This window comes from Erythrolamprus reginae, chromosome 2 (assembly GCF_031021105.1).
Source record: "Erythrolamprus reginae isolate rEryReg1 chromosome 2, rEryReg1.hap1, whole genome shotgun sequence".
NCBI lineage: Eukaryota > Metazoa > Chordata > Lepidosauria > Squamata > Dipsadidae > Erythrolamprus > Erythrolamprus reginae.
This window is the reverse complement of record NC_091951.1, coordinates 26,650,451-26,771,037: the sequence shown is the minus strand read 5'-3', so window position 1 is coordinate 26,771,037 and position 120,587 is coordinate 26,650,451. Positions and strand designations below refer to the sequence as shown.

At 43.7% G+C, this 120,587-nt stretch overlaps 2 protein-coding genes and 2 pseudogenes across 2 annotated transcripts; all 4 read right to left on the bottom strand.

Annotated features, from left to right (window-relative positions):
- Positions 1–6,498: 6,498 nt before the first annotated feature.
- On the bottom strand, positions 6,499–46,488 carry LOC139160086 (zinc finger protein 850-like). Its single transcript, XM_070737620.1, has 3 exons — positions 46,415–46,488; positions 32,754–34,398; positions 6,499–10,978 (listed from the first exon to the last, which is right to left on the bottom strand). The coding sequence occupies exons 2-3, from the start codon at positions 33,938–33,940 to the stop codon at positions 9,592–9,594; spliced, it is 2,574 nt and encodes an 857-aa protein (XP_070593721.1). The 5' UTR covers positions 33,941–34,398; positions 46,415–46,488; the 3' UTR covers positions 6,499–9,591.
- Positions 46,489–49,440: 2,952 nt separating this feature from the next.
- On the bottom strand, positions 49,441–60,131 carry LOC139160073 (zinc finger protein 420-like; annotated as a pseudogene).
- A 5,586-nt stretch (positions 60,132–65,717) lies between these two features.
- Positions 65,718–104,601, bottom strand: LOC139159271 (zinc finger protein 850-like; annotated as a pseudogene).
- On the bottom strand, positions 101,249–117,551 carry LOC139159270 (zinc finger protein 850-like). The gene is made up of 3 exons (XM_070736605.1): positions 117,388–117,551; positions 111,362–112,338; positions 101,249–103,300 (listed from the first exon to the last, which is right to left on the bottom strand). The coding sequence occupies exons 2-3, from the start codon at positions 112,232–112,234 to the stop codon at positions 101,648–101,650; spliced, it is 2,526 nt and encodes an 841-aa protein (XP_070592706.1). The 5' UTR covers positions 112,235–112,338; positions 117,388–117,551; the 3' UTR covers positions 101,249–101,647.
- Positions 117,552–120,587: the final 3,036 nt, after the last annotated feature.

Here is a 120,587-nt window from a genome sequence, read left to right as displayed (position 1 = left end):
AGCTATAAACAAAGGGGGGGGATGAGTTAGGCCATTAATTGCGCATTGACAAAGGCAGGGGCTACTAAGAGTGAGTCTTTTTGCTGCCTAAAAGCATGTTTCTCAGCCAGGGATATTTTATATAATATTCTGTCTTTTTAATGTATCCTAAAATATTCTATTCCTACAGTAGGGAGGGAGGTGCTAGCTTCTCAAAAACGTATTCGATCCAGAACAAATGGCTGTGCAATCTGCACCCACAACCTCTGGAGGGAAGCCATTCCCAAAGAATCAACCTTAATTTAAAAGGGACTTTTTAAAATCTCCCCACCAGCAGAATATTGCAGCCACCACTTTCACAGCGTGCAGCACCAGTGGACTGAAATCGGGGCAGCAGGGGAGTCTGCAGGAGTAGCAGCAGCTGACATGCTTCAGCCCAGTTGCTTCTCTGCTTTCAGGCCATGGAGGAAAAATAAACAGTCAAACCTGCTGCTGGACTCTCCTCTCACCTGCCCTCAACTCACCTTCCAGCTGCTGCTTCAATCCTTGGAAGAGCACAAAAGCCGCTCTGCACACTATCTTCCTCCCTGAGTCATCCGGAAAAGGTGCTTCCTCTGCACTTCTTCTCTCGTCTTTCTAGTATTGCAATACTCTATGGTTTACAATTTTTTTTAAAGATGAAGCATGAATGACACTAATGGGTTGATAGGGTTCTAGGCTGAAATGTTGCCTGATCGCCATCTAGTGATCGGAAGTGGAAAAACACGATTCTTTTTTAGACTCCACCAGGGCGAAACAATGTTTCCCATAGGAAACAAAGTAAAATCAATTAATGCGTGGAAGCAAAAAAAATATCTCAAAAACGGCACTCTGCTGGGCGCTGCCACCCGGCTGTCACCTTTTGAAACAGCCGTGCGCTTTTCAGCATTCTACCGAATGCCGAACCCAGAAATTCAGCAAAAGTTCGGGTTCGGGAGGCCGCCGAGAAGCCCCGCCACCTGGCTGTCACCTTTTGAAACAGCCGGGGGGGCTTCTCGGCATTCTCCTGAATGCCAAACCCGAACTTTTGCCTAACTTCCGGGTTTGGTGTCCAGGAGGCCGTTGAGAAGCCCCGCCGCCCGGCTCTCGCCTTTTGAAACAGCCGGGGGGCTTCTCGGCGTTCTCCCAAATGCTGAACCCGGAAGTTTGGAAAAAGTTCGGGTTCGGCGTTTGGGAAGCCGCTGAGAAGCCCTGCCGCCGAGCTGTCACCTTGCCAGAAGAACCGTGGAGCTGTCAGCCAGTCGGGAGACTCAAATGGAGGTGGGGAATCCCAATAGGGAATTCCATGGGCAGAGCTTTGATGTCATGGAGACATCCTTCCTGGAGTCCACGTTTCAGCCGACCAGGAAGGACGTCTTTGTGACGTCAAAGCTCTTCCAATGGAATTCCTTATTGGGATCCCCCACCTCCATTTGAGCCTCCCAACTGGCTGACAGCTCCACGGCTCTTCTAGCAAAGTGACAGCCGGGCGGCGGGGCTTCTCGGTGGCCTCCCAAACCTGAATGCCGAACCTGAACTTTTGCCGAACTTCTGGTTTCAGGGTTAGGGCGGCGGGTTCATAAGGTGAAAAAAGTTCGCAAGAAGAGACAAACATTTTCCAAACCCCGGGTTCGTATCTTGAAAGGTTCATATGACGAGGGGTTCGTATCACGAGGTACTACTGTATTAGTAAAAGGAAAGATGCCAAAATCTTGGGGGGGAGAGGCATAAATCTCCCTGACACCAAGGAAAGAACGGATAACTGCCAAATTTAAAATTATAGACCCATATTCTTTGTTCAACACAGATTATAAATTTTTTACTTCAATCTTAGCAGAAGAAACACAAAGTTTTAAACCAAATCATACATCTGGACTGTTGTGAGTGGTCCTCGACCAACTCTGGTAATGATAGATTCTGAGGAGGATGAGCCTGGCCCATCTTGGCACACTGAGCCATTGGTTTTGCCAGCTAATGCAGAGTGAAAGTGAGGGAGAAATAGACCTGGATGAACCTGAAAGACCACCAGAGGTAGAAGATATCCTAATGGCAGTAGGGTCTGACTTAGAGGAGCCTTTGTTAGGCGCCCACTTTAGAAGACTAAGGAAAAGAGAATAATACTTGTATGGGAAAAGGAAGTACAGTAGTACCTCTAGATACGAACTGCTCCACCTGCGAGTATTCCATAATACGAGCCACGAGGGGAGAGAAATTTCTGTTCCAGACCCAAGCTCAAATTCGGGATACGAGCCAAGCGTCCACTAGGTGGCGCAAGAATCCTTGCTTCTGGTTATCTTGGAGGGGAAAAACAAAGTCTAAAGCCATTTGTTCCAGATACGAGTTGTTCGATATACAAGCTCCCTTCTGGAACGTTAAACTCGTATCTAGAGGTACTAACTGTAGTCTGTAGTTTATTAACTCTAGGGAATTGTTGACCACTCCCCATAAGTATTTAAGGGTGATGGATGGGAAATTCAGGCTGGAATTTCAATGTTTTGTAATAGAGTCAGTTGATGTTTGGGGTCCCAGCCATGTTACGCTAGCTCAGCGTTTCCCAACCGGTGTGCCGCGGCACACTAGTGTGCTGCGAGACACGGTCAGGTGTGCCGCAAAGCTCCCCGCCCGATCTGCCCCCTCTCCTCCTCCACCGCCCCCTGCCTTGGGGCGCGACTTCTCTCACGGCGGCGGCGGCGGCTTCAGCTCCTCGGGATGAAAGCGCTCCCAGCCAGGGGGCTGCAAGAGGGCTGGGGTGCGCTTTCCCGAAACGGACGGAGAAAGCCCTCTCTTGCAGCCCCCTGGCTGGGAGCGCTTTCGCTGCGAGAGAGGGCTTTCTCCGTCCGTTTCGGGAAAGCGCGCCCCGCCCCTCTCTCGCGCGCGTCGCTCCCCTTTTCTCTCAGCCCTCCCTGGCTTCGCTTCTCAATCCCTCCCTCCTTCCGTCTTTCCTTCCCCTCAGCCGTTCTGTCTGAGGGTCTCCCGCTCTTCCCTTCCCCGCCTCCCAGGCTTTGCCTTCGCCACCCCCTTTTTTGGTTGGCAAGGAGTTCGCACTCGGCTCGAGGCCGCTTTCCCTGGCTGCGCTCGGAACCGACAGGGCGCTGCTCTCTCTCTCTCTCCCGTGAGGCGGGGGGGAAGCAAAAAACCCCTTCTTGTAGCGGGCCCGCGCGCGCGTTCGTGCCCGCGCTCGTCCCTTCAGCAGCAAGGGAGGGAAGTCAGAGGGCGAGGGAGCGAGCGAGCAGTCTTATCTTCGGTGCCCTCTGCAGCCTTCCTTCCTTCTTCTTTGCCGCCGCTGAGGGACGGAGAGAAAGATAGAAAGGAAAGAGGGAGGGAGAGATAGAAAGGAAAGAGGGAGGGAGGAAAGAGGGAGGGAGAGATAGAAAGGAAAGAGGGAGGGAGACAGAGAGAGAGAGAAAGAAAGAGAGACATAGTAAGAGAGAGAGAGAAAAAGAAAGAGATAGCAAGAGAGAGAGATAACAAGAGAGACAGAGTGAGAGACAGAGAAAGAGAGAGAAAGATAGAGAGTGAGAAAGAAAGAGAGATAGCAAGAGAGACAGAGAAAGAGAGATAGCAAGAGAAAGAGACAGAGAGAAAGAAAGAGATAGCAAGAGAGACAGAGAGACAGAGAAAGAGAGAGAGAGAGATAGCAAGAGAGACAAAGAGAGAGAAAGAGACATAGCAAGAGAGACAGAGAAAGAGAGAGAATGAAAGAGAGATAGCAAGAGAGGCAGAGAGAGCAAGGGAGAGAGAAAGACATAGAGGGAGGGAAGGAGGGAGAGAGAAAGAGAGCAAAAAAGAGAGGAAGAAAGAAAGAGGGATGGAGAAAGAGAAAGAAGGGAAGGAAGGAAGAGAAAGAGGGAGGGAGAAATAGAGTGAAATGGAGGAAGAGATATTTTTTTTGTCCAAACTTTTCTTTAGCCCCCCCCCCCCGCGCGCCCCCCATTCAGTGTTCCCCAGGATTTTGAAAATATGAATAATGTGCCGCGGCTCAAAAAAGGTTGGGAAACACTGCGCTAGCTAACTGTTATTTCTCTACTAAGATCCTTGCACTCGGGGTGGCTCACAGCAATGTCCATGGTCTGCAGAGAGTCTGGAAAGCAGTAACTGTAAGTCAGTGAAATTGGAGACTCTTTATCTCATAAAGGAATTTGGAATTAGCTTTGATCTTTGGCAGCAGCCTAGCCGCTGGACTGTTATCTTTTAACTCCTCTCACTGAGAAGCTGCCAAGATGAACTCACATGCATGAATTTGGCTTGTATAAATGATGCTTTCTATATAAAAAGATTGATTTGAAATATCAGCGTGTGGATTCCTCCTTTGTTTTCAATCTGTGTTAGACCGGGAAAGAACATGGACCAAAATGTTTTTTTGCCCAAATGCCAAATACAGAATAACACAAGGACAATAATGAATGTTCAAAAATTTTACGGAACTAGATAAGATAAACAAGTTGCCCTGTTATTTGTCGACATCCAAAAAACATTTCGCAACTTGCATTAGAAGTTCACAACTAGTCAAATAAAAACCATGCAATTTGGAGATAAATTTATTAAAATAAAAAAAACATATATTCCCATAAAATGCTAATATATGAATTAATGTAGATAGAACAGGCTAGATATTTATTAGAAAAGGTATCAGGCAAGGATGTCCCCATTTCTCCCACTTATTTATTATGTTGGTAGAAGTGCTTTTAAATCAAATAAGATCAGGCAATTAAGGGACTGACCATAAAAAAAGCAGTATAAAGCCCATGTATTTGCTGACGATATGGTATGTATCATTGAAGATCCCCTAAGTTCAGGACCTAAGTTATTGAAAGATATTGAACATTTTGGAACTGTGGCTGGGCTTAAAATTAATAAAGATAAAACAAAAATAATTACAAAGAAGCCACTACCCCCCCCCCCCCAAAATAGAGGCACTAGAAAAAGTAACGTGAATTAAAACAACAAAAAAATTAAATATTTAGGGATTTGGATGTCAGCAAAATATTCTTCAATAAAGGAAAACAATTACTTGAAATTATTACAAAATATACAAAAAGATTTAACAATTTGACCTAAATTACAATTATTATTGATGGGAAGAATTTCAGCTATTAAATAAGTATTTTCCCCAAACTGCTTTATCTCTTTCAAATGGCATCAATAAAACTTGGGGGGAAATTCTACAAGGAATTAGATAAATTGGTTCAAATTTGTAAGGAAGGGTGAAAAGCCCAGAATCAGGACCAATAGCCAGGACCCACTGGAAATGAATACAAAGATGGTTAATTGAAATTATTTCTGTCAAATTATAGTTAAAACCAGAAATGTTTCTTTTAGGTATAATGGACCAAACTATAAACAAAAACAATCAATATTTGATCATATACATAATGACAGTAGCTAGAATCTCTTACGCACAAGTATGGAAGAAGTAAACAGTTCCTACCAACCCAATGGTTACAAATAAGAAACTAAAAGTGGCTGAAATGAATAGGTTAACAATGCGACTAGAAGAAAAAGAAGCAACAGATTTCTACAAAATTTGGGACAAATAGTATTTATTTATTTATTTATTAGATTTGTATGCCGCCCCTCTCCAAAGTATGAATGGTTATATAAGAAAAAGGAAACAAGATAAGTACTATAGAGATGGCATAAATGAAAAGTGATAGATGTGTATGAAATAAAAGCAAGTGATAAAAAGTGAAGAGAGGAGCAGAACTGAGAAGAAGTATTACTGATTAGAAAAGACTATTGCTATTATTAACATCCCTATTGTGGATGAGAGTTGTTAGAAGTTTGATAGACAAAATAAAACCATATGTAGAATTGCACAAGATTAATAAGGATTTTTGTTGATGGATACATCAGCAATTGAGAGAAACGGGATGTTTCTCTCTTTTTAACAAGTCAAGGTCTCAACATGAAATGACATGAGACCTGACGGAGAGGTGTATAAAATGAGACAGAAGGAGGTGAAACAGATAATATATGCTGCTAAAGCCTCAAAAGAGGAAGAAATTGCCAAATCTGTAAAGAAGAGCGATAAAACCTTATTCAGATGTATTAGTGAGAGGAAGAAGAAAAACTGCAGCATCACAAAGCTTATTACTGGGGATAATACATACATTGATGGTTCAGTTTTTTCAGAAGGCAGTTTACAAAATAAAACTATGTATGGATATAGCATTGCTTCCAGCTGTAGGGATTCAGCTCCAGTGATCTCAGAGGCCGATGTCTTAAAAGAACTTGAACGATTAAAGATAAATAAGGCAATGGCATCCACCCCAGAGTTCTTAAAGAACTCAGATCTGTGATTGATACCCCCCTGACTGATTTGTTTAACCAATCCCTCTTAACAGGAGATGTTCCTGATGATTGGAGAATGGCCAGTGTTGTACCTACCCACAAGAAGCGCAGTAGAGAAGAAGCTGGTAACTACAGGTCAGTTAGCTTGACATCACATATTGTTAAAATTTATTTATTTATTGCACATATTTATTTATTGGACTCGGGGCAACTTAAAACATTTCAATAAAAAATACAATATATAAAACACTTCTAATCAAATTAATAGAAATAATTAATTTAAAAATTATCTTAAAAAGCTAAACATTTAAAAATCAAACATTCACATGCATTTGAATGGAGACTCTACTAAAAAAGAGGATAAATCCGCACCTAAAAACCAATAACTTATTGGACCCAAACCAATATGATGTCAGGCCAAAGCCATCATGTGGCGTTAGAGACTTTGGCCTGCCACAATAGTACAGCATTAGAGGAATTGGGAGGGGTAGTGAGTGAGAGGGAAAGTTACTAGCCACAACAAATACCTTTCTTTGAGCCAAGGTCATCTTTTGTTCTGCATCAGCTGAAGAAAAGAGGGAGTTAGTGAAATCCCTGCACTTGGATTGGTTCTTGTAATGAACTTGTGGGTGGGGGGATGTAGGGTGAACCTTAACCTGGGTGGGATCCTGGAAGAAGTTACATAGAAACATAGAAGACTGACGGCAGAAAAAGACCTCATGGTCCATCTAGTCTGCCCTTATACTATTTTCTGTATTTTATCTTAGGATGGATATGTTTATCCCAGGCATGTTTAATTTCAGTTACTGTGGATTTACCAACCACGTCTGATGGAAGTTTGTTCCAAGGATCTACTACTCTTTCAGTAAAATAATATTTTCTCATGTTGCCTTTGATCTTTCCCCCAACTAACTTCAGATTGTGTCCCCTTGTTCTTGTGTTCACTTTCCTATTAAAAACACTTCCCTCCTGAACCCTATTTAACCCTTTAACATATTTAAATGTTTCGATCATGTCCCCCCTTTTCCTTCTGTCCTCCAGACTATACAGATTGAGTTCATGAAGTCTTTCCTGATACGTTTTATACTTAAGACCTTCCACCATTCTTGTAGCCCGTCTTTGGACATGTTCAATTTTGTCAATATCTTTTTGTAGGTGAGGTCTCCAGAACTGAACACAGTACTCCAAATGTGATCTCACCAGCGCTCTATATAAGGGGATCACAATCTCCCTCTTCCTGCTTGTTATACCTCTAGCTATGCAGCCAAGCATCCTACTTGCTTTTCCTACCGCCCGACCACACTGCTCACCCATTTTGAGACTGTCAGAAATCACTACCCCTAAATCCTTCTCTTAGTATCGGAATGAAGATGGCGTGGCCAACAGGGTTCAATCTTGAGATTGAATTGGACTGGAACTTGATTTATTTCTCAGATGCTATTTGGGGCGCTGACATACAATTCCAATACTAACATGTTCCCAGTACCCCACCCAGGTTAAAGTTCATCCTACATGGATATCTCAAGCTTGTCCTCCACATAGGGCCTACTCCTCTCACAGAAACTGACGGGAGAGAAAAGATGGCCCCTTAGTAGCAGCTATGATGAAGGAAGGAACCCTACCAGGTCTCCAAAAGGTATCTCCCGAATACAGAGACTTGAAAGGGTTTTCAGTGAGGAAGATTGCAATGAATTGCCCCCTCACAGACCAACAGACTCTGCAATAGGATTTGAACCAGGGGCAACTCTCCCAAAACCTAGAATGTATGAAATGTCACCAAGGAAATTGGAAGAGCTGAGAAAGTACATAGACACCAACCTGAGAAGGGGATTCATTCAGCCTGCCAATTCCAGGAAAGCAGCCCCTGTTCTCTTTAAGGGGAAGGAGGATGGAGGGATCTGCCTAGTGGTCGACTTCTGCAATTTAAATTACTTGAGCGTGCAGAACACTTATCCCCTCTCCCTTATGAAGGACTTACTCAATCATCTGGCCAAGGGGAAAATATTCACCAAACTGGATTTGAGAGAGGCTTATTATCGCATCAGAATAAAGAAGGAGGATGAGTGGAAAACAGCTTTCAACTGCCCATTGGGGACTTTCAAATTCCTTGTCATGCTGTTTGGCCTAGAAGGAGCCCCAGCAGTATATTCACGCAGTACATAAATGAAGTCTTACACAGCCACTTTTACAAGGGAGTCCTTGTATATTTAGATGACATTCTTATCTACAGCCAGAACCTGCCTGGCCACGTCAAATTGGTGAGGCAAGTGTTGAAGAAACTTTTGACTGCTAAGCTCTAATTTAAAACTTTCCAAATGCGAATTTCATAAAATATCAGTAGACTATTTGGGATACTACTTCTCAAACAAAGGCATAGAGATGGAACCAGCCAAGGTGAGAGTCTCTTAAGATTTGCAAATTTCTACTGACAGTTAATTCCAGCTTTCGCTGAAGTTGCCTTGCCCCTAACTGAACTACTAAAGACTGGGTCAACCCCAGGTTTGACTGGGTCAAACCTTCTCAGCCTATTAGGTGGACAATGGAATGCCAAAGGGCTTTCAAAGGGCTTAAAAGACATTTTGCAAAGGAGCCAATCCTGCAACACCCTGACCCAGAGCGAAAGTTTGTGATTCAGTCAGACTCCAGTGATGTGGCAATAGTGGCTATGTTGTTACAGGAGAATGGGAAGGGACAGCTGTTACCGTGTACATACCTTTCCAAAAGGCTGACCCCCACTGAAAGGAGATGGGCCATATGGAAGAAGGAAGTTTTTGCTATACGTGTGACATTGGATACATGGAGGCATTTCCTAGAAGTGGAACAATTCCTTTCAAGGTGTGGACTGATCATAAGACCCTTGAGGCATTAAAGACCCCTCGGAAACTTTCTCATAAGCAAGTACGATGGGCCCAATACTTCAAATGATTCAACTTCACACTGAAGCATATCCCAACCAGAAAGAATCTTCTTGCTGATGCTTTGTTGCGAAAACTGTAGTATAATAGAAAAAGAGAGGAAGAAATCCATGCAATCATTCCATGCCCCCCCTTCAGAAAGTAAAGAGGAAGTTGCACCTGTCCACATCTGAGGCCAGACTAAAAGGAAACCCTCACCAAGAGAAAAGGAGTGAAAGAACAAATTGAAGTCTCCTTTGCCAATTGACCAGTGGTTCAACAAATGAACTGGTAGCACTGGCAGCAGGTTTTGCCCTGGAAATATTTCATGGATGCTCTGCACATGTGCAGAAGTGGGACACATTAATGCTCACATTTCCAAATTGATAGTAAAGGTAACGAGATATCACTACTGGTTCGGACACTCATACAGTTTCTCTCCTGTATGAGACCTCTGGTGTCTAACCAGACTGGAATTCCGACTAAAACATTTACCACAGTCAGGACATTCAAAGGGTTTCTCTCCTGTATGAGTCCTCTGGTGCTGAACCAGGTCGGAATTATAACTGAAACCTTTCCCACAGTCAGGACATTCCAAGGGTGTCTCTCCTGTATGAGTCCTCTGATGTTTCACCAGGTTGGAATTCTTACTGAAACATTTCCCACAGTCACGACATTCAAAGGGTTTATCTCCTGTATGAGTACTCTGGTGTTTCAATAGGTTGGAATTCTTACTGAAACCTTTCCCACAGTAAGGACATTGAAAGGGTTTCTCTCCTGTATGAGTCCTCTGGTGTCTAACCAGACTGGAATTCCAACTAAAACATTTACCACAATCAGGACATTCAAAGGGCTTCTGTACTGTATGAGTCCTCTGGTGTTTTACTAGGTTGGAATTCTGACTCAATTTTTTACCGCAATCAGAATATTTTAAAGGTTTCTCTCCTGTGTGAGTCCTCTGGTGGGTCACCAGGTTTCCTTTCTGACTGAAACGTTTCCCACAGTCAGGACATTCAAAGGGTTTCTCTCCGGTGTGAGTCTTCTGGTGTTCCAGAAGGCCAGAATTCTGACTGAAACTTTTTCCACAGTCAGGACATTCAAAGGGTTTCTCTCCGGTGTGAGTCCTCTTGTGTTGCACCAGGTTAGAATTATGCCGAAAACTTTTTCCACAGTCAGGACATTCAAAGGGTTTCTCTCGTGTGTGAGTGTTCTGGTGTAATATCAGGCTGGATTTGTGACTGAAACTTTTGCCACAGTCAGGACATTCAAAGGGTTTCTCTCCTGTGTGAATACTCTGGTGTAAGATCAGGTTGCCACTCTGACTGAAACTTTTCCCACAGTCAGGACATTCAAAGGGTTTCTCTCCTGTGTGAGTCCTCTGGTGTTTCACTAGGTTGGAATTATGACTGAAACTTTTCCCACAGTCAGGACATTCAAAGGGTTTCTCTCCTGTATGAATCTTCTGGTGTTTTATTAGGTTGGAATTCTGACTGAAACTTTTCCCACAGTCAGGACATTCAAAAGGTTTCTCTCCTGTATGAATTCTCCGGTGCTGAGCCAGGTTGGAATTTTTACGGAAACGTTTCCCACAAACAGGACATTGAAAGGGTTTATCTCCCGTGTGAATCCTCTGGTGATCCACCAGGCTGGAATTGTGAGTGAAACTTTTTTCACAATCAGGACATTCAAAGGGTTTCTCTCCTGTGTGAGTTCTCTGGTGTACCAACAGGCTGGAATTCTGACTGAAACTTTTCCCACAAAGAGGACATTCAAAAGGTTTCTCTCCTGTATGAGTCCTCTGGTGCTGAGCCAGGTTGGAATTCTTACTGAAAACTTTCCCACAGTCAGGACATTCAAATGGCTTCTCATCTGTGTGAATCCTATTGTGCATAATGAGTTGGGAATTTCTAGTGAATCTTTTCCTACAAAGAAAACATTCAAGTTGTTCCCCTGTGTGAGTCCTCTGGTGTATCACCACATTGCCATGATTGCTAAAGCATTTACCGCATTGTGAGCACTTGTATGGCTTCTTTCCTGTGTGGATCCTTCCAAGAACCACAACGGAGTTTTTCTGATCAAAGGTTTTGGTACGTTCAGAGTTTTTTTTATGGCTTTTCTCCAGCTTGGATACTCTTGGGTATAATCAGCTGTGATTTGCAAGTTGTATCATTCTCACAACAGACACGTCTATCCAGCCTTTCCACAACTAATGTTCCTGAGGAGGTAAAAAATATGGATGGTCTATTCAAGCTTTGATTCAAGTCATTTTCTTCCTCTCTGAATGAAATGGAAAATATTTTGATTTCTGGACTGACTTGCTTTGCTGTTCAATGTTGTCTGTTATCCTCAGTTGTCCAGAGTTCTCTTACTGCCTTCTTCTTTATCTATAAGATTCAAATGAAAGTGTATTTGTAATTGTTCATAACATGCTGCAGAAGATGAGAGAAAAAAAGTGTGAGTTACAGTGAAAAGGCAAACATGCCACAAAACCCAAAGAAGCTCTTACATTAATGATTCATTTGACACATTGGAGACTACCCAGATCCAGGTTCGAATATCCATTCAATGATGAAATTCACTTATTTAATGGATCAGTCACAAAATCTTAGCAGTGTAAAAGGTCAAATACAGTCAAGTAAAAAGGAAAGTATGCCCTCTTTGATTTCTATGGTTTTACTTATCAGGGTATCGAGAATTGGAATACACCTTGCAGGTCTTCTAATCCAGCCTTGGGTCAAGTAGAAGTCCCTATACTGCTGATGGCGAACCTTTGACACAGAGTTCTATCTGTGGGCATGCGAGGCATTGCCTGGTCAGCTACAGAGGGTCGTTGGTTTATGGAATGTCCATGTGCTGCTTCTGTTGGTGAAGGCAGGCAGGATTTCCTTGAGTACCACTTGTTGGGGGTCAAGGGAAAGGGAGGGTTTTGCTTTCTCTTTCTACTCAAGATCACCATGTACAATTGGTGGGCCACTGTGTGACACAGAATGCTAGACTCGATGGACTTTGGTCTGATTTATGTTCTTATGATACACTTGGCATCCATGAATCTGTCAAATCCTGCCTTGAAGCTATCAAGGCTGACAGCTGTCATGACCTCTTCTGGAAGTCAATTCCATAAACCAACTACCCTCTGGTTGAAGTAATATTTCCCTTTATTTGTTCTCACTTTCTTACCTATGAGTTTTAGGGAGTGCCCCCTTGTTCTAATATTGCTTGATAGAGAAAATAATTTTTCTCTATCCACCTTTTCTATCCCATACATGATTTTATACACTTCAATCAAGTCACCCCTTAAATGCCGTCTTTCAAGGCTGAAGAGACCAAGGCGTTGCAACCTGGTTTCGTAAGGGAGGTGCTCCATTTCCTTGATCATACTTGTCCTTTTTTGCACCTTTTCCAGTTCCATTATATCCTTCTTGAGGTGCGGTGACCAGTACTGTACACAGTACTCCAACTGTGATCTCACCATCGATTTGTACAGAGGCAATACAACACGTACCAAATTATTTTCGATTCCCTTCCTAATCATGCCAAGCATGGAATTTGCTTTTTTTTACTGCTGCTGCAGATTGGGTTGACATCTTCATTGAGCTGTCCACCAAAACCCCAAGATCCCTTTCTTGGGTTGTCTCAGGAAGCTTGGTCCCCATCAGTTGGCAGGTATAATTGGGGTTCTTTGCCCCAATATGCATAACTTCGCACTTGTTTAGGTTAAAATGCATTTGCCCCTTTGTTGCCCACTCACTCAATTTTGAGAGATCCTTCTGGACCTCCTGACAATCAGTTTCACTTTTCACTACCTGGAACAATTTAGTGTCGTCAGCAAACTTTGCTACCTCACTATTTACTTCTACATCCAGATCATTAATGAATAAATTAAAAAGTAAAGGTACCAAAACTGAACCTTGGGGTATACCACTTCTCACTTCTTTCCATCTAGAGAATTGTCAATTTATTTCACCCTTTACAATTTAGCCAGTTACCAATCCAGGACAAGACCTGTCCTCTAATTCCATGGCTGAAGAGCTTTTTTATGAGCCTTTGGTGAGGGACTTTGTAAAAAAACCTTTGAAAGTCAAGATATACAATATCAATTGGGTCTCCTTTATCTATGTGTTTATTTACACCCTCAAAGAATTCTAACAAGTTAGTAAGACATGATTTGCCTTTGCAGAAACCATGTTGATTTTCTTTCAGCAATGCCTGTTTTTCTATGTGCCCAGTAATTTTATCTTTAATAATGGTTTCCATCACTGCCTGGAGGTTAAACTGACTGGTCTATAATTTCCTGGCTCACCTCTGGATCCTTTCTTGAAGATTGGGGTTACATTTGCCTCCCTAAAACCCTCAGGTACAATGCCTGATCTTAGAGAAAGATTATATATTTTGGCTAGAAGTTCAGCAATTTCACAGTGCAGTTCCTTGAGAACTCTAGGGTAGATACCATCTGGCCCCGGCGATTTGTTGACATTTAGTTTAGAAAGGCATGCAAGAACATCTTCCTTGTTTATCTCTATCTGGTTAAATTCTTCTAACTCCCTCCCTGAGAAAACTAATTCAGTGGCAGGCAAATGCTCTCTATCTTCCTCAGTGAAAACGGAGGCAAAAAAGTCATTTAGCCTCTCAGCAATCTCCTTGTCTTCTCTGATTATTCCCTTCTGACCATTATCATTGAGTGGCCCATCTGTTTTTCTGGTTGGGTTCCTGCTTCTGATGTACTTAAAAAGGTTTTGTTATTATATTTAATATTCTTTGCTATATGCTCCTCAAAATCTCTCCTGGCTTTCCTGACTATCGCCTTGTATTTGGTCTGCCAGAGTTTGTGATTCTTCCTGTTCTTTTTGGTAGGAAGAGGCTTCCATTTCTTAAATGAGTTTTTCTTCTTTCCAATAAACTCCTTTACCTCATTCATAAGCCATACTGGTATCCTCTTGGACACGAAAAACACGACTCTGAAAGTCACACATTTTCCCCCACCCAAATTAAAAATCAAAGTTATTTCCCCCAGTCCACATGTCTATCACATGGTCCAACCAGGTCAGTATCCCAACTCCAGTTGGTTTCAGTCCATACCTCCCCATCACCTGGTGACAACCTCCTTAGTTCCAGGGAGAAAGAGTTTCATTTTGGCTACAAGTCACCAGCTATCTCTACTCCCCCATCCCATTCCCACAGCTCTAACCAATCTTGTTGTGGCAGCCCTGAAAACACTCCAAAATGGTTTTGGGGCAGTGATGGGCTACCAAAATTTTTACTACCACACTGTGGGCATGGCTTATGCATTTTGTTCAACATCTTTCAGTGCAAATTCAGTGCAAATTGTGTGCTCTGGGGTGGAGCTCCAAATTTTGCTACCAGAACTGCGTTCCTGACCGTTCCCGAAGGAGCCCATCACTGCTTCGGGGTAAACATATGGCTGCTTTGCCAAGCATCTGAATTTTGATCATGAATAGAAGCCAAGAAGATATAGTAACAGAATTCAGATTGGAGGAGCTGGGATTGGTCAGAGAAGTCAGAGAGCGGGAGAGAAAGATGACAGAGAAGGAACAAGGACAAGGACACCAATTGTAAGCAAATAATAAAGAAACAGAAATGGGAAATGAAGATACTGTTGGTCAACCTAAATGGTCTTAATTCAACCATAAAGAGAAAATGTGTGTTGTTGGACTTAGAGAAACAAAAATTGGATATAATGAGTCTACAGTAGACTCATATAAAAGATATAATAAACTACTGGAATGTCTGAAATTGGGAAAATTATTTTGTGCTTTAGCTCAAAAAAGGAAAAGAGGAATAGTGATGTATATGGGTCGCTAAACCCAAAAGTAAAATATGTAGACAAAGACAATGTTAATTGTCAAAATTACAAATGGGGAGGGGATCTTACTAGTAGGAATCTATGCTCCAAATCAAAGACAAAAAAGATTCTATTCACAAGAAATTAACTGAACTAGATAGGCAAAATATATGTGTCCTTGGGGACTCTAATGCAATAGAAGGTAGTAAAATTGATCACAAGAGTATCCATAAGAAAAATACTAGAAGACAGTTACCGATTACTTACATAGTTATGGTAAAAGAATTTGACCTTTATGATATTTGGCATAAATTTAATTCTAAGAACCAACAATACACGTTTTACTCTCATCCACATAGGTCCTGGTCTCATATTGACATGGAGTAGACAAATTTGACACTACTCATCAGCATTCCCCATAAGCTGCGTGCGTGCGCATGCGCGCGCCCCAAAATACACCCCCGCACACCCTTTTCCATGGGCACGTGCTCCCCATCCCCCTGCCAGCCCGTGGGGGAGGGGCGGGGAGGTGCCGGCAGTAGGAGGAAAGGAAGCTGCGGCTGCCCCTGCCTCCCCACGGTGCCTCCGGCTCCCTCGCGCCCTTGGCCTCTCGGCCCTGCCCCCCGCCCGCCCCCTCTCCTCCTCCACCACCTCCTGCCTTGGGGCACGACTTCTCCCGCGGCGGTGGCGGCTTCTCCTTGGGACGAAAGCGCTCCCAGCCAGGGGGCTGCGAGAGAGGGCTTTCTCAGTGCGCCTCGGGAATGCCCGCCCCGCCCCTCTCGCAGCCCCTTAGCTGGTAGCACTTTTGTCCCGGACTTTCAGCAAGGGGGCTGTAGTAGAGGCAGGGCAGGCATTCCTGAAGCGCTCGGAGAAAGCGCTCTCGCAGCCCCCTCGCTGACAGAGAGAGAGGGAGAGAGAAAGTGAGAGAGAAAGAGAGAGAGAGAGAGAAAGAAAGGGGGGAGAGATAGCAAGAGAGAGAAGAGAAAGAAAGCAAGAGAGATAGAAAGAAAGAGTGAGAGAGAAAGAAAGCAATACAAAGAGAGAAAGAAAATGAGAGAGCGAGAGAGAGCAAGAAGGGAAGAGAGATAGAAAGAGAGGGAGAGAGAAAGTAAGAAAAAGAGAGAGAGAGCAAGAGGGGGAGAGAGAAAGAGAGAGAAATGACTCTTGATTTAAAGCATATGGTAAAAAGCACCCAAATAATAAGAGAAAATAGGCGTTGATTGCTTACCTGAACGCCTCTTCTCGTACGGTGAGCGGGTACAGCAGTCACATGGGTTGCTCATGTCCAATCCGGTGGAACTGAGCCTAGTGTTAAAAAAGCTTGCCGGATCCGCCCCTTCCCCAGAATTCGCGAATCCATAGACTAGGCTCAGCTGTGAAGCTCTGTAGTGTTCAACTCTTATTGTTAGAGGAAAAAAGGATTATAGAAAGGTAAGGAAGACACATACAAGGGCGGGAAGTGACTGCTGTACCCGCTCACCGTACGAGAAGAGGCGTTCAGGTAAGCAATCAACGCCTATTCTCCGTACTGAAGGAGCGGGTCCAGCAGTCACATGGGACATACCCAATAGATGGTCCCTAGGGTGGGATTAGATTGCTATCGTGTGAGATAACGGATTGGAGTACCCTTCTGCCGAAGGCAGCGTCCGCTGAAGCGTAAGCATCAATCTTGTAGTGCCTGATGAAGGAATTTGGCGAGGCCCAAGTGGCTGCTTTGCAGACCTCCTCCAACGGGGCTTGCGTCGCCCAAGCGGCCGAGGTGGCTGCGCTTCTGGTGGAATGCGCTGTGATGTTCCTTGGAACTGAGAGGGAGGCCGATTCATAGGCCTTAGATATAGTCCCTCTGATCCAACGGCCTATTACTGTTGAAGACACTTTGGTCCCCATGACTCTGGGGTGATAGGCTATAAACAGTGCTTCTGACCTCCGAAAGGGTCCTGTGCGTTGGATATAGATTCTCAGCGCTCTAATAAGATCCAGAGTGTGCCATCTAATTGCCAAGGGATGGTCTCGTTGGAGGCAGAAGGAAGGTAGGACAATATCCTGAGTTCTGTGGAACATGGAACTGACCTTGGGTAAGAAGGTAGGGTCCAGTCGCAAGACTACCTTGTCCTGATGGAACTGACAAAGGTCCTGCCTGATTGAGAGGGCAGCCAGCTCCGAAATGCGTCGAGCAGAGGTAATAGCCACCAGGAATGCTACCTTAAAAGATAAGTACCTTAGGGACGCTGATTTTAGGGGTTCGTATGGTGCCTGCGTGAGGGAATGGAGAACCCGAGGCAAATCCCAAGATGGATACCTGTGGACCTTGGAAGGTCTGAGGTTGGCTATGCCCTTGAGAAATTCCTGAACCTCTGGAAAGGATCGGAGAGGCTGTCTGCGGGGGCCCCCTAGGACAGATGAAATGGCTGCCAGATGACGCCGGAGGGTGCTGGTAGAAAGTCCTTTATGGAAGCCTTGCATAAGGAAGGAGATGATTCTGTGTATGGGAATGCACAGAGGGGAGAGGCCTTCCTGTAGGCACCACTGGTGAAACTTGGACCACGTGTGGTCGTAGATTCGATTGGTCGAACTCCTTCTGGCCTTTAAAATGACCTCCGCTGTATCGGGGTCATGACCACGCAGTTCTAAGTCTCTCCTGATAACAGCCAGGCGGTGAGGTGGAACCACTCCGGGTCTGGATGGAATGAGGCCCCCTGCCGCAGCATATCCCCCGAAACGGGGAGTCGCCAGGGGTCCTGAACGGACAGCTGTTGGAGATCCGCGAACCAGGGTCGGCGGGGCCAATGAGGGGCGATTAGGATCACTCGGGCCCTCTCGGTGAGGACCTTGTGGATCACGTCCGGGAGAATTGGAATTGGAGGAAAGGCGTAAAGTAGGCCTGGCGGCCATGGGCTCCGGAGGGCATTGATTGCTTCCGCTCCCGGGGATGGAAATCTGGAAAAGAAGCGAGGGAGTTGGGCGTTCGCATTGGTCGCGAAGAGATCCAGAATAGGTAGGCCGAATCTGAGGCAGATCTGATGGAACAGGTCCTGATGGAGGTTCCACTCTCCTGGGTCTATCGTTGCTCGAGATAGCCAATCCGCCTGGACGTTGAGGCTCCCCGAGATGTGGTCGGCTAGGAGCGACCGAAGATGTTTTTCCGCCCAAAGGCCTAACTTGAGGGCCTCCCTCATGAGAGCCTTGGATCTCGTGCCCCCCTGTCTGCAGATATGGCTTTTTGTGGCAATGTTGTCGGTGAGAATGAGAACGTGCCGGTTGGGAATGCGAGGAGAGAAATGTTTCAGAGCCAGAGAAACGGCTCTTAATTCTAGCCAATTGATTGGCCTGGAAGCTTCCTCCGGGGACCACGTGCCCTGGGCTATCATCCCCTGGGCGTGGGCGCCCCATCCCGATAGACTGGCATCTGTGGTGATGACAAATTGATCCGGGCACCTGAACGGGGATCCTTTGTCCATGGCCGGAGACTTCCACCACTTGAAGGATCTGCGAACACTTGGTGGAATGACAATGCGACGATTTGAGTTGCTGTGCCCCGATCTCTGAAAGGGTAATAGGAGCCACTGAAGTTCCCTAGCATGAAGGCGAGCCCAGGGAATGATGCCTATGCATGACACCATCTTCCCCAAAAGGGAAGACAGAGTTACTATGGATACTGAAGGTTTGGATAAAATGTTGGAAATTAACTCCCCTATACTGAATTTTCTCTCGGGAGAGAGAAAAACCTGGGAGGATTCTGAATTAATAATGGAACCCAGGTGTAAAATGGATGTGGAAGGTTGGAGATGACTTTTATCAAAGTTGATGGAAAATCCATGGTCCTGAAGGACTGACATGGTGACAGACAGGTCTGAAATCACTTTCTCTAGGGAGTTCCCATGAATCAAAATATCATCAAGATAACATAAAATGTGGATGGGAGACGCCCGGATATAGGCAGCCAGGGACCCCAAGAGCTTTGTAAAGACCCGAGGGGCCGAGGAAAGGCCAAATGGCATTGCCCTATACTGGAAATGCCTACCTTGAAAAGAAAAACGTAAAAATTTTCTGAGGCACTTGGCTATAGGAATGTGAAGGTAGGCCTCAGTGAGGTCTAAAGAGACCATGAAATCTCCCGTGAGGATGGCGGCCAAAATAGAAGATAAGGAGTGCATCTTAAACTTCCTATATTTGATGAATAGGTTCAGCTTCTTTAAATCCAAAATAGCTCTCCAACCTCCGGAGGACTTTGGCACCATAAATAGGATGGAGTAAAATCCTAGGCCCTTCTGACCGGAAGGGACCGGTTGAATGGCTCTGATTGACAATAAATGAGAAATGGCCTCCTCCATACGGTTACAATCTGAGGATGACCTGGGAGAAGGGCAGGCAATAAAACGTTTCGGGGGAGGAGAAACAAATTCTAACAGAAGGCCTGTTTGAACGGTGTCAATGACCCAGGGGTCCTTGGAGGTGAGACGCCAATTAGAGGCGAAATGGGCTAGGCGACCCCCTATGGGAATTGAGGAAAAATTACCATCTAGGTTTTTTTGAAGCCCTGTTAGAGGACGCTCCCCTTTGGAAGCGAAAAACTCTGCCCCTGGAGTTCCTACCTTGGGAACGAAAGCGGGGGGAATACTGACCTGGAGATCTCTGATAGGAAGCCGCTTGATCTGGCTGGCGCCCTGGGCGACGAAAGGACTGCGTTTTGGTAGCCTTTTTGGTGGTTGGGCCCAAGACTTTCTTCTTGTCCGTGGTTTCCGTGAGGAGTGGATCCAGAAGATCACCGAAAAGAAGGTCGCGCTTTAAGGGACCCTGGGATAACTGCCACTTCTGGCGTACTCCCGCTTGCCAAGGGCGAATCCATAGGAGTCTTCTTGCCGTTGTAGAAGCTGCAATAGACTTAGCAGAAAATCTAGTAGATTGCAAGGTGGCATCAGCCACGTACTGGGCAGCTGCAAAGACCTTGTTGAAGTCTTGTTGACCTCTCAAGTCATCGGGAGGAATATGCTGTTGTAGTTGGCGAAGCCACAGAAGCATGGCTCTGGAGAAAAAGGAAGCTGCTGCAGAACTTTTAATGGCCCAGGAATCTGCGGTGAATCCTCTTTTGAGCATTTGTTCAATCCGCTTGTCCTCTGGGCGGAGGACTTCCTCTGCTTCGCCTGGCACAGCCGCTGCCGAGTGAAGGATCTTGACAGGTTCATCCGGTTTAGGAAAGGAGAGGAGCTCTTCATAGGAAGAGGAAAGTTTGTACAATTTTCTGTCCTTGGTGGAGGGATTAAGGTCAGAGGCTGGGAAATCCCACTGTTTAAGTAAGGCATCTTTAAACAATTTAGGCATAGGAATTACCTCGTTATCCTCCTGTTCTTCTGTGAAGTAAGGTAAGTTCTCCTCCGGGGGATCAGTGGAAGTGGAGGCTTGTTTCTCCTGGACCGCTAATCCCGTAGAAATTCTAGCTTTGAGAAGGAGAGATTTGAACAATTGAGAAGGAAAAATAGTAATTGGAGAAGGAATCTTTATTTGGGATTCCTCATCATCTGAGAGGCCTTGAAAGGGATCCTCATCATCCTCCAAATCTTCATATTCGTCCTGAGAGGAATCTGAATCCTCCTGAATAGGAGCTCTAACCGCTGGGGAGGAACCCAAGGGGCGGGAGGGACGAGGAGGAGGAGGAGGTACGGAAAGCTCATTGATGGTGGAGAGTTTGGCATCAATGGCCTTGGACAACACAGAAAAAATAGATTGGAACTCAGGAGGTAAACTAGAAATATCAGCAGGAATAGCAGAAGAATCCCTAAAGGCCTGGGAGGATCCTGGCTGGGGGGAATCTTCAATCATATCTGGTTCCTCTGGACCTATGCCCCATAGATTAGGTTGGGGTCTGTCTAGGTTAGGCTCATCCAGAGATAACACAGGGACCCCAGAAGGAGGTAGACTAGAAGCCTCTGGGGGGTCTTGGCTACTGAGTACTTGGGCCTGTACTTTCAAACGCTTGGCTGATTTATCATGGATTCTTTGTAGGGCTAGGTCCCTTCTCTTCTCGGCCCTGGTGACCTTGGTCGAGGGGCGGGCCCCTGGAGAAGAGGAGGAAGAGGCCTGGGGGATACTAGTAATTTCATCGCCTGTAGGCCTGGCCTCTCTGGGACCTTTAGTTGTGCCTCTCTTGGGAAAAGTAGCCATAGTCTGACAATTAACAGAAGACAAGGCTGAGCCAATAACTGAATAATTAAGGAGAAGAATTTCAAGTACTTCCCAAGAGGAATGGATCCTGCTTCGAGGCCTCGAAGCTGCTGAGACTTGAGGGCAATCTGGGCAAACCCAGAGTTCGTGTCCCCAGATCCAGCGGGGCCCAGCCTCCCTAAACTTTGTAATTAAGTAAACCAAGGCACTCTGGTTGGAGGCTTAGCCGGTGGAGAATTAAGCCTGGGCGTCCCAAGGCCCGCTCCGGGATCCACGCGGTGGACTGAGGCCTACGCGGCTGGCAGAAGGCCAACACGAGAGGCCTAAATTTAAAAATGGGCGCGAAGGCCTTCGCGCCGAAAAATCGCTCCGAGATAGGATTTTTAAAGGGGAAGCGATCGACTAAGTCCAGGAGACTAGAAAGGCGTCTCACTCCGCAGGAGGTATATTAAAGCCCTTTAATCATATTACAATAATGAATCAATAAATCAATACTTGCACCGAAACCTCCAGGCCAAAGGATTAAAGGAATCCACAAGCGGCAGCGGGAATCGTACACGGCAAAACCGCCGGGGGAAAACGAAACCGCAACTTCTCCAAAGGAAAAAAGCCGAGCCTCAAACGGCTGGCGCTATCCGTGCAAGTAAATAATAATGGTAAAACAATTCTTACTACTTTTGAAGGAAAAGATCGAAGGGAAGGTGTTAGAATGTTGAACGAGCTATCACAATACAACCGCAGGATATGCGAACTGAGCGAATTCTGGGGAAGGGGCGGATCCGGCAAGCTTTTTTAACACTAGGCTCAGTTCCACCGGATTGGACATGAGCAACCCATGTGACTGCTGGACCCGCTCCTTCAGTACGGAGAAAAACCCCAGCCGTTTGTGTGTGTGTGTGTGTGTGTGTGTGTGTGTGTGAACTCTTGAACCATTTTCAATAGCTCACCTGTTATTGGAAATGGTTCAAGAGTTCACACACACACACACACACAAGGGGGGAGGAGACAGTGATGGAAAAAGAGGAGAAGATAGTAATAATAGTAATAGATTTTGGTTTTGTTTTATTATTAATTTCTTTTAATAAAAAAAGAAGGGATTTTTTCTTTCTTATTTATTTATTTATTTATTTATTTATTTATTTATTTATTCATACATACATACATACATACATACATTCTTCTATGCCGCCCAGTCCCAAAGGGGCTGTCGCTCAAACACTATACTTTTCCGCCCACACCGAAAAAAAATTAGAGGGAACATTGCTACTCATGAACACTGCAAATGCAGAAATACAAACGAATAGATGAGCCAACCACCACTCAATTTTACTAAAATGGAAAGGAAACATAAAAAATTAAATCAAATAGACACTAAACCAAAATATCTTACAGGAAAAACAATACTTCAAAAAAAAAAAAGAAAGAAAGAAAAGGAACTGGATTACTTCTTCCAAGAAAACCCTAAAGAACAGACCTCAATCCAAACGTATGGGATATGATGAAGGTTTATGTAAGGGGAATATCAACTGGCTACATCGCAAGAAGGAAGAATAAAAAAAATTGAATATACCAAATTAAAAAATTAAGAGATTATAGAAACATTGAGACAGAAAGATCCATTAAATACTAAGTACAGTGGTACCTCTACTTAAGAACTTTTCTAGATAAAAACCGGGTACTCAAGATTTTTTTGCCTCTACTTAAGAACCATTTTCTACTTAAGAACCCGAGCCTGGAAAAAATTCCCAGAAAATTTGAGAGCGGCACGAAGGCCCAGACAGTTTCCTGCCATTCCCCCTTTAATCCTGGCCATCTCGGGCTTTTCTGGGCTGCCAGAGGAGCCTTTCGGTGGCACTTAAGGAGGCTTTGGTAGTCCAGAGTGAACAAAGCATTTTCCTTTCTCTGGGAGCTTGGAGAGAAAACAAACCACTGTGGTGACTTCCTCACGCTGCCTCCCATACACCCAGCGTGAGGTTGCCTCCCGGAGAAAGGCAAAAGGGGGCCTCACTTCACCTTCTTCCTTCGGCAGCGACTGTCCTCCTCCTCTTCTTCCTCCTCCTCCTCCCACCCAAATTCTGAGCTTTTACTCCTTTCCTAATGGGTCTGCACGCATTATTTGCTTTTACATTGATTCCTATGGGAAAAATTGCTTCTACTTAAGAACATTTCTGCTTAAGACCCTGGTCACAGAACAAATTAAGTTCTTAAGTAGAGGTACCACTGTATAAGGAAATGGAGGATTTAATAAAACATAGAATTTAATTACAGAAGAAGTAGTTTGGAACATCAAAATGATGAACCAAACATATTTTGAACTAATAAAGCTGGGAGGTGGCTGGCTTGTAGATTAAAAAAAGAAAATATGAAGAGAACAATTCAACAATTATGGAATGAACAAGGGAATTTATGACATGAGATAGAAGAAAAACATTGTAGAAAAATACTATCAAGAATTATACAAAGTGGACGAAATCAGAGAACAGAATACAGAAAGGTATTTAACAAACCAAAAAGTGCCCGCTTTGTCGACAGAGGTGAGAATAGAATAGAATTTTTATTGGCCAAGTGTGATTGGACACACAAGGAATTTGTCTTGGTGCATATGCTCTCAACGTACATAAAATAAAATATACATTTGTCAAGAATCATGTGGTACAACACTTAATGATTGTCATAGGGGTCATAGGAAATTTTGCAAGAAGAAATGAAAAAAGCCATCCCAAACCCCCCAAAATAATAAAATGCCGGGACCAGATGGGTTTCTATCACAGATATACAAAAAAAGATTTAATATATTGAAAAACAAATTATTGGAATTATATAATGAAGTACAGTGTTCCCTCGATTTTTGTGGGTTCGAACTTCGCGAAAAGTCTATACCACTGTTTTTCAAATATATTAATTAAAAAATACTTCGTGGGTTTTTTCCCTATGCCTCGGTTTTTCCTGCCCGATGACGTCATATGTCATCGTCCAACTTTCGTCTGCCTTTAATAAATATTTTTTTAAATAAACTTTAATAAATAAACACGGTGAGTAATAATCTAAATGGTTGCTAAGGGAGTGGGAAATTGCAATTTAGGGACTTAAAGTGTTAAGGGATGGCTTGTGATACTGTTCATAGCCAAAAATATTGTATTTACTTCCGCATCTCTACTTCGCGGAAATTCGACTTTCGCGGGCGGTCTCGGAACGCATCCCCCGCGAAAATCGAGGGAACACTGTATTAGTAAAAGGAAAGATGCCAAAATCTTGGGGGGAGGCATACATCACCCTGATACCAAGAAAAGAAAGGATAGCTGCCCAGAGCGAAGGGTTTTTTTCTTTTCTCTGAGCACTGGCAGATTATTCCCTCTCCAAGTGCCCAGAGAATAGGCGTTGATTGCTTACCTGAACGCCTCTTCTCGTACGGTGAGCGGGTACAGCAGTCACATGGGTTGCTCATGTCCAATCCGGTGGAACTGAGCCTAGTGTTAAAAAAGCTTGCTGGATCCGCCCCTTCCCCAGAATTCGCGAATCCGTAGACTAGGCTCAGATGTGAAGCTCTTTAGTGTTCAACTCTCATTGTTAGAGGAAAAAAGGTTATAGGAAGGTAAAGAAGACACATACAAGGGCGGGAAGTGACTGCTGTACCCGCTCACCGTACGAGAAGAGGCGTTCAGGTAAGCAATCAACGCCTATTCTCCGTACTGAAGGAGCGGGTCCAGCAGTCACATGGGACATACCCAATAGATGGTCCCTAGGGTGGGATTAGATTGCTATCGTGAGAGATAACGGATTGGAGTACCCTTCTGCCGAAAGCAGCGTCCGCTGAGGCGTAAGAGTCAATTTTGTAGTGCCTGATGAAGGAATTTGGCGAGGCCCAAGTGGCTGCTTTGCAGACCTCCTCCAACGGGGCTTGAGTCGCCCAAGCGGCCGAGGTGGCTGCGCTCCTGGTGGAATGCGCTGTGATGTTCCTTGGAACTGAAAGGGAGGCCGACTCGTAGGCCTTAGATATAGTCCCTCTGATCCAACGGCCTATCACTGTTGAAGACACTTTGGCACCCATGACTCTGGGGTGATAGGCTATAAAAAGTGCTTCTGACCTCCGAAAGGGTCCTGTGCGTTGGATATAGATCCTCAGCGCTCTAATGAGATCCAGGGTGTGCCATCTAATTGCCAAGGGATGGTCTCGTTGGAGGCAGAAGGAAGGTAAGACAATATCCTGGGTTCTGTGGAACATGGAACTGACCTTGGGTAAGAAGGTGGGGTCCAGTCGTAAGACTACCTTGTCTTGATGAAATTGGCAGAGGTCCTGCCTGATTGAGAGGGCAGTCAGCTCCGAAATGCGTCGGGCAGAGGTAATTGCCACCAGGAAAGCTACTTTAAAGGATAGGTACCTGAGGGACGCCGATTTTAGGGGTTCGTAGGGTGCCTGCGTGAGGGAATGGAGAACCCGTGGCAAATCCCAGGATGGATACCTGTGGACCTTGGAAGGTCTGAGGTTGGCTATACCCTTGAGGAATTCCTGCACCTCTGGAAAGGAACGGAGAGGCTGTCTGCGGGGCCCCGGTAGGACAGAGGAAATGGCCGCCCGATGACGCCGGAGGGTGCTGGTGGAGAGGCCTTGATGGAAACCTTGCATAAGGAAGGAAATGATCCTGTGTATGGGGATGCACAGGGGAGAGAGGCCCTCCTGTAGACACCACTGGTGAAACTTGGACCATGTATGGTCGTAGATTCGATTGGTCGAACCCCTTCTGGCCTTTAAAATGACCTCCACTGTGTCGGGGTCGTGGCCACGTAGTTCTAAGTCTCTCCTGATAACAGCCAGGCGGTGAGGTGGAACCACTCCGGGTCTGGATGGAATGAGGCCCCCTGCCGTAGCATATCCCCCGAAACGGGGAGACGCCAAGGGTCCTGGACGGACAACTGTTGGAGATCGGCGAACCAGGGCCGGCGGGGCCAATGAGGGGTGATTAGGATTACTCGGGCCCTCTCGGTGAGAACCTTGTGAATCACGTCCGGGAGAATTGGAATTGGAGGGAATGCGTATAGTAGTCCTGGAGGCCATGGGCTCCGGAGGGCATTGATTGCTTCTGCTCCCGGGGATGGAAATCTGGAAAAAAAGCGAGGGAGTTGGGCGTTCGCATTGGTCGCGAAGAGATCCAGGACTGGTAGGCCGAATCTGAGGCTGATTTGATGGAACAGGTCTTGATGGAGATTCCACTCTCCTGGGTCTATCGTTGCTCGAGATAGCCAATCCGCCTGGACGTTGAGGCTCCCCGAGATGTGGTCGGCTAGGAGCGACCGAAGGTGTTTTTCCGCCCAAAGGCCTAACTTGAGGGCCTCCCTCATGAGGGCCTTGGATCTCGTGCCCCCCTGTCTGCAGATATGGCTTTTTGTGGCAATGTTGTCGGTGAGAATGAGAACGTGCCGGTTGGGGATGCGAGGAGAGAATTGCTTCAGAGCCAGGGATACGGCTCTTAACTCTAGCCAATTGATTGGCTTGGAAGCTTCCTCCGGGGACCACGTGCCCTGGGCTATCATCCCCTGGGCGTGGGCGCCCCATCCCGATAGACTGGCGTCTGTGGTGATGACAAATTGATCCGGGCACCTGAAAGGGGATCCTTTGTCCATGGCCGGAGACTTCCACCACTTGAAGGATCTGCGAACAATTGGTGGGATGACAATGCGACGACTTGAATTGCTGTGCCCCGATCTCTGAAAGGGTAATAGGAGCCACTGTAGTTCCCTAGCATGAAGGCGAGCCCAAGGAATGATGCCTATGCATGACACCATCTTCCCCAAAAGGGAAGACAGGGTTACTATGGAAACTGAAGGTTGAGATAAAATGCGTGAAATTAACTCCCCTATACTGGTTTTTCTCTCAGGAGAGAGAAAGACCTGGGAAGATTCTGAATTTATAATGGATCCCAGGTGTAAAATGGATGTGGAAGGTTGGAGGTGACTTTTGTCAAAGTTGATGGAAAAACCATGGTCCTGTAGAACCGACATGGTGACAGAAAGGTCTACTTTCACTTTCTCTAGTGAATTCCCATGAACCAAAATATCATCAAGGTAACATAAGATGTGGATGGGTGACGCCCGGATATAGGCCGCCAGAGACCCCAAGAGTTTTGTAAAGACCCTAGGGGCCGAGGAAAGGCCAAATGGCATCGCCCTATACTGGAAATGCCTGCCCTGGAAAGAAAAACATAAAAATTTTCTGTGGCATTTGGCTATAGGAATATGGAGGTAGGCCTCAGTGAGGTCTAAAGAAACCATGAAATCTCCTGGGTGGATGGCGGCCAAAATGGATGATAAGGAGTGCATCTTAAACTTCCTATATTTGATGAATAGGTTCAACCTCTTTAAATCCAAAATAGCTCTCCAACCTCCGGAGGATTTTGGAACCATAAATAGGATGGAATAAAAACCTCGGCCCTTCTGACCGGGGGGAACCGGTTGAATGGCTCTGATGGACCATAAGTGGGAAATGGCCTCCTCCATACGGTTACAATCTGAGGAGGACCTGGGAGAAGGGCAGGAAATAAAACGTTTAGGGGGGGGGGAAGTAAATTCTAAAAGAAGGCCTTTTTGAACAGTGTCAATGACCCAGGGGTCCTTGGAGGTGAGACGCCAATTAGAGGCGAAATAGGCTAGACGGCCACCTATGGGAATCGAGGAAGAACTACCATCTAGGTTTTTTTGAAGCCCTGTTAGAGGACGCTCCCCTTTGGAAGCGAAAACCTCTGCCCCTGGAGTTCCTACCTTGGGAACGAAAGCGGGGGGAATACTGACCTGGGGTTCTCTGATAGGAAGCCGTTTGATCTTGTTGACGCCCTGGGCGACGAAAGGACTGCGTTTTGGTGGCCTTTTTGGTGGTTGGACCCAATACTTTCTTCTTGTCCGTGGTTTCCGTGAGGAGTGGATCCAGAAGATCCCCGAAAAGAAGGTCGCGCTTCAAAGGTCCCAGAGATAACTGCCACTTCTGACGTACTCCTGCTTGCCAAGGGCGGAGCCATAGGAGTCTTCTTGCCGTTGTAGAAGCTGCAATAGACTTGGCTGCAAATCTAGTAGATTGTAAAGTGGCATCAGCCACGTACTGAGCAGCTGCAAATACCTTGTTGAAGTCCTGTTGACCTCTCAAGTCATCGGGAGGAATATGCTGTTGAAGTTGGCGAAGCCACAGAAGCATGGCTCTGGAGAAAAAGGAAGCCGCTGCGGAACTTTTAATGGCCCAGGAATCTGCGGTGAATCCTCTTTTGAGCATCTGTTCAATCTGCTTGTCCTCTGGGCGGAGGACCTCCTCTGCTTCGCCTGGCACAGCAGCCGCCGAGTGAAGGATCTTGACAGGTTCATCCGGTTTGGGAAAAGATAGGAGCTCCTCATAGGAAGAGGAGAGTTTGTACAACTTTTTGTCCTTGGTAGTGGGATTAAGCCCAGAGGCTGGGAAATCCCACTGTTTAAGTAAGGCATCTTTAAACAATTTAGGCATGGGAATTACCTCGTTATCCTCCTGTTCCTCTGTGAAGTAAGGCAAATTCTCCTCCGGGGGATCAGTGGATGTGGAGGCCTGTTTCTCCTGGGCCGCCAATCCTGTAGAAATTCTAGCTTTGAGGAGGAGAGATTTGAACAATTGAGAGGGAAAAATAGTAATTGGAGAAGGAACCTTTATTTGGGATTCCTCATCATCTGAGAGACCTTGAAAGGGATCCTCATCCTCTTCCATACCCTCATATTCGTCCTGAGAGGAATCTGATTCATCCTGAATAGGAGCTCTAACCGTTGGGGAGGAACCCAAGGGGCGGGAGGGACGAGGAGGAGGAGGAGGTAAGGAGGGCGCATTGATGGTAGAGAGCTTAGCATCAATGGCCTTGGATAACACAGAAAAAATAGATTGGAATTCAGGAGGTAAACTAGAAATATCAGCAGGAATGGCAGAAGAATCCCTGAAAGCCTGGGAGGATCCTGGCTGGGGGGAATCTTCAATAATATCTGGTTCCTCTGGACCTAATCCCCATAGGTCAGGTTGGGGTCTGTCTAGGTTTGGCTCATCCAGAGATAACACAGTGACCCCAGAAGAAGGCAGATTAGGAGCCTCTGGGGGGTCATGACTACTGAGTACTTGGGCCTGTACTTTCAAACGCTTTGCTGATTTGTCATGGATTTTTTGTAGGGCTTGGTCCCTTCTCTTCTCAGCCCTGGTGACTTTAGTCAAGGGGCGGGCCCCTGAAGAAGAGGAGGTCGAGGCCTGGGGGATACTGGTAATCTCATCGCCTGTAGGCCTGGCCTCTCTGGGACCTTGAGTGGTGCCTCTCTTGGGAAAAGTAGCCATAGTCTGACAATTAACAGAAGACAAGGCTGAGCCAAATAAACTGGATGATTAGGGAGAAGAATTTCAAGGAGTTCCCAAGAGGAATGGATCCTGCTCCTAGGCCTCGGAGCTGCTGAGACTTGAGGGCAATCTGGGCAAACCCAGAGTTCGTGTCCCCAAATACAGCGTGGCCAGCCTCCCTAAACTTTAACTAAAGTAACCAAGGCACTCTGGTTGGAGGCTTAGCCGGTGGAGAATTAAGCCTGAGCGTCCCAAAGCCCACTCCGGGATCCGAGCGGTGGACTAAGGCCTACGCGGCTGGCAGAAGGCCAACACGAGAGGCCTAAGTTAAAAAAGGGCGCGAAGGCCTTCGCGCCGAAAAAATCGCTCCGTAATAGAAATCTTAAAGGGGAAGCGATCGACTAAGTCCAGGAGACTAGAAACAAGCGTCTCGCACCGCAGGAGGTATTTCTTAAGCCCTTTCACAATAGCACTATAAATAAATCAATGAAGCAATACTTGCACAAGGACCTCCAGGCCAAAGGATTAAAAGAATCCACAAGCGGCAGCGGGGATCGTAAACGGCAAGAAAAGCCGTGGGAAAACGAAACCGCAACTTCTCCCAAAGGAAAAAAGCCGAGCCGCAAACGGCTGGCGCTATTAAGGCAAGTAAGCAAATAAGTATAATCAAATCTTACTACTTTTGAAGGAAAGATCGAAGGGAAGGTGTTAGAATGTTGAACGAGCTATCACAATACAACCGCAGGATGCGAGAACTGAGCGAATTCTGGGGAAGGGGCGGATCCAGCAAGCTTTTTTAACACTAGGCTCAGTTCCACCGGATTGGACATGAGCAACCCATGTGACTGCTGGACCCGCTCCTTCAGTACGGAGAAAGGAAAATGCTTCGTTCGCTCTGGGCTGCCAAAGCCTCCTTAAGCGCCACCGAAAGGCTCCTCTGGCAGCCCAGAAAAGCCCGAGAGGGCGGGGATTAAAGGGGGAATGGTAGGAAACTGTCCGGGCCTTCGTGCCACTTTCAAATTTCCTGGGACGTTTTTCCGGGCTCGGGTTCTTAAGTAGAAAATGGTTCTTAAGAAGAGGCAAAAAAATCTTGAACACCCGATTCTTATCAAGAAAAGTTCTTAAATAGAGACATTTTTATGTAGAGGTACCACTGTGTTGGCCATCTTCTTTTGTCTTTTTTCTTTCTCCCCCGCTTTTTTTGGTTATTGTTGTTCATTTTTCCTCCTGTGTGTTTCTTAAATGTATTGTTTGTACTTTTGTATATGTTTGTTAAAATTCTTAATATTTTTTTTGAAAATTAAAAAAAAATTCATGATAGAAGAAATATGTAGCAACTGACATGTTTCAATCAAATTGCTTCTTATGGCTTTAAAACCATGAAGGTCACCTGCTAGGCAGAAAAAACGTTTAGATCTGAAATTTTACACTGCTTTTATCACTGCCCTAAACTCCCCCAATATATTTGCTATTCGTCTTCCACTTGCGTGCCTCGTTCTTGACAGAATCTAAAGAGACATGTTTGGTGCGATGAATTCCTGCAACTTTTAGGGGGGGGGAACTGGTGAACCCCTCTGTGCCACCCAGGCAGAAAAAGGCTGGGATTCATTGCACGTGGCATCAGCTACAATCATGAAAATGCAAAGAAAACTCCCAAAAATATTTTTACATAATTACCCAATTTCGACAAAAATAAATAGCCAACAACTTCTAACGCCGAAGGCCAGATAGCTGTTATCAAAGCAATATGTTCCATTTTTTTCCTTTCTTCTGCCCCATCTAATACCATTACATAATTGCGTTAAAAACATCAGGCATACACTATTTAATTTAATCAGTTTAAATAATCTATTTCTCATCTGGACTTACAGGACACTAGAAATGAAATTCAAGCCTTCTCTACACTTATCACTTTAGGCCTCGTGGGTTTTCTTGTGTGTGATAATAGTGGAATGTTTTCTGAAGCACCGTCCATACTCGGAGCACTAAAATGTTTTTTCCCCTTTTCTGTATAAGGACATGATTTATAAGATAAACACTAGTACTGAGTGTCAGCATTCCAAATACAGTGTCCCCTTGATTTTCGCGGGGGATGCGTTCCGAGACCGCCCGCGAAAATCGAATTTCAGCGAAGTAGAGTTGCGGAAGTGAATACACTATTTTTGGCTATGAACAGTGTCACAAGCCTCCCCTTAACACTTTAAACCCCTAAATTAGAATTTCCCATTCCATTAGCAACCATTTAGATTATTACTCACTATGTTTATTTATTAAAATTTATTTTAAAAAATATTTATTAAAGGCGGACGAAAGTTTGGCGATGACATATGACATCATCGGGCAGGAAAAACCGTGGTATAGGGGAAAAAACCGCAAATTATTTTTTAATTAATATTTTTGAAAAACCGTGATATAGCCATTTCGCGAAGTTTGAACCCATGAAAATCGAGGGAACACTGTAGCACCTGAGAAATAAATCAAGTCCCAGTCCATTTCTCTCAATCAGAGCTCCATTTATTAACAGAACCATGCTGGTTACGCCATAGCCATTTCAATTCTGAATACTTCCTAGAATCCCACTTAAGTTAAGGTTCATCTTACATCCCCACACCCACAAGTTCATAACGAGAGCCAGTCCATGTGCAGGGGTTTATCAACTTCCTCTTCTCTTCATTTGAGGCAGAACAAACAGAGACGTTGGCTGGGAGAAAGGAATCTTTGTTTGTGTCTAGTAATTTTCCCACTGGCTACTCATTGCCCCTCCCATCCCCCCTTATGCTGGGGCAGGCCGAAATCTCTAATTCCACATGATGACTTTGGCCTGACAATGAATTTCTGGGCCAGTGGTGGTATTCTGCCGGTTTGCACCGGGTCAAATAAAATGGTAGCGCCAGCAGCATCCACCCAGAAATGATCACAGATGCTCTGCATATCTGCAGAAGTGGGGCACATGAAAGCTCACATTTCCAAATTGATAGTGAAGGTAACTAAATACCACTACTGGTGCAGAGACTCATACAGTTTTCCTCATGTGTGAGACTTCTGGTGTCTAACCAGACTGGAATTCTGAGTAAAACTTTTACCACAGTCAGAACATTCAAAGGGTTTTTCTCCTGTATGAATCCTCTGGTGCTGAACCAGCTCGCAATTATAACTGAAACCTTTCCCACAGTCAGGACATTCCAAGGGTGTCTCTCCTGTATGAGTCCTCTGATGTTTCACCAAGTTGGAATTCTTACTGAAACATTTCCCACAGTCAGGACATTCAAAGGCTTTACCTCCTGTATGAGACCTCTGATGTATCACCAGCATGGAATTCCGACTGAAATTTTTACCACAGTCAGGACATTCAAAGGATTTCTCTCCTATATGAATCTTCTGGTGTTTTACTAGCCTGGAAATCTGACTGAAACTTTTACCACAGTCAGGACATTCAAAAGGTTTTTCTCCTGTATGAGTCCTCTGATGTATCACCAGGTTGGAATTCTGACTGAAACTTTTACCACAAAGAGCACATTCAAAAGCTTTACATCCTGTATGAGTCCTCTGGTGTTTTACTAGGCTGGAAATCTGACTGAAACTTTTACCACAGTCAGGACATTCAAAAGGTTTCTCTCCTATATGAGTCCTCTGATGTATCACCAGGTTGGAATTCTGACTGAAACTTTTACCACAGTCGGGACATTCAAAGGGTTTTTCTCCCGTATGAATCCTCTGGTGCTGAACCAGCTCGGAATTATAACTGAAACCTTTCCCACAGTCAGGACATTTCAAGGGTGTCTCTCCCATATGAGTCCTCCGGTGCCTAACCAGGTTGGAATTACTACGGAAACCTGTCCCACAAAGAGGACATTCAAAGGGTTTCTCTCCTGTGTGAATCCTCTGGTGTCGAACCAGGCTGGGACTTTGACTGAAACCTTTACCACAGATACGACATTCAAAGGGTTTTTCTCCTGTGTGAATTCTCTGGTGGTCAACCAGGCTGGAATTGTAACTGAAACATTTCCCACAATCAGGACATTCAAAGGGTTTCTCTCCTGTGTGAGTTCTCTGGTGGTTAACCAGGCTGAAATTGTGACTGAAACTTTTTCCACAGTCAGGACAATCAAAGGGTTTCTCTCCTGTGTGAGTTCTCTGGTGGTTAACCAGGCTGGAATTGTGATTGAAACTTTTTCCACAATCAGGACATTCAAAGGGTTTCTCTCCTGTGTGAATCCTCTGGTGCGTAATGAGGTTGAATTTTCTGGTGAATTTTTTCCTACAAACAGAACATTCAAATTGTTTTTCCGTGGTGTGAGTCCTCTGGTGTATCACCATATTGCCATGACTGCTAAAGCATTTACCGCATTGCGAGCACTTGTACGGCCTCTCTCCTGTATGGATCCTTCCGAGAACCACAACGGAGTTGTTCTGATCAAAGTTTTTGCTACGTTTAGAGTATTTGCATGGCTTTTCTCCAGTTTGGATCTTCTTGGGCATAATTAGCTGTGATTTGCAAGTTGTATCTTTCTCACAACAGGCACGTCTATTCAGCCTTTCCACAACTAATGTTCCTGAGGAGGTAAAATATATGGATGATCCCTTGTATATTGAAACTTTGATTCAAGCGAAAGGCCTGCAACACTGCCTGCTCTACGTGGCTTTCCAAGAGACCTTTTCCTCCCCAGTAACTTACAGATATTTCCCTCCTTTGCTGAATGGTAAAATAATATCTCTTGTCTTTTCATGTAATGTTATGCTTGAATTTCTCACTCTACTTTTCCCAGCTAAAAATCTCATCTTGAATTTCCCCGTTTCTCTCTCACCTGCTGAGGAAGGTGAAGAATTGTGTGCCTCTCGGAAGGGAATGGAAAATATTTTGATTTCTGGACTGACTTGCTTGGCTGTTCAATGTTATCCTCAGTTTTCCAGGGTGCTGGTACTGCCTTCTTCTTTGTCTATAAAATTCAAAGGAAAGTGTATCTTTAATTGTGCATAAAATGGTTGCAGATAATAAGAAAATAAAAGAAAAAAATTATGTTACAATGAAAAGGCAAATATGCCACAATAGTCAAAGAAGCTCTTATATTAATCATGACACATGGAAGACTACCCAGATCCAAGTTAGAATATCCATTCAATGATGAAATTAACTCTTTGACCGAGTCAATCACAAATTCTTAGCAATGCAGAGGGTTGTTTTCAAATACAGTCAAGTGAAAAAAGTAAGTATGCACTCTTTGAATTGTATGATTTTACTTATCAGGACATAAAAAATATCATCCCAGAAGAACAGAAGAGAATAACAGAATTGGAAAGGACCTTGCCGGCCTTCTCATCCAGCCTCTGCCCTATCCCTTTGTATCTATTTATATTGTATTTTTATTAGATTAGGTTAGATTTATTGGATTTATATGCCGCCACTCTCCGCAAACTCGGGGCGGCTCACAACAAGGTAAAAACAATACGGAATAACAAATCCAATACCCACCAATCCAATTACAATGTTAAGCTAAAAAATTCATTAAAAAACAACCCCAGAATATTAAAAAATAAGCACACAATCAATCTAACACCAAAACAACATGGGCAAGGGGGAGATGTTTCAGTTCCCCCATGCCTGACGGCAGAGGTGGGTTTTAAGGAGTTTGCGAAAGGCAAGGTGGGTGGGGGCAAGAGGGTCGGAGCCACCACAGAGAAGGCTCTTCCCCTGGGTCCCGCCAGACGACATTGTTTATTGTTGTTGTAAGCCGCCCAACAATCCCGATTCCTTCAGGATTGGGCGGCATAGAAGTCGAATGAATGAATTAAGAAAGGAAGGAAGGAAGGAATGAATGAATAAAACAGCCTGTCAAACTGGTGAACTGCGGGCTTATGGAGGCCATGCTCACCCGAGCTCCACAAAAGCAAAAAACATTGCAATATGTCACGATACTGCCTGCAATGTGAGTGGGTCTGTCACTCCTGCCCTATCCCATTTCAGAGAAGTGGCTATCCAGTTCTTTTTAAAAGCCTCTAGTGATGGAGCACCACAACCTCTGAAGGCAAGCCATTCTGCTGGTTACTTGTTCCCACCATTAGGAAATTTGTCACCGCTCCCATAGTATAAAGAGGCCAAGTACTGCTAATAAAGTGATCAATTAACCATCAGTAAGTGTGACTATATGTATAAAAGCTAAAGTTGTAAGAGTTTCTGGTCTCAGCAGTGAGGTGTGTGTGTTAACACAATGCTAAAGAGTAAAGAGGGATCAATCTTTACAGCGTTCCCTCGATTTTCGCGGGTTCGAACTTTGCGAATAGCCTATACCACGGTTTTCCAAAAAATATTAATTAAAAAATACTTCACGGTTTTTTCCCTATACCACGGTTTTTCCCACCCAATGGTGTCGTATGTCATTGCCAAACTAATAATTTTTGCAAATAAATAACAAAAAAAATAATTATTGTTAATAAATGGTTGTTAAGGGAATGGGAAAGGGTAATTTAGGGGTTTAAAGTGTTAAGGGAAGGCTTGTGATACTGTCCATAGCCAAAAATGGTGTATTTACTTCCGCATCTCTACTTCACAGAAATTCGACTTTCGCGGGCGGTCTCGGAACGCATCCCCTGCGGAAATCGAGGGAACACTGTATACGGTTGAATAATTGGCTTATTAACACACAAAGCTGGATTCCTTCTTTTGTTTTATCTAGGGGTCTAGGACAATTCGCCTCCTCCTGATGACCACAGCTGTTTGGTCTCCAGCTTTCCGCCTCGGAAGATCAGGTGCTGCCTTTTCTCCCTCACTGAAAAGCCCCTAGTGATTCGGCCCAGTCTTTCCATCACAAGAACCCACATCCACCACAGGCTTTTTCGCTGCACGGGACACTTTGTTGCCAGCCAATCAGAGTGGTGCTCACGAAAAGCTAATAACGAAAGGAGGGGACTCTCTCTCTCTCTCTCTCTCAATCTCATGCGCGTGTTAGTGGGAGGGGTAGAGAGGGAGATGGAAAGGAAGACGCACATGAGCTTACACAATTTTAGACATGATGGAAGACGCGCATGAGCTTAAACAATTTAAAATGTGTTAGGAGAAGGGAGAACCACCATCCATTGACCTAAATGCTTATGCTTAAATTTTTTTTTTTTTAAGGTGGATAAAAAGGAAGATTTTTATTGAAAACCATAGGATGAATTGAAGAAGTCACTCTGGAAATACTTTGCTGCACATGCTATATTATGGTAACCCCAGTTCTGTGTTTCTTATTTCTCTTACTGGATGTAATGTTATGTTTTATGTATTCTATGTACCATGTATTATATTTGTAAATAAACTTTTATAAAAAAAATTTAAAAAGAGCAACTTGGTTGATGGGGAACAGATCATTGAAAATGAACTCAAATGACAATAATATAGCAATAATATGTAATTATTTTACATTTGGAAACATTAAACTGCAGTTTCCATTGCTTTGACCATTTATCTAGTAAAGCTAAATCATTTACCATATTACAGACTCCTCCAGGAATATCAACCCTATTGCACACTTTAGAGTGCCTATTTGCCGATGACTCTAAAGTGTGCAATAGGTTTGATATTCCTGGAGGAGTCTGTAATATGGTAAATGATTTAGCTTTACTAGATAAATGGTCAAAACAATGGAAACTGCAGTTTAATGTTTCCAAATGTAAAATAATGCACTTGGGGAAAAGGAATCCTCAATCTGAGTATTGCATTGGCAGTTCTGTGTTAGCAAAAACTTCAGAAGAGAAGGATTTAGGGGTAGTGATTTCTGACAGTCTCAAAATGGATGAGCAGTGTGGTCGGGCGGTAGGAAAGGCAAGTAGGATGCTTGGCTGCATAGCTAGAGGTATAACAAGCAGGAAGAGGGAGATTGTGATCCCCTTATATAGAGCGCTGGTGAGACCACATTTGGAGTACTGTGTTCAGTTCTGGAGACCTCACCTACAAAGAGATATTGACAAAATTGAACAGGTCCAAAGACGGGCTACAAGAATGGTGGAAGGTCTTAAGTATAAAACGTATCAGGAAAGACTTAATGAACTCAATCTGTATAGTCTGGAAGACAGAAGGAAAAGGGGGGGACATGATCGAAACATTTAAATATGTTAAAGGGTTAAATAGGGTTCAGGAGGGAAGTGTTTTTAACAGGAAAGTGAACACAAGAACAAGGGGACACAATCTGAAGTTAGTTGGGGGAAAGATCAAAGGCAACATGAGAAAATATTATTTTACTGAAAGAGTAGTAGATCCTTGGAACAAACTTCCAGCAGACGTGGTTGGTAAATCCACAGTAACTGAATTTAAACATGCCTGGGATAAACATATATCCATTTTAAGATAAAATACAGGAAATAGTATAAGGGCAGACTAGATGGACCATGAGGTCTTTTTCTGCCGTCAGTCTTCTATGTTTCTATGTTTCTTAGCCCAAGTGGCGAAGTATTTCCAGAGCGACTTCTTCAATTCAGCCCATGGATTTCAATCAAAACCTTCCTTTTGTAGCCAGGCCCTGTTTTTTTAATCTTTAAAAAAAGGTACGGATTTAGTTCAACAGATGGTCATTTTCCCCTCTCCTACCTGGTCTAAAATGGTTAAAGATTATCTGTGTCTTCCTTTCCATCACTTCTAAAATTGTTTAAGCGCAGCCGCATCTTCCTTTCCATCTCTCTCTCTCAACACCTCCCACTCACGCACAGAGAGAGAGAGACAGAGAGAGAGAGAGAATCCCCCTCCTTTTGTTCCAAAATAGCTTTTTGTGAGCACCGCTCTGATTGGCGGGCGGCAAAGTGTCCCGTGCGGCCAAAAAGCTTGCGGTGAATTTGGTTTTTTTGTGACAGAAAGGCTGAGCCAAATCGCTAAGGGCCTTTCGGCGAGAGAGAAAAGGCACTGCCCAATCTTCCGAGGCAGAAGGCTGGAGACCGAACAACTGCGGCCAATCTGCATGACATTAATTTTACAGATGTGGGGCTTTAATAGATGAAATGAAGCCTAAGACCTCTGCAAGATCTGAAACCCCAGTTATGCCCATGGAAGCCATGAGCTATAAGTAAGGCAGAAAATATTTTCCACAACCCCTTTGGTGACGTCCCCAATGAAGTCGTCCTCACTTACTGACTGCAATTGGGACAGGCAACTGTGTCACTTAGTGGCCCAATCATGAATCATTATTATTATTATTATTATTATTATTATTATTATTTATTAGATTTGTATGCCGCCCCTCTCCGTACGCTCGGGGCGGCTCACAACACAATAAAACAGTTCATGACAAATCTAATAATTTACTATTTAAAATATTTTTTAAAAAACCATTATTAAACAGACATACATACAAACATACCAAACATAAACTGTATAGGCCCGGGGGAAATATCTCAGTTCCCCCATGCCTGATGACAAAGGTGGGTTTTGAGGAGTTTACGAAAGGCAAGGAGGATGGGGGCAGTTCTAATCTCTGGGGGGAGCTGGTTCTAGAGAGTCGGGGCTGCCACAGAGAAGGCTCTTCCCCTGGGGCCTGCCAACTGACATTGTTTAGTTGACGGGACCCGGAGAAGGCCCACTCTGTGGGACCTAATCGGTCGCTGGGATTCGTGCGGCAGAAGGCGGTCTTGGAGATATTCTGGTCCGATGCCATGAAGGGCTTTATAGGTCATAACCAACACTTTGAATTGTGACCGGAAACTGATCGGCAACCAATGCAAACTGCGGAGTGTTGGAGTAACATGGGCATACCTGGGGAAGCCCATGACTGCTCTCGCAGCTGCATTCTGCACGATCTGAAGTTTCCGAACACTTTTCAAAGATGTCACATGAGTGCAAGCTTTCACCTATCCCTTTAATGTGTTTTAATGTGTATGTATTTTTTAATCTCTCGAAGCCACCCAGTGATGTCATTGTAAGGTTGTTAGCCAATATATTTTATAAATAACTACAATAAGTACAAGAGGTACAATAAATAAGTCAAAAAAGTACAAAAAGGTCAATAGCTATCTTTTAAAAAGTACTGGGTTAAGCAGAATTTAACCCGGTTAATACACAAATAGGGGCACCAATAGGAAACAGCTTCCTCGTAATGTAGACATGGAAGTAAAACAATAACCCATAAAAGACCAGAGGCACATCAGTCCAATCTTGTTGCCCAGAAAACATCAGATCGATAAAAGAACATAGTGATCCCTTGCCACTTCGCGTGGGCTCTGTGATGGGAGCCTCTTGAAAATTCAAGGGTACAAATTTCAGACACACACACACGTTTGAAAATTCAAAACAATGTTCTTTATCACAAAATTCAAAATAAACAAAGCACTCTTTTTGTATTGCAAAGAGCACTCTTCCCAAAACAACCGGGTAGGCTGTACAATTTCCCTTAAGCAGTCATTAAGTACTTAGCTAGCAGCTGTGAAGAAACTTCACACCCCTTCTTCTTCCAAGGAAGTGAGACACACACAAACGTTGCTCTGCTTTGGTTTCAAAGGCGTGAAAAAGCAACAAAGTCCAGCAACACAAGATTCCTGACGAACTCCGATCAGATATTCTTCCACAACGGCCACACCCACATGCTGCTATTTATAGCAGCAGCCCTAATTACTGGAGCCCCACCCAAACACAGGTGGCCTCCCTTATTTCCTGTAATATGTTCTTATTTGGTCTCTTCTACGCATAATTCTGCGCTTGCGTGGGTCCAAAACCTCATCATCTGAATCAATGGAAGATAAGGGAGATTGACTGCCTTGGCTGTGTGCCAAGCCCTCCTCTGCCGAGTCACTCCCACCTTCTTCTTCATCCGAGGAAACTAAACTCTGAACTGATTCTGTCGGCAATAACACAGGCCTGTGACATGTTGAAGTTTCCCCTGCATCCACCTCCCCATTCCCTGGGGCAGGAGCTGGGCCAGAGCCAACCACAACGAGTACATTGTGTTTTCTAAAATGTTTTTTAAAATGATTTTTTAATGTTTTTTTTTACTCAACAGCTGTTTTCCGCCGCTCACTCCAGCTTCGAGGGGGTGGGACAGGGGAGCACTGCTGGCTGGAGGGAACCGTCGTGGGCGAGCATAGAAGCCAAGCCATGGCTTTTCTTTACTTTTTTCTTTATTTTAAATTGTTACAAATGATTTCAGGTTAATTCCAATTCTCTGCTGATAAAGAATGAGACTCTGAATGTGGCAGTCTTCACTAAAGGGCAAGAAGCACAGTTCATTTATTTATTTATTGTTAGCGTTGGAAGGGACCATGCCTAAGCAGGAACCCTATAGCACCCCAGCCAAATGGCAGTTCAATCTTCTCTTTAAAATGTCCATAGTATTGGAGTTCACAACGTCCGCTGGTAGGTTGTTCCATTGGTTGATCGTTCTGACCGTCAGGAAGTTCTTCCTTATTTCCAGGTTGAATCTCTCCTTGGTCAGCTTCCAACCGTTGTTCCTCGTCCGGCCCTCCGGTGCCCTGGAGAATAAAGTGTTCCCCTCCTCTCTGTGGCAACCCCTCGTATACCTGTAGACTGCTATCATGTCCGCTCTGGCCCTCCTTTTCTCTAGGTTATCCATGCCCAGTTCCCTCAGTCTCTCTTCGTAAGTCTTGGTTTCTAGACCCCTGATCATTGCTCTTTTCTGCACCTTCTCCAGAGTTTCAATGTCTCTTTTGAAGTGTGGTGACCAGAACTGAACACAGTACTCCAGGTGTGGTCTGACCAGAGCGTAGTAGAGTGGTATTAAGACTTCCCTGGTCTTGGAGTGTATTCCCCTGTTGATGCAGCTTAGGATTGTATTGGCTTTTTTGGTGGCTGCTGCACATTGTTGGCTCATGTATAGTTGATTATCCACCAAGACTCTGAGATCTCTTTCGCAGTCGCTACTGCTAAGAGGGGTTTCTCCCAGGCTGTATGTGTGTCCAGGTTTTTTTTTTACCTAGGTGAAGGACTTTGCTCTTGTCGATGTTGAACATCATTTTGTTGGTGTGGGCCCACTGTGTTAGTCTGTCCAGATCTTTCTGCAATTTGTACAATTATCCAGAGGAGCAGCAACCTCCACTACTCTGAGCTGCTGGCTCATCATCAATTATTTTATTCTTTTCCCTCAAATATTTAGCTTCTTGGTGAGAAAAGATGCCTGCAGAGTGGTGACATGCTTGTCACTGAACTTGTTCTCACAGTAATGGAGGACTGGAGAAGTCTTCCCCACACAGCCTTCCCCGAGCAGGACCACCTTGAAGGAGAAATTTCATCTGCCTGCAGCGGTGGCGGCCACAGCAGCATCGCTGCCACCGCCTCCCACACCCAAAGTGGCTGCTGCTGTCGCTATCCACAGCCTGGTGCACCAGTTGCAGCCCTATTTGGACCGGGACTCACTGCTCACAGTCACTCATGCCCTCATCACCTCGAGGTTCGACTACTGTAACGCTTTCTACATGGGGCTACCTTTGAAAAGTGTTCGGAAACTTCAGATCGTGCAGAATGCAGCTGCGAGAGCAGTCATGGGCTTCCCTAGGTATGCCTATGTTACACCAACACTCCACAGTCTGCATTGGTTGCCGATCAATTTCCGGGCACAATTCAGAGTGTTGGTTATGACCTATAAAGCCCTTCATGGCATCGGACCAGAATATCTCCGAGACCGCCTTCTGCCGCACGAATCCCAGCGACCGATTAGGTCCCACAGAGTGGGCCTTCTCCGGGTCCCGTCAACTAAACAATGTCGGTTGGCGGACCCCAGGGGAAGAGTCTTCTCTGTGGCAGCCCCAACTCTCTGGAACCAGCTCCCCCCAGAGATTAGAACTGCCCCTACCCTCCTTGCCTTTCGTAAACTCCTCAAAACCCACCTTTGTCGTCAGGCATGGGGGAATTGAGATATCTCCCCTGAGCCTATATAATTTATGTATGGTATGTTTGTAGGTATGTCTGCTTAAAAATGGGGTTTTTTAACTATTTTAAATTTTAAATTGTAAATTATTAGATTTGTCATGAACTATTTTATTGTGTTGTGAGCCGCCCCGAGTCTACGGAAAGGGGCGGCGTACAAATCTAATAAATAAAATAAATAAATAAATAAAATAAATTGGGCCGCCGACTCCCGCGGCCTCACATTCAGCAAACCGCCGAACCCCTCTCTGCTCTGATAGACAGGGGCGCTGAGCAGAATCTGAGAGAACCGGAAGGCGGGGAGATAAAGGAGAAGAGGCCGCGTGGAGGAAGACTGCCAGGGGGAAGCAACCCACAGAAGGAGAGGCAACAGTGGCGGGGAGAGAGAGAGAGAGGAACCTTGAACCGCCCTCCTCCTTCGCCCAAGCAATGGCTTTTCAAATGCTGTTTTCCTGGGCGGGTGGCTTTGTTCGCTGATGCTGACCTTGACAGCAGCACCCCAACCGCCGCGCCTGTCTTGTGCCGCGGGGGCGTGGCCGCTTCCAAACCCTTGCCTCCGCCTCCTCCTCTTCCACCACCCTCACTGCCTAAGCCCAGCAACCCAGTTTAAACAGTGCTCATGGAAGATCTGGCATCACTCCAGAGGAGGAGAGCCCGATGCAGGAGTTGTGCCCAAAGCCTCTCTCTCACCACCACTATCCCGTCTCCTCCCCTTCTCTCCTGGTTTAAGGCACAGGTAAAAAGGAGCGCTGGGCGAGGGGCGTCATTGGTGGGAGTGCCGTGCTTTTTATCTTTTTTCGCATTATATTTACATTGTAAATATAGTGTCCCTACTTTGCCATTTTTCGTTTACTTCGGGTGGTCCCGGAAAGTAACCCCCACGATAAATGAGAAGTGGCTGGGGGTATTGCCCTCCAAGGACACTTCTATCTGTTCTTTCATTACCTTGCGGGGGGATCTTTGACCCATCTCAAAGAAGGTTCACAATTTGGGAGTCCTCCTTGATCCACAGCTGACTTTGAAACAACATTTTTCAGCTGTGGCAACGGAGACATTTGCACAGGTTCGCCTAGTGTACCAGTTGCGGCCTTATTTGGACAGGGAGTCTCTCCTTAAGGTCACTCATGCTGTAACTTCAAGTATATATTACTGCAATGCTCCCTACATGGAGCTACCCAGGGCCGCCGATAGACCGGTACTACTGGGAGTGGCGTCACAGGCCCGGCCAAATTGAATAATGGGGGGGGGGCCGGCGCCCGCCAAAAACTCTCCAACCCTGATTGTGACGAACTCTGCCTCTGCGGAGCTTCTCCGACCGCGGCCCCCACCTTCTTCCCACCCCCGCGAGGAAAGAAGGCAGGGAGGCCGGCAGATAGGCAGGGAGCCCCGATGGCAGTCGCGGAAGGAGCTCGGCCCTCCGGAAGCCAAGCTCCCCATCGCTATGGGAAGCCGGCCACTTCTCCTGCTGAGCCCAGTCCTCGTCCGGTGGCTTTCGGCTCCTCCCGCCGAGGAGCTGCAAGGCTGGCCCTGGAGCCCCGCGCGGCCAGCGTTCCCTCGTGCCCGGTGGGCTCCCCTTTCCTAAACCCCCTCCAGCCTCCTCATTCCCTTCCCGCCCTGCCCTCCTTCCCCGAGGTGTCCCTTGCCCATCATCCCCTGCCGGGCATGGGGGCTTCCGCCGCCGCCTTCCGCAACGCCCCCCAAGGAACCACGTGGGTCTCCAGCCTTCTCCTGGTGAGTCACCGCAGCAAGGATACGGGCGAGGGAGAAAGGGAAGAACCCGGCGCCTCGGGCGCTTCCCTCTTGCGGTAGAGGGGTAGGTAGTTTGTGGGGAGCGGGGGAGGGAAGGAGCCGGCATAGTAAAAATCACAATTTCTTTCGTTGCTTTTTCTTTCTTTCTCTATTTCTCCCATGCTCTTTCATTCTTTTTTCTTTATCTTTCTTTCTTTCTTCCTCTTTCTTTCTCTCCTTCATTCCCTCCTTCCATTTCTTTCATTCCCCCTCTCTCTTTTTATTTCTCTTTCATTCTCTTTCTTTCTCTCTTTCTTTCTCTTTTACCTTTCCTTCCTCTATTTCTTCTTTTCTTTCTCCTTCCTTCCTTCTTCCCTCCCTTCCTTCAGTCCTTCCTCTCTTACTCTCCCCTTTCATAAGTTTCCTTCCTTCCTCTGTTCCTGTCCCTTCCCCCTTTCTTTCTTTCTTTCCTTCCCTCCCTCCATTTCTTGCTTTCCTTCTTCCTCCCTTCTTTCCTCCCTCACTCCCTTCTTTCACTCCTTCCTCTCTTACTCTCCCCTTTCACACCTTTCCTTGCTTCCTTTGCACCCTTCCTCTGTTCCTGTCCCTTCCCTCTTTCCTTCCTTCCTTCCCACCCTCCGTCCATTCATTCACCCATTCCTCTCTTGATCGCCCCTTTTACCATTCCTTCCTTCCTTCCTTCCACCCTCCCTCCTTCCTTCATAGCTCGCCCTCGCCTTTCTTCCCTTCCTTCCAGATGGGAGTGCCCCCTCAAGACACCCGCCCGACTGCTGGTACCCTGCTTTTTCTCTCCCCTCGTCCTTTCCAGCGCCTCGCCAGTGGCTGCCGGGTGTGGGATCCCCCTCCCCCCCTCCCCTCGCTAGAAAGCACATGGTTTTGTCAACAAGAAGGGAGAAGTGCCAAGGAGCCGTAAATAAGCCTCGCTCCGCCTGACCGATGCCAGGAGGATCTTTCTTTCCCTTGTCACTCCCGCTTCTTTCTTTCTCCTGGACGAGTCCACACAATCGGCTTAACCCAGTTCCTGAAATAGCCTATGGCAGTGCTTCCCAACCTTGACAACTTGAAGATATCTGGACTTCAACTCCCAGAATTCCCCAGCCAGCATTCGCGAGCCCTAGGGGAAGGGTTCTGTGGTGGCTCCAACCCTGTAGAATCGACTCCCCCCAGATATTTGCACTGTCCCCACTCTCATGGCCCTTCAGAAGGTTTTAAAAACACACCTTTGCCAGCAGACTTGGGGCCGTTGACTGTGACACTCTACTCAGAGTGCGATGGATGAATCTGATTGTATGGCTTTTAATATTCAGGTTTTAAAATAAATCTATAACTGTAATTGTAGGGCTTTTAATTTTGGGGTCTTAGTATAAATTTTATAATTGGATTTCAATGATATTTTGTATTGGTTTTTTTAAAATAATAATAATAATAATTATTATTATTATTATTATTATTATTATTATTATTTATTACATTTGTATGCCGCCCCTCTCCGAAGACTCGGGGTGGCTCACAACAATAATAAAAACAATATTATAGTAGAACAAATCTAATATTAAAAAACATATAAACATATAATATGTTGTAAGCCTCCCTGTGTCTCCAGAGAAGGGCAGCCTAGAATTCCAATCAATCAATAACACCTGAGATGCTGAGTGTGCCTGTTTTATACCCTCTGTTGAGCCTCACCTTGAGAGCTTCCTGTTCCTGTACAGAAATGTATCCCATTGGCTGTCCCAGAGGCATGCTGGGGCAGCTCTGTAGGCGGATGTAATCTTCCCAAGTACCATTGCTGAGACTTTGTACAGGGCTAATCCTATCATGTCCTAAGGGGGGAGGTCTTAATCCCAACACCCTGGAACTGAAGGGGACATGTAGAATAGACTGGTCCAGCTATTAACAAAAGGGTGTGTGTGTGTGAGTGAGTTAGGCCATTAATTGCGCATTGACAAAGGCAGGGGCTACTAAGAGTGAGTCTTTTTGCTGCCTAAAAGCATGTTTCTCAGCCAGGGATATTCTATATAATATTCTGTCTTTTTAATGTATCCTAAAATATTCTATTCCTCTAGGAGGGAGGGAGGTGCTAGGTTCTCAAAAACGTATTCGATCCACAACAAATGGCTGCCCAGTATGCACCCACAACCTCTGGAGGGAAGCCATTCCCAAAGAATCAACCTTAATTTAAAAGGGACTTTTAAAAATCTTCCCACCAGCAGAATATTGCAGCCCCAGTGGGCTGAAATTTGGGCAGGAGAGGAACCTATAGCAGCTGACATGATTCAGCCCAGTTGCTTCTCTGCTTCCAGGCCGTGGAGGAAAAACAAACAACCCGACTTGCTGCCGGACTCTCCTCCCACCTGCCCTCAACTCACCTTCCAGGTGCTGCTTCGATCCTTGGAAGAGCACAAAAGCCACTCTTCACTCCACGTTCCTCCCACGAATGTTCCGGAATAGGAAGTTCCTCTGCGCTTCTCCTCTCCTCCCATCCTTTCTATCATTAAAACACTCTATGGTTTTAAAAAAATCCTTTTTTTCCCCCAAGCTACTGATGGCACTGAAGTGTGGATGACTTTCTAGGCAGAGATGTTGTCTGATCGCCATCTAGCGATCGGAAGTGGAAAAACACGATGTTTAAGGCTCCATCAAGGCGTTTGGAAGACGTTTTCACTGATTTCATGGCTGCAGATCTTTTTCTACCCTCAGCAACTGACTTTAGAAACTGAGGCAAATGAAATAGCTACTTCGCTTCGTTTTCTGTGCCATTGGGTCACTCTTGATGCCTGGCTTTGCAGTTTCCTTGGCAAGAGTTTTTGGAAGTGGTCCGTTCCCCCCTCCCCTTCCTTCCTGTTTCCTAGGCTTGAGAGGACTGGGCAAGGTTGAATAGACGTTTTGGGGCTTCAGGTGGGACTGGAACTGAGCGTTTCTCTGACTCTAACCTGGTGCCTTTACAACTACACCAAACTAGATCTTGTTCCTTCCCACAAAATATGCCCATTGAACTCTTCCTGCTGCTCCCACAGCAAATTCAAGGCTGCAGCTTTCAAGCTCTATCATTCATAATAATGCTGGAAGGGAACTTGGATAAAGTGACCAGATTTTAACATTGATAAAGAGGGATATTATTGAGTGGGGAGGGGGGTTGTTTAAAAAGTTTAGGGGGGGAAATTAGCAAAAACTTTTGCTCTTTCTCTCTCTCTCCCTCCCTTCCTCTCCTTTTCTCTCTTCCTTCCTGCCTTTCTCTCTCTCCATCCCTTTCTTTCTCTCTTCCTTCTGTTTCTTGCTCTTTCCCTCTCCCTCCTTCCTTCTTTCTATCACTCTCTTCCTCTTTCTATTTCTCTCTCCCTTTCTTTCTCTATTCCTTCCTCTTTTCTTTCTCTCTTCCTCCCTTCCTCTTTCTCTCCCTTTCTCTTCCTTTCTGACTCTTTCTCTCTCTCCATCCCTTTCTCTTCCTTGTTTCTTGCTCTTTCCCTCTCCCTCCTTCCTTCTTTCTATCACTCTCTTCCTCTTTCTATTTCTCTCTCCCTTTCTCTCTTCCTTCCTCTTTTCTTTCTCTCTTCCTCCCTTCCTCTTTCTCTCCCTTTCTGACTCTTTCTCTCTCTCCATCCCTTTCTTTCTCTCTTCCTTCTGTTTCTTGCTCTTTCCCTCTCCCTCCTTCCTTCTTTCTATCACTCTCTTCCTCTTTCTATTTCTCTCTCCCTTTCTCTCTTCCTTCCTCTTTTCTTTCTCTCTTCCTCCCTTCCTCTTTCTCTCCCTTTCTCTTCCTTTCTGTCTCTTTCTCTCTCTCCATCCCTTTCTTTTTCTACCTTGTTTCTTGCTCTTTCCTTCTCCCTCCTTCCCTCCCTCTTTCTCTCACTCTCTTCCCCTTTCTATTTCTTTCTTTCTCTCTTCCTTCCTCTTTTCTTTCTCTCTTCCTCCCTTTCTCCCTATTTCTCTCCCTATTTCTTTCTTTCCCTTTTTTCTCTTTCTCCCCCTATTTCTTTTTGTTTCTCTCTCCCTCCTTCCCTTCCTCTCGCATTCTTCCTCACCCTTCCTTCCTCTTCTCCCTTCCCTCCTCTTTCTCCATAAGGGCCTCCCCTCCCATGAACCTAGCCCTAGCAGCTTCATCTGGCCCACCTGGAGAGGGCGGGGCTTCTACGCCTCCTTTGGGCTCAGAGGCCGAAGGGCAGGATGGCTGCAGTGCAGGAACCACCCAGCTTCCCTGCCTCAATGGTGTAGGCGAAGGCAGGAGAGGAGGCGGAGTGGTGAAACGGGTCCGAAGGCTCAGCATGTGCTTCCCTTCTCCCGCGGAGTCTCTGCCCAGCAGACCCGGACAGCCCCCTGACCCGCCCTCCAAGTTTCTCGCATCCGCTGCTTTTCACACACACACCGCTTGGCTCAAGGCCGAGATAAAAGACCAGCTGGGGAGGGGGGGTTGGAAGGATGACCCCCAGTTCTGCTGCCCCGTTACCTACATATGCAGCCGGCCTCCCTCTTTGGAGGGAGGGGGGCTGGGAAGGAAAAGCAGTTAGCAGAGGCCCAGGTCATGGCAAACCCTCCTGCCTGCCGTTCCCTTTTCCACAGGGGTGCAGCGCCGGGACACGACTGAGTCCATTCGGAGGCGGGGAGAGGGAAACGGAGGTGAGGAAAGGCGCTGCAGTGACATCTGGACAAACTGGGTGAGGGGAGGATGAGGTAGCAGTGGAGAGCCTGGAATCCCCACCCTCCAGCCTCTTCCAAAGGGGCTGGTTGGGAGGAAAAAAAGCAGCACATTTTTCAAACCACACGGGACACGGGACAAATGATAAAAAAGCGGGACTGTCTCACTGAAAGCGGGACGTCTGGTTGCCTTAACCTTGGAGCGAGTAGAATAGAGTAGAAATGCCCCATTTTATGACTTTTTGCCACATTTGTTAATGAATCATGACAGTTTTATTTTTATTTATTTATTTTGTCCAATACACAATGAGGGTTTTAGTTTTAGGATGTTTCTCTCTTTTTAAGAAGTAGAGGTCTCAACTTGAAATGTAGCAAGATGTTATGGTTATAAATGTTATAAGTACATGTTGGCTCCTCCCCTTTTGTCTTTTTTCTTAGTTTTTTCCCCTTTTTTGTTATTGTTTGGTTTGTCTCCGTGTATTTCTTAAACATATTGTTTGTACTTTTATTTGTGTTTGTTAAAATTCTTAATAAAAATTTTAAAAATGGAAAAAAAATCATGATAGAAGAAATATGTAGTAACTGACATGTTTCAATCAAATTGCTTCTTATGGCTTTTAAACCCTGAAGGTCACCTGCAAGGCAGAATAGCAATTACAACTGAAATTTTACACTGCTTTTATCATTGCCCTAAACTCCCCCAATATATCTGCTATTCGTCTTCCACTTGCGTGCCTCGTTCTTGACACAATCTAAACAGACATTTATTTATTTATTTATTTATTTATTGGATTTGTATGCCGCCCCTCTCCGCGGACTCGGGGCGGCTAACAACAATGGTAAAAACAACATGTAACAATCCAATTTAATAAAACAACTAAAAACCCTTATTATAAAAACCAAACATATACACAAACATACCATGCATAACTTGTAATGGCCTAGGGGAAGGAATATCCATGCCTGGCGACAAAGGTGGATCTTGAGTAGTTTGCAAAAGACGAGGGTGGGGGCCATTCTAATCTCTGGGGGGAGTTGATTCCAGAGGGCCGGGGCCGCCACAGAGAAGGCTCTTCCCCTGGGGCCTGCCAAACGACATTGTTTGGTCGACGGGACCCGAAGAAGGCCAACTCTGTGGGATTCGTGCGGTAGAAGGCGGTTCCGGATGTATTCTGGCCCAATGCTATGTAGAGCTTTAAAGGTCATTACCAACACTTTGAATTGTGACTGGAAACCGACATGCTAGGGCGATGAATTCCTGCAACACTTAGGGAAAAAATAATGGTGAACTCGTCTGTGTCACCCAGGGAGAAAAAGGCCGGGACTCATTGCACGGAGCATTTCTACCAGCTACCATCATGAAAATGCAAAGAAATCTCCCAAAAGGATTTTTACATAATAGCCCAATGTCAACAAATTTAAATATCTAACAATTTCTGACACTGAAGGCCAGAGAGCTGTTATCAAAGCAATATGTTCCATTTTTCTCTTTCTTCTGCTACATCTAATATCATTACATATTTGCCTTTTTAAAAAAAAGGAAAATACTATTTAATTTAACCAATTTAAATAATCAGTTTCTCAGCTGGACTTACAGGATACTAGAAATGAAATTCAAGCCTTCTCTACACTTATCTCTTTGGGCCTTGTGGATTTTCTTGTGAGCGATAATAGTGGAATGCTTCCTGAAGCACTGTCCATACTCGGAGCACTAAAATGTTCTTTCCCTTTTCTGTATAAGGACATGATTTACAAGGTTAGTCCTAGTACTGTACTGAGATTGTGGACCAGTGGTGGTATTCTGCTGGTTCGCACCTGGTCAAATGAACTGGTAGCACTGGCAGCAGGTTCTGCCCACTTGCCCGGAAATGATCATAGATGCTCTGAACATTTGCAGAGGTGAAACACATGGATGTTCACATTTCCAAATCAATAGTGAAGGTAACTGAATATCACTAGTGGTCCGGACACTCAAACAGTTTCCCCCCTGCGTGAGACCTCTGGTGTGAAAACAGACTAGAATTCCGACTAAACCTTTCAGGATATTCCAAAAAATTTTCTCCTGTATGGGACTTCTGGTGTTTTACCAGCTTGGAATTCTGACTGAAACTATTCCCACAGTTAGGACATTCAAAGAGTGTATCTCATGTGTAAGTCCTCTGGTGTTTCCCCAGGCCAGAATTATGACTGAAAATTTTCCCACAGTCAGGAAATTCAAAGGGTTTCTCTCCTGTATGAGTCCTCTGGTGTTTCACCAGGCTGGAATTCTGACTGAAAATTTTCCCACAGTCAGGAAATTCAAAGGGTTTCTCTCCTGTATGAGTCCTCTGGTGTTTCACCAGGCCAGAATTATGACTGAAAATTTTCCCACAGTCAGGAAATTGAAAGGGTTTCTCTCCTGTATGAGTCCTCTGGTGTTTCACCAGGCTGGAATTCTGACTGAAACTTTTCCCAGTCAGGACATTCAAAGGGTTTCTCTCCCGTGTGAATCCTCCGGTGCTGAACCAGGTTGGAATTCTGACTAAAACTTTTTCCACAGTCAGGACATTCAAAGGGTTTCTCTCCCGTATGAGTCTTCCGGTGCTGAACCAGGTTGGAATTATGACTGAAACATTTCCCACAGTCAGGACATTCAAATGGTTTTTTCTCCTGTGTGAATCCTCTGGTGTTGAACCAGGGTGGAATTGTGACTGAAACTTTTCCCACAGTCAGGACATTCAAAGGGTTTCTCTCCCGTATGAGTCTTCCGGTGCTGAACCAGGTTGGCCTTCTGACTGAAACCTTTCCCACAGTCAGGACATTCAAAGGGTTTCTCTCCTGTATGAGTCTTCCGGTGCTGAACAAGGCTGGAATTGTGATTGAAACGTTTTCCACAATAAGGACATTCAAAGGGTTTCTCTCCTGTGTGTGTCCCTCTGGTGTTCCACTAGGCTGGAATTTTTACTGAAGCTTCTTCCACAATCAGGACATTCAAATGGCTTCTCTCCTGTGTGAATCCTCTGGTGTTGAACCAGGGTGGAATTCTGACTGAAACTTTCCCCACAGTGAGGACATTCAAATGGTTTCTCTCCTGTGTGAATTCTCTTGTGCTGAACCAGGTTGGCATTCTGAGTGAAACTTTCCCCACAGTCAGGACACTCAAAGGGTTTCTCTCCCGTATGAGTCCTCCGGTGCCGAATCAGGCTGGAATTGTGATTGAAACTTTTTCCACAATAAGGACATTCAAAGGGTTTCTCTCCTGTGTGAATCCTCTGGTGTTCCACCAGGCTGGAATTTTTACTAAAGCTTCTTCCACAGTCAGGACATTCAAATGGTTTCTCTCCTGTGTGAATCCTCTGGTGCTGAACCAGGGTGGAATTCTGAGTGAAACTTTTCCCACAGTCAGGACATTCAAATGGTTTCTCTCCCGTGTGAATCTTCTGGTGCTGAAACAGGTGAGAATTCTGACTGAAACATTTCCCACAGTCAGGACATTCAAAGGGTTTCTCTCCCGTATGAGTCCTCCAGTGCTGAACCAGGGTGGAATTGTGATTGAAACATTTTCCACAATCAGGACATTCAAAGGGTTTCTCTCCTGTGTGAATCCTCTGGTGCATAATGAGGTGGGAATTTCTAGTGATTTTTTTCCCTACAAACAGAACATTCAAATGGTTTCTCCCTGGTGTGAGTCCTCTGGTGTATCACCACATTGCCATAACTGCTAAAGCATTTACCGCATTGCGAGCACTTGTACGGCCTCTCTCCTGTTTGGATCCTTCCAAGAACCACAACAGAGTTGTTCTGATCAAAGGTTTTGCTACGTTCAGAGTATTTGTATTGTTTTCTCCAATTTGGATCCTCTCAGTCATAATCAGCTGTGATTTGCAAGTTGTATCTTTCTCACAACACACACGTCTATTCAGCTTTTCCACAACTAATGTTCCTGAGGAGGCAAAATATATGGATTATCCCTTGTCTATTGAAGCTTTGATTCAACCCATTTTCTTCCTCCCAACGAAAGGCCTGCAACACTCCCCTGTAACTTACAGATATTTCCCTCCTTTGCTGAATGGAAAAATAATCTCCCTTGACTTTTCATGTAATGTTATGCTTGAATTTCACACTCTACTTTTCCCAGCTAAAAATCTCCTCTTGAATTTCTCCCCCTTTCTCTCTCACCTGCTGAGGAAGGTGAAGAATTGTGTCCCTCTCTGAAGGAAATGGAAAATATTTTGATTTCTGGGCTGAGTTGCTTGGCTGTTCAATGTTGCCTGTTATCCTCAGTTGTCCAGGGTGCTGTTACTGCCTTCCTCTTTGTCTATAAGGTGCAAAGGAAAGTGTATCTTTAATTGTGCATAAAATGGTTGCAGATGATGAGAAAATAAAAGAATTTTTTTTATGTTACAATGAAAAGGCAAATATGCCACAATAGTCAAAGAAGCTCTCATATTAATCATGACACATGGAAGACTACCCAGATCCAAGTTAGAATATCCATTCAATGATGAAATTAACTCTTTGACTGAGTCAATCACAAATTCTTAGCAGTGCAGAGGGTTGTTTTCAAATACAGTCAAGTGGCAAAACTAAGTAAACACTCTTTGATTTCTATGGTTTTACTTATCGGGACATAAAAAATATCCCAGAAGAAGAGAAGAGAACAACAGAATTGGAAAGGACCTTGCAGGCCTTCTCATCCAGCCTCTGCTCAAACAGGAGATTCTATACCAGCCTGTCAAACTGGTGAACTGCGGGCTTATGGAGGCCATGCTCACCCAAGCTCCGCAAAGGCAAAAAACATCGCAATATGTCACAATACTGCCTGCAATGTGAGTGGGTCTGTCACTCCTGCCCTATCCCATTTCAGAGAAGTGGCTATCCTGTCTGTTTTTAAAAGCCTCTTAAAGAGTCGGACACGGGTTGGTCGGAAGGACGTTTTATTGAAGGTAAACAACGAGAACAGAACGTAAGCAAATTACAACCATGTTAACCTCTATTTATATTCCCAGCTGGCTGAGGAGAGAGCCAATGGCCTTCTCTAGATTTTCCCGCTCAGAGTTGACACCACCCCTTTTTTCTAACCAATCCGGTTCTACGATAGCTCCACCTATTGCTGTTCGTCTCTAGGCAATTTCTGCTTGTTGTTTGTACGGGGACATTACACCTCTAGTGATGGAGCACCACGTCTGAAGGCAAGCCATTCTGCTGCTTACTTGTTCCCACCATTAGGAAATTTGTCACTGCTTCCATAGTATAAAGGGGCCAAGTACTGCTAATAAAGTGATCAATTAACCATCAGTAAGTGTGACTACAGTGATCCCTCTATTATCGTGAGGGTTCCGTTCCAAGACCCCTCGTGATAATCGATTTTTCGCGATGTAGGGTTGCGGAAGTAAAAACACCATCTGCGCATGCGCGCCCTTTTTTCTTCTATGGCTGCGCATGCGTAGATGGTGGAGTTTGCGTTCCCCGCCGCCCACGCAAAGGGGAAACCCGATTCGGCTCCTCACTGCTGCTACGCTACCGAGCAGATCAGCTGCTGGGCGGCCGAAGGAACCTTCCCTGGGTCTTCCCCCTCTTGCTGGCGGGCGGGCGAGCGACGGGCATCAGCGAGGAGCCGGGGTTTCCCCTTTGCGTGGGCGGCCGGGAAGACCCAGGTTGGGGGTTCGGGGGGGTGCTGGGAAGCCCCCCCAGGCCGGCTGCGACCTTTTAAAACAGCCGCGCCGCTTCCCAGCTGAGTCCTGAAGCCAAACACCAAAGGCGAACTTCCGCGTTTGGCTTCAGGACTCAGCTGGGAAGTGGCGCGGCTGTTTTAAAAGGTCGCAGCTGGCCCTGGGGGCTTGCTGGGGGGCTTCCTGCCTCTCCTACAGCGAAGACAGGCGGCACCTTCCCGAAGCACTCAGCTAAGCTGTTGGGGGAAGGGTTGGCCATTTGCCGCCTCTCTCCGCTGTAGGAGAGGCAGGCGCAACCAAAGCGATGTTCCAAAGCGGTCTCCGGGAAGCGACCGAGGGAAAGGCAGTCGTCTGCTTTTCCTTCAGCTTGAAAGAGGAGGCAAATGCCCCGCCTTCCCCCAGCCGGTTAACTTGAAGCGCTCGGTTAACTGGCTGGGGGAAGGCAGGGCAGTTGCCGCTTCTTTAGAGCTGAGGAAAGGCAGGTGACTGCCTTTCCCTTGGTCGCTTCCCGGAGACCGCTTTGGAACATCGCTTTGGGAGAGGGGCAACTGCTCCCGGTTAAGAAGCAAGAATCCACCCCCTAGCCAAACGGCTTTTTTCCTGTTTAGCACGGCGTTCGAGCCGGGTTGGGTTCGGGGGGGTGCTGGGAAGCCCCCCAGGCCGGCTGCGACCTTTTAAAACAGCCGCGCCGCTTCCCAGCTGAGTCCTGAAGCCAAACACGGAAGTGGGTTTTTTTAATTAATATTTTTTTAAAAATCGCGATATAGCGTTTCGCAAAGATCGAGATCGCGAAACTCAAGAGATCACTGTATATGTATAAAAGCTGAAGTTGTAGGAATTTCTGTTATAGGCACTGAGGTGTGTGTGTGTGTTAACACAGTGCTAAAGAGTAAAGAGGGACCAGTCTTTATTTAGTTGAATAAAATCATTGGCTTATCAACACACAAAGCTGGGCTCCCTCTTTTGTTTTATCTAGGGGTCTAGGACATTTCCTCTCCTCCTGATGGCCACAGCTGTTTGGTCTCCAGCTTTCCACCTCAGAAGATTAGGTGTTGCCTTTTCTCCCTCACCGAAAGGCCCCTAGTGATTCAGCCCAGACTTTCCATCACAAAAAAACACATTCATTGTGGGCTTTTTGGCTGCATGGGACACTTTGCTGCCAATCAATCAGAGTGGTGCTCACAAAAAGCTAATAACGAAATGTGGGGGATTCTCTCTCTCTCTCTCTCGTTAGTGGGAGAGGTTGAGAGGGAGGTCGAAAGGAGGACGCAGATGATCTTAAACAATTTTAGATGTGGTAGGAGAGAGGAAAACAACCACCCGTTGACTTAAATCCTTACCATTTAAAAAAAATTTTTTTAAAAAAAACCAGTGTCGGTAGAAAAGGTTTTTATTGAAAACCGTAGGCTGAATTGAAGTGGTCAATCAGGAAATACTTTGGCGCTCGGGCTATATTACGGTAATCCCAGTTCATTTTCAATGATCCATTCATAATCATCCGAGATTGCTCTTAAGAGCAGGAAAAAATTTAGCAGCAGCTCCGAGGAAAATAAACTGCATGTTTTTTTTAAAAATGCGAGAAAATCCTAAAGCCTTCATCCAATTACGCTTGATGCCGCTTTCTTAATGTAGAAGCCCCCTTGAGAGCATTGAGACCCATGTATACTTCAGAAAGGTTTATTTGGATGCAAAAGAAGGTCACCTCCCTGGGACCATGGAGCAAAGAAAGGTTCTCCAGAGGGAGGCTGTGGCATCCTGGCCAAGTGTGTCCTCCTCCTCTCTTCCCCAACCCCTCCTCTTCTTTGGACTATGAGATGGAAAGGATGCTCTCCTCCAAGTCTTCTCTACTGACTGCAGGGGAACTGAGTGGTTTCGGTGGTCTCCTTTGATTAACCTACAGAAAATCAGTCCCTGCCACCTCCCTGCTTCCCACTCACCTGTGCTTTTCTAAAGTGAATGGGTCCAGGGACAGAACGGGATTGAGCTGGTAGCTTGGCCAATTTTCCCAGAGCCGTGGCTCAGTTGAGAGTGTTACTCACTTCCTTTGACCAGTTCCGAACCTCTGTTGTGGAAGTCACTGAGTGGGTAAGGGTAGTCTCGAGACTTTGGCAGCCCAGCTAGCTTTCAAAGGTTGGAGGAGGCCTTGGTACGTAAGTCCAGGACAGCTTCGAGCCTCCCAAGCAAAGGAAGGGCAGGCGGGCGAGTGGTTTGGCTGAAGCAAGAGACTCCTCTCTCTTAAGTGTGCCGGCTTCTCCAGGTGAGTGACAGCTCCCACCTGTTCATCAATCACTGGCAATAAAGGTGGGGTTGGTGTTGGTCTGTCCCCGAGTGGCATTAAAAGGCAGAATAATTGCCAGGGGAAGTGAAGAAGGCGAGGGTCGCTTGCCAAACTCGGAGGGAAGGGAGCTCGCTCGCTCACTCCAGCACCGTCCCAAAGCATCTTAGGACAAATAGTGGGGTCGCTTAAGGAGCTGCTTTGTCTCGCTTGGTTTGTCACCACAGTTTGGCGAGCTGCTGCTAAAATTCTTCCTGCTGTTAAGAGCAACCTCGGTTGATGGGGAACAGACCATTGAAAATGAACTGGGATGACAATAATATAGCCCGAGCGATGAAGTATTTCCAGAGCGACTACTTCAATTCAGCCCATGGATTTCAATCAAAACCTTCCTTTTGTACCCACGCTGTGTTTTTTTAATCTTTAAAAAAAAGGTAAGGATTTAATCCAACAGGTAGTTGTTTCCTCCTCTCCTACCACATCTAAAATTGTTTAAGATCATCCGCGTCTTCCTTCCCATCTCTCTCAACCCCTCCCACCCACACACAGAGAGAGTCCCCCTCCTTTTGTTCCCAAATTAGCTTTTTGTGAGCACCGCTCTGATTGGCTGGCAGAGCACCGCTCTAATTGGCTGGTGTCTCATGCGGCCAAAAAGCAGGCAGTGAATGTGGTTTTTTGTGACAGAAGAGCTGAGGGAAATTGTTAGGGGCGAAAAGGAGGCGGTTACTTAGCCACACCTGCCAATCTGCAGGACACTAATTTTACAGATGTGGGGACTTTAACAGATGAAATGATGCCTAAAGCCTCTGCAAGATTTGAAGCACCAGTTATGCCCATGGAAGCCATGAGCTGTAAGTAAGGGCAGAAAATACTTCCCACAACCCCTTTGGTGACATCCCAAATGAAGTAGTCCTCACTTACTGACTGAAATTGGGTCTGGCATCTGTGTCACTTTGTGGCCCAATCATGAAGCATGATAGTAATAATAATAATAATAATAATAATAATAATAATAATAATAATAATAATAATAATTAGATTTGTCTGCCGCCCCGAGTCTGTGGAGAGGGGCGGCATACAAATCTAAATAAATAAATAAATAATAAATAATAATAATAATAATAATAATTATTATTATTATTATTATTTATTAGATTTGTATGCCGCCCCTCTCCGAAGACTCGGGGCAGCTCACAACAATAATAAATACAGTAACAGTGATACAAATCCAATTAATAAAAAGTAGAATTAAAACCCATTAATATTAAAAATAATCAATACTCCACAGTCATACCATTCTCAAGTGTTATAGTCAGAAGAGGAAGGGGAAGTTAATCCCCCCATGCCTGGCGGCATAGATGAGTCTTTAACATCTTGCGGAAGACGGGGAGGGTGGGGGAAATTAGAATCTCTGGAGGGAGTTGATTCTAGAGGGCCGGGGCTGCCACAAAGAAGGCTCTTCCCCTAGGTCCTACCAGACGACATTGTTTAGTTGATGGGACCCAGAGAAGGCCAACTCTGTGGGACCTAATCGGCCGGTGGGATTCATGCGGCAGAAGGCGCATGGTCCGATGCCTTGTGGGGTTTTATAGATCATTACCAACACTTTGAATTGTGACCAGAAACTGATCGTCAGCCAGTGCAAGCTGCAGAGTGTTGATGAAACATGGATGTACCTAGGGACGCCCATGGCAGCTCGGCCGCATTGTACATGATCTGAAGTTTCTGAACACTCTTCAGAGGTAGCCCCATGTAGAGAGTATTGCAGTAATCGAATCTCGAGATGATGAAGGCATGAGTGACTGTGAGCAAAGCTTCCTTATCCAAATAGGGCTGCAATTGGTGCACCAGGCGAACCTGGGCAAACGCCCTCCTTGCCACAGCTGAAAAATGGTGCTCTAATGTTAGCTGTGGATCGAGGAGGACGCCCAAGTTGCAGACCCTCTCTTATTATTCGGTGAGATGCATTGGCTACCAATTGGTCTCCAAATGCAATTTAAAGTGTGTGTTTTTACCTATAAAGCCCTCCATGTTTTAAGACCAATTTACCTATGGGATTGTCTCCTGCCTCATGTATCCCAGCCGCCAGTCAGGGCCCACAGAGTTGGCCTTCTCCAATCCCATCATCCAAGCAATGTTGGCTGGCGGGCCCTAGGGAAAGGGCCTTTTCTATGGTGGCTCCAACTCTGTGGAGATTCGCACTGCCCCCATTCTCATGGCCTTTTGGAAGGTTTTAAAAACACACCTTTGCTGGAAAGCTTGGGGCCATTGAGTGTAACACTCTATTCAGGCCGATAGTCTGAGTGCGATGGATGAATCTGGTTGTATTGGCTTTTAATATTCGGGTTTTAAAATAAATCTATAACTGTAATTGTAGGGCTTTTAATTTTGGGGTCTTAGTATAAATTTTATAATTGGATTTCAATGATATTTTGTATTGGTTTTTTTTAAATAATAATAATAATAATAATAATAATTATTATTATTATTATTTATTACATTTGTATGCCGCCCCTCTCCGAAGACTCGGGGTGGCTCACAACAATAATAAAAACAATATTATAGTAGAACAAATCTAATATTAAAAAACATATAAACATATAATATGTTGTAAGCCTCCCTGTGTCTCCAGAGAAGGGCAGCCTAGAATTCCAATCAATCAATAACACCTGAGATGCTGAGTGTGCCTGTTTTATACCCTCTGTTGAGCCTCAACTTAAGAGCTTCCTGTTCCTGTACAGAAATGGATCCCATTGGCTGTCAGACTCCCAGGGGCATGCTGGGGAACCTCGGTAGGCGGATGTAATCTTCCCAAGTACCATTGCTGAGACTTTGTACAGGGCTAATCACATCATGTCCTAAGGGGGAAAGTCTTAATCCCATCACCCTGGAGTTGAAGGGGATATGTGGAATAGACTGGTCAAGCTATTAACAAAAGGGGAGGGGGATGAGAGATTTGGGCCATTAATTGCACATTGACAAGGGTGGGGGCTACTAAGAGTGAGTCTTTTTCCTGCCTAAAAGCATGTTCCTCAGCCAGGGATATTCTATATAATATTCTGTCTTTTTAATATGTCCTAAAATATTCTATTCCTCTAGGAGGGGGGTAGGTGCTAACTTCCTAAAGCCTTATTCGATCCAGAACAAATGGCTGTCCAATCTGCACCCACAACCCCTGGAGTGAAGCCATTCCCAAAGAATCTACCTTAATATTAATATAAAAGGGACTTTTAAAAGTCTTCCCACCAGCAGAAAATTGCAGCCACCAGTTTCACAGCGTGCAGCACCAGTGGACTGAAATTGGGGTAGGGGAGGAACCTGCAGCAGCAGCTGACATGCTTCAGCCCAATCGCTTCACTGCTTCCAGGCCGTGGAGGAAAAATAAATAGCCAAACTTGCTCCCGGACTCACCTCCCACCTGCCCTCAACTCACCTCCTACCCACTGTTTCGATCTTTGGAAGAGCACAAAAGCCGTTCTGCACACCATCTTCCTCCCTGAGTCTTCCGGAAGAGGAAGTTCCTCTGCAATTCTCCTCTCCTCCTCTGCTCTTTCTAGCATTGCAATACTCTATCGTTTACAAAACTCCTTTTTTAAGATGCAGCCTGAATGGCACTAGTGGGTTGATTCTAGGTTGAGATGTTGCCTGATCGCCACCTACCGGTCGGAAGTGGAAAAACACGATTTTTCAGGCTCCACCAAGGCGTTTGGAAGATGTTTTCCCTGATTACATGGTAGCAGATCTTTTTCTACCCTCAGCAACCGACTTTAGAAACTGAGGCAAATGAAACAGTAAAACGGGAGGCTACTCTGCTTCGGATTTTGTGCCTTTGGGTCAGTCTTGATGCCTGGCTTTGCAGTTGGTCCCCCCCGCCCCCATCCTGCTTCCTAGACCTGAGAGAACTGGGCAAGGTTGAATAGATAGATGCATAGAAACATGGAAGACTGACGGCAGAAAAAGACCTCATGATCCATCTAGTCTGCTCTTATACTATTTTCTGTATTTTATCTTAGGATGGATATATGTTTATCCCAGGCATGTTTAAATTCATTTAATGTGGATTTACCAACCAGGTCTGGCAGCCCCAACTGTCTGGAACCAGCTCCCCCCCCCCCCCCGAGATTAGAACTGCCCCCACCCTCCTTGCCGTCCGTAAACTCCTTAAAACCCACCTTTGCCGCCAGGCATGGGGGGATTGAGATATCTCCCCCGGGCCTATACAATTTATGTATGGCATCTTTGTATGTATGCAATGTTCCCTCTAATTTTTTTTCGGTGTGGGTGGAAAAGTATAGTGTCTGAGCGACAGTCCCTTTGGGACTGGGCGGCATAGAAGTATGTATGTATGTATGTATGTATGTATGTATGTATGTATGTATGTATGTATGTATGTATGTATAAATAAATAAATAAATAAATAAATAAAAATCCCTTCTTTTTTATTAAAAGAACCTAGTAATTAAAAAAACCCAAAATCCATTACTATTAAAAGTAAAACTACTCTGAGTCTACGGAGAGGGGTAGCATACAAATCTAAGAAATAATAATAATAATTATTATTATTATTATAATATAATATATAAATATTATATAATAATATATAAATATAAAATATAAATATATAATAATAATAATAATAATTATTATTATTATTATAATTATCGGACATTTGAAAACCATTGGAATTGACAAATTTATTAAGTCTTTCCTGATACGTTTTATGCTTAAGACCTTCCACCATTCTTGTAGCCTGTCTTTGGACTCGTTCAATTTTGTCAATATCTTTTTGCAGGTGAGGTCTCCAGAACTGAACACAGTACTCCAAATGTGGTATCACCAGCACTCTATATAAGGGGATCACAATCTCCCTCTTCCTGCTTGTTATACCTTGTTTTGCTTTCGTACATGGAGCAAAATCTCGGTAAGGGGTGCATGTAAGAGATTTTGGTGGGGGTTTTTTGCTTCTGTGCAGGTGCAGAAGCAAAAGAATGCCTAAATCTCACACACATGCAAAAGCAAAAACACAGTGGGACATGCATGCATGCATGACCAAAGCTGCATCAACCTTTACTACCGGTGTGGCCCACCATCACCACCCCTGCTCCTGCTTCCTAGACCTGAGAGGACTGGCCGAAGTTGAATACAGTATATGTTTTTTCTGTAGTATCGGGGAAGGGTTTCAAAGATAAGCAGAGACCATCGTAGGAGAGGAAGAAGCCAACTTTATTCCCTGAGCGAATGCATCCAAAGTCTCCAGTAATCCTTCAATACAATACTTCTTCCCAGCCAGCTTTCTTATAGGAACGTTATCTCTATGCAACTTTTGCTATCTACATGCACAGTTTACATGATGCGGTCATTCATCCACACAAAACAATGAGCATTCATGATGTTACAAAATCTAGGGGAGTTTTAGCAGTAAGCTTTTTGTTCTATCTTGTTGTGAGCCGCCCCGAGTCTTCGGAGAGGGGCGGCATACAAATCTAAATAATAAATAAATAAATAAATAAGCTTTGAGGTGTCAGCAAATACACTTCTGTTACATTTATTTATTTTATTTATTTTATTTTATTTTATTTAATCTATCTATCTATCTATCTATCTATCTATCTATCTATCTATCTATCTATCTATTAATTTGTATGCCACCCCTCTCCGTAGACTCGGGGCAGCTCACAACAGCAATAGAGCAATTCATAACAAATCTAATAATTTAAAAACATTTTAAAACCCCATTATTAATCAGACACATATACAAACATACCATACATAAATTGTATAGGCCCGGGGGAGATATCTCAATTCCCCCATGCCTGGCAGCAAAGATGGGTTTTAAGTTTACGGAAGGCAAGGAGGGTGGGGGCAGTTCTAATCTCCGTGGGGAGCTGGTTCCAGAGTCGGGGCCACCACAGAGAAGGCACTTCCCCTGGGACCCGCCAAACGACATTGTTTAGTCGACAGGACCCGGAGAAGGCCAACTCTGTGGGACCTAATCAGTTGCTGGGATTCGTGCTATGAGATAGAATTTTCCCAGGCCTTCAGGGCTACCCAGAGCTACGTGGTTGCAAAGCCTAGAGTTCAAAACTCATGCTAATAGCATAAGGTTATAAAGCACCCGTTATGTGGTTAGGAAAACATCTGGGCTTGCCCAACAATGTGACCTTAGACCTACACAAGAAATACTACATTTTGGGGCTTCAGGTGGGCCTGGAACTGAGTGTTTATCTGTCTTTAACCTGGTGCCTTCACCACTACAGCAAACCAACTTTGGACCAGGAGTCACTGCTCACAGTCACTCATGCCCTCATCACCTCAAGGCTCGACTACTGTAACGCTCTCTACATGGGGCTACCTTTGAAAAGTGTTCGGAAACTTCAGATCGTGCAGAATGCAGCTGCGAGAGCAATCATGAGCTTTCCCAAATATGCCCAGGTTACACCAACACTCCGCAGTCTGCATTGGTTGCCGATCAGTTTCCGGTCACAATTCAAAGTGTTGGTTATGACCTATAAAGCCCTTCATGGCACCGGACCAGATTATCTCAGGGACCGCCATCTGCTGCACGAATCCCAGCGACCAGTTAGGTCCCACAGAGTGGGCCTTCTCCGGGTCCCGTCAACTAAACAATGTCGTTTGGAGGGACCCAGGGGAAGAGCCTTCTCTGTGGCGGCCCCGGCCCTTTGGAACCAACTCCTCCCAGAGATTAGAATTGCCCCCACCCTCCTTGCCTTTCGTAAGCTTCTTAAAACCCACCTCTGCCGTCAGGCATGGGGGAACTGAGATATTCTTTCCCTCTAGGCCTTACATTTTACGCATGGTATGTTTGTATGTATGTTTGGTTTTATAATAAGGGTTTTTTTTAGTTGTTTAGTATTGGATTGTTACATGCTGTTTTTTGTCACTGTTGTTAGCCACCCCGAGTCTGCGGAGAGGGGCGGCATACAAATCCAATAAATAAATAAATAAAACCTGCTCTTTTTCTCCCCACAGAATTTGCCCATTGAACTGTTCCTGCTGCTCCAATAGCCCAATTCAAGGCTGTAGCTTTCAAGATCAATTAATCCTAATAGACCTGGAAGGGAGCTTGGAGGGAATAGAATAGAGTAGAAATGGCCCATTTCCCCAAGTCTACGGAGAAGGGCGGCATACAAATCTAAATAATAATAATAATGACCTTAATAGTTGTATAGACTGTTTAAAATCTGGTTGTAAGAACATATTGACACAAAGGTGAATTGAGCCTGCATAGGCACAGGGGAAAGAATCAGACAGGGATTTCTGGACCAGTGGGTTAAAGTGCTTACAAAGTGTTTACGTTCCTTGACTATATCTCACAGAGCGCATAGTTGTCCTGCTGATCTTGTAGGCAGGGATAAACAATGAGGTTATTTTATTTTATTTTATTTATTTTGTCCAATACACAATACATATAGAAGAGAATAGACATGAGGTAATATATATAAAGAAAAATATAAAATAGAGAAGAAGATATATGAAAGGAAGAAAATATATATGATATATGAGATAAAGGAAAGACAATTGAACAGGGGACGAAAGGCACACTAGCGCACTTATGTACGCCCCTAACTGACCTCTTAGGAACCTGGAGAGGTCAGTTGTGGATAGTCTAAGGGAGAAATGTTGGGGGTTAGGGGTTGACACTGTTGAGTCTGGTAATGAGTTCCACGCTTCGACAACTCGGTTGTTAAAGTCATATTTTTTACAGTCAAGTTTGTAGCAGTTAATATTAAGTTTGAATCTGTTGCGTGCTCTTGTGTTGTTGGAAGAAATGTCCCCGTTCATTCCCAGCTTCATCATATATCCCTGGCGCATGCCTTAAATTCCTCATGGCATCCACCACTGCCTTGTGATGTGAGGCTTGTTGTGTCCTTGCTATTCATATGGTTTCTTCCACTTGAGGGCCTTGTACTTGACAGAATCTAAACCCCTCTGTGTCACCCAGGGAGAAAAGGGCTGGGACTCATAGCATGTAGCGTTTCCATCATCTACCATCAGAAAAATGCAAAGAACACTCCCAAAAAGATTTTTACATAATTGCCCAATTTCAACAAAAATAAATAAAGGCCAGATAGCTGTTATCAAAGTAATAGGTTCCATTTTTTTTCCTTCTGCCCCATCTGACACCATTACATATTTGCCTTAAAAAATCTGGCAAATATTATTTTACTTAATTTAGTCAATTTAAATGGTCAATTTAACAGCTGGACTTATAATAGGACACTAGAAATAAAATTCTAGCCTTCTCTGTGTTGTGGTTAGCTCTGGCCCAGCTCCTGCCCCAAGGACTGTGGATGTGGGGGAGACATCCACATGCTGCAGGCCTGTTTCCCCCCCCCCCCCGTGGAATCTGCTGATGAAGGCTCCTCTGACCAAGAAGACATGAGTGACAGGGAGGAGGAGAGTGGGGCAGACAGCTCAGAAGGAGATCAATTATCTAGCTCCTCCTTGGATTCAGAACAAGAGTTAATGATACAGCCACGTATGCGGAGAGCGATGCATAGGCAACAACAACGGAGAGATTATTATCAAAGAAAATGAGGCCACCTGTGGTTGGGTGGGGCTGTGGTAATTAGTGAGGCTGCTATAAATAGCAGCCTGTGGGTTTGGCCACTGTGGAGGATTATCTGATCGTTGTGTTTCGTGACTGCTTTACTGACTTGGACTTTTTGTGTGCTGATTTTTCCCCGCTTTGAAACTAAACGAAAGCAAAGTGTGTTTCACTTTGTGAAAGAAGAAGGACTGTGAATTGCCTCACAGCTGCAAGCTAAGTATCACAGAACTGATAAGGGACTTGTACAAATTACCAGTTTGTTTGGAGACGAGTGCTCTTTGCTATACCAAAAGAGGACTTAGGTGAACTGAATTTTCATTATAAAGAACATTGTGTTGAATTTTCAAACGTGTGTGTGTCTGAAATTTGTACCTGTGAATTTTTGGGAGGATTCTACCAGAGAGCCCGACAGAACACTCTACAAACATCACTTTGGGTCTCATGTGGCTTTTCTTGTGTACGATAAGGGTGGAATTTTCCTGAAGGACAATTCGCACTCGGGGCACTAAAATGTTTTTCCCTTTTCTGAATAAGGACATGATATATAAGGTTAACCCTAGTAGTGAGATTATTCCCACTGAACCAGTGGTGGTATTCTGCCAGTTCACACTGGTTCACGTGAACCGGTAGTGGCGACGGTAAATTCTGTCTAGTAGCCCGGACATCATCACAGACGCTCTGCACATGTGCAGAAGTAGCGTACATGAATGCTTACATTTCCAAACCGATAGTGAAGGAAACTGAATACACTATTGGTCTGGAAACTCATATACTTTCCCTCCTGTGTGAGTCCTTTGGTGTCTAACCAGACTAAAATTATGCCTGAAATGTCTACCACAGTTAGGACATTCAAAGGGTTTCTCTCCTGTGTGAATCCTCTGGTTTATCAGCAGCTTGGAATTCTGACTGAAACGTTTCCCACAGTCAGCACATTCAAAGAGTTTCTCTCCGGTATGAATCATCTAGTATTTCACCATGATGGAATTTTGACTGAAACTTTTACCACAGTAAAGACATTCAAAGGGTTTCTCTCCTGTGTGAATCATTTGATGTAGAACCAGGCCGGAGTTATCACTAAAACCTTTCCCACAGATAGGACATTCAAATAGTTTCTCTCTTGTATGAGTCCTCTGGTGCTGAACGAGTTTGGAATTCTGACTGAAACTTTCCCCACAGTCAGGACATTCAAAAGGTTTATCACCTGTGTGAGCCCTCTGGTGTTTCACCAAGTTGGAATTCTGACTGAAACTTTTCCCACAGTCAGGACATTCAAAAGGTTTATCACCTGTGTGAGCCCTCTGGTGTTTCACCAAGTTGGAATTCAGACTGAAACTTTTCCCACAGTCAGGACATTCAAAAGGTTACTCACCTATATGAATCCTCTGGTGTATCACCAGGTTGGAATTCTGACTGAAACTTTTCCCACAGTCAGGACATTCAAAAGGTTTATCACCTATGTGAGTCCTCTGGTGCTGAACGAGTTTGGAATTCTGACTGAAACTTTTCCCACAGTCAGGACATTCAAAAGGTTTATCACCTGTGTGAGCCCTCTGGTGTTTCACCAAGTTGGAATGCTGACTGAAACTTTTCCCACAGTCAGGACATTCAAAGGGTTTGTCTCCTGTGTGAGTTCTCTGGTGTTTCACCATGCTGGAATTCTGAATGAAACTTTTACCACAGTAAAGACATTCAAAGGGTTTCTCTCCTGTGTGAATCATCTGATGATGAACCAGGCTGGAATTATCAATAAAACCTTTCCCACAGATAGGACATTCAAAGAGTTTCTCTCCTGTGTGAGTCCTCTGGTGTCGAACCAGGCTGCTATTCCAACTAAAACATTTCCCACAATCAGGACATTCAAAGGGTTTATCTAGTGTATGAATTTCCTGGTGGCTAATAAGTTTGGAATTTGTAATGAAACATTTTCCACAATCAGGACATTCAAAGGGTTTTTCTCCTGTGTGAGTTCTCTGGTGTATCATCAGGTTCCAATTCTGACTGAAACCTTTCCCACAAACAGAACATTCAAAGGGTTTCTCACCTGTATGAACCCTCTGGTGTATCACCAGGTTGGCATTCTGAGCAAAACATTTCCCACAAACAGAACATTCAAAGGGTTTCTCACCTGTGTGAGTCATCTGGTGTGTCAGTAGGTGGAAATTCTGATTGAAACTTTTCCCACAATCAGGACATTCAAAGGGTTTCTCTCCTGTGTGAATCCTTTGGTGTATCACTAGGTAGGAATTCTGACTGAAACTTTTACCACAGATAGGACATTCAAAGGGTTTCTCTCCTGTATGAGTTCTCTGGTGCTGAATGAGTTTGGAATTCTGACTGAAACTTTTCCCACAGTCAGGACATTCAAAAGGTTTCTCACCTGTGTGAGTCCTCCGGTGTTTCACCAAGTTGTAATTCTGACCGAAACCTTTCCCACAAACAGAACATTCAAAGGGTTTGTCACCTGTGTGAGTCCTCTGGTGTCGAACCAGGTTGGAATTCGTACTGAAACTTTTTCCACAAACAGGACATTCAAAGGGTTTCTCTCCTGTGTGAGTTCTCTGGTGTTGAATAAGGCTGGAATTTGTACTGAACCTTTTTCCACAATCAGGACATTCAAAGGGTTTCTCTCCTGTGCGAATCCTCTGGTGCATAATGGGATGGGAATTTGTAGTGAATCTTTTCCCACAAACAGAACACTCAAATGGTTTTTCCGTGGTGTGAGTCCTCTGGTGTATCACCACATTACCATGAGTGCTAAAGCATTTACCGCATGGTGAGCAGTTGTACGGCTTCTCTCCAGTATGGATCCTTCCAAGAACCACAACAGAGTTGTTCTAATCAAAGGCACGTCCATCCAGCTTTTCCACAACTACTGTTCCTGTGGAGGTAAAAAATATGGATGATGTCTTGTCCATTGAAGCTTTAATTCAAGCCATTTTTTTCCTCCCAGAGAAAGGCTTGCAACACTGTCTGCTCTATGTGGTTTTCCAAGAGACCTTTTCCTCCCCAGTAACTTACAGATATTTTGTTCTTTCGCTGAATGGAAAAATAATGTCCCTTGACTTTTCATGTAATGTTATGCTTGGATTTCACACTCTACTTTTCCCAGCTAAAAATCTCCTCTTGAATTTCTCCCCCTTTCTCTCTCACCTGCTGAAGAAGGTGAAGAATTCTGTGCCTCTCGGAAGGAAATGGAAAATATTTTGATTTCTGGACTGACTTCCTTTGCTGCTCAATGTTGGATGTTATCCTCAGTTGTCCAGAGTGTTCTTACTGCCTTGCTATTGTCTGTAAGATTCAAATAAAAGTGCATCTTTAATTGTATATAAAATGGTTGTGGATGATAAGAAAGAAAAAAGGGGGGAAATTATTTATTTATTTATTAGCCCCTTTCCGCAGACTACAACAATTCATGACAAATCTAAATTATAGTTTAAAATATTTAAAAAACCCCATTTACTAAGCAAACATACACACAAACATACCATGCATAAATTGTATATGCCCGGGGGAGATGTCTCAGTTCCCCCATGCCTGACGACAAAGGTGGGTTTTAAGGAGCTTACGAAAGGCAAGGAGAGTAGGGGCAGTTCTAATCTCTGGGGGGAGTTGGTTCCAGAGAGTCGGAGCCGCCACAGAGAAGGCTCTTCCCCTGGGGCCCGCCAACCGACATTGTTTAGTTGACGGGACCCGGAGAAGGCCCACTCTGTGGGACCTAATCGGTCGCTGGGATTTGTGTGGCAGAAGGCGGTCTCGGAGATATTCTGGTCCAGTGCCATGAAGGGCTTTAAAGGTCGTAACCAACACTTTGAATTGTGACCGGAAATTGATCGGCAACCAATGCAGACTGCGGAGTGTTGGTGAAACATGGGCATACTTAGGTAAGCCCATGACTGCTCTCGCAGCTGCATTCTGCACGATCTGAAGTTTCTGAACACTTTTCAAAGGTAGCCCCATGTAGAGAGCATTACAGTAGTCGAACCTCAAGGTGATGATATTACAATGAAAAAGCAAACACAATACCCAAAGAAGCTCTTACATTAATGATTCATTTGACACATGGAAGACTACCCAGATCCAGTTTCGAATATCCATTCAAGGATGAAATTCACTTTTTGATTGGGTTAATCACAAAATCTTAGCAGTGCAAAAGGTCATTTTCAAATACAGTCAAGTAAAAAAGAAAGTATAACCCTCTTTGATTTCTATGGTTTTGCTTATCAGGTTATTATAAATATCATCTTCTAATCCAGCCTAGGCTCAAGCAGGAGACCCTATACCAGTGATGGCGAACCTATGGCATGTGTGCCACAGGTGGCACTCAAACTCATATGTATGGGCATTATTATTATTATTATTATTATTATTATTATTATTATTTATTAGATTTGTATGCCACCCCTCTCCGCAGACTTGGGGCGGCTCACAACAGTGATAAAAACAATACATGGTAACAAATCTAATAATTAAAATCTAAAATAACAATTTAACATTAAAAAGTCTAAAAGGAAAAAAAACCCAATATATAAAATACATACACACAGTCATATCATACACAAAACTACATAGGCAAGGGGGGGATGTCTCAGTTCCCCCAAGCCTGACGACAGAGGTGGGTTTTAAGGAGTTTACGAAAGGCAAGGAGGGTGGGGGCAGTCCTAATTTCTGGGGGGAGTTGGTTCCAGAGGGTTGGAGCCGCCACAGAGAAGGCTCTTCCCCTGGGTCCCGCCAAATGACATTGTTTAGTCGACGGGACCTGGAGAAGACCAACTCTGTGAGACCTAACCGGCTGCTGGGATTCGTGCGGCAGAAGGCGGTCCCGGAGATATTCTGGTCCGGTGCCATGAAGGGCTTTATAGGTCATAACCAACACTTTGAATTGTGACCGGAAACTGATTGGCAGCCAATGCAGACTGCAGAGTATTGGAGTAACATGGGCATACTTAGGAAAGCCCATGATTGCTCTCGCAGCTGCATTCTGCACAATCTGAAGTTTCAGAACACTTTTCAAAGGTAGCCCCATGTAGAGAGCATTACAATAGTCAAACTTCGAGGTGATGAGGGCGTGAGTGACTGTGAGCAGTGACTCCCCATCAAAATAGGGCCGCAATTGGTGCACCAGGCGAACCTGGGCAAACGCCTCCGTCGCCACAACTAAAAGATGTTTCTCTAATGTGAGCTGTGGATCGAGGAGGACGCCCAAGTTGCGGACCCTCTCTGAAGGGGTCAATAATTCCCCCTCCAGGGTAATGGACGGACAGATGTGAGTCTTTTCCCTGCCTAAAAGCATGTTCCTCAGCCAGGGATATTCTATATAATATTCTGTCTTTTTAATATGTCCTAAAATATTCTATTCCTCTAGGAGGGGGGTAGGAGCTAACTTCCCAAAAACTTATTCGATCCAGAACAAATGGCTGTCCAATATGCACCCGCAACCTCTGGAGGGAGCCATTCCCAAAGAATCAACCTTAGTTTAAAAGGGACTTTTTAAAATCTTCCCACCAGCAGAATATTGCAGTCACCAGTTTCACAGCGTATGAAATTTGGGCAGGAGGGGAACCTGCAACAGCAGCAGCAGCTGTCATGCTTCAGCCCAATCGCTTCACTGCTTCTAGGCCGTGGAGAAAAAATAAACAGTCAAACTTGCTCCCGGACTCACCTCCCACCTGCCCTCAACTCACCTCCTAGCTGCTGCTTCGGTCCTTGAAAGAGCAAAAAACCCGCTCTGCATCTTCCTTCCCATGTCACCCGGAAGAGGAAGTTCCTCTGCACTTCTCTCTGCCTCTCTTTCCTAGCATTGCAATACTCTATGGTTTACAAAATTCCTTTTTAAAGATAAAGTATGAACGGCACTAATGTGTTGATAGCGGTCTAATTTGAGATGTTGCCTGATCGCCATCTAGCGACTGGAAATGGGAAAACACGATTTTTCAAGTTCTACCGAGGTGTTTGGAAGATGTTTTCGCTCATTACATGGCAGCAGATCTTTTTCTACTCCCTGCAACCGACTTTAAAAACTGAGGCAAATGAAATAGTGAAGCCGGACGCTACTTCGTTTCGGGTTTCGTGCCTTTGGGTCAGTCTTGATGCCTGGCTTTATAGTTTCCTTGGCAGGTTTCCCCCATCCTGCTTCCTAGAGCTGAGAGGGCTGGGCAAGGTTGAATAGATGTTTTTGGGCTTCAGGGGGGACTGGAACTGAGCGTTTCTCTGACTCTAACCTGGTGCCTTTACAACTACACCAAACTGGATCTTGTTCCTCCCCACAAAATTTGCCCATTGAACTGTTCCTGCTGCTCCCACAGCAAATTCAAGCCTGCAGCTTTCAAGGTCAATCATTCATAATAAAGCTGAAAGGGACCTTGGAGAGACTAGAATAGAGGAGAAATGCCCCATTTTATGGCTTTTGCCACATTTGTTAATGAATCATGACAGTTGTTAAGTGAATCTAGTTTCCCCTTGACGTTTATTGTTGGCTGGTGACCAAACAGGAATCACATGATCCTGAAGCACTGACACCATCATAAATGTAAGTTGTCAAGCATTTGAATGTAAATTTATTTATTTATTTATTTATTATTTGGATTTGTATGCCGCCCCTCTCCGAAGACTCGGGGCGGCTCACAACAAGTGTAAAACAAATCATAAATAATTCAATTAATTAAAATATTTAAAGATTTAAAAAAACCCATATACTAACAGACACACACACAGGCATACCATGTATAAATTAAATGTGCCCAGGGGGAGATGTTTAGTTCCCCCATGCCTGACGGCAAAGGTGGGTTTTGAGGAGTTTACGGAAGGCAGGAAGAGTAGGGGCAGTTCTGATCTCCGGGGGGAGTTGATTCCAGAGAGTCGGTGCCGCCACAGAGAAGGCTCTCCCCCTGGGGCCCGCCAACCGATCATATGACTATGGTGTGTGTGTGTGCTACAACAGTCAGACCACTGAGTTACATGCACTAGCAAACCTCTGAGACGGCCCTGCACCCCAATAGTTGTATAGACTGTTCAAAATCTGATTGTAAAAAAATATTGACACAAAGGTTAATTGAGTCTGCATGGGCACAGGGGGAAGAATCAGACAGGAATTTCTGGACCAGTGAGTTAAAGTCCTTACAATGTGTTTACATTCCCTGACCATATCTCACAAAGCGCATAGTTGCCCTGCTGATCTTGTAGGCAGGGATAAATTATGAGGTTGTTGGAAGAAATTTCCCCGTTCGTTCCTAGCTTTATCATGTGCCCCTGGTGTATGCAACTCTCCTCATGGCATCCAACATTTCCTGTGCCCCTTGGAATGTAGCCTTTGACAAAGTAATTATAGGAAGCAGCGTGGGGCTGCGGGCCTTCCATCAGGGATCCTCCAAAATCATTCCTTTAAAACTTCCCCTGATTTCTTTTCCCAGAATTCTGCTTTCCCCTTTTGTAGGAAATCTTTGTATGGGATCACAGGGTCAGTTCTAATTGCTGGAGCTATGTCGTCATTTGGAATACTGTGTCCAGTTCTGGAGGCCTCACCTACAAAAAGATATTGACAAAATTGAACGGGTCCAAAGACGGGCTACAAGAATGGTGGAAGGTCTTAAGCATAAAACGTATCAGGAAAGACTTCAAGAACTCAATCTGTATAGTCTGGAGGACAGAAGGAAAAGGGGGGACATGATCGAAACATTTAAATATGTCAAAGGGTTAAATAAGGTTCAGGAGGGAAGTGTTTTTAATAGGAAACTGAACACAAGAACAAGGGGACACAATCTGAAGTTAATTGGGGGAAAGATCAAAAGCAACATGAGAAAATATTATTTTACTGAAAAAAAGTAGATCCTTGAAACAAACTTCCAGGAGACGTGGTTGGTAAATCCACAGGAACTGAATTTAAACATGCCTGGGATAAACATATATCCCTCCTAAGATAAAATACAAAAAATAGTATAAGGGCAGACTTGATGGATCATGAGGTCTTTTTCTGCCGTCAGTCTTCTATGTTTCTATGTCATGAGGGGAGAGCTCAGTGGCTGCCCATTTTGCAGTGGCATTGGCATCAGTGTCGGAATCCCTGCCAGCGCCGCTACTGGTCTGTAACGCGTGCAGTTCTGAGCAAGTGGCAGGTGCAAGCGCGAGCGGGCATGCATGCTTCCCTGAGCAAGATTTGGTTCCTGCACATGGGTAGGGAGCGAAATCTCATGACGCACGGAAGCTGCTCTGCATTCCACCTTCCTCCCCTGAGTCATCAGGAAGAGGAAATTCCTCTACGGTTCTCCTCTCCTCCCATCCTTTCCAGCATTTCAATACTCTATGGTTTAAAAATGCCTTTTTTTAGGGGAAGCACAAATAGAAACATAGAAACATAGAAGTCTGACGGCAGAAAAAGACCTCATGGTCCATCTAGTCTGCCCTTATACTATTTTCTGTATTTTATCTTAGGATGGATATATGTTTATCCCAGGCATGTTTAAATTCAGTTACTGTGGATTTATCTACCACGTCTGCTGGAAGTTTGTTCCAAGGATCTACTACTCTTTCAGTAAAATAATATTTTCTCATGTTGCTTTTGATCTTTCCCCCAACTAACTTCAGATTGTGTCCCCTTGTTCTTGTGTTCACTTTCCTATTAAAAACACTTCCCTCCTGAACCTTTTAATATATTTAAATGTTTCGATCATGTCCCCCCTTTTCCTTCTGTCTTCCAGACTATACAGATTGAGTTCATTAAGTCTTTCCTGATACGTTTTATGCTTAAGACCTTCCACCATTCTTGTAGCCCGTCTTTGGACCCGTTCAATTTTGTCAATATCTTTTTGTAGGTGAGGTCTCCAGAACTGAACACAGTATTCCAAATGTGGTCTCACCAGCATTCTATATAGCGGGATCATAATCTCCCTCTTCCTGCTTGTTATACCTCTAGCTATGCAGCCAAGCATCCTACTTGCTTTCCCTACTGCCTGACTGCACTGTTCACCCATTTTGAGACTGTCAGAAATCATTACCCCTAAATGGCACTAATGCATGAATAGCCTTCCAGGCAGAGATGTTACCTGATCACCATCTAGCAACAGGAGGTAGAATAAAATTTTTCAGACTCTACCAAGACATTTGAAAGATGTTTCCACTGATTACATGGCAGTAGTACATTTTCTATTCCCAGGAACCGGATTTTGAAACTGAGCCAAATGAAATAGTAAAATGGGACGCCACTTCATATAATTTTTTTTTATTTTTTTCCACCTTAAAAGTAAATGTACATAACAACATGTATACCTTCAATGAATAACAATATGTTTGTGAAATCTCTTATATAAAAATAGTAGAGTATCCTAAATCACATTTCAAACCACAAATTATTCAGTCTAAGGAAAAAGAAACTAATTTTAAAAACTACTGTGATCCCTCAATTTTCGCGGTCTCGATCTTCGCGAAACGGCTATACCACGGTTTTTCAAAAAATAATAATTAAAAAATACTCCACGTTTTTTTTCTATACCACGGTTTTTCCCACCCGATGACGTCATACGTCATCACCAAGAGTCACTTCTCTCTCTCTTTCTCTCTTTCTTGTCATTCTCTGCTTCAATAATTTTCTCATTTCTCTTTTTTCTCCCTTTTTCTACCATTTTTTCTCTCTCTCTACCTTCCACTCTCCCCCCTCTTGCTCTCTCTCTCTTTCTCCCTCTCCCTCTCTGTGAGAACGCCTGCCCCACCTCTCCTGCAGCCCCCTCGCTGATAGCTGGGACGAAAGTGCTCTCAGCTAAGGGACTGTGAGAGGGGCGAGGCAGGCATTCTCAAAGCGCTCAGAGCGGTTACCGGCCGAATGAGGAGGATGAGAAGCCGTAGCCGCCAGCGCTGCTGCAGGAGGACTCGTGTCCGAAGAAAGCCGGTGAGAGGAGTGGATCGGGCGGGCGGGTGGTAGCGGCGAGGGAGCCGGAGGCGCTGGGGGGGCGGGGGCAGCCGACATTCAAAGCAATCTTTGCCGGCCTCCGCACTTTCGTCGCTCCCTGCCCTAATTTCAAGCCCGGCTCCTTGCGCTGTCTTGAAAAAGGGTGCGTGGGGGTAGTTTTTGGCTGTCCATAGCCAAAAATTGTGTTTTTACTTCCGCACCACTACTTCGCGGAAAATCGACTTTCGCGGGAGGTCTTGGAACGTAACCACCGCGAAAATCGAGGGAACACTGTATATATAAAAAGGCTAAAATGTAATTTCAATAGCTACTTTCAATTTTAAAAGTGACAGACTAAGCAATTTTTCTTCATTTTTCAATTCTAATAATAATCATATTCTTAGATCTTAAATTCCATTTCAAACCTATTCTAGTTTAATTTTGGGGGGGGGGTATAATATTTTTTATTTTTGTCTACCTTAAAATAAAACATCCATGAGTTTAAAAAAAAGACCAATATATCAATGCTTACCATTAAACATATATAAAACTATTTTTTTAAATAACCCCGTACTGGAACATCTTGTGAAACTATTTTCAATTAAATAAATGAATTTTCTCCAAACAGTTCAAATAATTATTCATTAAAAACATTTAACCTATAACAATTACACAAATACAGCTTCAATATCTAATATCTATATAACAATTTTCTCATCAAATAACAACTTCCAATACTCCACCATTTAAACTAATTAACACGTATCATTACATTTTATATATTTAAAATAAGTAACTTAGAGTTGTGTTACATAATCGGATGCTACCACCATTTCCTTTTTTCATCAAGGTTCTAATAACTAATCTCTAATTCACATACATCCTTTCCTAAAGCAAAAAAATATCTATTTATTTTAACTATTTTTATTTTCCATCCATTCATAAAACTTTCCCCAAATTTTATAGTAATCCAAATCTTCCTCATCTTTAAGTTTGAAAGTTAATTCATTCATCTCTGCACAATCCATAACCTTTCTTAATATTTCTCTTTCACTTGGTATCCTATTCAATTTCCAGTTTTGTGCATATACCGTTCTCACCATGGTAATTATGTGAATAATGAAATGTGTTTCTTCTCTATTATAATCATCTGGAAGAATACCCGGAAGGAATATCTCAAGTTTTAATTCAACAGTCCTTTTCAGTAACTTCTGGATCCAGTTTGAATTTGTATCCACATTTTTTGAGCTTCTGCACAAGTCCACTACATAAAAGGAGCCAGGTACCTGACCATATATACAACATTTCATAGAGAGCATTGCAGTAGTTGAACCTCGAGGTGATAAGGGCATGACTGACTGTGAGAAGTGACTCCCTGTCCAAATAGGGCTGCAATTGGTGCACCAGGCATACCCGTGAGAACGCTCCCCTCACCACAGCCGAGAGAGGGTCTTCTAAGCTCAGCTGTGAATTGAAAAGAATATTCAAGTTGCGGACCCCCTCTGGGCGGGGGCAAAAACTCCCGCCCCAATTTATGCTTAATATAAGTTGTCTTAATCATTCTAATAAATTTCTTTCCAAATTTCATTTGTGTTTATTTTTCAAATAGAAATTCCCAATTTACATTGTCAAATGCCTTCTGGGCGTCAACAAACATTAATGCTATGGACTTCCCTGGGTGGGTCTCATAGAACTCTAGAGTATTTAATATTGTCCTTGTGTTATTTTTGATTTGTCTATCTGGCAGAAATCCATTCTGATCTGGACTGATCCAATCGTTAATATTGGCTTTAGTCTGTCTGTCATGATTGTTGTAAATATTTTATAGTTGACATTTAGCAATGCCATATTATTATTATTATTATTATTATTATTATTAATAATAATATTAATATGCCACCCAAGGACTATAGATTATAGTCTATAGCCTATAGGTCTATAGTTGGAAATTTTTTGTTTTGCTGTGGTGTCTTTTGGTATTAATGTTATTAGTAACCCAGTCCACGACTGGGGCAATTTGCCTAATTCTAGAACCTCATTGTATGTGGTCTACACCAAATCTTTCAAAATGTTTTGTAGCTCTTTGTAGCGTTCAGTCTCATCCAGTCCTGGAATTTTATTATTACCGTACCTTGTTTTTTAATTGATCTTTCTAGTTCTGTTGCTGTTATCTTCTGGTCTAGCACCTCTCTATTCTCTATTCATTTCAGATATTTCTTCTAATTCAGTTTCCTCTAGGTATTCTTTTATTTTTCCTTTCTCAGTTTCTTCTTTTTTGATAAAGTCCTTGATAATATTTCCTTGCTATCTTTTCCTTTTCTTCTAGTGTGAATTGTATTATCCCCTTTTCATTTTCTAGTTGCTGGATATATTTCTTTTCCTTTTCTTTTTTTAATTTATATGCTAGCAATTCACCTATTTTATTTACATCTTCAAAGTGGTTTTGCTTTGCTATTTTGTGTCACTACTACTACTTCAGTTATTAGATTTATTCTATGTTTAAGCTCATCTCTTTCCTCTCCTAGTCTTTCATCATATGGGTCTGTTGGCATTTTACTTTCTAAATTTTTGATTTGGTTTTGAATCTCTTCTACTTGTTTATTTTTACTTTTTTTCCTAACTGTAGATGCTATTGACAGCCCTCTAATAAATACTTTAGTGGTATCCCACATATTTTGTGTTGTTTCTTTATTCCAGTTTTCTTTTAGAAAAACATTTTTATAATTTCTCCATATACGTAATGTAATTTTTCACTTTTATTACTTTTGGATTCATTGCCCGTCTTTTATTCCTTTTCTCTATTTTTTTAAGATTGTTATTACTGGATGATGGCCCGCCCATATATTTGTTCCAATCTGAATTTTTTCTATCATATTTTCTATTTCTCTACTGTTGTGGTTAGCTCTGGCCCAGCTCCTGCCCCAAGGACTGTGGATGTGGGGGAGACTTACCACTTTGGGCCTCGTGGATTTTCTTCTGTACGATAATGGTGGAATGTTTCCCGAAGCACCGTCCATACTCGGAGCACTAAAATGTTATTTCCCTTTTCTGTATAAGGACATGGTTTTATTTATTTAATTATGTAATTATTAGAGTTGGAAGGGACCTTGCAGGTCATCTAGTCCAACTCCCCGCTGGTGCAAGGGACCCGATATCACACCAGTCAAAGAGCAGTACAGTACAGTAGTACCTCTAGATACAAGTTTAATTCGTTCCAGAAGGGAGCTTGTATGTCGAACAACTCGTATCTGGAACAAATGGCTTTAGACTTTGTTTTTCCCCTCCGAGATAACCAGAAGCAAGGATTCTTGCGCCACCTAGTGGACGCTCGGCTCATATCCCGAATTTGAGCTCGGGTCTGGAACAGAAATTTCTCTCCCCTCGTGGCTCATAACTTGGAATACTCGCATGTGGAGCAGCTCGTATCTAGAGGTACTACTGTATTTTCTTGAAAGTCTCTAGTGTTGGAGCGTTCACCACCTCTGTGGGCAAGCCTTTCCACTGGTTGATTGCTCCCATCGTCAGAAAGTTCCTCCTTATTTCCAGGTTTAACCTCTCCTTGGACAGCTTCCAACCGTTGCTCGTTGTCTGGTTCTCTGGTGCTTTGGAAAATAATGTGACCTGCTCCTCCCTGTGGCAACCTCTCAAGTATTTGAAGACTGCTATCATGTCCTTCGGGAACCTCCTCCTTGCTAGACTATCCATTCCCAGTTCCTGCGACCTTTACTCGTATATTTTAGTTTCTAGTCCCTTTATCATTCTGATACTCTAGCAAAAGTGCAGAAGAGAGCAATCTTGCTCTCTTCTGCACTTTTCCCAGAGTATAAATGTCTCCTTTGTAATGTGGTGACCAAAACTAAATGCAGCACTCTAGGTGTAGTCTAACTAGGGTATTATAGAGTGATATTAGCACTACCCTTGTTTTGGAATGTATTCCTCTATTGTTGTGGTTAGCTCTGCCCCAGCTCCTGCCCCAAGGACTGTGGATGTGGGGGAGACATCCACATGCTGCAGGGCCTGTTTTGCCCCCGGGTGGAATCTGCTGATGAAGGCTCCTCTGACCAAGAAGACATGAGTGACAGGGAGGAAGAGAGTGTGGCAGACAGCTCAGAAGGAGATCAATTATCTAGATCCTCCTTGGATTCAGAACAAGAGTTAATGATACAGCCACGCATGCGGAGAGCAATGCATAGGCAACAACAACTGAGAGATTATTATCAAAGAAAATGAGGCCACCTGTGGTTGGGTGGGGCTGTGGCAATTAGTAAGGCTGCTATAAGTAGCAGCCTGTGGGTTTGGCCATTGTGGAGGATTATCTGATCGTTGTGTTTCATGACTGCTTTACTGACTTTGACCTTTTGTGTGCTGATTTTCCCCCACTTTGAAACTAAACCAGTGTGTTTCACTTTGTGAAAGAAGGACTGTGAATTGCCTCACAGCTGCAAGCTAAGTATCACAGAACTGATAAGGGACTTGTACAAATTACCAGTTTGTTTGGAGACCAGTGCTCTTTGCTATACAAAAAGAAGGCTTGGTTTAAGTGAATTTTCATTATAAAGAACATTGTTTTGAATTTTCAAACTTGTGTGTGTCTGAAATTTGTACCTGTGAATTTTTGGGAGGATTCTACCAGAGAGCTCGACAGAACATCTATTTATACAGCTGAAGATTTTGTTGGTTTTTTAGCCACTGCTGCACATTATTGGCTCATGTTTAGTTTTTTGTCCACTGAGATATCTCTCACATTCACTGCCCAGTTCTTGCCCACTTTGTATGTATGTATGATTTATGAGATTAACCATAGTACTGAGATTCTGGTTCAGTGGTGGTATTCTGCCAGTTCGAACCAGGTCAAATGAACTGGTAGCGGAGAAAGCAGGTTCTGCTCACCCGCCTGGACATGATCACGGATGCTCTGCACAGGTGCAGAAGTGGCACACATGAATGCTTACATTTCCGAACCGATAATGAAGGTAATTGAATATCACTACGGGTCCAGACACTCATACAGTTTCCCTCCTGTGTGAGACTTCTGATGTCTAACCAGACCGGAATTTCGACTGAAACTTTTACTACAGTCAGGACATTCAAAGGGTTTCTCTCCTGTATGACTCCTCTGGTGTTCAACGAGGCCAGAATTATGATTGAAAACTTTCCCACAGTCAGGACATTCAAAGGGTTTCTCTCCTGTGTGAATCCTCTGGTGTTGAACCAGGCTGGAATTCTTAATGAAACTTTTCCCACAGTGAGAACATTCAAAGGGTTTCTCTCCTGTGTGAGTCCTCTGGTGTAACACTAGGATGGAATTATCACTAAAACATTTTTCACAAAGAGGACATTCAAAAGGTTTCTCACCTGTGTGAGTCCCCTGGTGTTTCACCAGGTTGTAATGCTGACTGAAACTTTTTCCACAATCGGGACATTCAAATGGTTTATCTCCTGTATGAGTCCTCTGGTGTTTCACCAGGCTGGAATTCTGACTGAAACTTTTCCCACAAACAGGACATTCAAAAGGTTTCTCTCCGGTGTGAATCCTCTGGTGTTGAACCAGGGTGTAATTCGTACTGAAACCTTTTCCACAATCAGAACATTTTAAGGGTTTCTCTCCTGTGTGAGTTCTCTGGTGTTCCACCAGGCTGGAATTGTGACTGAAGCTTTTTCCACAATCAGGACATTCAAAAGGTTTCTCACCTGTGTGAATCCTCTGGTGTTTCACCAGGTTGTAACGCTGACTGAAACTTTTTCCACAATCAGGACATTCAAAGGGCTTATCTCCTGTGTGAATCCTGTGGTGTTTCACCAGGCCGGAATTCTGACTGAAACCTTTCCCACAAACAGGACATTCAAAGGGTTTCTCTCCGGTGTGAATCCTCTGGTGTTGAACCAGGTTGGAATTATTACTGAAATTTTCCCCACAAACAGTGCATTCAAAAGATTTCTTTCCTGTGTGAATCCTCTGGTGTTGAACCAGGGTGTATTTCGTACTGAAACTGTTTCCACAATCAGAACATTTTAAGGGTTTCTCTCCTGTGTGAGTTCTCTGATGTTCCACCAGGCTGGAATTGTAACTGAAGCTTTTTCCACAATCAGGACATTCAAAAGGTTTCTCTCCGGTGTGAATCCTCTGGTGTTGTACCAGTTTGGAATTCTGACGGAAACTTTTCCCACAAACAGGGCATTCAAAGGGTTTATCTCCTGTGTGAATTCTGTGGTGTTGAATCAGGCTGGAATTGTGACTAAAGCTTTTTCCACAATCAGGACATTCAAAAGGTTTCTCTCCTGTGTGAGTTCTCTTGTGTTCCACCAGGGTGGAATTTTGACTGAAACATTTTCCACAATCAGGACATTCAAAAGGTTTCTCTCCTGTGTGAATCCTCTGGTGTTTAACTAGGCTGGAATTTGTAGTGAAACATTTCCTACAAACAGGACATTCAAAGGGTTTCTCTCCTGTGTGAGTACTCTGGTGTGTCACCAGGCTGGAATTCTGACTAAAACCTTTACCACAGTCAGAACATTCGAAGGGTTTCTCTCCTGTGTGAATCCTTTGGTGTTGAACCAGGCTGGAATTTTGACTAAAACCTTTACCACACTCAGGACATTCAAATGGTTTCTCTCCTGTATGAGTTCTCTGGTGGTCAACCAGGTTGGAATTATGACTGAAGCCTTTCCCACACTCAGGACATTCAAATGGTTTCTCTCCTGTGTGAGTTCTCTGGTGCGTAATGAGGTGGGAATTTTTAGTGAACTTTTTCCTACAAACAGAACATTCAAATGGTTTCCTCCTGGTGTGAGTCCTCTGGTGTATCATGACTGCTTAACATTTACCACATTGTGTGCACTTGTATGGCTTCTCTCCTGTATCGATCCTTCCAAGATCCACAACAGAGTTGTTCTGATCAAAGGTTTTGCTATGTTCAGAGTATTTGTATGCCTTTTCTCCAGTTTGGATCCTCTCGGGCATAATCAGCTGTGATTTGCAAGTTGTATGTTTCCCACAACAGGCATGTTGATCCAGCTTTTCCACAACTAATGTTCCTAAGGAGGCAAAATATATGGATTATTTATGTTTTTATGTATTGGGGTTCCTTGTTTTTTAGACTTTTTAAATATACTATTGTTATTTTAGATTCTAACTATTAGATTTGTCATTATATATTGTTTTTATCACTGTTGTGAGCCGCCCTGTTGTGAGTCCATGGAGAAGGGCGGCATACAAATCTAATTAATAATAATAATAATAATCATTATTATTATTATTATTATTATTATTATTATTATTATTATCCCTTGTCGATTGAAACTTTGATTCAACCTGTTTTCTTCCTCCCAGCGAAAGGCCTGCAACACTCTCTGCTCTACGTGGCTTTCCAAGAGACCTTTTCCTCCCCTGTAACTTAAAGATATTTCCCTCCTTTGCTGAATGGAAAAATAATCTCCCTTGACTTTTCATGTAATGTTATGCTTGAATTTCTCACTCTACTTTTCCCAGCTGAAAATCTCATCCTGAATTTTCCCGTTTCTCTCTCACCTGCTGATGAAGGTAAAGAATTGTGTCCCTCTCTGAAGGAAATGGAAAATATTTTGATTTCTGGACTGACTTGCTTCGCTATTCAATGTTGCCTGTAATCCTCAGTTGTCCAGGGTGCTCTTACTGCCTTCCTCTTTGTCTATAAGATTCAAAGGAAAGTGCATCTTTAATTGTGCATAAAATGGTTGCAGATGATGAGAAAAGAAAACACTTAACATTACAATGAAAAGGCAAATATGCCACAATAGTCAAAGAAGCTCTTATATTAATCATGACACATGGAAGACTACACAAATCCAAGTTAGAATATCCATTCAGTGTTGAAATTAACTCTTTAACTGAGTCAATCACAAATTATGTTTCTATGAGTCAATCACAAATTATGAGTCAATCACAAATTATGTTTCTATGTTTCTATTCTTAGCAATGCAGAGGGTTATTTTCAAATACAGTCAAGTGAAAAAGTAAGTATACACTCTTTGATTTCTATGGTTTTACTTATCAGGACATAAAGAATATCATACCGGAAGAACAGAAGAAAATAACAGAATTGGAAAGGACCTTGCAGGCCTTCTAATCCAGCCTCTGCTCAAACAGGAGACTCTATACCAGCCTGTCAAACTGGGTGAGTGAGTTGTGCCATTAATTGCACATTGACAAAGATGGGGGCTACTGAGTCTTTTTCCTGCCTAAAAGCATGTTTCTCAGCCAAGGATATCCGTATATAACATTCTGTCTTTTTAATGTGTCCTAACATATTCTATTCCTATAGGAGGGGGGTAGGTGCTAATTTCCTAAAACCTCATTCGATCCAGAACAAACGGCTGTGCAATCTGCACCCGAAACCCCTGGAGGGAGCCATTCCCAAAGAATCAACCTTAATTTAAAAGGGACTTTTTAAAGTCTTCCCACCAGCAGAATATTGCAGCCACCGGTTTCACAGTGTGCAGCACCAGTGGGTTTAAATTTGGGCAGGAGGGAAACCTGCAACAGCTGACATGCTTCAGCCCAGTTGCTTCTCTGCTTCCAGGCCGTGGAGGAAACCAAATGGCCCAACTCTCCTCCCACCTGCTCTCAACTCACCTTCCAGCTGCTGCTTCGATCCTTGGCAGAGCAGAAAAGCCACTCCGCACGCCAGCTTCCTCCCATGAGTGATCCGGAAGAGAAAATTCCTTTGCGATTCTCCTCTTCTCCCATCTTTTCTAACATTAGAATACTCTATGGTTTAAAAACTCCTTTTTTAAAATTCAAGCAGAGGGCACTGAAGTGTGGATGACTTTCTAGGCAGAGATGTTACCTGATCGCCATCTAGCGTTTGGAAGTGGAAAAACACTTTGAATATGTTTTCACTGATTACCTGGCAGCAGATCGTTTTCTACTCCCGGCAACCGACTTTAGAAACTGCGGGAAATTAAATAGTAAAACGGGACGCTACTTCTCTTCGGTTTTTGTGCCTTTGGATCAGTCTTGATGCCTGGCTTTGCAGTTTCCTTGGTAAGAGTGGATGACTTTCTAGGCAGAGATGTTACCTGATCGCCATCTAGCGATTGGAGGTGGAAAAAACACGATTTTTCAGGCTCCACCAAGGAGTTTGGAAGATGGTAGATGATCGTTTTCTACTCCCGGCAACCGACTTTACAAATTGCTATAGTAAAACTGGATGCCTGCTTTTTGTGCCTTTGGGTCAGTCTTGTTGCCAGGTTTGCAGTTTCCCTGGCAAGAGCTTTTGGAAGTGATCCCCCCACCCTGCCCCAGTTTCCTAGTGCTGAGAGGACTGGGCAAGGTTGAATAGATGTTTTGGGGCTTCAGATGGGATTGGAACTGAGTGTTTCTCTGACTCTAACCTGGTGCTTTCCACCACTATACAAACTGGCTTTTCTTCCTGCCCACATTGACCTGTTCCTGCTGCTCCCGCAGCAAATTCAAAGCTGCAGCTTTCAAGATCAATCAGAATAGAGCTTCCAGTTCAACCCCCTGCTGATGCAGGCGACCCTATTTCAAATGAATGACAATCTAGTCTATTTTAAAAAACTTCCAGTGATGACACAACCACAATCTCTGAAGACAAGATGTTCCATTGGTTAATTCTTCTCCCTGTTAGGAAGGTTTTCCTTAATTCTAAGTTGTAATTGTTGCAGTTGTAGTAGTTGTTATTATTGTTGTTGTTGTTATTGTAATTGCTATTATTTGGATTTATATGCTGCCCTTTATATGCTGTACTATTATGTTTTTATATATGTTGTGAGCCGCCCCGACTGGTCGGAGAGGGGCGGCATACAAATCCAATTAATAAAAAGATAATTAATATATCAACTCCCACCCCCCGGAGATTAGGACTGCCCCCACCTTCCTTGCCTTTCGCAAACTCCTCAAAACTCATCTTTCTTGTCAGGCATGGGGAAATTGATTCCCCTGGGCCACTTCCGCTTTACGCATGGTCTGTATGAAATGTATGATTGTTTTTATATTAAGGGTTTTAAATCATTTTAGTATTGGATTAGTATTGTTTTTGTTGTGAGCCGCTCCGAGTCCTCGGAGAGGGACAGCATACAAATCTATTAACTAACTAATAACTAACCAACCAACCAACTAACTAACTAACTAACTAAATAAATAAATAAATAGTTAATAAATAAATAGTTAATAAATAAATAGATTAATTAATATAAGACCCTTAATTTCAGATCATTACTCAACTGCTCAGAGAGGAATACCATGTTATGAGTGTGTCTCACCACCACCACCCCGTAAGTTGGACCCTGAATTACTTGGGTCAGATACATGGTTCCCATGGTGGCCATCAACTACTGCCCCAACCCAGAATATTCGCCAAGCAACAGTAGGTGTAAGTCCCCCAAGATAATAAGTCCTGGGAACTCCACCGCCAGCCCGGCTACCTCCTCGAGTAGCACAGGCAGGGCTGTTGACAGGCAGTTCGGAGGCAGGTACATCAGCAACAAGCTTACTTGAACCTCTAGATCCAACTTCACAAAAAGGCAACTCACAATCCACTATCTCAGGAGCAGCAAGCCTGCTAGGCTAACGGTCTTCTTGGCTATAATAACCACTCCTCCTCACCTTCCCTGGGGCCCTGGCTGGTGCCACACCTGAAACCTGGCTGGGCAAATTTTAGGGAGAGGAAACCCTGTCTCTGGGCCCAGCCAGGTCTCAGTCACACATGCCAGGTCAGCCTCTTCATCCAGGAGTAAATCCGGGATGAGGGGAGCTTTATTTACAACCAACCTGGCATTGAATAGCAACAGCCTGAGCCCAGGGTCTGGGTTTCGCTTGTCACCAGTATCCCGGGCTGAGCACATGAGGCCAGAGCAAGGGTTCGCTTTCAATCAGTGAGCTCTTGTTCCCTGAGAGTGGCCTAACCCATGTCTTCCGACATATTGGTGTCTCCTCAGCAAGACCAGAATGTTCCAGCCCTTCACCACCCAAAGATAGGTTCCCCAGCTCCTCCTGCCTCTACAATACCAGGCAGGCTTCCCCCTCCATACAATTCATTCATCCCACTCGTACTCTCCATCCAATCATTCACAATCATCTGTTCTTAACCCCACCCACCCCAGTAATTAATTAAAAACCTCCCATCCATTGTCATTCATCCATCCCTAAAAGTAATCCCCTCTTAGTTCATTAAAAAACAGCACAATAAAACAATTAAGCTAGACATCCTCTCTAATTTAAAACTAGCCTAGAAACCCTCACCCAATTAAAATAATCTAAATTTTTTTTTACTTACAACACAAGGTAAGATAAAAAGAAAAAGTTCCTTTTCTCCTTGATTAGTGTTCATCCAATGTTTCTTGTCCTGACTTTTGATGCTTTGGGAAATAACTTGACACCCTCCCCTCCTTTTTCTGGCAGGCACTCAAATACAGTGGTACACCTATACATACAAACTTCTCTAGATACGAACCGGGTGTTTACGGGGTTTTTGCCTCTTCTCATGAACCATTTTCCACTTACGAACCCTCGCTTCACTCTTGGCTGCTGCTGCTATGAATAGCGGCCAAAACAAGCACTTTTAAGTTTGCAGGCTCTGATGATGATTTAGGGGTAGTGATTTCTGACAGTCTCAAAATGGGTGAACAGTGCAGTCAGGCGGTAGGGAAAGCAAGTAGGATGCTTGGCTGCATAGCTAGAGGTATAACAAGCAGGAAGAGGAAGATTATGATCCCGCTATATAGAATGCTGGTGAGACCACATTTGGAATACTGTGTTCAGTTCTGGAGACCTCACCTACAAAAAGATATTGACAAAATTGAACGGGTCCAAAGACGGGCTACAAGAATGGTGGAAGGTCTTAAGCATAAAACGTATCAGGAAAGACTTCAAGAACTCAATCTGTATAGTCTGGAGGACAGAAGGAAAAGGGGGGACATGATCGAAACCTTTAAATATATTAAAGAGTTAAATAAGGTCCAGGAGGGAAGTATTTTTAATAGGAAAGTGAACACAAGAACAAGGGGACACAATCTGAGGTTAGTTGGGGGAAAGATCAAAAGCAACATGAGAAAATATTATTTTACTGAAAGAGTAGTAGATCCTTGGAACAAACTTCCAGCAGACGTGGTAGATAAATCCACAGTAACTGAATTTAAACATGCCTGGGATAAACATATATCCATCCTAAGATAAAATACAGAAAATAGTATAAGGGCAGACTAGATGGACCATGAGGTCTTTTTCTGCCGTCAGACTTCTATGTTTCTATGATTGCAAGGAAATTGGAGCCAGGCTTTGCCGTGCGGGGTCTCCACCCCCCCCATCCCTTCTGCTACCGTCACGACAAAGTGTGAAGGCATTGGAGAAGAGGGAGAATGGCGCATCCAAGGAGCTCTCCACAGCCACCCCGTCTTGCTGCCACTTTCCCCTCTCGCTTGCCGCTTCCTTGGATCACCGCAGCCACCCCATCTCGCTTCCAAAATCGCCTCTCGCCCATCGCTTCCTTCGCCCTCTCGCTTCCATAATCGCCTCTCGCCTGCCGCTTCCTTTGCCCAATCTCATTTCCATAATCGCCTCTCGCCCATCGCTTCCTTCGCCCTCTCGCTTCCATAATCGCCTCTCGCCTGCCGCTTCCTTTGCCCAATCTCATTTCCATAATCGCCTCTCGCCGCCCCTTCTTTAAAGACTTCAGGCATCTGCTGGGAGCTATTGGGGCTGCTTTCTGCCTTTGTTAATAGAATAGAATTCTTTATTGGCCAAGTGAGATTGGGCACACAAGGAATTTGTCTTTGGTGCATATGCTCTCAGTGTACATAAAAGATACACTTGTCAAGAATCATGAGGTACAACAATTAATGATTGTCATAGAGGTCAAATAAGCAACGAGGAAACAATCAATGTTAATAAAAATCTTAAGGATACAAGCAACAAGTTACAGTCATACAGTCATAAGTGGGAGGAAATGGGTGATAGGAATGATGAGAAAAAACTAGTGGTAATAGTAGTGCAGACTTCGTAAATAGTTGACAGCTAGCATATTGCTCCCACAATCCAGGTTCTCATTTTACCCACCTCGGAAGGATGGAAGGCTGAGTCAATCTTGAGCTGGTGATGAGATGTTAGAATAAATAATTATTATGACTAATATAAACTGGCAATTATAATGCTGATGTTTTTCTTGGGCATTTAGAAATGATAGACATAAAGAAAAATGATAGACATAAAGAAAATGATAGACATAAAGAAAAGGAAGTGATGAGTAAAGATATTAAGGAAGGGAGAGAAGCAATGTGGCCAAAATTAAGAGATATGAGAGATAACAACTATTTTGTAAAGCTAAGCCATAGCAATTAAGGTTGACCCAGGAGGAAAAAAAAACTAGGCCAAGAGGATGCAGCATTAGACTGGTAACATATACCTAGACTAAGAAGTTATAGACATAGAAATGATATAAAAATAATAACTTTGGGAAAGGCATCATTGATTTAAAAGTTTGGAATATACTTTCAGTCTGTCCAATACGAGATGAATCAGGATAACAGACAGGGAAAGGCAAAGAGGAAGGAAGAGGAAGTAGAAAGGAAAAGGGAGACGAGGAGGAGGTGGAATGGAAAGGAGTAAAAAGGAGATAGGGATACAGGGAGGGGACTGGAACAGAAAGAAAAATAGACTGATGCATAGGAGGAGAAATTAGGTGCATAATAAGATACTGATCTTTGACTTAATTAAAATGTATAAATATGTATGTGATTTTATACTTAAGGTACGTGCAAATTGACATTAGAATGGAATTGTGTGGGGGGGGATTTAAAAATTGCAAACAATGTATGAAATTCAAGTCTTCGCTACACTCATCACTTAGAGCAGTGGTCCCCAAACTACGGCCCGCGGGCCACATGCGGCCCACTGAGGCCATTTATCCGGCCCGCCAGTGAGTGACAAGAGCACAGGGAAAAGAGAGAGAGAAAGAAAGAAAAGGGAAAGAGAGGGAGGGAAGGAGAAGTGGAGAGGAATGAAGGAGGGAAGGAAGGAAGGAAAGAAGGAGAAATGGAGGGAACAAGGAAGAAAGGAAGGAAGGAAGAATGAAATGGAGGGACAGAGGAAGGAAGGACTGTTTTTGTGGGGGGTTAATTTTTTTTAATTTTTCTCTCAACATACATTCAAACAACACAGTGTACCATCTAATTTTCCATTAATAAAATGTGGTATTTTGTTAGTAACTAATATCAATCATCAAAAAAGTTGCAAAAGGTTTTTTTCTAATTTTGTCATCCAGTTACATTCATTTTCTTTTAATTAAATTCCCTCCTTAATGTTCCTTCAAAAAGTGCAACACCAATTATATTTCTAACTTATTAACCATTATGCCAAAGTGCTTCCTTCTTTCTTTATACATTTTTCATAAGCCAACAAAACCTTGTATAGCCAATCAGATGTTAACAAAAGAAAATTAAAAACAAAACATAAACATATATGAATTTCAGATCTTCTCCCCCCTCTAAATAGTACGTTCCCATTTTGCTTTTTACTTTAAAACAAGGTATGTGCAGTGTACATAGGGATTTGTTCATAGTATTTTTTTATAGTCCGGCCCTCCAACAGTCCGAGGGACAGTGAACTGGCCCCCTGTGTAAAAGGTTTGGGGACCCCTGACTTAGAGCCTCATGTGGATTTTCCTGTGTGTCATAAGAGTGGAAGGCTGGAGTAAAATGCACTTACCTTTCCTACCGGCTTGCTAATAGGTACACAAACTAAGTTAAAGAAATTTGGCACAAACTCCAAAAGTGGATAAAAGAAATAATTAAGATTGAATTAGAAATGAAACCAGAAATATTTTTGCTTGGTATTATTGAAAACCAGATGAATAAGGAACACTACTATTTGATGCAACATTTAATAACATCAACGAGAATAGCCATAGCACAATTTTGGAAAAATGAAAATATGCCAAATGAACGGAATTTAATAAAAAAAAATGTTAGACTGTGCTGAAGCAGATAAACTAACAATGGAACTAAAAGAAAAAGAAAAAACGAAATATTACCAAATATGGGAAGTTTTTTACACCTGGTTAAATAAAAAACACCTTTTCACAGTGCTGCGAGATAAAGAAATATTACAAAGAATAACTCTTAAATAATCAATACAATTTTGGTTCTGTCTATTTGATAGAACCTACATTATAAGAACTTAACTATAATAACACATAACTCAAACCACTGGTCTTAACACCGCCAAGAATTAAAACAGGACGCTGTCAACAGTTCCTACGATAGGAGGAAAGAAGAAACATCTCTTGCTTGCTTTTTTTTTTATATATATATATATATTATGTAAATGTACTGTTTGTTGTTATTGTCTCATTGTATATATGTAAATAAAAATTATTTTATATATTTAAAAAAAAGAGTGGAAGGCTGGAGTAAAATGCACTTACCTTTCCTACCGACTTGCTAATAGGTGCACAAACTTCACTAGCGCTGGCAACTGGCAACTACGCATGCACAAAGCCTTCTGCAGATAAACCAGAGGGTCAAAACAGTGGTGTGATGACGTCCCAGGTTGGGGGATGGGGCGCAGCCTCCTGCTGCCGGCGCTATCAGCTCATCCAACCACCCACCGCCAGCGCGACCAGCAAACACGAGCTAGATGTATTTCACCCCAAATGGAAGGTTTCCTAAAGCACCATCCATAGTCTGGGCACAAAAATGTTTTCTCCCTATTGTATATATATTGACATCGTTTATAAGGTTAACCATAATATTAATATTGTTCCCACAGTCTAGACCAGTGATGGTATTTTGCCGGTTCACACCAGTTCGGAATAGAAGAAAAGATATAAAAGTACAGTGTTCCCTTGATTTCCGCGGGAGATGCGTTCCGAGACCGCCCGCGAAAGTCGAATTTCCGCGAAGTAGAGATGCGGAAGTAAATACACCATTTTTGGCTATGGACAGTATCCCAAGCCTTCCCTTAACACTTTAAACCCCTAAATTTCCATTTCCCATTCCCTTAACAACCATTTACTCACCATTATTACTGGTACTCACCATTGAATAAGACACTTAGTGATCCTGATATTTATAAACATAATTATTGATTAACAATAATTATTTTTTTTATTTATTTGCAAAAATTATTAGTTTGGTGATGACATATGACATCATCGGATGGGAAAAACCGTGGTATAGGGAAAAAACCGCGAAGTATTTTTTAATTAATATTTTTTGAAAAACCGTGGTATAGGCTATTCGCGAAGTTCGAACCCGTGAAAATCGAGGGAACACTGTATAGGTGAACATATTTGAAAGGAAGAAAAGATAATTGAGATAAGGAGAGACAATTGGACAGGGGACGGAAGGCACACTGCTGCACTTATGCACGCCCCTTACTGACCTCTAAGGAACCTGGCACGTGAATGCTCACATTTCCAAACCGATAGTGAAAGTAACTCAATGACACTACTGGTCTAGACACACATGCAATTTCTCTCCTGCGTGAGTTCTCTGGTGTCTAACCAGACTGGAATTATGCCTGAAATGTTTACCACAGTTAGGACATTCAAATGGTTTCTCTCCTGTATGAGTCCTCTGATGTTGAGTCAGGGTGGAAGTCTGACTGAAACTTTTCCCACAGTCAGGACATTCAAATGGTTTCTCTCCTGTGTGAGTCCTTTGGTGTTGAACCAGGCTAGAATTCTTACTGAAACTTTTCCCACAGTCAGGACATTCAAAGGGTTTCTCTCTTGTGTGAATACTTTGGTGTTCAATCAGATTGGAATTGTTACCGAAACTTTTGCCACAATCAGGACATTCAAAAGGTTTCTCCCCTGTGTGAATCCTTTGGTGTCGAACCAGGCTTGAATTCTGACTGAAACTTTTCCCACAATCAGGACATTCAAAGGGTTTGTCTCCTGTATGAGTCCTCTGGTGATGAATCAGGTTGGATATATAAATGAAACATTTCCCACAATCAGGACATTCAAAGGGTTTCTCTCCTGTGTGAGTCCTCTGGTGTTGAATCAGGCTTGAATTCTGAGTGAAACCTTTCCCACATTCAGGACATTCAAAGGGTTTCTCTCCTGTGTGAATCCTCTGGTGTTGAACCAGGCTTGAATTCTGACTGAAACCTTTCCCACAGTCTGGACATTCAAAGGGCTTCTCTCCTGTGTGAGTTCTCTGGTGTTGAACCAGGTTGGAATTATGAATGAAACATTTCCCACAATCAGGGCATTCAAATGGTTTCTCTCCTGTGTGAGTCCTCTGATGTGTTACCAGGCTGTATTTCTGATTGAAGCATTTCTCACAATCAGGACATTCAAACAGTTTCTCCTTGGTGTGAGTCCATGTTGCCATGCTCGCTAAAGCATTTACCACATTCGGAGCACTTGTAGGGCTTCTCTCTTCTATGGATCCCTCCGAGAATCACAACAAGGTTGTGCCCTTACTGCCATCCTCTTTATCTATAAAATTCAAATGAAAGTGTATCTTTAATTATTTGTATTTGTATTTATTTAGATTTGTATGCCGCTCCTCTCCGCAGACTCGGGGCGGCTCACAACAAAGTGAAAAAAAAAAAAAAAAAAAACAATTTACAACAAATCTAAATTTCTACTAAAAACATTTAAAAACCCCATTTTCTAAACACACGTACATACACACATACCATTCATAAAATGTATATGCCCAGGGGAGATGTCTCAGTTCCCCCATGCCTGACGACACAGGTGGGTCTTAAGGAGCTTACGAAAGGCAAGGAGAGTAGGGGCAGTTCTAATCTCCGGGGGGAGTTGGTTCCAGAGGGTCGGGGCCGCCACAGAGAAGGCTTTTCCCCTGGGGCCCGCCAACCGATATTGTTTAGTTGACGGGACCCGGAGAAGGCCCACTCTGTAGGACCTAATCGGTCGCTGGGATTCGTGCGGCAGCAGGCGGTCTCGGAGTTATTCTGGTCCAGTGCCATGAAGGGCTTTAAAGGTCATAACTAACACTTTGAATTGTGACCGGAAATTGATCGGCAACCAATGCAGACTGCGGAGTGTTGGTGAAACATGGGCCTACCTAGGTAGGCCCATGACTGCTCTCGCAGCTGCATTCTGCACGATCTGAAGTTTCCGAACACTTTTCAAAGGTAGCCCCATGTAGAGAGCATTACAGTAGTCGAACCTCGAGGTGATGAGGGCATGAGTGACTGTGAGCAGTGAGTCCCGGTCCAGATAGGGCCGCAACTGGTGCACCAGGCGAACCTGGGCAAACATCCCCCTCGCCACAGCTGAAAGATGGTTCTCTAATGTGAGCTGTGGATCGAGGAGGACGCCCAAGTTGCGGACCCTCTCCGAGGGGGTCAATAATTCCCCCCCCAGGGTGATGGAAGGACAGATGGAATTGTCCTTGGGAGGCAAAACCCACAGCCACTCCGTCTTATCCGGGTTGAGTTTGAGTCTGTTGACACCCATCCAGGCCCCAACAGCCTCCAGACACCGGCACATCACTTCCACTGCTTCGTTGACTGGACATGGGGATAAAATGGTTGCAGAAGATGAGAAAAAAAAAGAAAATAGTTTGTGTTACAATGAAAAAGCAAACATGCCACAATGCTTCAATAAACTATTACATTAATCATGATTCATTTGACACATGGAAGACTACCCAGATCCAAGTTTGAATATCCATTCAATAATGAAATTCACGTTGATTGGGTCAAACCCTACCTTTGAAAAGTGTTTGGAAACTTCAGATCGTGCAGAATGCGGCCGCGAGAGCCATCGTGGGGCTTCCTAGATTCGCCCACGTTTCTGCAACACTCCGCGGCCTGCACTGGCTGCCGATCGGTTTCCGGTCACAATTCAAAGTGTTGGTAATGACCTTTAAAGCCCTACATGGCATTGGGCCAGAATACATCTGGAACCGCCTTCTACCGCACGAATCCCAGCGGCTGATAAGATCCTACAGAGTTGGCCTTCTCCGGGTCCCGTTGACCAAACAATGTTGTTTGGTGGGCCCCAAGGGAAGAGCCTTCTCTGTGGCGGCCCCAGCCCTCTGGAATCAACTCCCCCCAGAGATTAGAACGCCCCCCCTCCCTGTCTTTCGCAAATTACTCAAGATCCACCTTTGTCGCCAGGCATGGGGGAGTTAAGATATTCCTTCCCCTAGGCCATTACAAGTTATGCATGGTATGTTTTGTGTGTATATTTGATTTTTATAATAATCTGAAGTTAGTTGGGGGAAAGATCAAAGGCAACATGAGAAAGTATTATTTTACTGAAAGAGTAGTAGATCCTTGGAACAAACTTCCAGCAGACGTGGTTGGTAAATCCACAGTAACCGAATTTAAACATGCCTGGGATAAACATATATCCATTGTAAGATAAAATACAGGAAATAGTAAAAGGGCAGACTAGATGGACCATGGGGTCTTTTTCTGCCGTCAGTCTTCTATGTTTCTATGTTTCTATGTCCCTTCAAACACAATGTGAATAAACAAAATTGGTATAAATGTCTGGAATGTAAAAATTTCTGACAAAATTGAGAATGACTACAGATAATAAGTTCGTAAGTTTAAAATAAGAAACATATAGATTTTTGGCAAATTAAGGAAATAGTGATATAGGAATAGAAATAGGATAACGATACGTAACACTGCAATGTGTGTATGTGTATATGTTTGTTTGTGTGTGTGTAACATATTTTTGCTGATAAAGAAAAGGAAGGGAGACTAATAAAGAACTATTTTGAGCTTATTTGCTCTCATCAGCCAGCCATACCCTTACTGGGATTTGAACCTGCAGCCTTGTAAAGCCTTGTTAGCCTCTAAACTACAGGCTGGCCTCCTTATCAGATTTTATATACCATCTTATGTTTTAGGTTAGGTTTATGTTGTTAGTGTTATTGTATAGTCTTATGTATGTTTGATTTTTATATATGTATATTTTTGTGTGTAATGTTGCTTTTAATTTTAAATTGATTCAATAAAAATTATTGTTAAAAAAACAGAATTGGAGAGAATGTCCGCTATTCCCCTTGCTTTTTATTTTTTAATTAGAGACATTATTAAGGCAAATACGTAAAAATTCAGAAATCATAGAGCTAACAACAGGGGGACAAGAATTCAAGATGTAGGCGCTTGCAGACAATTTGGTATTTATTATTGAAGTTCCGTTAGAGATAGGTCAAAAAGTATTAAAGGAGATACAAATGGATTTGGACAGATGGTAAAAAATCAAAAACATGACAAATATACAGAATCAAGAGTTGGAAAGGAACTTAGAAATTCAAATTGTAAAGAAAGTGAAATACCTAGGGATAATAATGACATCAAAATGCACTACAATGAAGAATGACAAGTGTAATGTATTACTAAAAAAATAGAAACATAATTTAAAAAATGGAACAAATTACATATATCACTAATTGGAATAATATCAACAATCAAAATGTCAGTACAGTAGTACCTCTAGATACGAGCTGCTCCACATGCGAGTATTTCAAGTTACGAGCTGCGACATGAGCAAAATTTCTGTTCGACACCCGAGCTCAAATTCGGGATATGAGCCGAGCGTCCACTAGGTGGCGAAAGAATTCATTTTTTTCCAGTTATCTCTGCGCGAAAAGCCAAATCTAAATGCATTTGTTCGAGATACGAGATGATCGACATACGAGGTCAGCTCTGGCACAAATTAAACTCGTATGTCAAGGTACCACTGTACTGTCTATAATTTTCAGACAATCCCAATAAAATTAGATAAAATGTTTTTAGATAATTAGACAAAATTACATCCAAATTTATTTGGGCTGGAAAAAAAACCCCAGAACTAGAAAATGCTTAAAATGTTTGCAAGACAATAGAAAATGTGGAGGATTCGGACAATAGGACTTTGAATTATATTACCAAGCTTCAATCTTAGTACGGATCAGGAAATAGATACAATTTAAAAATAAAAGACTTCTGGAACTAAAAGGGCATAACTTACAATCAGGACGGCACAGATTTTTCTGGGACAAGAAACATAAAATACATTCATATTTCAGAAACCAAAAATTAAGGGATCTGCTACTTGAGGTAGGGACCAAAATTTAAAAAACTACACTACAGAGAAATACCAGGTTGTTTTCAGGAATGGAGGCCATAATGCACCCAAATACCATAGACCTAAGTAAAATGTACAGTATTTTTTTATTTAATTGGATTTGTATCTCGCCCCTCTGAGGACTCAGGGCAGCTTACAACATGTAAAAACAATACAATTCTAAAATCCAATAATTAACTAAAAGCAACAAGTCTAAAACCCCAATTTAATTTAAAAACAGTCATTCCAGTCTGCCAACATACTTTCCATTCAACATTTCATCCATAGGCAGGAGCTAATGATTAGTGTCTCCAGGCCAGTCGGCACTAGTGTGTTTTCAAATTCTTATGGAAGGCAAGAAGGGTGGGGGCAGTACGAATCTCTCTGGGGGAACCGATTCCAGAGGGCCGGGCTCCTCTGGGCCTCACTAAGTGACATTGTCTAGTTCAGTGATTTTCAACCTTTTTTGAGCCGCGGCACATTTTTTACATTTATAAAATCCTGGGGCACACCACTAACCAAAATGACACAAAATGACATTCTAACACAGTACATACTATACATATAGTTAATAATATAGTTTCTTGACAGCATGGGAAAGAAACTTGCAACATGAGATACACATAGCAGACTGGGGAAAAACATGGACTACAATATCCAAAATAACTCTTTCGGCAGCATATAAGGAAAATTATTATAAACTTTTTTACAGATGGTATATTCCCCCAGCTAGGTTAGCAAAGATATACCCAACATTATTAGACACATGTTGGAAGTGTAAAAACGAAAGAGGCACTTTTTTCCATATGTGGTGGTCATGTCCTATGATACAAAAAATCTGGAAAACAACTCATACCTGGCTTTCAGAGATTGCAAAAGAGGAAATAGAATTTACTCCAGAAGCCATGCTATTAGGAGTTTGGAGAAAACACTACTCAAAACAAACAATGCTTCTTACAACACACATAAACACCGCAACAAGAATTGCGATAGCACAACTCTGGAAAAATGACCAGACCCCAATGGAAGAATTAATTATAGATAAGATATATACATGCGTGGAGATGGACGAACTCACTAACTCAATCAAGGGAAACAAAATCACGGAATCAAAACGAACATGGCAAAATGCCATGAATGGGTTCAAAAGAGAATATAGAAACAATATAATAAGAAGCAACAGTACAATGGAAACAATCTACAGTTACCTTGTAAAAAGTTTTATTTTTCCAGTTATTGAATATAACAAATATTAGAATATAAAAGTATGAAATATAACGTATATAATGGAATGTAACAGGTAAAAATATATTATAAGCATTCTAATAGAGATGGTTTATAATCTGTAAAACAGAATAATGTGTGATTTGAACTATATGTGAAAACTCAATAAAGAAATTTAAAATAATAATAATAATATAGTTTCTATATGTATTTATACTCAGTGTGAAACCTGGGCCTCTTTTGATGAACACAAAAGGGGAGGAATGGTAGAGAGACACACACTGAGCTCTTTCTCAACAGTTCTCGGCCTCTCTCTGTTTTTAGTTTTTATCGCAGTCAAGCTTGAGAAACTCAGCTCACATTGATATGTGGTTGAAAACGGGAGCAATCTTTGTTGGCCAGAATGGGGAACTCCTTGGCGACAGATAATCAAAAACTGTCCAAAGGAAGATCAGCAAACTTTAGCTTTAAACCATGATTAGAAATCAGGACCAGGGGAGTAGCAGCAGCTTCAGCTACTAGCCGCAGCCACACAATGACAAGTGTGCGGCAGCCCAAGTGGGGACCTTCCAGGGTGTGGATGGGAGGTGGCCTGCTATTGGTTCATCACTAGTGGTCGGGATGAATCCTAGAAGGTGATTGGTCAGTGAGCGTTCCCTGTGCCTCCACTCTTCCTGTCGCTGATAGCTAAAGAGATTGTGAGGGGAATGTTTATGTTCGGATGGAGGCGGCTGGCGGCGGGCTGGATAAATGGCCTCCGCGGGCCGTATCCGACACACGGGCCATAGTTTGGTGACCCATGTTTCATTTCCCCAGGGCACACCTGACTATGTCTCACGCCACACTAGTCTAGTTGACGGGACCAGGAAAAAATTATGGAATAAAAAAACAACACACAGTATTGAATAAAATTTTATTAGAAAAGAAATTAAACACAAAAATATACAAATTCTGACTAAATTATAAGATGGAGGAAGTAGTAAAAGGGAATATGATTAATTGGGCAAGAAACATCCGTCCTAATATAAACTTAGATCAGTGGGAAGGTATATGGCAGAAGAATTACAAATTGACAAAATCAATATCATATAATAAAAACATACCTAAAAAGTTTTACAGGTAGCATTTAGCACCATCAAAGCTGGCTAAAATGTACCCTAAACTAGTACCTAATTGTTGGAAATGTGGACATAAAAATAGAACATTTTTCGACCTGCCCTCAAATTTAAAAAATTGGTATAAAATCCAGATTTGGATAAAGGAAATTACATTACAAAAACTTGATATGTTTCCGGAAATCTTTTTACTGGTTATAATCAAACAAAAATCAGTTTCCGATCATAATTCAAAGTGTTGGTTATGACCTATAAAGCCCTTCATGGCACCGGACCAGATTATCTCAGGGACCGCCTTCTGCTGCACGAATCCCAGCGACCAGTTAGGTCCCACAGAGTGGATCTTCTCCGGGTCCCGTCAACTAAAGAATGTCGCTTGGCGGGACCCAGGGGAAGAGCCTTCTCTGTGGCGGCCCCGGCCCTCTGGCACCAACTCCCCTCAGAGATTAGAATTGCCCCCACCCTCCTTGCCTTTCGTAAGCTGCTTAAAACCCACCTCTGCCGTCAGGCATGGGGTAATTGAGACTCTCTTCCCCCTAGGCCTTTACAATTCTATGCATGGTATGTATGTATGTATGTTTGGTTTTTTATATTAATGGGTTTTTTAATTGTTTCTAACATCAGACTACTATTGTACACTGCTTTATTGTTGCTGTTAGCCGCCCCGAGTCTCCGGAGAGGGGCGGCATCCAAATCCAATAAATAAATAAATAAATAAATAAAAAATGAAAAAAAGAACACTACTATCTTACACAGCACACTATAACAGCATTAAGAATCAGTGTCGCTCAACATAGGAAGCAGGAATGAATTCCAACAGATAGAATTATTATTAAAAATATTTGGATGTGCAGAATTGGATGAAATTGCTCTGGAGGTAAATGATAAGGAAGACTAGAATTACTATGCTGACATCAGTTATGCCCCTGGAAACCATGAGCTGTAAATAAGGGCAGAAAATATTTTCCACAACCCCTTTAGTGACATCCCAAACGGCGTAGTCCTCACTTACTGACTGCAATTGGGACTGGCATCTGTGTCACTTAGTGGTCTAGTCATGGAGCGTGATGTCACATGAGTGCCAGCTTACATCTATCCCTTTAATGTGTATGTATTTTTACTCTATTGAAGCCGCCCAGTCATGTCATGGTAAGGTTGTTAGCCAATAAATTTTATAAATACAGTGTTCCCTCGATTTTCGCGGGTTCAAACTTTGCGGAACGTCTATACCACGGTTTTTCAAAAATATTAATTAAAAAATACTTCGCGGTTTCTCCCCCCTATACCACGGTTTCCCCCGCCCGATGACGTCATATGTCATTGCCAAACTTTCGTTTGCCTTTAAAAAACATTTTTTTAATAAACTTTAATAAATAAACATGGTGGATAATAATCTAAATGGTTGCTAAGGGAATGGGAAATTGTAATTTAGGGGTTTAAAGTGTTAAGGGAAGGCTTGGGATACTGTTCATAGCCAAAAATAGTGTATTTACTTCCGCATCTCTACTTCGCGGAAATTCGACTTTCGCGGGCGGTCTCGGAACGCATCCTCTGCAAAAAGCGAGGGACCACTGTAAATACAACTGGACAGTCAAAAAATACAAAAAGTTCAATAGCTATCTTTAAATAAAAAGCAGTTGCCTTTCTGCTTCCCAAACAGGAATGAGCTATCTCCTCCCAGCTAGCAGGGGTGAGTCAGCAGGGGAGCTGAAAGCTCCACCCCCTCAAAACATGTGCTGAGGGCAAACTTAGAAAAAAAAGGGGGGGGACCTTTTTATGGCTGCTAAAAAAAAGTCAAATTAGTAGCTAAACAAGAAACTCACTAGAGGTATAACAAGCTAGAGGCATAACAAGCAGGAAGAGGGAGATTGTGATCCCCTTATATAGAGCGCTGGTGAGACCACATTTGGAATACTGTGTTCAGTTCTGGAGACCTCACCTACAAAAAGATATTGACAAAATTGAACGGGTCCAAAGATGGGCTACAAGAATGGTGGAAGGTCTTAAGTATAAAACGTATCAGGAAAGACTTCATGAACTCAATCTGTATAGTCTGGAGGACAGAAGGAAAAGGGGGGAAATGATCAAAACATTTAAATATATTAAAGGGTCAAATAAGGTCCAGGAGGGAAGTGTTTTTAATAGTAAAGTGAACACAAGAACAAGGGGACACAATCTGAAGTTAGTTGGGGGAAAGATCAAAGGCAACGTGAGAAAATATTATTTTACTGAAAGAGTAGTAGATCCTTGGAACAAACTTCCAGCAGACATGGTTGGTAAATCCACAGTAACCGAATTTAAACATGCCTGGGATAAACATATATCCATTGTAAGATAAAATACAGGAAATAGTATAAGGGCAGACTAGATGGACCATGAGGTCTTTTTCTGCCGTCAGTCTTCTATGTTTCTGTTTCTCACCCCACAAAATACCAGGGTTCAGCAGGTATTCTTCCCAAGTTTCCTGCCAAGTTCCTTTCTCCCTTTTTATTTTCTGTTTTATTTTCCTTTTTTGAAAGTGCTCTGCTGAAACAAAAAGTCATTGCCTCTATGCTTCCCAAACAGGAAAAAAAAATTAGTTCAACAAAAATGTCATTTAATTTCAACAAAAATAAATATCCAAAAACTTCTTACGCTGAAGACCAGATAGCTGTTATCTAAGTAATATGTTTCCATTTTTTACTTTTCTCTGCCCCATCTAATACCATTACATACTTGCCTTTAAAAAATCAGGCAAATGCTATTTGATTTAATCAATTTAAATAATCAATGTCTAAGGTGGAATTATAGAACCCTAGGAATGAAATTCAAGCTTTCTCTACACTCATCAATTTGGGCCTCGTGGATTTTCTTGTGTGCAATAATGGTGGAATGCTTCCTGAAGCACAGTCCATACTTGGGGCACTAAAATGTTTGTTCCCCTTTTCTGCATAACAACATGATTTATAAGGTTAACCCTAATACTGGTATTCTGCCGGCTCACACCAGGTCCAATGAACCGGTAGCCAGCAGCATGTTCGACCGGAAATGATTACAGATGCTCTGCACATGTGCAGAGGTGGGGCACACGAATGCTCACATTTTCAAACCAATAGTGAAGATAATCGAATACCACTACTGGTCCAAACACTCATACAGTTTCCCCCCTGTGTGAGACCTCTGGTGTCTAACCAGATTGAAATTATGACTGAAACTTTTACCATAGTTTCTCTAAATCATGTGTGAGTTCTCTGGTGTTTCGTAAGGCTGGAATTGTGACTAAAACTTTTCCCACAGTCAGGACATTTAAAAGGTTTCTCTCCTGTGTGACTCCTCTGGTGTTGCACCAGGTTGGAATTCATGCTGAAACATTTCCCACAAACAGGACATTCAAATGGTTTCTCTCCTGTGTGAGTTCTCTGGTGTTGCACCAGGCTTGCATTCTCACTGAAACTTTTCCCACAATCAGGACATTCAAAAGGTTTCTCACCAGTGTGAGTCCTCTGGTGTTGCACCAGGTTGGAATTCATGCTGAAACTTTTCCCACAAACAGGACATTCAAAGGGTTTCTCTCCTGTGTGAGTTCTCTGGTGTTGCACCAGGCTTGAATTCTTACTGAAACCTTTTCCACAATCAGGACATTCAAAAGGTTTCTCACCAGTGTGAGTCCTCTGGTGTTGCACCAGGTTGGAATTCGCGCTGAAAAATTTCCCACAAACAGGACATTCAAATGGTTTCTCTCCTGTGTGAGTCCTCTGGTGTTGTACCAGGCTTGAATTCTCACTGAAACTTTTCCCACAGTCAGGACATTCAAAAAGTTTCTCTCCTGTGTGAGTCCTCTGGTGTTTCAACAGGTTGGAATTCTGACTGAAACATTTCCCACAAACTGGACATTGAAATGGTTTCTCTCCTGTGTGAGTTCTCTGGTGTTTCACCAGGCTGGAACTGTTACTGAAACTTTTTCCACAATCAGGACATTCAAAGGGTTTCTCTCCTGTATGAGTCCTGTGGTGTTGTACCAGTGTGGAATTCCTAGTGAAACTTTTTCCACAATCAGGACATTCAAAGGGTTTCTCTCCTGTGTGAGTCCTGTGGTGTTGTACCAGGGTGGAATTCCTAACGAAACATTTCCCACAAACAGGACATTCAAAAGGTTTCTTTCCTGTGTGAATCCTCTGGTGTTGAAACAGGCTGGAACTGAGACTGAAACTTTTCCCACAAACAGGACATTCAAAGGGTTTCTCTCCAGTGTGAGTTCTCTGCACCAGGCTTGAATTCTGACTGAAACCTTTCCCACAGTCAAGACATTCAAAATGTTTCTCTCCTGTGTGAGTCCTCTGGTGTTTCAACAGGCCAGAATTCTGACTGAAACATTTCCCACAAACTGGACATTGAAAAGGTTTCTCTCCTGTGTGAGTTCTCTGGTGGTTCACCAGGCTGGAACTGTGACTGAAACTTTTTCCACAATCAGGACATTCAAAGGGTTTCTCTCCAGTGTGAGTCCTCTGGTGTATAATGAGGTGGGAATTTTTAGTGAATCTTTTCCTACAAACAGAACATTCAAATGGCTTCCTCCTGGTGTGAGTCCTCTGGTGTATCACCACATTGCCATGGCTGCTAAAGCATTTACTGCATTGCGAGCACTTATATAGCTTCTCTCCTGTATGGGTCCTTCCAAGAGCCACAGTGGAGATGTTCTGAACAAAGGTTTTGCTACGTTCAGAGTATTTGTATGGCTTTTCTCCAGTTTGGATCCTCTTGGGCATAATCAGCTGTGATTTGCAAGTTGTATCTTTCCCACAACAGGCACGTCTATTCAGCCTTTCCACAACTAATGTTCCTGAGGAGGTAAAATATATGGATGATCCCTTGTTTATTGAAGCTTCGATTTAAGCTGTTTTCTTCCTTCCAGAGAAAGGCCTGCAACACTGCCTGCTCTATGTGGTTTTCCAGTAGACCTTTTCCTCCCGAGTAAATTACAGATATTTCCCTCCTTTGCTGAATTGAAAAATGATCTTCCTTGACTTTTCATATAATGTATACTTGAAATTCACACTCTACTTTTCCCAGCTAGAAATCTCCTCTTGAATTTCTCCCATTTCTCTCTCACCTGCTGAGGAAGGTGAAGAATTGTATGCCTGTTTGAAGGAAATGGAAAATATTTTGATTTCTGGACTGACTTGCTTTGCTGTTCAATGTTGCCTGTTATCCTCAGTTATCCAGGGTGCTCTTACTGCCTTCCTCTTTGTCTATAAGATTCAAATGAAAGTGTATCTTTAATTGTGCATAAAATGGTTGCAGATGATGAGAAAAGAAAACACTTAACATTACAATGAAAAGGCAAATATGCCACAATAGTCAAAGAAGCTTTTATATTAATCATGACACATGGAAGACTTCCTAGATCCAAGTTAGAATATCCATTCAATATTGAAATTAACTCTTTGACTGAGTCAATCACAAATTCTTAGCACTGCAGAGGGTTGTTTACAAATACAATCAAGTGAAAAAGTAAGTACAAACTCTTTGAATTTTATGGTTTTACTTATCAGGACATAAAAAATATCAACACAGAAGAACAGAAGACAGTAACAGAATTGTAAAGGATAGAATGGACTTGTCCAGGCTATTAACAAAAGGGGAGGGGGGATGAGAGATTTGCGCCATTAATTGCACATTGACAAAGGTAGGGGCTACTAAGAGTGAAGTTTTTTGCTGCCTAAAAGCATGTTTCTCAGCCAGGGATATTCTATATAATATTCTGTCTTTTTAATGTATCCTAAAATATTCTATTCCTCTAGGAGGGGGTAGGTGCTAGCTTCTTAAAAACGTATTCGATCCAGAACAAATGGCTGTCCAGTATGCACCCACAACCTCTGGAGGGAGCCATTCCCAAAGAATCAACCTTAATTTAAAAGGGAATTTTTAAAATCTTCCCATCAGCAGAATATTGCAGCCACCAGTTTCACAGCGTGCAGCACCAGTGGGCTTAAAATTTGAGCAGGAGGGGAACCTGTAGCAGCTGATACGCTTCATCCCACTTGCTTCTCTGCTTCCAGGCCGTGGAGGAAAAACAAACAGCCCGACTTGCTCCCGGACTCTCCTCCCACCTGCCCTCAACTCACCTTCCAGCTGCTGCTTCGATTCTTGAAAGGGCAGAAAAACCACTCTGCACTCCACCTTCCTCCCATGAATGATCCGGAAGAGGAAGTTCCTTTGGGCTCCTATTCTCCTCCCATCCTTTCTAACATTAGAATACTCTATGGTTTAAGAACTCCTTTTTAAAAAATTCAAGCACTGAAGTGTGGATGACTTTCTAGGCAGAGATGCTACGTGATCGTCATCTAGCGTTTGGAAGTGGAAAAACACTTGAAATATGTTTTCACTGATTACCTGGCAGCAGATCGTTTTCTACTCCCAGGAACCGACTTTAGAAACTGCGGGAAATTAAATAGTAAAACGGGACGCTACTTCTCTTCGGTTTTTGTGCCTTTGGATCAGTCTTGATGCCTGGCTTTGCAGTTTCCTTGGTAAGAGTTTTTGGAAGGGCCCCCCACCCTTGCTTCCTAGAGCTGAGAGGACTGGGCAAAGTTGAAGTACAGTATTTGAGCTTCAGATGGGACTGAAACTGAGCTTTTCTCTGACTCTAACCTGGTGCCTTGCACCACTATACAAACTGGCCTTTCTTCCTCCCCACAAAGTCTACCCGTTGACCTGTTCCTGCTACTTCCACAGCAAATTCAAAGCTGCAGCTTTCAAGATCCTCGAATACAGCTCATCTGTTTGGAACCCATATCGCATCTCAGACATTAACACCCTTGAAAATGTCCAAAGATACTTCACCAGAAGAGCCCTTCACTCGTCCACTCAAAACAGAATACCCTACGAGACTAGACTTTCAATCCTGGGCCTAGAAAGTTTAGAACTAAGACGCCTTAAACAAGATCTAAGTATTGCCCATAAGATCATATGCTGCAATGTCCTGCCTGTTGGCGACTACTTCAGCTTCAACCACAACAACACAAGAGCACACAACAGATTTAAACTTAATATTTAAAAAATATATATTTTTATTGTTTTTCAAAAAGACCAAGACAAACATTAAACATTTAAGGAGCTACCATTGATCCGCTTGTTGTAGAAGTCTAACTAATACAAAAATATAAAAACTCTAACTGTTATCAGATCAATACAGAGATACCACACGCGTACACTACATTTTTATTAAATTTAACTCTATGCTTTTAATATTAAGCCTATTAATTAAATTTCTTTATAAAATATTGTGTACTTATTCAAAAAAAGACAAAATATTAATAATGCAGAAAAAAATAACACTTCTAACTTTATTATACTATAAACTTAATATTAACCGCTCCAAACTTGACTGTAAAAAATATGACTTCAGTAACCGAGTTGTCGAAGCGTGGAACTCATTACCGGACTCCATAGTGTCATCCCCAAATCCCCATCACTTTACCCTTAGATTAATAGAGCATCTAGTTCAATCCCCTGTTGATGCAGGAGACCCTATTTCAAATGAATGACAATCTAGTCTATTTTTAAAAATTTGCAGTGATGACACACCCACAATCTCTGAAGACAAGATGTTCCATTGATTCATTCTTCTCCCTGTTAGGAAGTTTTTCCTTAATTCCAAGTTGTAATTGTTGTTGTAGTAGTTATTATTGTTGTTTTTGTTGTTATTATTTGGATTTATGTGCTGCCCCTCTGAGGACTTGGAGCAGCGGTACCAGTAGCAAAATTTGTATCTCCACCCAAGAGCACCCAATTTGCACTGAAAGATGTTGAAACAAAATGCATAAGCCACGCCCACAGTGTGGTAGTAAAAATGTTGGTATCCCATCACTGTTTACTAGAGTGTGAATGTTTAATTTAAAACAATAGCCTTAAATATGTAAAATGTAGAATGAAGAAAGAAATTCCGATTGTGTCAAGCTGTATTTGAAATTATATTTTGTCTTTTTTAATGTGAAAATTTTCAATATTTATTTATATTTACACGCCACCCTTCTCCTCGCGGACTCAGGGTGGCTTACAACAATAAAATGGAAACAATAACAATAAATAGAATTTAGAACATTACAATGAATAAAAAACCCACAATAAAAACAATCAATCATTCTACTTTCATACAATGACTGGAGCGAAACTCTCACTCACAATTCCCAGGCCTGTTGGCACAGGTATGTCTTTAATGCCTTACAAAAGCTGAGGAGAGTGGGGGCAGTGGAGTTGGTTCCAGAGGGTTGGGGCCACAACAGAGAAGGCTCTCCCCCGTGGACCTGCTAGCTGACATTGTTTGGGAGATGGGGCCTGGAGGAGGCTGACTCTGTGCAATCTAACCGGTCACTGGGATGAATAAGGCAGAAGGCAGTCCCATAAATAATCTGGTCCAATGCCATGTAGGCCTTTATAGGTAATAACCAACATCTTGAATTGCATTTGGAGAGTGCAACGCACAGAGTGCTGGACTAATGTGGGAATACCTGGTTATACCCAACAGGGCTCTCGCAGTTGCTGAAGTCTCCAAACGTTCTTCAAGGGTAGCCCCAAATAGAGCGCATTGCAGTAATCGAGCATAGAGGTGACGAGGGTGTGAGTGAATAGGCCTGCAAGTGGCGTGCAGTCGGGCCCCCACCTGCTTCTGTTTCCACACTCAATAGGGGGGGCACTAGCTTTCGCCCCCCCAGCCTGTCCATACATCAATCCAATTTCTCTAATCAATTTCTCTCCCCCTTGCATTAAAATAACAATAAACAGAACTTGGATAAAAACTGTTCTGCCGGGCTCTCTGGTAGGAGTCTCCCGAAAATTCAAGGGTACAAATTTCAGACACACACACGTTTGAAAATTCAAAACAATGTTCTTTATCACAAAATTCAAAATAAACTAAGCACTCTTTTTGTACTGCAAAGAGCACTTGTCCCAAAACCGGGTAGTCTGTACAATTTCCCTTAAGCAGTCATTAAGTACTTAGCTAGCGGGTGTGAAGAAATTTCACACCCCTTCTTCTTCCACCGAAGTGAGACAGACAGACAGACAGACACACACATTGCTCTGCTTTGGTTTCAAAGGCGTGAAAAATCAATAAAGTCCAGAAAACAGCAACACACGATTCCTGAAGAACTGCAGTCAGATACTCTTCCACAACGGCCAAACCCACACGCTACTATTTATAGCAGCAGCCCTAATTACTGGAGCCCCACCCAAACCCAGGTGGCCTCTCTTAGCTCCTGTAATATGTCCTTACTTGGACTCTTCTACGCATAATTCTGCGCTTGCGTAGGTCCAAGACGTCTTCATCCGAATCAATGGAAGATAATGGAGATTGACTGCCTGGGCTGTGTGCCAAGCCCTCCTCTGCCGAGTCACTCCCACCTTCTTCTTCGTCCAAGGAAACTAAACTCTGAACCGACTCTGTCAGCAATAACACAGGCCTATGACTTGTTGAAGTTTCCCCTGCATCCACCTCCACATTCCCTGGGGCAGGAGCTGGGCCAACCACAACAAAAAACAATACAGATACTTAAGAATAGAAATAAAACAATAATCCCAATCAATCTGTCCAGTGTAAATATAGGGGGGGGGGGTAAGAGACTCCTGATAACACAGTAGTCTCAGTCTGATCAGTACAGGTCTTAGTTCTATGGAACCAGTGAGAACAGTAGCTGTGAGCGAAAGGAGAAGTGGAGAGTCAAGATATGGTTTCCAAGCTGAAAGTCAAGTTCCAAGGGTTAAAAGTTAGTCCAAACTACGTTGTTAATGTAAGGCCCAAAGTTAATATTAATATTCTGGAGGTTCTGGCTCTTGTTAAATTAAAGATGTGCTAGGGGCTCTTGGTGTTATTATACAGTTTATGCATGGTATGTTTGTGTGTATGTGACGATGTGATGATATCCCAGTTTGGGAGGCGGGGGCGCAGCCTTGCTGAGGGTGTTACTGGCTTGCCGAACCACCAACCACCGGCGTGACCAGCAAGCATGAGCCAGATAGAGACAGCTGCATTTCACCCTTGGTGGAAGGTTTCCCGAACCACCATGCTCAATTAGGGCACTAAAATGTTTTCTCCCATTTCTGTATACGGGCATGATTTCTAATGTTAACCATAGCACTAAGATTTTTCCCATAGTCTGGAGCAGTGGTGGCTTGCATTGGCTGCCGATCAGTTTCCGGTCACAATTCAAAGTGTTGGCCATGACCTTTAAAGCCCTACATGGCAATGGACCAGATTACCTCCGGAACCGCCTGCTACCGCACAAATCCCAGCGACCGATAAGGTCCCACAGAGTTGGCCTTCTCTGGGTCCCGTCGACTAAACAATGTCGTTTGGCGGGCCCCAGGGGAAGAGCCTTTTCTGTGGCGGCCCCGGCCCTCTGGAACCAACTCCCCCTGGAGATTAGAACTTCCCCCACCCTCCCTGTCTTTCGTAAACTACTCAAGACTCATTTATACCGCCAGGCATGGGGAGTTGAGATAGCTCTTCCCCCTAGTCCAGTGATGGCGAACCTATGACACGCGTGTCAGCACTGACACACGTAGCCATTTTTGGTGACACGCGGCTGCTCCCAAATCTCCCCTCCACTCTGCTGCTGAGCGTCTGGCGGTGGCAAGGAAGAAAGCCAGGGGGCGGGGAGGAAAGCACCCTATGGCAGAGCAGCAGCAGTTCCTCTCCCTGAAGGCAAGAAATTGGCCAATTGCAGGCTCGCTTTCTTCCCCGCCCCCTGGCTTTCCTCCTCCTCTTCCTCCAGACGCTCAGCTGCAGACCGTCTTGGTCCCTCCAGTGCCGCTTTTTTGCTTCTTCGCGCGGCCGAAGCGTGGGCCGGAGTAGGCGGCGGCTGCTTCAGGCCCGCCCCCGAGCTGAGCTTCCTTTGGCTTCCTTCGAGGTAAAACTGCAAAGCTCACCTGCTGCCTCGAAGGAAGCCAAAGGAAACTCAGCTCAATGAGGATCGGCTGTTGGTCTCTTCAAGCTGCTGCCGCCCACTGCGGAGATCCCTTCGCCCGAACAGAGGCGGCGGCGGCGGGTTCAAGGGACCAACAGCCGGTCCTTTTTGGGGCTGCGTTGTTGCAGCGTCTGAGGCCGCCGCCTCCGCCTCCAGGCGAAGGGATCTCCGCAGTGGGCGACAGCGGCAGGTTTAAGGGACCAACAGCCGGTCCTTTTCGGGGCTGCGTTGTTGCAGCCTCCGAGGCTGCCCACCGAGGAGATCCCTTCGCCTGGAGGCGGAGGCAGCGGCGGCCTCAGACGCTACAACAACGCAGCCTCGAAAAGGACCGGCTGTTGGTCCCTTGACCCCCCCCCCCCCGCCGCCTCTGTTTGGGCGCCCCCCCCCCGCCCAGGAAAGAGTTGCACATTTGAAAAGCGCGCTGCTTTCCCGTAAAGCCGGCTTTCCTGGCTGGCACAGGGCTTTCCCGGGCAGCTGGCTTGAGCCTTGTGCCGGTTAGCAAAGCCGTCTGCCCGCCGGAGACGTGGAGAGAAAGAAGGGAAAAAGAGGGAGGGAAAGAGAGGAAAGAAGGAGGGAAGGGAGAGAAAAGTGAACGAGAGGGAGAGAGAAAGGGAGGAAGAGGGGAAGGAAGGAAGAGATAAAGGAGAAGAGGAAGAGGAGGAAAAGGAGAGGAAGAGGAGGAGAAGGAGAACCAGAAGGAAATGGAGGAGAAAAAGGAGAGGAGGAGGAAGAGGAGGAAAAGGAGAGGAAGAGGAGGAGAAAAAGGAGAGGAGGAAGAGGAGGAAAAGGAGAGGAAGAGGAGAGGAGGAGGAAGAGGAGGAGGAGAAAGAAAAGCAGGAGAGGAGGAGGAGGAGAAAAAGGAGAGGAGGAAAAGGAGAGGAAGAGGAGCAAAAGGAGAGGAGGAGGAAGAGAAGGAGGAGGAGAAAGAAAAGGAGAAGAGGAAGAGGAAAAATGAAAGGAGGAAGAGGAAAAGGAGAGGAGGAGGAAGAGAAGGAGGAGGAGAAAGAAAAGCAGGAGAGGAAGAGTAGGAGAAGAGTAGGAGAGAGGGAGAGGGAGGGGAAGAGGGGAAGGAAGGAAGAGAGAAAGAGAAAAAAGTGGAAGGAAGTGAGAAGGAAAGAAAGGAAGAGAGAGAGGGAGAGAGAGAGCAGAAAGAAAGAGTGAGAGATGAGAGAGGAAGGAAGAGAGTGAGAGAGAGAGTGTTTTTTTCTCAAGGTGACACACCACCTGAGTTATGCTCGGTTTTTTGGCGAATTTTGACACACCAAGCTCAAAAGGTTGCCCATCACTGCCCTAGTCCATTACAAGTTATGCATGGTATGTTTGTGTGTATGTTTGGTTTTATAATAGGGGTTTTTAGTTGTTTTTTATTATTGGATTGTACATGTTGTGTTTATTATTGTTGTTAGCCGCCCCAAGTCTGCGGAGAGGGGCGGCATACAAATCCAATAAATTATTATTATTAATTAATTATTCTCCCGGTTCACACCAGTTCTGGTGAATTGGTAGCGGAGGCAGCAGGCTCTGCCCACCCACTCGGACATCATCATGGAGACTCTGCACATGTGCAGAAATCACGTGCATGAATGCTCACATTTCTGAACCGATACTGAAGGTAACTTAATACAGTAGGCCCTCACCTATCGCTGGTGTTACGTTCCAGACCTGGCCGCGATAGGTGAAATCCGCGATGGGGAATTTATCGACTGATAGTACTTATTTAAGTATTTATATTGTAATTGTTTGGTAAGTTTTCATTGTTTTAAGTGTTTATAAACCCTTCCCACACAGTATTTATTTTAGATACAGTATTTAAATACAGTATTTACAATTTTAGATTTTTTTTTTTTTTAAACCTGCCGATCGAGTTCGGCGAGCTGTTTAAATCTGCCGATCGACTTCCTCAGAAATCCGCAATGAAGTGAAGCCGCAGTAGGTGAAGCGCGGTATAGCGAGGGACTACTGTATCACTACTGGTCTGGACACTCATAGTTTCCCTCCTGTGTGAGTCCTCTGGTGTCTAACCAGACTGGAATTATGCCTGAAATATTTACCACAGTTAGGACATTCAAATGGTTTCTCTCCTGTGTGAGTCCTCTGGTGCTGAGCCAGGGTGGAAGTCTGACTGAAACTTTTCCCACATTCAGGACATTCAAAGGGTTTCTCTCCTGTGTGAGTCCTCTGGTGTTGAACCAAACTAGAATTCTTACTGAAAGTTTTCCTACAGTCAACGCACTCAAAGGGTTTCTCTCCAGTATGAATACTCTGGTGTTCAATGAGGCTGGAATTATTGCCGAAACTTTTGCCACAATCAGGACATTCAAAGGGTTTCTCTCCTGTGTGAATCGTCTGGTGTCGAACCAGATGGGAATTCTGACTGAAACTTTGCCCACAGTCAGGACATTCAAAAGGTTTCTCACCTGTGTGAGTCCTCTGGTGATGAATCAGGTTGGATATATAAATGAAACATTTCCCACAATCAGGACATTCAAAGGGTTTCTCTCCAGTGTGAGTCCTCTGGTGTTGAACCAGGCTGGAATTCTGTGTGAAAGTTTTCCTACAGTCAGGACATTCAAAAGGTTTCTCTCCTGTGTGAATACTCTGGTGTCGAACCAGGCTTGAATTCTGACTGAAACCTTTCCCGCAGTCTGGACATTCAAAGGGCTTCTCTCCTGTGTGAGTTCTCTGGTGTTGAACCAGGTTGGAAGTATTAATGAAACATTTCCCACAATCAGGGCATTCAAATGGTTTCTCTCCTGTGTGAGTCCTCTGATGTGTTACCAGGCTGTATTTCTGACTGAAACATTTCTCACAATCAGGACATTCAAACGGTTTCTCCTTGGTGTGAGTCCATGTTGCCATGCTCGCTAAAGCATTTACCAAATTCGGAGCACTTGTAGGGCTTCTCTCTTCTATGGATCCCTCCAAGAACAACAGTGTTGTGCTCTTACTGCCATCCTCTTTGTCTATAAAATTCAAATAAAAATGTATTTTTAAGTGTGCATAAAATGGTTGCATAAGGTGAGAAGAAAAGGAAAAAGTTTGTGTTACAATGAAAAAGCAAACATGCCACAATTCTTCAATAAACTATTACATTAATCATGATTCATTTGACACATGGAAGACTACCCAGATCCAAGTTTGAATATCCATTCAATAATGAAATTCACTTGTTGATTGTGTCTGTCCCAAAATTGTAGCAGTACAAATGATCATTTTCCAATACAGTCAAGCAGAAAAAAAAGTACCCCATGTCCAGTCAACGAAGCAGTGGAAGTGATGTGCCGGTGCCTGGAGGCTGTTGGGGCCTGGATGGGTGTCAAACAAACTCAAACTCAACCCAGACAAGACGGAGTGGCTGTGGGTCTTGCCTCCCAAGGACGATTCCATCTGTCCGTCCATCACCCTGGGGGGGGGGGAACTACTCGTCCTCTTCGATCCACAGCTGACATGGAACATCATCTTTCGATTGTGGCGAGGGGGGCGTTGGCCCAGGTTCGCCTGGTGCACCAGTTGCGGCCCTATTTGGCAGGGAGTCATTGCTCACAGTCACTCATGCCCTTACCACCTCAAGGTTCGATTACTGCAATGCTCTCTACATGGGGCTACCTCTGAAAAGTGTTCGGAAACTTCAGATCGTGCAGAACGCAGCTGCGAGAGCCATCGTGGGGCTTCCAAGATTCGCCCACATTTCTTCAACACTCCATGGCTTGCATTGGCTGCCGATCAGTTTCCGGTCACAATTCAAAGTGTTGGTCATGACCTTTAAAGCCCTACATGGCATTGGACCAGATTACCTCCGGAACCACCTGCTACCGCACGAATCCCAGCGACCGATAAGGTCCCACAGAGTTGGCCTTCTCTGGGTCCCGTCAACTAAACAATGTCGTTTGGCGGGCCCCATGGGAAGAGTCTTCTCTGTGGCAGCCCCGGCCCTCTGGAACCAACTCCCCCCAGAGATCAGAACTGCCCCCACCCTCCCTGTCTTTCGTAAACTACTCAAGACTCATTTATACCGCCAGGCATGGGGGAGTTGAGATAGCTCTTCCCCCTAGGCCATTACAAGTTATGCATGGTATGTTTGTGTGTATGCTTGGTTTTATAATAGGGGTTTTTAGTTGTTTTTATTATTGGATTGTACATGTTGTGTTTATTATTGTTGTTAGCCGCCCCGAGTCTACGGAGAGGGGGGCATACAAATCCAATAAATTATTATTATTTATTAAGTACACCCTCTTTGATTTCTATGGTTTTACTTATCAGGGTATCATAAATATCATCACAACAGAACAGAAGAGAATAACAGAATTGGAATGGACTTTGCACGTCTTCTAATCCAATCCCTACTTCAATGCCAGGGAAGATTTTGGAAAAGATAATCAAGCAACGAGTCAACGAACACCTAGAAGCAAACAAAGTCGTAACCAAAAGCCAACATGGGTTTGTCAAAAACAGATCATTCCAGACTAATCTTATAGCATTCTTTGACAAAGTGACAAAATAGTGGACCAGGTTAATGCTGTTGATGTGGTTTACCTGGACTTCAGTAAGGCTTTTGACAAAGTAGACCATAACCTACTACTAAGTAAACTAGAAAAATGTGAGATGGACAGCAACACCTCCAGATGGATTCAAAATTGGCTAAGTAACCGCACTCAGCATGTAGTATTCAATGGAACTACATCTACATGGAGAGATGTATGCAGTGGAGTACCCCACGGCTTTGTTTTAGGCCCAGTACTCTTCAACATCTTTATCAATGACTTGGATAAGAGGATAGATGGGGAACTCATCAAATTTGCAGATGACACCAAACTGGCAGGAATAGTCAACACTCCAGAAGACAGGTGCAAAATACAGAAGGATCTTGACAAACTTGAACAATGGGTGCTATCTAACAAAATGAAATTCAATGGTGGAAAAAGTAAGATTCTACATTTAGGCAAGAAAAACAAAATGCACAGCTACAGTATATGGGGTTCAGTGCTCAACAGTAGCAACTATGAGAGGGATCTTGGAGTCCTAGTGGACAACCATTTAAATATGAGCCAGCAGTGTGCAGCAGCTGCCAAAAAAGCCAACACAGTTCTAGGCTGCATTAATAGAGGGATATAATCAGGATCACGTGAAGTGTTAATACCAGTTTATAAGGCCTTGGTAAGGCCACACTTGGAATACTGCATTCAGTTTTGGTTGGCACGATGCAAAAAGGATATTGAGACTCTAGAAAAAGTGCAGAGAAGTGCAACGAAGATGATTAGGGGACTGGAGGCTAAAACATATGAAGAACAGTTGGGGGGAACTGGGCATGGCTAGTTTAATGAAAAGAAGGACCAGGGGAGATATAACAGTCTTCCAGTATCTCAGGGGTTGCTGCAAAGAAGGAGTCAACCTACTCTTCAAAGCATCTGAGGGTAGAACAAGAAGTAATGGGTGGAAAATAAACAAGGAGAGAAGTAACTTAGAGCTAAGGAGAAATCTCCTGAGAGTCAGAACAGTTGAGCAGTGGAACAGCTTGCCTCCAGAAGTTGTGAATGTCCCAATGCTGGAAGTTTTTAAGCAGATGTTGGATAACCATCTGTCTGAAGTAGTTTAGGGTTTCTTGCCTAAGGAGGGGGTTTGACTAGAAGACATCCAAGGTCCCTTCCAACCCTGTTGTTGTTGTTATTTATTATTATTATTATTATTATTATTATTATTATTATTATTATTATTATTATATTATTGTGTATTGCGTCCGCATTGTTCTACTGCCCCCTTGCTCTCCTACATGCAATTGACTCAGTAGTGTCAACCCATAACCCCCAACATTTTTCCCTTAGACTATCCACGATTGACCTCCGCAGGTTCATTAGAGCAGTGATTTTCAACCTTTTTTGAGCCGCGGCACATTTTTTACATTTATAAAATCCTGGGGCACACCACTAACCAAAATGATCCAAAATGACAATCTAACACAGTACATATTATACATATAGTTAATAATACAGTTTCTAATTGTATTTATACTCAGTGTGAAACCTGGGCCTCTTTCGATGAACACAAAAGGGCAGGAATGGTAGAAAGACACACACGAAGCTCTTCCTCAACAGTTCTCAGTCTCTCTCTGTTTTTAGTTTTTATCGCAGTCAAGCTTGAGAAGCTCAGCTCACATAGATATGTGGTTGAAAACGGGAGCACTCTTTGTTGGCCAGAATAGGGAACTCCTTGGCGACAGATAACCAAAAACTGTCCAAAGGAAGATCAGCAAACTTTAGCTTTAAACCACGATTAGAAATCAGGAAAACGGGGAGGAGTAGCAGCTTCAACTACTCGCCACGGCTACACAATGACAAGTGCGCGGCAGCCCGAGCAGGGACCTTCCTGGGTGTGGATGAGAGGCACCCTGCTATTGGTTCATTACTAGTGGTCGGGATGAATCCTAGAAGGTGATTGGTCAGTGAGCGCTCCCTGTGCCTCCACTCTTCATGTCACTGATAGCTGGAGGGATTGTGAGGGGAATGTTTATGTTCGGATGCAGGCGACTGGCGGCGGGCCGGATAAATGGCTTCCGTGGGCCATATCCGGCATGCAGGCCGTAGTTTGGGGACCCATGTGTAATTTCCCCACGGCACACCTGACTATGTCTCACGGCACACTAGTGTGCCGCGGCACACTGGTTGAAAAACACTGCTCTAGGCTGTACACGATCATGGGCAAAAAAGGTGCTAGACACCTAAGGAAGGGAGGAATAACAAGAAGGGGGAGAGAGTGGTGATTAGCACACCCCAAATATTGCCTCATAACCCTACTCTCCCCCCCCCCCCCCCCGGAGAGAGAAAGAGGCAATACGCAAAAGATAAAGAAGGAACAGCAATCCCAACTGTTTCCATGACTAAGCTAGCAACTGCTAAGCTACAGGAGGGAAGGAAGGGCGTGGGCTTATGACGCGGGCAATGAGCAAAGTGAGCAGCATCATATAAAATCAACTGTCTTCAATGGGTTTTTCTTACCTAGGTGTAAGATTTTGCTTTTTTCAACATTAAATTTCATTTTGTTATGATGCCTAAAGCCTCTGCAGGATTTGAAGCACCAGTTATTCCCATGGAAGTCATGAGCTCCAAGAAAGGACAGAAAATACTTGCCGCAAGGTGACATCCTAAATCAAGTAGTCCTCACTTACTGACTGCAATTGGGACTGGCATCTGTGTCACTTAGTGGCCTAATCATGGAGCATGATGTCACGTGAGTGCCAACTTACATCTATCCCTTTAATGTATTTTAATGTGTATGTATTTTTTAATGTCTCTAAGCCACCCAGTCATGTCATAGCAAGGTTGTTAGCCAATAAATTTTATAAACAAATACAACTGGAGAGTTAAAACATGCAAAAACATTCAATAGCTATCTTTTTAAAAGTACTGGGTTAAGAAGAATTCAACCCTGTTAATACACAGATAGGGGCACCAATAGGAAATGGCATCCTTGTAAAACAACCCAGAACATACCCTTTAAGAGCTTCCTGTTCCTGTACAGAAATGTGTCCCATTGGCTGTCAGACTCCCAGGGGCATGCTGGGACAGCTCTGTAGGCTGATGTGATCTTCCCAAGTACCATTGCTGAGACTTTGTAGAGGGCTAATCACATCATGTCCTAAGGGGGAAGGTCTTAATCCCAACACCCTGGAACTGAAGGGGATATGTGGAATAGACTGGTCCAGCTATTAACAAAAGGGGTGGTGGTGAGTGAGTGAGTTGTGTCATTAATTGCACATTGACAAAGATGGGGGCTACTAAGAGTGAGTCTTTTACTGTCTAAAAGCATGTTTCTCAGCCAAGGATATTCTATATAATATCCTGTCTTTTTAATATGTCCTAAAATATTCTATTCCTATAGGAGAGGGGTAGGTGCTAACTTCCTAAAACTTTATTCGATCCAGAACAAATGGCTGTCCAGTATGCACCCACAACCCCTGGAGGGAGCCATTCCCAAAGAATCAACCTTAATTTAAAAGGGACTTTTAAAAATCTTCTCACCAGCAGAATATTGCAGCCACCAGTTTCACAGTGTGCAGCACCAGTGGGCTGAAATTTGGACAAGAAGGGAACCTGCAGCAGCTGACATGATTCAGCCCAGTTGCTCCTCTGCTTCCAGGCCGTGGAGGAAAAACAAACAGCCCGACTTGCTCCCGGTCTCTCCTCCCACCTGCCCTCAACTCACCTTCCAGCTGCTGCTTTGATCCTCGGAAGAGCACAAAAGCCGTTCTGCACTCCAACTTTCTCCCTAGAGCCATCCGGAAGAGGAAGTTCCCCTATCCTTTCTAGCATTGCAATACTCTATTTAAAAACTCTTTTTTTAAAAAAGTCAAGCGTTAATGGCACTGATGGCTTTTTAGGCACGGATGTTGCTTGAGCGCCACCTAGCGACGGGAGATGGGAAAACACGCTTTTTCAGGCTCCACCAATGACATTTGGAAGGTGTCTTCACTGATTAGATGGCAGCAGATCGTTTTCTACTCCCAACAGTTGAGCCAAGCGATATAGCGAAATTTGACGCAGCTTCGTTTTTGGTGCCTTTCGGTCAGTCTTGATATCTGGCCTTGCAGTATCCTTCATTACTACTACTACTACTACTACTACTACTACTACTACTACTACTACTACTAATTTATTTATTCATTCATTCATTCATTCATTCATTCATTCATTCATTCATTCATTCATTCATTTATTAGTTTGTATGCCGCCCCTCTCCACAGACTCGGGGCGGCTCACAACACAATAAAAACCGTTCCTGACAAATCTAATAATTTACAATTTAAAATTTAAAACAGTTTAAAAACCCCATTTTTAAGCAGACATACCTACAAACATACCATACATAAATTATATAGGCCCGGGGGAGATATCTCAGTTCCCCCATGCCTGACGACAAAGATGGGTTTTAAGGAGTTTGCGAAAGGCAAGGAGGGTAGGGGCAGTTCTAATCTATGGGGGGAGCTGGTTCCAGAGAGTCAGGGCCGCCACAGAGAAGGCTCTTCCCATTCCTAACACCCATCTCCTCCCATGTATGACTAAATGGTTGCTTGTATCCTTACGATTTATATTGTTTCCTGATTACTTATTTGTACCCTATGACAGTCATTAAGCGTTGTACCTTAGGATTTTTGACAAATGTATCTTTTATTTTATGTACACCGAGAGCATATGCATTAACTTGAGAGGTCTGGCCAAGGTTGAACAGATGGTTTTGTCCTTCAGGTGGGACTGGAACTGAGCGTTTCTCTGCCTCTAACCTGGTGCTTTCACCGCTGTACCAAACTGGCTCTTCCTCCTCCCCGCAAAATTTGCCCATTGAACTGTTCCTGCTGCTTCCACAACAAATTCAAGACCGCAGCTTGCGTTATCAATCAGAATACAGCTGGAAGGGACCTTGGTGGTCTTTTAGTGCAGTGTTTTTCAACCAGTGTGCCGTGGGGAAATTACACATGGGTCCCCAAACTACGGCCTGCATGCTGGATATGGCCCACGGAAGCCATTTATCCGACCCGCCGCCAGGCGCCTGCATCCGAACATAAACATTCCCCTCACAATCCCTCCAGCTATCAGCGAGAGGAAGAGTGGAGGCACAGGGAGCGCTCACTGACCAATCACCTTCTAGGATTCATCCCGACCACTAGCAATGAACCAATAGCAGGCTGCCTCTCATCCACACCCAGGAAGGTCCCCGCTCGGGCTGCCGTGCACTTGTCATTGTGTAGCTGTGGCGAGTAGTTGAAGCTGCTGCTCCTCCCTGTTTTCCTGATTTCTAATCGTGGTTTAAAGCTACAGTTTGCTGATCTTCCTTTGGACAGTTTTTGGTTATCTGTCACCAAGGAGTTCCCCATTCTGGCCAACAAAGAGTGCTCCCGTTTTCAACCACATATCTATGTGAGCTGAGCTTCTCAAGCTTGACTGCGATAAAAACTAAAAACAGAGAGAGACTGAGAACTGTTGAGGAAGAGCTCAGTGTGTGTCTTTCTACCATTCCTGCCCTTTTGTGTTCATCGAAAGAGGCCCAGGTTTCACACTGAGTATAAATACATTTAGAAACTATATTATTAACTATATGTATAATATGTACTGTGTTAGATTGTCATTTTGGTTAGTGGTATGCCCCAGGATTTTGTAAATGTAAAAAATGTGCCGCAGCTCAAAAAAGGTTGAAAATCACTGTTCTAGTGAACCCCCCCTGCTCAAGCAGGAGTCCCTTTAAAAACTTCCAGTGATCACACACTCACGAACCTCTGGAGACAAGCTGTTCCACTGTTCAGCTGTTTTCTGTTAGGAAGATTCTCCTTAATTTTAAGTTGCTTTTCTCCTTGATTAGTTTTCATCCAATGTTTCTTGCTCTGCCTTTTGATGTTTTGGAAAATAACTTGACCCCCTCAGCCAATCAGATATTGCCATACTGCTATCATGCCCCCCCACTCATTCTTTTCATTAGACAAGAGATGGTGAACCTATGGCACATGTGCCACAGGTGAAACATGGAGCCATATCTGAGGGCATGTGAGGTGTTGCCCTGTGTCAGCTCCAGCGTGCATGACCACCAAGCCACAATCACTCAGTCACATGACCACATTGACTTTTATCGTGTTCTCAGATCGGGAATTGCATCTTGATTCTTCATCTCTCCTTTCCTTCACATCTACCACTTTTATTAGTTTTAGAGAACTAAGATCTATATTAACCAGATTGAGACTATTGTGTTATCTGGAGTCTCTTGTTATCTCTATATTTACATTGGAGACATATAAATTTGGGATTGATTAAAAACTTTGTGAAAGCCACGGCAAAGACAAATTCACAAAGGTTCCAGTACATTTCACAGAAATTCTCTAGTATTTCACCAGCAAAACTGAAGGAAGGGGTATTTGTTGGTCCTCACATCAGAGAGCTTATGAGAGATGATGTTTTTGAAGGAACTCTAAATGATAAGGAATTGAGAGCTTGGAAAAGCTTCAAGTGGACCTGTGAAAACTTCTTAGGAAAAAATAAATCTCAAGAATATGTTGAAGGTGTTGAGGAACTGCTAAATGCATAGCACTGTCTTGGATGTCACGTGTCTCTGAAAATGCACTTTTTGTATTCACATTTAGATTTCTTCCCTCCAAATCTTGGGGATGTAAGCGATGAACAAGGCGAGCGGTTTCACTAGGACATTAAAGTAATGGAACACGGTTTTTAGAATGATG

Excerpts from the sequence above, each read along its gene's own strand:
- LOC139160086 (XM_070737620.1), bottom strand. The coding sequence starts at position 33,940 with ATGCCCAAGAAGATCCAAACTGGAGAAAAGCCATGCAAATACTCTAAA. Across the intron at positions 10,979-32,753 it reads ATGCTGGTGATACATCAGAG|GACTCATACAGGAGAGAAAC; the intron begins GTCTCATACAGG and ends TCAGCACCAGAG.
- LOC139159270 (XM_070736605.1), bottom strand. The coding sequence starts at position 112,234 with ATGGCAACATGGACTCACACCAAGGAGAAACCGTTTGAATGTCCTGAT. Across the intron at positions 103,301-111,361 it reads CTCACACAGGAGGGAAACTA|ATCGAAGCTTCAATAAACAA; the intron begins TGAGTGTCCAGA and ends AAAACAGCTTAA.